At 39.3% G+C, this 144,179-nt stretch overlaps 5 protein-coding genes across 7 annotated transcripts; 3 read left to right on the forward strand and 2 right to left on the reverse strand.

Annotated features, from left to right (window-relative positions):
• Window positions 1-8,513: 8,513 nt before the first annotated feature.
• On the forward strand, window positions 8,514-61,781 carry LOC108097665 (netrin-A). Of its 2 annotated transcripts, none has more exons than XM_017200112.2 (7): window positions 8,514-10,186; window positions 40,566-40,754; window positions 55,148-55,297; window positions 55,713-55,865; window positions 60,161-60,226; window positions 60,569-60,932; window positions 61,110-61,781. In XM_017200112.2, exons 1-7 carry the CDS (start codon window positions 9,073-9,075, stop codon window positions 61,249-61,251), a joined length of 2,178 nt encoding a protein of 725 aa, XP_017055601.1. In that variant the 5' UTR covers window positions 8,514-9,072; the 3' UTR covers window positions 61,252-61,781. The 2 variants fall into 2 exon arrangements, with proteins under 2 accessions (XP_017055601.1, XP_017055603.1); XM_017200114.2 differs by having other exon boundaries at window positions 55,713-55,869; window positions 61,110-61,225.
• A 15,652-nt stretch (window positions 61,782-77,433) lies between these two features.
• On the forward strand, window positions 77,434-84,991 carry LOC108097678 (b(0,+)-type amino acid transporter 1). Its single transcript, XM_017200142.2, is given in 11 exon segments — window positions 77,434-77,679; window positions 77,944-78,115; window positions 78,765-78,811; window positions 80,381-80,482; window positions 81,040-81,083; window positions 81,085-81,147; window positions 81,208-81,283; window positions 81,662-82,160; window positions 82,434-82,530; window positions 82,898-83,216; window positions 83,356-84,991. Coding segments are annotated over 11 exon segments (1,566 nt in total). The 5' UTR covers window positions 77,434-77,603; the 3' UTR covers window positions 83,427-84,991.
• Window positions 84,992-85,071: 80 nt separating this feature from the next.
• On the reverse strand, window positions 85,072-85,981 carry LOC108097679 (nucleoside diphosphate kinase 6). The gene is made up of 2 exons (XM_017200144.2): window positions 85,719-85,981; window positions 85,072-85,526 (listed from the first exon to the last, which is right to left on the reverse strand). The coding sequence occupies exons 1-2, from the start codon at window positions 85,916-85,918 to the stop codon at window positions 85,274-85,276; spliced, it is 453 nt and encodes a 150-aa protein (XP_017055633.1). The 5' UTR covers window positions 85,919-85,981; the 3' UTR covers window positions 85,072-85,273.
• A 215-nt stretch (window positions 85,982-86,196) lies between these two features.
• On the forward strand, window positions 86,197-87,646 carry LOC108097784 (probable 28S ribosomal protein S25, mitochondrial). The gene is made up of 3 exons (XM_017200315.2): window positions 86,197-86,438; window positions 86,507-86,701; window positions 87,424-87,646. Exons 1-3 carry the CDS (start codon window positions 86,302-86,304, stop codon window positions 87,593-87,595), a joined length of 504 nt encoding a protein of 167 aa, XP_017055804.1. The 5' UTR covers window positions 86,197-86,301; the 3' UTR covers window positions 87,596-87,646.
• On the reverse strand, window positions 87,609-88,904 carry LOC108097783 (probable RNA-binding protein 18). 2 transcript variants are annotated; one of them, XM_017200313.1, is made up of 5 exons: window positions 88,812-88,904; window positions 88,655-88,746; window positions 88,465-88,585; window positions 88,172-88,264; window positions 87,609-88,031 (listed from the first exon to the last, which is right to left on the reverse strand). In XM_017200313.1, exons 1-5 carry the CDS (start codon window positions 88,821-88,823, stop codon window positions 87,744-87,746), a joined length of 606 nt encoding a protein of 201 aa, XP_017055802.1. In that variant the 5' UTR covers window positions 88,824-88,904; the 3' UTR covers window positions 87,609-87,743. The 2 variants fall into 2 exon arrangements, with proteins under 2 accessions (XP_017055802.1, XP_017055803.1); XM_017200314.1 differs by lacking the exon at window positions 88,812-88,904 and having other exon boundaries at window positions 88,465-88,539.
• Between the last annotated feature and the right edge of the window lie 55,275 nt (window positions 88,905-144,179).

Raw genomic sequence — 144,179 nt, forward strand, 5'->3', positions numbered from 1 at the left:
AGCGAAGGGGAAATCTTAAATCAATTAGCTGATGGTTGCCCCCAAGATGGAGCTTAATTTTCCAGGGGGCTGCCTAGCCCGATAATGCGATGAAAGCGAATATTCAGGTTGGCAATTAGAAAGGGTGAAAGTTAAAAGACCGAATTCAGCGGGGATTAAACACGGCAAAAGTTCTATTCAGGCAAAGAAAAGAAAAACTCATCAAGGGTTGATTATAAATAGCACAATGCATACATATTTGCTAGTATTCTATGAAAAGTATTTTTAAACTCTAAATGTAAATTATGAAAACACATTTCACACATTTTTAATCGTATCTTCACATTTGTTTTACTACAATTAATACTACTAGTTAAGTCATGTTATCGCCCTAATTGAATTCCCTTAAAACGAAAAACCCCGCTGAGCATTTTCCTTCGCTATTTCCATTGAACCATTCGATCCGATTTTATCTGCACCGGTTTAGCTTGTATAATCTGTTTATCCAAGCAACGACTCGAATTCACTGTGATTCCCCATTGATTCCCTTTGATTCCATTACCCAGCTGAAGTTTGTTCCCCCGTTGCATTCCTGTGGGTTTACACAGTTCCCCGGGAAAACGGGAAAAAGGGGGAAAAGGTTGAAACGGGGAGCGGAAAGTGGGAGTCAGAAAATCGGGAAAAGCGGAGCCTGGGAAAGAAAGTTTGAAATCAAGAGCTCATATTGAACGAACCGGGAGCGAAATGATTTGTGAATGAATGATTCGACTCGATTTGGGTCCGTGTTGGCTGAGCGGTTCGAGGGATTAGCCTGTTGACAAGTTATTTCGAGTCGGCCTTCAGCTTCGCAGTTGGCCAAGTTCTCTGATTTTAATTTGTGCTTAGCCCGGCTTACGTGGTCCATGCGGTTGGCGCTTGTTTCCGCCGCTTTTCGCCTTAGCATAAATAATTTATCATGCACAAATTAGCGTTGAGGATTTCGGCTTTATGTCCCTGCCACAAACACTCACCTCCTCTCCACGCGATTTAATATGAATGTGAGTGTGAGTATGAGTGTGAGTGTGGGTATGGGTATAGTATGAGTACAAGTGTGGGTGTGAGTGCGGGTGGGCGGGTGATGAGTGATGGCTGACACATTAGTTCGGTCCGTCCTTGCCCCAAAACCTTTTTGGCCCCACGACGTTGACAAAGTTTTCTGTTTACTCTTGTTGCCGTTTTTTTGTGCGAGCGCAACAAACACAAAAAAAAAAAAGAATAATTTTGGTCAACCACAACAATTTTTCGGCAGGAACGTGACAGCAAAAAAGGACCTCGACGGCCAAGGGCGACGGCAGCAAAAAGGGATAAATTATGAACCGGTAGCCGGAGGAGCCAGAAGGACAAAACACCACTTGGCTCAATACCTCTGCACTCGAAGAAAATTCGAAGGAATCTAATTTGAAAGTAGATCAAAATAACATTGTAAATAGGTTACAGAATAATCGAAGGATATACGAATAAATCGGAAATTCCTTTGAGCTTCTTAACTCAAGCTAAAGGAATAACTCGATGATGATGTCAAAGCTTTTATAATTATATTATATTATAATCAAAGTAAAATCTTTTTTAAGAAGGGGAGGCTAAATTGAAAACTTTGTTATTTTTAAGAATTTCATACTCAGATTGATTAAACTTATTCCAGGATAAGTATGATAAGCAACGAAGAATTTTTGTCACAAGTAATCAATCAAAATTCGATTAACGAACGAGGCAATAGGTAATTTCTCCCCTTTACTTTATATGCTTTGTAATGAACTAGGACTTTTAATTTTTAATAGCACTTTAAGGTTTTCCCGCAGTGGTGCCACAACTTTTCCGGGCATGGCAACACCAGCAGCGATGTCGTGGCGAAACGCTTGAAATGTCCTGGCCAGAGGACTACCCCCTCCACTCCACTCCACTCCACTCCCCATGCCCCCGTTTTTATCCTGGAACTTTTGGTCCTGCTCCTGTTCGTCGTGCACTTCTAATGTAATCAACATCTTGTAGTTTTAATTGCATTTAGCGTTGCGAGCGGCGCCTAATTCGATTGTAACGGTCAGCTAACAGCCCGTTTCCTCCCGGTTTTAGCCCTTTTGGCAGTTCAACCATCCAACCTTCTATCCAACCTTCCAACCTTCCATTCAGCCTTCTAGCCATCCAACGATCCAACGCTCCAACTGGCCAACAGAGCCACCCAACCTCCATCGCTTGTAGCACTTAATGAGTCTTGAAGGTAATTGGCTGGTTTTAATGGCCACGAGTTGACTTCGACATTCAATTCTTTGCCAGCTTCCGATGCTTCCTTCCTGCGCCACGCCCCCTTTTTAGCTCCTCCACTTCCTGCCGCCCACCTCTGGCAAAGCTAATTATAAAATCAATGTAAGTAGGTGCATACATAGGAAGGTAGGTAGTTCGCTAGGTAGATGGGTAGCTATTTAGGTGGCAACAGGAGATCGAAAACAGAAATTGCCGATGAAACTTCAGGGAAATGGAAACTATGTGGGGGAAATGGAGAAAAAGGGGTAAAAAGGTGATATTTAAGGCATGTTTTCCCTTTCCAATGAGTTTGCCATAACAATTTGCAAATGGATTGGATTTAGTTGTGGTCATGGGAAAAGTAAGAGACAATAAAACATTAAAGGAAAAACATTGCTTACTTATAAAAAATATATTCAGTTTTATTGTAAAAAAGATTAAAAAAATATCTTTTTTAAAAATAACAAATGTATTATATTTGCATGAGTAAAAATTACTAAATATAAAAAGCAACAAATGAATACCAAAAAAGCAACAATAGAGCTAATAAACCTTTTCTGACAATGTTTTACCTCATACATTCGCCAACCCTAACTTCTTAACGAAATTAAATCTTTATAAATTTATATTTGCAATAAAAGATGGAAATATCAAACTGAAGAACTTCAACAAATCAAATTAAGTTTATCAGTGTTCTCCATTGATTGCTAACATTGCGTATAGATTTTATGTCAAATTTAAAAGCCGATTTAGGCTGAATTACCCACAATTATCGGACGGTTGAGTTCTCGAACCGCATGTTTTTGGACAAAGTGGGAGTGGGTGGGTGGAAAAGAGGGGGGTGGGGAAATTGGGAGTGTTGCCAAGACACGACGCATATTGCACCAGACAAAAGACAAAGCGCGCAAACAAGCAGACAGCCAACAGACGAGCCAGACACACTGAGAAATAAAAGGAAGCGAAGTTTGGGAAATGGCGAGTGGGGAGTGGGGAGTGGGGAGGCGAAAAAGACACAGATATAGATACTCGAAAAAAAACTTTTTCAATATGAGCCAAGCGGAAAGACAGCAGCCGATGGAGTTGGAGAGTGCGGGCGATGTAAGCGCTCCTCTTTTCCAGAACAGTGGGATGATTTCAAAGCCGATCGAAGATCGATTATTGAAAGGTGCCAATTGATAGAAAACCAATTCCAGACCAATTCCAGGGGAAGTCATCTCAATTTTAAACAAATCGATCTAATTGTGGTTGAGAAATGTTCCGAAGCAATTCAATTAGCGATAATTTATTTGTAATAAGTCCTTATTACGATGTGGTATGTACCAATATTATAATTTTTTTTTAATATTTAAAAAGACCTTAGGATAAAGGATAAGATAGGATTATAATAAAGAGCCCATCTATACCAGATATATAATATTACATTGACATTAATATTACATTGTAATAATATTTTTACCCACAAATTTCCCACTTTCGACCCACTGTCAACCCGTCCTGCATCCTGATCCCCCAGTTCTTGTTGTCTGTGACAACAAGGAGACACATATTTATTTTCTTGTCCCATTTAAAAACTTTATTTATTGACGCTGATAGGAATCTAGTCAGCTATCTGTGCGTTTTAGCCCCACCGCCTGCTCCCTTTTACCACCATGACCACGCCCACCGCCCCCCAAATGGAGGCAGGCTTTATACCTGATTCTAAATTTGTACTTATATCTTTTTTTTGTTGTTGTTGTATTGTGGGTCGTTTCTTTTGCATGTTTGCGACTCATGCAATAAAATCAAAGACCAACTACACAGCCAAACACTTTGTAAAAGACAAACAAAAACCCGAAGATAAACACTGGCCGAAAAAGTGACCACAAAGCTCGAAAGGGGCGGGAATCGGGGGGAGCAAAGTGGGTTGGGCAGGCGTGTGAGTCTACAAATCCTCGATGAGTGAGGGGGATCGACAAAGGAGTTCACATTCATTGATGTCACCAATAAAGTGAAAGAGTGTCCTAACGCAAATAAATACGAGTACAGCAAACAATAGTCACTGCGAGAAAAGAAAGCAAAAACAAAACAGTAAAACATAAAATAAATATGGTTAATAATAGGAAAAATGGAAAAACAACTGTGTAAGTCCGAAAGAATATTGCTTTATTTATCATTATAATACTCGTAAAAATATTTCCTAAATTTCTGAAAATTAATTGAAATGTGTGTGCCCTTAAAAAACTTTTTTTTAGTATTATCGTTATATTTTTTTGTAAATATTTTCTAGTTTCTCAATTTTTTCATGGTGCACAACATAGGGAAGAGCGGATCTGGATATTGTCCAGCTGGTGGGGATTGTAGAGCCGTCATAATCTAAAAATCTTGCCGCCGGCCGGCCGGGCAAACAAACAAACAAACAAACGAACGGACCAACGAAAAGCTGTTTGGACTTTGCGCCCCATTCGAGAGCACAAATGACAAAAGGCCGGACGGTCGTGAGCCACAGCTCCAAAGACCCACCCATCGGAATATACATCCCCCTTTCCCCCTTCCCCATACCCCCTCTAAAACACCCACTCTCCGAAAACTCGGTGAAAACGACAATGCAATTTTCATTACGCACTTGCCAATATTAAGCCAAAGTTTAGCACTGTCTGGCCGCCCACCCATACAAGCAAACAGAACGGGCCGAAAACACAAAGCAACACTAAGAAAAACAGGGGGTTGTCAGGATATTTATATTGAATTTGGGAGAAGCGGAACAAATAGAATACAAATGGCAAAAATATTATAAATATTTACAGAAGGAGAATTTAAAAAAAATTATAAAAAAAATAATATTATATAAAAAAGAATATAAAATATTGTTACAAAAGCTTGTATTTGAAAAAATATTATAAAATTGTTGACTTTAACATTAATATCAAAGAATGTAGTCTGAAAGAGATTTTAATTCAGAACATATCAGCAATATCATTTAGTTTATAAACTTGTTTTCTAATCATCAGTGGCTGGTTCCCAATTTCTCCCAGTGTAGCCCCACACACATCGTCGTCATGTTGCGGTCGTGGGCTTTGTGGTTGTTGCTGCCACGCCTACTGCCAAGGTAATAAAGCAAAAGTTCTGATCCAGCTTGGGGTCCCTATCTTGCCGGCTCCTCTGAATCAAACCAAGGAGCCGATAAGCCGCCGACCAGCAGCAGAATCGGGTGTATATATAGAGGGGAATATGGAGGGGGAATTGGGGGGGGAGAATATAGGCGTGGATGTGGAAGTGGATCCGCATCAACAAAGGAAGCGGAAATGAACCGGCCAGCTGTCTCTATTTGCACGTGTGAGTGCGTAGGCGTTACTTTGTCTAGTCTTTCGGCTCAAAAGTAAGCTCACTTCTAATCACTGGCTCAACTTAATGTAGCCACTCAAAATAATGCACTACTTATAAAAAATAGGAAATAGTATGGTTTCATAAAAAGTTTTGACTCCAGGTAGAAGTCATTAATAATTATAATTTATTCAAACAGAGTTTTACAAATGGGTTTTTGTAGTTTCGTGATTTGTTATGCTTTCATCATAAATATTTCCAAACACTGCTCGAAAAATATGTAAAATCTTTACATATTCAGAACGAGCAGTTAAGTCTTGGAAAACAAGTCTTTAGTAATATAAAGTAGTTAAAGTAAAATAAACTTCTATGAGTGTAAAAGGATTAAAGGCATAACTTTACATTTAATCATTTTTTCGGTCCACCGATTAAATGTGAGCATCAAACTTGAGACCATATTCGAACGCACTCGTGAGAAACCGAATAATTAAGGCCTGTTCCGATACGGTTTCGACCGATGCCACGCCCCTACGAGCATACGCCCACCCGACCACACATGCCCCATCCAAGCTAATTATACGCGCCTCCAAATAAAAACAAACAAAAGCGCGTGGTCGACGATTATGAAGTGAAGTTGGGGGAACCGAAAGTGGAACGCTTATCAGAAAGGTGCAGGCAAAATGCAGAAAACATTGGAGTAGGCGCCCCAACCATCGGGGGAATATCGGAGGGAATATCGGAGGAATATCGGGGGATATACACATTGGAAGCTGGGGGGAATGGCATAATGAAGCCATCGTCATCGGCATGACCATCCGCACGGCGTAATTACGCGGCCCTCTTCGAAAATTGATGATTTTCATTAACGACAAGTTAATAACTTAGCCAACGCGAGAATGAGAGTTGGGGATTCGAGGCGTCTTTATTATCGATAGCAATCGGAAGGTAAACACAACGCCAAACACTCTGAAATTGGGGAACGGAAAGGGGAAAGGAGTATGTTCCCTCCCTTTTATTTAAAGGCCAGTATTAGGATAATTTAAACTTTAAAAATATTGATTCACATTTGCATGAATCGATGCCTACGCAAAGTCCATTAAAATACTATCTTACAAGCCAGAAGATAATTATCAGATCCTTGAAAAAGGAAATGAAACGGAATCCTTTGGTTTTAATGACATTAATAAAAGAAATCCATCCGGGACGTCATAAAAATGACAAAACATCGACCAAAAAATGGAAAATAAACTAATTATGCAGCTTGTTAGATATTTTTATAGCAAAATTAATGAGGTATTCCAAGTGTAAATCGAGTAAAAATTAGAAAACTTATGGGTTTAAAAGATTTGCGATGTGATCGCTTTTCTCAAAGTCCATTTTTGCAATTTGGAGAGGACGGGGGTCATAAAAAATGACACAAAAATTTAAAATAAACTAATGATTAATATTTGTGACTGCAAAAACTCGTTAGAAAATTGAGTACCACATATGTTTATTTTTCTTAATCGTTTTAGAAAGTGCAAATCAATAAGCCCAATTAACGAAGATTTTCTGAAGGAGTCGAAGTAAACTATCGATGACCAGAGATTCATTAACCAACTAACCTAAAACAAGTATTACTGCAATACGTTTTTTGTTTGTTGACAATGTCAACTTTTTTAAAGTTTATGAGTGGTCAAGACGGAAGGCAATAATGCGTGATCAGAAAAGCCGGTAATGCAATTGCAATTTTATAATTAACTTTTACTTAAAATAACATTTCAAATTATTTTCTTATTTTAATCGTTCTGAACTTATAAACCTAATTGGTTTATTTACTTTCTTGAATGTTGAATTTTCGCGTTGCAAAAATTCTAATATAAAAAAAAGAAACTTAAACAATAAGATTATTTTGTGTTATTTTTGAGATAAGGGCAATAAGAAGCGCTGTCAAAGATCTGTTTTGATTTGCTTTTGCTGTATGGGCCCGTTTGTGCGGCTAAAGTCAACAAAAACAACCGGCAGCAAACAGTGGCTATTTAGCAACAAACCGGCAACAAAATGTGTCGCCGAGCGGCAATAAAAATAAAATAATTGCAGCGCCAGCGGAGCAACAAATGTTGCGCTCTCACTGCGCAACTTGCGAAAGAGCGAAACAATGTGTCTGAGATAAAGATGCTCTCCCGCGTAATGGAGAGAGAAACCGTTGGCACGTTCTTTAACATTCTGCATTATCTTACACATTTATATAGAAGTAACGCTAACATTAAGAGAAGAAGTTAAAAACAAATAAAAAATAATAATAAATACCTAGATTTGGTAAGTTATTAATGTTCGATTATTCAACTATAACTGGATAACTATAACTGTGTTTATGTTTGTAAAGTGGCAAATTCAATATCAATTTATTTGTACATTCATACCTTTTAGCAATACTGAATTGCTATCCATATTGCTTGCCATTCCTTTACGCATTTTACAGTTACTTGAGATTCACCACATTAAAATTGTGAAAAAACCAATTATGTAAGTAGCAGAAGCCTTTGTTACAATTTTGTTTATAAATAACTCTCATTTAGAACACTAACTTAGTTGAAATCTTCCAAATCACTTGACTTCTTTCCTTCAAAAGTGCATTTGCATTGGAATTGGAATCACAGTGGAAAATGTTCCAGCAGCGCAGTTTGTGTTTCAGCAGCATCCAGCAACATTTGTGGTCCAGCAACACAGCAACATTTCTACAGCAACATATGATGCGCGGGCGGCGATCGAAACAGCATCACACTCACACACACGCACACGAGCAGAGACGACGGCGCACACGCACGTGCAGAGGCGAAAAACGAGCGAAAACGAAGGTGGTTGCGGTCTTTAGAGGGCTTAAATCTGTGCCTTTTGAACTGAAAGTAAGTATTGTAAACGGACTGATGGTCCGATGAAACAATATTTCCACTTATTCTACCAAGCGCACGTACAGAGGTAAAAAAAACGAGGCAGTCGTCTGTGGACAAGCCGAACGACTTGACGTACGAGCCGAACGGTAAAAGGCGAAGAAGAAACGCCGAACGACAAAGCGATTTTCGAGCGCGGTTTAAAACGCATGCGCAAACGGCTGCAAAAGCGGCGATTTCAGTTTTTTTGGAGTGATAAAAGTGATTTTGAAAACCATTCGAGACTTCAAAATTTGGATTTTTTGTTATGTGACTTGAATGTACTGCAAACAATTCAAACTAAAATTATTTGGGTGATTTTGAGTGCTTTCAAAACGATTGCACAGATTTAAAATCTCAAGACAATTTTAATTCTGAACCTAAGAGTTTTGAAATTAATCGAGAGGATTCCTAACAACTATTAAAGGATTTCGTTTTTTTTTTTTGAGTGGACTCAAGTGAATTTTTGTAAAACACCTTAAGACTTTAATATTTTTTCAAGTGAATTAAAACCCAAGATTTTGAAACACATAAGAACCGTTAATCGAGTGATTTGGATTTCGAAACCGCTCCTTTTGATCACAAAAAACGGTTGAACCCTTTAAAGATGTCTCCCCTGACATCGTATTGTGGGCTCCTGCTCCTGGGAATTTTGGGAATCCCCTTAGCACAGGGAATCCCCGATGACGTGTATCTCAAGATGTTCCCGCAACAGTCTCCGCCGGATGACCTCTGCTACACCAAGGCCCACGAGCCGCGTGTCTGCATTCCGGACTTTGTGAACGCCGCCTACGATGCCCCGGTTTTGGCCAGTTCCACCTGCGGAGCGAATGGTGTCCAGCGGTACTGCGAGTTCCAGGATCGCGAGCGGGAAATGTCCTGTCACACCTGCGATGCCAGCGATCCACTGCGCAGCTTTCCCGCTCGATCGCTGACCGATTTGAACAACTCCAATAATGTGACCTGCTGGCGAAGTGAACCGGTCACAGGAAGTGGGGACAATGTGACCTTGACCCTGTCGCTGGGCAAGAAGTTCGAGTTGACCTACGTGAGTTTGCAGCTGTGTCCGCATGCTCCGCGTCCCGATTCCATGGTGATCTACAAGAGCTCCGATCATGGACTCAGCTGGCAGCCCTTCCAGTTCTACAGCTCCCAGTGCCGCCGACTCTTCGGGCGTCCCGCTCGCCAATCGATTGGGCGCCACAACGAGCACGAAGCCCGCTGCAGTGACGTCACCAGACCGCTGTCCTCGAGGATTGCATTCAGCACACTGGAGGGAAGACCCTCGGCCCGGGATCTTGACTCATCGCCGGTTCTTCAAGATTGGGTCACGGCCACGGATATTCGGGTGGTGTTCCACCGATTGCAACGCCCCGATCCGCAGGTTCTACTTTCCTTGGAGGCGGGAGCAGCGGCGGACTTGGCCAGCGGCAAGTACAGCGTACCGGTGGCCAGTGGTCCGGCCAACAACAACATTGAGGGAAACTCTGGAGCGGAAACATCGATTGCCGGAGGATTGCATTACGCCATTTCCGACTTTTCGGTGGGCGGACGGTGCAAGTGCAATGGCCACGCCTCCAAGTGCTCCACGGACGGCAACGGGCAGCTGAACTGCGAGTGCAGCCACAATACCGCCGGACGGGACTGCGAGCGGTGCAAGCCCTTCCACTTCGATCGTCCTTGGGCGAGGGCCACCGCCAAGGAAACCAACGAATGCAAGGGTGAGTTCTCATTACTCAATTATCTATTTTAATTGTAAGGATTTGATAGGGATAACAAGGGAATACTAGATAATTTCAATCTTTTATATGAGTTCTGAAATTTGTATTTCATTTTCCCATTTATCTCATAAAGCAACATTTTAAATCTTACAAAATTATGCAGCAGGGAATTGAACGGGAATTGATTCGATTCAAATATGCTTCAAAATTTCTTATACATATTTAACTAATCTAAAATTGCATCCAGACCATTTTTAAATATTTATTCAAGCACTGTGTGTTTCAAGGGCGCATAAGATGGCTTCAAATAAATAATTTAACTCTTAGAAAAAAGCTATAAATAGAAACCAATTCCATTTAACCAATTTTCCTTTGTTTGTTTATAAAAAAAAGGAAGCAGAGACACTATATAAACAATTCTGTGGGGTAGCTGCAATATGTGTATATACCTTTTCTTTCTCAAAGAAAATGTCTTAAAAAAATGTGTTCTTAAGGTTATAATAACTACAATTATTTAAAATGTTTATATGTTTTTGGGTTGAGTATTTAAATTTTGAACATACCCCAGGGAAAACCTAAGATTACTCTTTGCTTTATTGGCCAATATTATTGAGAGGGCTTATGAAATCACTCCAGGGATCTTACCTGAGCCTCGTGCGCTGCTTTACCTAAACTTCTGCTGTGCGGAATACCCCGGTCTATAGATTTTCCCCTGGCCCGTTTTACCTAGGCCAAAGTCAACCAACTCCCCCCATGGAAAAGGCAAAAAACCCACCCAATAAAAGGGAAATTTCGATGCGAGATGCTACCTTCGTGGCGGAGTAACCCCCAAGGGCTCTTCCATGGCCATCCAGGGCAATCTATTGGGTAAACATATCGGAGCACAGAGTTAAAATAAGGAAATCGCTGGAGGTGGAGATGGATATGGAGATGGAGAGCAGGGTTGCAAGGCGCAGTGCGGATAAATGGGGAAGAAAAACGGGGGAGGCGACAACTCCATTAGAATTCAATTTTCATTTTCGAGCCAGTCGCGTGTGTTTAGTTTTCATCTTAACTTGCGACTCAAGATCGGGCGGGGGTTGCTCATTTTTCCTCACAGGGTACAGGATAAGCGAGATTCCTGAAAAGAGGAAGGGAAGGGGGAATTTTTGAAGGAAGGAACCTGAAGGCAAAACTGTTTGTGCTGCGGATTTGGCTTAGCCATAATTGAACAACTCGATGGACACGTGTAGAGTGTTAGGGGGAGTTTTTGTCCTTAGGTAAAGTGAGACCGAGACTGAGACCAAACCAAAACCAAGGCCGTTTGCCAATCAAGTAGCAACTCTTGGGCCAACCCTCGCCAACGAGGCGAAATCGAGACTTTACCTTTGGCCAGGCTAAACAAGCAATAAACAACAACAGCAACAACAACAACAGCAGCATGAGCTCAAACATTCAATCAACACACAATAGAGGACTTTTTGCCAGACGGAAAGGGCGATATATATATATGAAGAATCCTGGATAAACCCTCGCAATTAACCCTCTAAAAACTCGCTGAGCTCGAACAATAAGCGCGAATTTAAGCGAAATTAATTTGATAAGCAATTTCAACAAGAACGACCTCGCAATCCGACAATCAAACATTAAAACGAGAGCAGGGAAGGTTTTCGGTTTTCGGTTTTCAGTTTTCGATTCTAACGATTCTTACGATAGAACTGGGAATATTATGAGGGTTCTCTATGTGGCGAAAATATGTGAAATGAAAACCAAACAGAGTGGGAGATTGTTTTTTTTGTTGTTGTTGTTGGCTTTCTTCAAAGGTTTTGAACTTTTAATAACAATTTTATTAAATTCCTGGTGAGTGGAGATTTCCTTAAAAAGTTATAGCTACTACATTCACATTTTTGTTTAGAGTTTTTAGAAGTTAAATTTGGGGTCCATATATTTTCAAATAAAATTTTTTAGAGATTCCTAGCAATTTATGGTTTCTTTTATAAATTTATTTTTAATAAAAAATTGATATACATACAAATTATATGAACCTTAAAATTATTTAAGCCATGTATTATATTTCCATTTTGAATTGGTTCACATCCTTGAGTAAATCCTTAGTTAATAAACTCCAAGACCAAGTAAACTCTTATCATAGTCGACGAAAATCATCTAAATCACTGTCGTATCTAAACTGTAACCTATTTTTCATTAGGCCATCCTCATTATTAGCAGATCCCGCACCTCCTCCCGCCAAATACTTATTCCCCAGGGCGAGGACATCATTCCCTGCTTCAATGTGTGTTCCTGGCACTTGATGAAAGTGTCCTTCGTGGTCATCACGTGCCATAACATTGCAATTTTTTGTGATCCAGTTCGGTGGCAAGGGGGGCTTCAAGGGGAGGGAAATGGGGGAATCTGTTGGGTAGATGGATATGCAGGCAGGACCTTTAGTATTGTTTAGTGCATAAATCACAGTCACACCAGCGAAGCAGCAGCAGCAGCAGCAGGACGAACAAATTTCGGGGCGGGAAAATGGGAAGGCAGACGCTCTTATCAGAGGATGGCACGTGTGCCAGACTTCCACGCCCGACCACGCCCCCATTTGCTGGGTTTATTAGGGTTGCAAACTGCAAGCCCTCACCCCTCACCCCTCACCCCTTAGGAATGTCCAAACTCAAAAGGTACCGCGCGCATATGTTGCATGTTTATGGACAAACGAAATTAACGTTGCCATCGTCGCTTTTGACGTTCAATGTGACCTCAAACAACGGCTACAAAAACAACCAACAGGCAGCAATTACAGACCAAAAACAGCAATGGCAACAACAACAATAACAACAGAAACAGAAACAACAACCACAATGAAGGGGAAACGGAAAATGTCCAGGCCGGAAAATATTTCCGCCGTTCGATGTGTGAAAAGAAAAAACCACAGAGAATTCGGGAAAAACGGAACATATGCGAGCAGATTGCATTCGAAATTCGAATCGAATCAAACGAAATGGCCATGGAAATCGAATCGTATCGAATCGAAAGGAATTATATGGAAGGGCGGTAGATATTATCTCCTAACTAACTGCAAAACGATTTAACAGGCGTTTTAATGAGAAGCGGTCAATTTCCACGCAGGACTCAAATCAGGATATTCATAAATTTGTACAGCAGATGGAAGGATTTCGAAGGCAACATACATAATTATAAGCAGGAGTTTAATGTATGTGGAATCTTTATGGGAAAACTATGAGCTATCCTGGTACTTAATCTATCAACATTTCATTAAAAGTTCGCATAAACTCTTCTAAAATACGGCCTTCACTAAACACATTTTAAATTTTAATAGCAATAGCTTAATGCACACAACATAATTATAAACAATTCTCTACCGAAATATATCATTATATCCATATTGATTGGCATCCAAAAAGCTATAAACAATATAAGATACATATGTTTTCAGTCAAACATTATGATGAAGAGAATTTAAAGGCGGAAGTTTCTTTTCCCATATCCGATGACCGAAATAATGAGATTTGAATAGAACAACAAATAATAAAGCAATCTTGGGTTTACAAAACCGGGGCATTAAATCGCTGATATTTCGGGGTGCGAATTACGAAAGCATCTCCAAAAATCGTGATTAATGCACAGATGCAATCCCATTATTTCACCCTGCGCCGGAAGCCATTCATCCTCAACATTCTTTTACCATAAATTGCCAAACTCCCAACTCGGAGCATAAATTGCGTTAGATTTATAGGTGTCGAGAACAAAGGAGCGCTGTGCACACATATATTTTTAATGAGCGAGAAGATGGGGAGCCGCACTTTGACCCGCACTTAACCCCTCGATCATAAGCCAACTGCAGTTTATCACACCTAAGACGAGTCTAAGACCAAGATCCGGATACGGATCCACAACCAAACAGCTTTATGCTGCACAATATACTAGTAGTATATATATAGTATAAAGATATATATGCAAAATGCACGGGGCATTGGGGAGTCATAAAGAGCGGAAAATAGAGAGACCGAGGTGAATTTGAACAGAAAACAAACAAACTCGAGAGATGTGGCTAAAATTAACGTTGTCGGCGCGCAATAAATAAATTTAAATCCGTTAAAACGTTTGGCAAATCAAGACATTACTCATACGCCGTGTTGTTGCCGCAACAGAAATAGTTCCACTCGCTGTGCGTGCAACCCCCTCCATTTGGCATCCCATCTGATGGACAGACGGCTCTCAAATGCCTTTAGTTTGGTGATAAATGTGCCGGGGCTTAGGAAAATGCCGCGCAAATTAGCCAAACAATTTGTCCAACCGAAATCGAATGGAATCATGATGATTATATGTCAGCCAAGTCGGCGGAAGCCAAGTGTATCGCAAGGTCACCAGAACTAGCCAACTAAAAGCTTGTTTTTCTGATTAACAAGGTGTTTTCAAAGCACATATTCATACTCTTTAATGAGTTTGCCTTCATTAGAATGGATTTAGATTTAAAGAGGCAGAGGAAGTGATTTTCGAACTTATCACATAAGCCATAAATCATAAATCAAACTGATAGGGGAATCCAAATGGGTAATAAATCTGAATCTTAGCTTCTCATAATTTGCCTTATATTTGGTCCAAGTTGGGGTTGGGGTTTCGTGAATATATTTCATCTTTTTGGCCTCATCACCTTTGCCTTGTGAATGCATTTCCCCATCAGTCAGTTTTAGTTGGTTTTACCAGATTTTTTCCTTGTCATTTTCCGGGCTTGTCTTTTTTCCCCATCCCCTTAATTTTTTTTTTTGTTTTTGGTTTCTCCTGGACATTGATTCGAAATTGCATTGGCATGTCCTCAAGTTATTTGCAGAGTCCTTTGAGGGGAGGAAAGCGGGGAATCGGGGAATAGGGCTTTGTTTGGCTGTGATTCCGCTGCTTTGTGTGTGAATGTCCTGTGGCTATAATTTCGCACAGCATTCCCTGCTCGCCGCCTTATGTCAGTTTTCATCAGTAACATTTCATGAATTTTCTTCCTTTTTTTTTTCGTTCCCCCCCATGTTTTTTGCTCGTGGATTTTTCCTTCTGCTGGGAAAAGCGATGGGGGTTTTCCTGGGGTGCTGGCACAATGAGTAGAAAGCGAAACGTGCAAAAATCCTTTCGCCTTGCCATCTCCGCCGTTGTCATTTTAATTGTTGTTTACCGGGCTTGTCAAATGCGCACTTCAGTGTGCAAAAAAAAAAAATAAGAAAATAACCCTAGAGGTGGGGTTTTTTTTTACTAGGTGATACCCTGTACAAAGTGCATTAGAAATATATTTCGACTGGGAACAGATCTACCTAAAGTTAAGCAATTGCTATTTTAACTTTCTTGCTTTCCTTGCAAATGTTAAAAAATCATGCTGCAGTTTTCTATTAAATCCATTTAATTCAATGATTAACTGTGTATATATCTTCTTAGCATTGTTAGCTAATTGAAGTATAATATAATTGAAGATTATTTATATTTTTTTAAGCGAATATTTCTTTTACAAAATAAAATTTATAACCGCTCAATCCGCCATTTAGCAACTGTTCATGGCATAATTTCTGCCACAGAGTTTTCAAATCTGGAATACAAATTACCAGGTATTTAAATAAAAGGACGACTTCGACGCCGAATGAAAGCCCCCAGGTGGCGCGCCAGGACTTTCGGTCGGTGGGTCTGGGATCCAGGATTCAGGATTCAGGATTCAGGATTTGGGGAAGTGAAATAGGACCGGGGACACCTAGACCATTCGTTATGATGGCCGGCTGTCTATGACGAGGCTGTCATCGCCATACGCTCTGATTTACTGGCCAGCACACACACACACACACACACACATACACATATATATACACATATATTCGCACTGACACATCCTTTTCCATATATCCTTTTCCCCTTTCCTGTGGCCTTTTGGCCACCTGCTTTAATTTTTGCGCTTCAACATTTGTGAATTGAAAAGGCTGCCTTTCATCGCCTCGTTCTCGCCTTTTGGCAAATCCATTTAGCAATACTTTTTAATAAGCTGCCGGAAAACAAACAAACGCAAAGTGAAAATCACTTGGGCTCTGCTTGATTTTGATTTTGTTGCTAAATTTATGTTTTACTTTCTGGGTGCCGTGCTTAGTTTGCAAAATGCTGGCAGCCAAAAACCAAAAAAAAAAAAAAAAACGGAGAGAAAAAGGGAAAGGCCCTTGTCCTTCTGCGTATTTTGGCTTTGGCTTTCGGTTCGGTCCTGGCTTTCAAGTGATTATGATTATTTTTTATGCACATAACGCTACACATGGCAGCCCCGGCAGCGAAAACTCCGTCGCAGGCTCATCAGCCAGCGAACGTCAAAAGCAAAGGGCAAAGCAGCCAGGATACAACCAGGATACAGCCAGGATATAGCCAGGATACAGGACACAGGAATACAGGAATACAGGGAGCTCAAAAGCCAAACAGAACGAAACGAAACGTTAAGTCAGCAGCTTTGAGGCGGATCAGGAAATTCAGATGGGAAAACCAATAGACACCCTATGAAAAATGTAAAGGAAAATATCATAAAATCATGTGATAAAAAAGAAATAAACAAACTAATAGAAAAATAGGCAAACATTGTGAATAAATAATAATATAATTCCTGAAGAAAAAAAAGAATAAGAAACCAAAATGGAAACGAGATACGAAATCTTTATCAATTCGAATACCATTTAAATAACTACTTTACTAAACTAACTTTATTTATTTAAATTATAAAAAAGCCAAGGTGGGGAAATATCACTATTATTTCGAAAAAATTCTAATGAACGAATTCGTTCTGTTTAAAATATTTACAAGATTTATCGATTAGGTTTTAGATTAAACTCTTCTATATTTTAATATCCAACGGCATCGGTTTAAAGAACCAACCACTCGGCAAAGTGCAAGGACTCCTCCTTTGGCTTTTCCTATGCCGCAGCTTCAAAAGGTAGAAAAAGGATCTAAGCCAACACCCCATCCACAACCACATCCACATCCACATCGCTCCTCGTAAAATCCCCCGCACGTGTGTCTGTCTGCTGGAAAATGGCCAAGGGCCAGCAAGGATGTCAGGACGAATGCCGTGCGTTGATTTTAACTGTTATTACTTGTCGACCGAAGGGGTGGATCAGGTGAGGGAACGAGGCTATACATTTATACATATGTCTCCTGGCTGAAGGACTCAGACTTCGGACTCGACCCGTCTCTATTTGTCTGGCCATTTGAGTTTTGTGTAAGCAGTTAATTGGATCAGAGGCAGCCTCCTTCTACCCCGCAGATCTTGCCTTCATTTTCCCCGTACTTTCTGACTTTCCCCATCCCCATCCTTTTCGCCAAGGATTCCGGTCCATGTGGCAAAGAAAACGGCATAAGAGATTGTTGCATACTTCATGGAGCTGTCAGATACATTTTTAATAGGCTGTGAATGCCGGGGCCAGTTGGCAAATGTCAACACAAACGGCAAACAGAAACTCGAGGAATGCCAGAGGGCCAAAAACTCGAAGGAAAAATTGAGAGGGTGGGGAGGAGAAACCTTGTCTGTTCGTGGAATCTATTAAATCATTTTTGTTGCTAATACATTTGTACATAAATAGCAGCAACAAGCAAAGCATATGTGCCACTCCCCTTTGTTGTCGTTGCCGTTGTCGTTGTTTCAACGGGTGTTGCCTCCGTTGCTCTTGGGAATTCCTTTGAATTTGAATTTGAATTCGAATTGCCGAGATTCCCTTCGAGCCGAGATGCCAATATGCGAACTGCTCACTGCTAACTGCCAACTGCGGACTTGCAACTTACGACTTGCAACTTGCGACTTGGGGCAGCTGCCCATGCGCAACAACAACATCAATATCAACTGTCTGCAACAATAGACACGGAAGCCGGCAAAAGGAAGCAACGCGGGTTGCTGAAAAAGTTTGAGGAGAATAATTGTTTTTTTCTGGTTAGAATGCCAGTTTATTACTTTCAAAAAGATAAAAACAAAATGCAGAAAAATGATTTACTACCATTTAAATTAAAATAAAAAAAGAAAGCATTTAATACAACAAATATATTTTTAAAGGATTAATAAGAGTTCTTAAATTAAAAAAATAATCAATTTGAAATAGAAAATGTTGATATGATAAAAATTGTTTTATCAACGGGATACAATATCTAACAATATTTATTTAACCCCTAAATATCTCTTGCTCATCATTAATTTCATAAATAAAATCATTGAGTGAATCAAAACCCATCCACTCTAAAATCTTCAATCAGCCCACGATGTCTAGCCTAATGATATGTATGGCATATCGGAGATATATATATGAAAAAGAGAAGCCAGCGGCAAAAGGCAGCAGTTTTTCAGCAGCCGACATAAATCAAAATGTGTGCAGTGGCAACTTGGACTTCTCACCTTCAACGGAGAACGAGAGGAGTTTTCGCGGGGGTTTTCTCGTTCGGTTTTCGGGGGAAAAGGCCGCTGCCAAGTGCCACTAAACGTAATGTAAATAAGCATTTAACAGCAACATCCAGTGTGCAGTATACTGTATACTGTATAGAGAATATCCAGCATCCAGCATTCAGCATTGAGCATCCAGCAATAAATGGCATTACAAACAACGGGCAAATAAATCGCAGTGAAGCGCAAATGCTCAGATGAAAAACGTCGACGCCGCCAAAGTTGCTGCCGCGCTTAACATTTACAACATGCAACATGCAGAATTATGCAGGCAGCAACATTGCCGATTGCACATGGCACATGGTGTTGCCGCCGACATGTTGACTTATGCCGCAGCAACACTGTCGGCTCCTTCGGTTCCCCCAACTTCGCCAACTCAACCAGAGCTTCCCCAGCTTCCCCAACTCTTCGCCTGCCACAACTCCTTAGCCCCCCAAAGTTGCACGCTTCAAAACACTTGGACATGCGATTCGAGATTTGAGCAACAGCAAAAACTACAGAAAAAACACTGCCAACAACTAGCAACTTGCAACGGCGGCTTCATCGCGCCTTTTTATTGTTGCCGCTGCACCTTGCCGCCTTCTTGCCATCTTTTAATCCCATGGCCAACTGAAGAAGCCAGAAGTTGCGGTTGTGGGCGCCATAAAATGACCACAAATGAAATGTGGTTATGGAAAGATTTACGGATCACCAGCTACAAACCTCAAATGGCTGTATTTTTATTTAACGGAAGTAACATCTACTCACATTTGTTACTTATTTTTATTTAAACATTTAATAACGAACCTCAATCTACATTTCATTGAGAAGCATTTCTGCACTTCTTTAAAAAACAAAACCATTTAAATATTTAATGATTTAATCGTAGCATAATCTCTGTTAAGCCAAACAAAATATTTTCCTATATCTAACTAAAAGAATTCTTCTCCACATTCCACTTAGCGCGAAAATAATTGCATTTTTCATTCCTTGAATTGTTGTATTTGTTTTCGCATAAATCTTCCAAACTTTGGTCCATAAATCACTCTCAACGGAAAAGATGTATTTAATTTTCTCGTGAAAATTACGATTATTTTCATTTTTATTTGGGTTATATGTATTTTATGCGCCTGACTAACCCATTTTGATGCTGTATTTAGTCAGCCAATTTGATTGATATGTTCTTGGATTTGTTTTATAGATAAACAAACACGGGTCGGCATTTCGGGTTCTTTTTTTTTCCACTCCTCCTTTTTTTTACGCCATGAGCTTTTTTTTTGGGAATTAGCTCTCATCTCCTGCGAACATGCCATAAAATCTGCCCCAAATACACCTAATTATCGGGCAAAGTACAGAGCACTCGGCCCACTTCACAGTTTTCTGCCTGTCAGCGGGAAAATTTATCCAAAAAAAGAAAAACAGGTTAAATCCCGAAACGAGGCGAAGAAGTTGCGCAAAGTGGCCAAAAACGAGAACGATGTGGATGACGCCTCTCTGTCGGCATCTCAGGTGCATCAGGTGTGAAGTGCAATCAAAACTACACTCGGAAAATCATCAATTTGTATCCCTTTAACCAGATCAATTATTTTTCTTTGTGCAGGGTTAATGAAAAGTGCAGAGTGTTGCATGTTGCAGATGCCAAAGTTTTTCTAATTACCAAACTTTAAAATACAATTTGCTGTTTACAACTTATCTTTTTTCGAAATATACTGATGGAAAATGTTAGGAAGGCTTTCAAGAAGTTTAGTAGTTTTAGAGAGTTTAAAATGCGAAAAATGTTAAATAGGTTAAAGATTAATAAATAATAAAATAGTAAATCCCTGATCCATGTGATCCATGTTTATTTATAAACGTTTTTCATTAAGTTTCTGTGTTAAACTCACCACGTAAATCAGTTTAAAGTATTTTATTGCTCTATTTTGTAACTTGTTTTGGCTTATTTGTATATATATTATATAATTCCACAATTCAGACAGTTGAACCCTTCCCTTTACTCAAACAAAAACCGACGGTTTCAACTGCCCCCTCCAGCACTTTACGTATTCTCCGGCTGAGTTTTTTAGTCAAATAAAAAGCTCATTAGGCGAGTTGACCAAATTGCAACATGTTTCTTAATTTCGTTGTTGTTTTTCGACGTTTTTTTTTTTTTTTGGGAAGGCGGCTGCCACGCCTGCGGAAAAAAGCCAATTCAAATATTAACCCTCCAGCTTCCCCGCCTTCATGGCAAACAAAAGATAAACAAACAGGCAACGAGAAAAATAAAATGAGATAAAATAAATGAAAAGCAAATTTCAAGTTGGAAAAGCAAAGCTTCAAAATCAAGCGGGAGATGTTAAAAGTCATTAAAATTGAAACTGTCGAATGATGCCCATCACGTTGATGGTTAAGGGGGAGGGGTAAAGTGGAGAAGGGGGAGGGGTTTCGAAGGGATGGGCTGGGCTGGGGGCGTGGTCAGAGGGGCGGTGGAGAAGGGGGACAGCCGAGCAGGTGTGTACGATTCGCCCAGGGTCAGGCAAATAATTAACTCTGAGCCGATTCGAGCTGCGAAAGTTAAAGTGGACCCATCCATCGACCAGAGGCATCGTTTTTTGGAGCATGTGTTCGTGGGATCGTAATTAATTTTCACACGGACACGGTGAATTTTCGGGAGAGAGTTTTCTTCTGGCAACTTAATGATGCCACCAAAGATCGGGCTTGAGATTTTTCTTAATTTCCAGTGGGAACTAATTTCTGGGTGGCCCTTAAAGAAGGCTTACATTTTAAGAAAACTTCGGGAAAATATCTTAAATTGATAAATCGAAAAAAATTGGAAAAACTTAATATCCTTTTAAAGAGCAATACAACTGGTTTCATTTCTCAGTTTAACGTCCAAAAAGAGTCTCGATTCGCCTTGAATTCCTCACAGGTTGGCTCACAATTAAAATAACTTTGTTTTATAACTTTCCCTTAGAAAAAGCATCCAGCTCCCTTTTTAGTAAGTCGATTGGTAAGCCTCAAAAAACCCACCCCGCTTTTCCGTCCAGTGTAGTTCTGCGTTTAGTTTGCTATTGCTTTGCGCATTCAACCAGCCATCGAGGCATCCATCGATGTTATTTTGGGTATTTTTCCTTTAATTAAATTTTACACAAATATTTTGTGCGAAAGTATTTCCCAAATTGAAGTTCTATGCCGATGAAGCCCTGTGGCCCTGTAGACAGAACAGCTGAAAGGGGATGTTTGTTTCTGGGGGAGGAAAAGCGAAGGGGGGGGAGTTGGGGGGTGCATCTGACAAATGGTCACCTGTTCGAAAGGTAAGGCCAAAAAAGGGTTTCCGGTCCCTTTTTTCTCGGACGGGATGGGACTATCTCGTCGAGATTTCTCAACTCTCCTCGGAAGCTGACAGGCGCCAAAAGACGACGAGATTAAGTCATCGAAGCGGCAAACTCGGTAAAGGAAAAAGGGAAAATGCGAAAGGGAAAGGGAAAGGGAAAGAGAAAATGGGAAAGGGAAAGCCAAAGCCAACAACAATAATCTGGCTTTCATTGTCTTCGATGAGTGGGTGGTGGTGGTGGCTTCAGTGGGTGGCTTTGGTGGGTGGCACTCATCGTTTTCCCTTTCTCAAAAATATTTTCATTTGACAAATTTTAGATTTCCTTTTTATTTTGCGTTTGGTGGTTGCTTCTCCTCGCTGTCTTGTCTCCTGTTTTTTTTTTGGGATTGGAGTGAGGTTTTCACTTGCCGAAGGCGGAATTCCCTTCCCCAAAAAACCGTCTCACTTTAATTTGGTTTTTTTTTTTTGTCGTGTTTTGTGTTTGCCGCTCAAGCACGTAATTATCCTTTTTTGAACGCTTACTCCTCAACTCCGACCATCTTTTTCTGGCCTTTTGCATTTCGGTAACTTGTAACTTGTAACTTGTTTATTTACTTACTTTCGGCTTTCCTTCTGCCAACTGAATGCCATTCCATTCCATTCCCGTTTTATGACATCTTGTTATTTTTATTGTTATTGAGTTGGCCTTTTGTCGTGTTGGGTCGCAGCAACACAACTCGTAGATTCTCCCATTGTTTATTCCATATTATTAATTTTTGAGGTCTGCAAACGATCCTATTAGGCAGTCGTCGTCGTCGTCCCCAAAAGAACATTGACAACTCAGCTCCAACTCGAAGTGTGGGAGGGGAGAAAATACACAGCTTGTTAGGAGGAACAAGACATTTTGATTTTTGGGGAGAAAAGCGGATCAAGTATCAAGTGAGACCCGTGTCAAAAGAAACTTCTCCTAATCTCCGTTCTACAAGATCCAACGACTCTGATTAGAAATCAAAGCCTTTTGCCGGAACCACAATTTTCGCAGCCAACAACAAGCCGTAATCAAATGCAAATTATCAACACACACTCACTCACTCGCCACAGAAAATAGAAATAAAAACTGTTTTGGGGCGTGTTCCCGGAAAACAAAAACACCAACAACCACATCAGCATTTACAAAAGAAAAAGAAAAAGTATTTAGATTTTTTCCTCCCGAATTTTGTGTGTCTCCCTCTTGACCACAAAATTTATGTAGATTTACTGTGGGCAGTTGTAGCTCTTCGATTTCGGCTTTTCTGCCTTTATTTTTTTTGTTTTTGTTTTTGTCTCTGATTGAGACATTTCCAAGTGCGACTTCTTGGCCATGGTCAATTAAAATGTAGCGGAGGCTGAAATCGGAGGAGGGCGAGAGATTTGTGGTGAAGATGATAGTTAAGATGGGAAATACCCTGAAATTAGAATGGGGAATCACTTTTGGGGAATGTATAAATACAGTGTTAAACTTTGGTTACTTTAACTATTTAACTTGTTTTAATACAAATATTGATAATTGTAGCATTTCATTCATTTTTATTATGTGCAAGTTATTCCTTCAAATATTTTTAGGGTGAGATTTATTTGTTTAAGTTTTTATGAAGCTCCTCTGAGTTAGGGTATCTAGTGCCAAGCTGCTGGTCAAGATCCACCGGCAACGCCTATCAATTTCAATGGGTTTCTCAGCCTATGGCGATCCAGCGGGCCAACACGCTAAAGCGCAATCAAAAAGCGTTTTTAATAATGCGCTAAGTGATTGTTAAGCGCTGGTGGAGAGCCCAACTCGATGGCTTTCCCAATCCCACAGATTCCGAAGTCAAACCGAAGTCGTTAATGAGTCTGGCGGTTCGACAACTGCGACAGCGAACGCGACCTTCGGCGACACCCGCATCTTGCACTCAAAAAAAAAAGTGTATCTGAAATTAATCGCCTTTCCAAAAAGTAAATGTTCATGCTTTAAAAAAATGAAGGAAATGATTACAAAAATTAATCATTATTCGAAATAGAAACCCATAGAAGAGAAGTATAATAGAATCAAATATTTAATCAGTTCCACAAATATTTTATTAACCATTAAACTTCGGAAATCTAAACTTTGAAACTTAAGAATAAGGATTTATACTCCTCGTAATTCTATACTTTCTTGGGAAAACTTTAAGCAGGAAAGTCATTTACCAAAAATTGTAGAAAGAAACTTCAAAGCTTAAACTTTGGCACACTTTTCGCTGTTCATTTTCCCTCCCATTTTTTTCCACTTTTCCCCAAGTGTGGGTGTTGCTTTTAGAGGCGGAGGACAAGGGGCTTGGCCTCTCCGTCGGCTTATTAAAACTCAATTACATTTAATTAATCAAGCAGACTGGAGGCAACTCGCGGATAGGAACTCCGACACCTCGACGCGATGACGTTGCACAATCGAAAGGCGCCGTTGCAATAAAATTAAAGCGGGGAAAACTGAGTCCGAATCTCAAATACAATCTCAATCTCAATCTCAATCTCAATCTGAAGAACTGGCAAATCGACATTGGCTTCATTAGCGATTGGACAAACACCAAATTATCGGCTCAAACAAATTGAAGTTGCTCATCTGCATGCGTAAACAAATCGGTCAAGTTCCCCTCGATTGAAGGCGACAAATATTTCGAAACCGATTCCGGTTATTGGAATGCCGTATTTTCGGTGAGGAAGTGAAAGGTGGAAAGATGATAATGATGGGAAAACGATGAGACTCCTCCGCCGCAAAAAAAAAAAATTGATGAATGGATTGCAGGCCTGAATGAATGAATGTGAATGGATTGGATCGGTGGTCATTAAAGGGGTTTTTTTTTATCCAGATTTAAGGGGAGAGTTGGAGGAGATCAAGTGGAGAATGAAGAGCAGTGATTTCTTCTTTTTCGCAGGTTATTTGAATGTTGAAAAATAAAAAAATAAAAAATATAAAACTTTCGAACTTTATTTAAATGTATTTTATAATATTACTTCCGGGCAATGCAAATATTACATTTCTAGTCTATTATCTTAAGACGGAAATACTTCGAATGAGTCACATAAATCTGCTATTTTTCATCTAGCAAAAAATATATATTTTTTTAAACAAGCACTCCCATGCCAAGACACTTTTATAAAAGCCAAACCATATTTCTTTGTATTTCATCTGCATTTACAAGCTTAGCCACAAAGTGCAAGCAATTATCCAAGTTGATTCCCTCACGGGAACTTTGTCCCCAATTCAAAAGTTTTCTTATCACACTCAACTATTTAAGAAGCCGAGCAAACAAAACGCTCCCAAAAAATAAATACAACAGCGCGCTGGAAACAAAAACAGAAACAATACTTTGAGTAAACAAACGGGAAAGAATGTTTCTCGACAATGCAGTACCCAATTTGGCTGCAACTCAGTGCGTTCTCAAGAATATCTGCAAGATATCTGGTATTCCCTAGTTTCCACTGAATACCCAGTACAAAAAACTGGGGAAAAGCCGAGATTAAAAATGACAAACAATGCAGCGAAAGTCGCCAAATGCCGCCTGCCCTGAAATAATATTTGTAGGTACACTGCCCCTGTTTCCATTTTGGGTGGGGGAGAAGTCAAAATGGGGAGACAAGAGGAAAAATTACTTCATTAAAAGTTCGAGGCGGAGAAGAAGTGTCCGAAAAAAGGTTGAATGGGAAAGGTTGGTGGTGGGGGGGAACATCCAGGGGAGTCGAGGTGTCCAGCTGCTGTCCCGATAAGAAACTCATAATTGGTGTCATTAAAAAAGCCATTTCGGAAGTTGTTAATCTTCCGCCGCGTCGCATCGCATCGCATCGCATCGCGTGGGGCCAACAATTATGCCAACTGGCTAAAAGAGGAGAAGGTGGAGGGGGTTGGGGGAATGGGGGGGGTAAATCCGTGAAAGAAGTCAACTGGAGATACATAAATATGTAATTTATTAAACGAAGAACCAGCGGCGGTGGCAGCAGATGAACCCAAAAGAATCGCTTGCAACAATGGCCCGACTTTTGTTTATTGTTATCATTATTTAGCCAACTGATAACACCGCGTCCAAGGGACTTTAAAATAGCCAAGCCAAGAAACGAAACGGAACGGGGTAATCCCCGAGTGGATCCCCCATTCTTGGCTAAGAGTGAAAAAGCTGCTCGTTTTTCATACATTTCCAACGCTGCTCAGCTCGCTGCCTCCATCCAGTGCTCATCTTTTAATTATAAAGTGCGATAAATGTGACACAAAAAAGTTGCCAGAGATAGCGAGGAACACAAAAAATTGCAGGGGACAGTAAAAAACTTTGGGGATAAAAAACAAAGCAGCAGGTCGGTAAATAAAATACTCTTTAATATATATTTTAGGGTGTTAAGAAAGGAATTTGGTAGCGTACAGAAATATACAAATTAAATGCAAAAATATAAGAAGGAATTTTGTATATATATTTGAATAAAAATTTATAAATATTTATTTAGTTTTTCTGTTCAAAATTAAAATGCAAATTAATCTCAAAATACTCCTTACAATTTTTGTAATTAATTAGAAACTGACTTACTGAAAGTATCTTTTAGATTTAAAAAGTTTTTCAACTAACTATGCTGATCCTTTTTGAAACCTTTTTAGGGTATTGTATTTTTCCCTTGGTTCTCAGATGATTTCATTTTAGAAACCCCAAGGTAGTACATAAACAAAAGAACGGCAATCAAAAGTCGTTAAGGGCCAGGGCCAGATTTCTTTTTTGTGGCCGTTGTTGTTTGTTTGTTTGTTTTTTTTAGGCCGCCTGCTGCCCGCTTTTGTGAATAGCATTTAATAAACACACACAGCCAGGACACCAAGGATGTCCCTATCCTATCCTTTCCCATCCTATCCCATTCCAGACAATTCTCGAGGCTTGCTTTATGAAATAGCAAAGTGTCCCATAAAGCAGAATGGCATAAGATAGTGGGATGCAAGTTGGGCCAAAACGAAACGAAACGAAACGAAGCGGAGTGACCACAAAACGAGCTGTAAAGGGAAAAAGATACTCGAACATGGCCATCTTGTGTTGCGGCTTTGTCTCGCCCATAAATATTATCTGCACTTGTTGCACTTTGCACTGGCTTCTGTTTCGTTTTGGCCTTCCTTCCCCCATTTCCCTCCTTTCCCCCCATTTTTTTTATTACCAACCGGATATCGGGAGGGAAGTTGGTCTCGTCGCCACGGTCAAGTGTTAATTTCTTCCCTCAGCAATTAACTCTTGCCACTCAACTGCAAAAAGTAAATGAGAATCGTTATGAAGGAGAAGAGGAGCATAGATGGCCAGAAAAGGCAGAAGATACTTTTCGAGCTCCTTTCTAAGCATCTAGATACCATTGTCTCAATATGCAAATTGCATTGTCCCGAAGCGCAGTCGTTGTCCTTAGGTTCAATTGGAGCGCGGATCAGCTTCCGTTTATCTCTTTGACCTCGAGCGTTTCTGGAAAACCAAAAAGCGGATAAATATATGTACAGATATTAATAAAGATTCGGCGGGGCTGCTTGAATGGAATCATGATCACACGCGAAGAAAAGAAAGGATTTTTTTATTGTAAATGGAACATTTTAAAGGGAGCAATGGGAGATTGAATTAGTAAACGTATTGTTAGCTGAAAGAAGGGAAGGGGTATTAGGTTAGAAACGATATATATATAGTATAGTTATGATAGATATAGTTCACTATTTTGATAAAAATATTGAGAATTTTATATATTATTTTTAAAAGTAATTTATTCATATTTTATAAATCCGATGAGTCAGCTTTTCCCTGTTTTAGGTTTCCAGAAAAAGAAGAATTATATTTACGATACTTGATTGCCTTTGAATCCAATTTCTTTTCAGTGCAGATCTTTGCTGCCGCGGGAAAAGTCTTGCACATTTTACTTATTATCATTGTTTTGGCCCATTGTGATTTGCTTTTTTCGGCTGGCCCCGTTCATGTTACTTTCACGACTTGTGTCCCTGTATCTCCATCTCCATCTTCATCTCCGACCGAATCCCCGTCCCCATCTGTATATGCATCTGTATCTGTATCTGTATCTGTATCTGGTCCTGCATCTGTATCTCAGTCGCGGCCATTGACAATATAGTTTATGCGGCTCTCAGGTGAATGGCACTGCCAACTGCCAAATGGTAGCTATCGGGTAACCGTTTTGTCAAACCACGAGTACATCCAGCCCGACTTGACTCGAAATCCCGACTCTTGACTTAACTTGGCCCGCATGGAGGGGCATCTCTGGATAGCCATCTCTGGATGGCCGGATTTCAATGGGAAGCGGCCAAGGGAACCATCAACTATCGTGTGAGAAACTAATAATCCATAATCAACTGCTCAACTCGCATTTCTCATCTGATTCAGTCGGTTGAGTGCAGTATAAAAGGCTGATTTCGCTAAGGAGTTCGTTTTATCGCCGAACTAAACTCAAATATTCCTTGGTAAATAGTAAAACCAATCACTGGCTCAGTTTAATGGCCTATATATGTCTCTGATTCAGGCTGCCCGACAACGGAATGTTTATTACGGGACAAACTGGAGATGGGACTAAAGATATCCCTTCGAACAGCAAACAGGTTCATTAGAATCGGAAAGGTATTAGCAGGATAAATGTTTAGATGATGAGACAACTGGGGGAAATTAAGATGAAAACCAGACAACAGTTCGAAAAACTAAGGATGAACTGGGTGAAAATTTAAATGAGGTAAAGATAGTTTCAAGTTGCTAATAATTAGTTTTGGTTTAGTTCAATCTATAAAAGTTTAAGGGAAGAAATCTTAAAAATATACTTATTATTTGATTTACTTTGATTTTTATATTTAATATTATTATTCAATAATTTTTTATTATTATATAGAATATTAGTTATGTGTTGGGGAATCTTTTCATTTTATGTTCCGTTCTATATTTTTCCTTGATTAAGCAATGGTTTTTGCCTTGAAGGCTTATATAATTTCCCCTGAATAATCCTTAGTTTCAAGGATTGCAGCCATTCCCAGCTGCATTTCCACCACAACTTGCACTTCCTGTGCGGCAACGTTGATGTCGCCTTCCACTTTTATGGCTTAATAGCTCTCAATGGAAATCGATTTATGTTGTCACTAATTGATTAGCAGCAGCTTTATCCCTGCCCAGCCGTCGTCGGCAGTCATATGTTCATATGCCCATATATATCCCTCCCTTTTTCACCCCGAGTTCGAGTTCATAACAAAACATTTCCATTTCGGCCACCGTTTGCACACCTGTTAGTTAGGTTCCAGGTTCAGTTCGGTTCCCTTTTGGTCGCCGATTTCCGAAAACCCAGAAGAAAAGGCTTCGCTTCGAGTCCCCATCCATCCCTTCAACGAATGAATGAATGAATGTCAATGTGAATGTGAATGTGAATGTGAATGCGAATTTGAATGCATCGCAACCGTCTGCCGTTCAGTCTGTCTGTCTCTCTGTCTGCTTGTCTGTCCGAATGACTCACTGTCCGTGTGCACGGAACAAATGTAAATAAATGCGAAGGCGGCACGAGGGACGCGGCTCCTCTGACGGGCCTTTCATACATAGTTTTGCATGCATTTTCCTTCCACTACACTGGGAAAAAACTAGCCTTGAGAGCAGAAAATGTGTACAGAAGTTTTAGTTTTAATTTAAAACATTAAATAGTGTTATTTTCGAAATTTACTAAATTTTTAAAATAAACGAAAAGAAGACAGTTTCAATACAACGAAGAGAAATTAGTTTCAAGAAAACATTTAATAAGTACATACTGTAAAAACGTTGCTCTTTTTTTAAATTAAATAATACAAATATTTACTGAAACTGAGGTTGAAAAAATATTGGAAAATTACATAAAAAATGTACAACAATTATATGATAAATTCTGTAATTAAATTAAAACAACATTCTAATGAATATCTTTGTAGAGCCTATATATTTTTGAGGCCTACAAATACAGTCAACATTTTTAATTAGAAGGTTTTCCTTCGCAATATTACCTTCCTATATTTGAATACACATATTTCCTCCTGCTAAAATGCATTGCAAATTTTGTTTTCGAGTGCTGGAATAAGGGCCCGAAGAGCCGGAGCAAATGTGCAACATGGCAGGAGCAGCAGGAGCAGCTGCTGCTCGGAAAACTCATTGAACAATTGACCAAATCGAAGCCTCGGAACTGGGCACAAACGATAAATGCACAATGCACCTCTCGATCCCCTTGGATCCTGGTGCTAAAATGTAGCAAAAACCGACGGGGAAAACAGATTAAAACCCATGAAAACGAAACTGAGGCGACCGACACGCCCCTTTTCCTCTTTTCCTCTTTTCCTTTTTCTTTTTCATTTTTTTTTTTTTTTTTATTGTATCTTTGGTTGTTGTTGCTAGTTTTTATCTCATGATGGCCAGGCGTACATGTACCGCTTCCCATTTCTGGCTCATTGTCATACGAAAAGAAGTAAAAAAAAAAAAGGGCAGGAGAGTGCAACCAAAATGCAGTGGCATTGTGCGAACTTGGGCCTCTGGTGGCATCTCTTATTAATTTGCTTAAGTGCCACAAATGGCAAACAGAACGGAAAGCCGAAGGAGGCGGAGGCATCCCAGTCGGGGGACACAAAAGGATTTAAGTTTCTGAGACCTGACCGCCCAGCTGGAGATTTTACACGTACTCCGATCCACCAACAACTCCTGACCATGACGAATTGCCAAAAACTACAATAAAATACAATAAAAAAAAAAAAAAAAAAACAGAAAACAAGGTGAGAGGCTGGGACTACTTAAAAAGTGAATTGCCGTTTCGGTTTCTGGGGAAACCCGAATGCTCTTGCAACAATTGCGGAATAGCTTGCAACCGGAGAGCCCCAGGAAATTATGGGTGACCTTTTCACTTGAACAAAGGTATTATGTATGGGATCACAGAAGTGCAAAGTCATGGATTTATTCTGGGTGTCTGTGCATTTCAAAAACCTGAGAAAAACATTTAACAAAATATTTAACAGAGGTTTCACAAAATGCTGCTTAAGAATTCCACGCCGTTTTAAAGTTTATACTTCAGTAAATCATTTTAAAAAAATATTTTAAAATGTTATATCATTACTAATTCGATTATATTTTCAAGTAACCCCAATCGAGATATGTATAGCCCTTAATAGCTCCTAAAATTGCAACAAGTGGCAAGGGGAATACGAAAATAACTGAGAAATCTTTGCAAATGCGAGTGACATTGAAAATTCCACCAGAGTTCGAAACGAACTTCGGAGGAGACTCCGAAATGCCAGATTCTGGGGACGAGGAGCTGCTGATTTATGTTCCGTTTGTTGCATGCAGCATCTTTTGACCTTTTCGGACGCATCGCATTTCATGGTTGGTTTTCTGGGGAATTTGTTCAACCAGTCGACGGACAGACAGACAGATAGACCATCTTCTACGAGATACAATGTCAACCGAGAAACCGGCAGATACGATTTTTAATTGACATTCACACATTTGCGGGCATTCAAAAAGGGTTGATGGAGTGTCGGAGTTTTCTGCTTAATTAAATGCAATCTACAACTCTATTGAGAATCAGTGGAGAGGCATTTTTGCGCATTTAAAAATCATTTATACAAATTAGCCCCTGGCAAATGGTAATTAAGGCGTGGCCCATGGGCACAGAGTCCACGATTTCTCTTACATATATGTATATGTACTATATATATGAACTAACATACACGTGCAGCTCCAAAAGATAAACAAACAAAATGCAAATGAAACAAATGCAACAACTGCAAGGCCCCCGAAAAAGGCGAGAAAAATGTTAAACAAAACATATTGCCGCAATTGGAGGCCATGTGCGGCAAGTGCTGGCTGACATTTCAACACCACGAAACGAGCACCACCATCGGCTCCACCAAACTCTGGGGCCCAGCAACCAGCACCACTTTGATCCACAAAAGCAGATTGTGCACTTTGAGGAAAAAAAGGGTTAAGCATAGAAAATTTGCAGAATTCCATTAACAGAAACTATTTATTATGAAATCACATTTTTACTATTAACTATTAAAAGCATATATTTACATTTTTAAATTTGAAAATCTATCTTAAATTCTACGGTGATTAATTGGAAATTAATTGAACTAAAATGTGTATGAGATTGGGATATCAATCTTTTAAACTGATTGATTGATTGATCCTTAATTCTGTTAAATTCAATTGTCACTTTTTGCATTCCCCTTTTAAGACACAACTAAATTTGCAGTGTATTACTTATCTACTTGCTTGCATAAATATATCACGCATATTTTAAGCGACACTTGGTTAAGGTTATTTTGAATGTAAATAGGTAAAATTGAATTTTAATGCATTTTTCTCTATGTGTGCTTGTGTGTGAAAATCTCCGTTTTCCGATCCGCACACGAGTCTGAGCTCCGAACTCCTAAATCCAATCAAAACAGAGATCAAAACCCGGCAGAAGCAGCAGCAGCAGCAGCAACAACAACGACAACAAAGCGGCACTCGAGCGGTACGATCGCTGCGATTGGGATGAGCGGAGCGGTACGATGCGAGCGGTACAAACGGTACAAATGGAAAATCAGCGGGCGGCAGCAGAGACCTTTCACCTCACCTGCAAGTGCTGTTGATCTAGCTGCCGTTTTGTTTATCTCTCAGATACACACAAACACACACACACACACACTTGCTCACCCTGCAGATACTTCAACTTTTGTTTTCAACACCACAAACTCCAGAAACTCTAGAAACTCCAGCAAAAACAACAGCGAGCGGTAACACTCAATTGAGTTTGCTTTGTCTTCGATCTCAAGTTGTCCAAACTAATTAATGAGGGGAAAATTGTGTTCGGGGTTATAAGTTCTAAAGGATTTTGGATTCTATAGGGGATACCATTTTTTGGTTAATTAAAAATATTGCTGCATAATATTTATTTGTTAATTGGATTGTTGTGAGCATTATTTGCATAATAAGGAATAATATATAGCAAACTTGTTAAATATGAGAAGAATGTAGAAAAACTCCTGCTTCTACAAAATGCTTTATAATTGTTATTTTTTTTTTTTTTAATTTTATTATTATCAAAGTATTTTGAACACAACTCCAAAACTAGTATTTTGTAACTGAACAATGTTTGAAGATTAAATGAAATCAAGCTCATTTTATACAAAATGTTTTGTTTTGAATAAAATTCTTAAATAACTTTAACTAAACCCCATTTGAATTTTAGTTCATTTTTAAAACCAAAAATATATTTACATACACTTCTTTTTGAACCTTTTTCCCATAGAGTTCTTAGTGCTGTATTAAATTCGTTAATATATGGACACACAAACCGAATGCTGAATGTATCAAAGGAAAAAGGCAATGTCAATATTATACATCACATTCTATATACTCAATAGTGCTTTGGTCGCTTTAATTTACCCTCCCCGTTCACTTAACGTATTTTGTTTTTATTTCGGGCCCACTTTTCAGCCGAATGTGTGTGTGTTGTGTGTATGTTAGTGTATGAGTGTGAGTGTGTGTGTGTTTTGGCTGGGCGACTTAATTAGGAAACTGGTGCGTTTTATTTATGTGTCTTAACGAGTCGTTTATTTAACCCACCCTTGTCTCCCTCAAATCGAATCGAAGCTGGGCACACAAACATTTTGGAAATTTGTTTATTGTTTTTCCTCGCCGTCCTCCGCCGCGCTAATTTGGGAAAACCAAGAAAATGCACCAAGAAAACTCACGACTCAAGAAAACCGAAATCGGAATTGGAATTGGAATTCGAATTCGAATAGTTAAAAGGAAGAGGGCACAGAGAATTGAAATCATTTCGGGGCCTTGATTTAAATACAAAAAGAACGAAAAAAAAAAAAAAAACAAATAGAGAAACATTTTCCGAAGGCGCTCGATTCGACGAAAAGCCAAACATAAATTCCAATCGATCCCCTTCTTCGCCGCCTGTGTGGGCCAAAAGTGAGGCCATGAACATTGTTTTTTATTAGCGGCAGGATATTGACGATCCCTTACCTCCCCGCCCCCCAAATATATTTATATGTTAATTCGCCGGCGTTAATTAGAGAACAAAACGCCGAATGCAAGAATGCTGAAAGCAAGTTGGATTCTCCGGCGAACCAACACTCGAGCTCCCAACTAAAAATGTATTTATAAAGCGTGCATTTTCATCGCATGTTTTTTTTTTTTTTTTTTTTTGTACTTCAGACTGCGTTTTTTATTGTATTTATTTATTTGGCCGCAGGCAGCAAACAATTTGTAAATCGCCGCTGCCGTTGACAAGGAAAATGTTGCAGCTGCGTCACGCAAAAAACCGACACCGACAACAAAACAAAAGCTGCCGTCGCCTTAATTGCACTTTTGCAGTTGGCAAGGAAGCGCCAAAGGAAAAATGTTTTCGAGTTTTCCGAGGGGGCGGAAAATTCTCGTACTGCACTGGATTAGATGGAAATGGGCGTGGGCCGCAGAACATGGCCAACATGAATCCATTACTCTTGTTCTATTCTCTCGATCGGAATTAAAATGGACGTGGGTGGGTTAAACAGTTGCCGGGCACTTGTCTTCTAGGCTAATTTTGATTAGAATTCATAATTAATGGAGTTTTATGGGGAAATTTTATGACTCAATTAAAACCAAAAACATCTTTAGGGATCTCTGTAGAGAAAATGCCATGAAATGTTGTTTAAGTTTAAGGTTTTGTTTGGTTGAGCAAAGAATTTAACATATATTTATCTCAAAACATTTATTTATGAACATTAATGGATTTATAATCTTCCATTTATCTCTAAGAACTTTGACACTTGCTTTCAGTAATTTAAAAGCGATTACTCACTGCCTACAATTTTTCGCTGAAACCTACAAGTTATCCCAAAATTTGAAAAGATTCTTTTGAAGTCAAACCTTTTGGTGAAGTACTTTTGGCACATTAGCTCGAAGTGGCTTTTCTTTTCGGTCGTTAGCGAAATGAAGTTTTAGCATCCACCAGGCGACAGATGAATTGTGTTAATTACTGGGGATAGGGCTTATTATTATGCATTTAGGCGGAAAAGGAGAGGCAGGCCACTTGGCTTGGGGTCCATCATTGTTTAGAGGTTTTAGAGGCTATTTTTTGGGCCATGTGGACTACGAGGAGGAGGATGAACAGAATGGATGGCTTCTTGGTAATGCAAACGCTTCCAGCGAACTCGGTGCGAACAATTTATGTGAAAGTGGCTCGAACTGACTGACTGACTGACTGACTGGCTGGCTGTTTACGACTGTTTTGGGGCTTTTACGAGGGAAATGTTTATAAATACTCGGATTCGCCCTGCACCAGCACTAGCTGTAGTTCAAAGAGAGTGGGCCAAATTGGGTTAGCCAGAAGTGCCAAGGCGAAATGAGATGACATAATTGTGCGCTTCTTCTGAATCAGCAGACAATCATTTCGCTTTGTTCGCTGCAAAAATCTCAAATTATTAATTACCAAAGTATGCGGGCAAAAAAGAATGTGTGTTCTCTGTTTTTGTTTTTGTTATTTTGTTTTTTTTTTTTCTTTCTGTTTTTGTAAATCGACCACTTTTGATAAATCATCAGAGAGACACAGAGCACAACACGGCCACAAACACCAAAACAATTTTGCGATGAAATTGTCAAATTGCAGTGCAAAAACGCAAGAGCAACAACCGCAACCGCAATCGCACCAACAACATCCATTGAGAGCCCCTCTTTCCGGGGGAGTCCCCATCGTTTTTCAGCCCCCCCTTCCCTCCCCTTTTGCCACCGCCTCTGCCACGAATTCAATTCACAATTTTCGGTTACCGAAAATCACTGCGAGGCGAACGCAATCAATCATAAAACGATGAAATGTCGACAACGACCAGCAACGATGAGGGGTCGAGCGAGGAAAATTGAAAACTCTCAGCCAGGACATGGACAAGGAAAAGCCCCAAACACAACCCCCTTTCCCCAGCCAACCAGCCAACCCCTCCCCCTCCCCTTTCCCCTGAAAAAAAGGGGGGATAAAAACCCATCAACGGATGCTGCGTTCATGCGAGGTTCTTTCTGCAAAATCATTTCGTGATTGAAAGATAGATTTTTGTGGAGCAATTTAAGAGTTGTTTTAACTGTCTTCTGTAAATAAAAAAAATAAATTAAGGTTTAGGTTGTATGGTTTAATGAGTGAAAGAGGGGAGTATGCTATTTTTAAAGTGCTAAGACATTAATTTTTTACAACTGGATACTCGTCTTTTAATTAAATTCGCAAACAAAAAAGGAGAAAAACCATTGATTCAGGATTGTACTTTCAGTATTAATTTACAATCTTATTCCTAACCAAATTATTTTATACAATTTTTAGAATATTTTATCCGCTGTTAGCTTGAAGAGAAAAAGGTATATTAAATCTTTTTTTATTTTAAATAATTGATTAGAAACTGTAGCTGTTTTCGATTGCTTTTCTTATGAAAAAATGTAAATATCCAAATGTGAAAAGTATTCCTCCATAAACCTAGTACTCGAGGCCAACTCAAAAGCGTAACGTTGGACTGGCTTTTGGTTGGTTTGCATTTGGTTTGCTTTGGCCTGGCTTGGTTTGGTTTCGTTTGGTTTGGTTCGGACGAATCCAAAATGTTTTGGTTTGTTTGGGCAGTGGCCAAAGCGAAAGCTTTCCGACGATTTATCAACGGTCTTCGCTGCAGCGGCTCTGGCCAATTCTGAGCTGCTAAGCTTGGCCAAATCTGCTCCTGGCCAGATCCAAAAGCCAAAGCCAAAGCCAGAAAACAGAAAACAGAAAGAGGAACCCAAGTCCCCAGAGCGGTTGGACAAAAAAAAAAAAAACATTCGACTCGAACTCTGCGGCAGTTAATTAGAGATGCACAGCCGTTGTGGATTGGCCAGATATCAAAGGGCTCCATTCATAACTCCGCTGGCGTTGCACTGTGTCAACACGAATGGAGAACCGGAAACAGTAGCCATTCAATTTACGATTTCTCGAGCGGGGAAAAAATCAACTCAAGCTCAGTGGAAAAGAAGAGCTCAGGTCTTTGCGAGATATCAATTGCAGGGAAAAGTATTCCTACTCCAGAAATGTGGTTGTATATCCGGTTTTAAAATAGGTATTGACTACAAATTTATAAAGAATTGTATAAATAAATACTTTTCATTAGCTTTACAGAGCTTATTAGAAAATAAAAGCATTTTTACGGAAATTGATAAAACAAATCCTTATTTTATTAATATATAAAATCAGAGTATTAATATAAATTGTTTTATATTTATTGAGTGGTTTTTATATTTTATATATTTACACTGCTGGCGTTATCCTTTTCTTCTACCAACATTCCTTGGCCGCTTTCCCTGTCAAAAACCATGTTTTTTCTTTTCTTAGCCGGGTGACTAATTCGAGTTGAAAGTTAAGCGGCCTAAAAATGTTTTTATTGGAAACTCTCCCAGGCAGTTAATTTCGAGGCTGTCGCGATGCAGCCACTGCGACTGCAACTGCGACAAAGATACAGATATTCAGATACGGATACTGACGATTTCATTGTCTCCCCAACCAACGAACGAAAAAAAAAACCAACAAATCCAACCATCCATCCATCGATTTTTTTTGGGGAGTGTGAGAGTGTTTGAGGGCCACTTATCAAATTTGAACTTAATTACTGGACTCACCTTTCTCGGATAACACGGCAGCTTGGGGTCCGGCTAATGAGCGGTTTTATGCATCGCTTTAAGTCGCATTTGATTGAGCTGGATGGGCATTTTGTAATCGTCGAACTGAAATTTACATGGCCCCGAAAAAAAAAACCGAAGAAGGAAAACAAACGAACGAAAATCTTATGGCCAAAGGCCATAAATCAAGTGGCATTCGCCGGCAGTCGCGAGTCGCGAGTCGCAGGTCGTAAGTGTGTCATTAAAATTAATTATCTAGCATTTTTAACACCGAGCCGAACCCTTTTTTTCCCGGGCGGAAGTGGGGAGGCTCCTCTCCGGTAGCCTGGCAGCTTGTCAATTAGCCACACGCCGTGCTTTCAGCTCTGCGTTTTCCAAATATTTGCCTAGCTTTTGTTGACGATTCTTCTACAACGGTCTCCGACTGCTCCTCCGACTGCACTGCAACAAAATGCACAGTCCCATTGTGGGAAATAATCACAAGTAAAGGTGCTTTGGGTTTCTTACTTAGGAAATATTTTCTTCTTGAAAAAGGAGGCTTGTTTAGAATAAATAACTATTTAAAAATGTAAAAAGGATTAATCCGATTAATACGATTTTATTCTTCTATTTTGAACAGTTTTTTTAACATAGAAAATTATCATATTTAAAAGTATAACTTTTTTAAATATTCATAAGCATTTATGCCATGAAAATATACCATAAAAATTTTATATTATTATGGAAAATAATTGAAATCACCATAATTGTAATACATAATTTAATATGTTAAGCTGAATGTTTACATTTAGCGGCATAATTGGAATATTATATTTATAGGGAATTTCTAATCATATTTTCTTATGTCCTATATTTTATTTCGAGTGATTGAATGCGCCAGTCTCTGACTGCGTTCAAATATTTGCGCTGACATAAGTTTGTCTGCGGCTGGCATGAGGACAGATTGGAGATTGGGGCATGGAGTGTGGAGTATAAAGTGTGTGGGGCATGCGGCATTGAGACCCAGTGGCTCCAGTGAGAGTGGAGTGAAAGTGGAGTCGAGAGTCGCCTTGTCTGCCACTGCGAACGATAATTATAACATGTGTGCCCAGAACCAAGGCGAACTGCGAACTGCGAACTGCGAAATGAAGCTGCAGTGACGCGTCTGTCGATGGCACAAAAATGGCAGACAGTGGACCCTCGAACCACGGACAATAGCGGCGGAGGCGCTTCAAGTTTTTGTCTAGCCGCAAGCAAAATCTGCAGCAGCAGAAGGATTCGTGGCCTTTTGCCTTTGACAGGTCAGCTGTCCTTTCCCGTCCCGTTCTGTCCTGTCCGCTCGCTGCCGTCTGCAATTCCTTCGGCGTCTAAAACCGCAGGCGAAAGATGCCGACTCAGCAGTAGCTACTGTGCACTGAGAGAAATCCAAGGGGTACTTTCGGGGAAAGTTCCTAGTCCTTGTTAATATCTTCAATAGAACAAAATTGAAAAATCGAATAGTTAAATATATAATATATATTTTGTTTAATGATAGTTGAATTATTTAAAAAAAAGTATGTCTTCTTTATCTGAATTTAAAAAATTTTTTTAAAATATGAAATATGATTCAATAATAAACTAGGTTTGCAATTTTACACAGTTTCTTACACAATATATAACACTGTGCGACAAAAAAATGTTTGAGTTGATTTTTTCTTATTTTCCACTTCTACTAGTCAAAATAAGAATACAAGTTTTTGGATTTGTTAATATCAATAGCCAATCAGCTTCTACGCACACTCAAAGATCCCAAAAACGCGTGTTTTTGCATATTTCACAGCCTTATAATACCATATTGGGAAAATATTTTTTCACCGTTATAAGCGTTAATGCAAGTTCAATATCTATTAATTAAAATGTATTAAGCAAATATACCGTGAGGCTTTTATAACAATGCTTTAAAATTTTTTTCGCCCAGCTCTATACTCTGGGCGACTTCGTATGGAACTTGTTACGCGAGGATACCTCTGAAAAAGCCAAAAAAATCAGAAAAAAATTTCACTTTTAAAAAAAGTAATAGTTTATTGGAAGTAAAAAAAATAATAATATTTTGAGTTAAATATTTTCATAATAATAATTTCATAAAATGTATCATAAAAAAAGAAATCCTATCACTTAGAAGGTGGCATAAATATTTTTGTGCATAACTTATGCCCCTTAACCGAAAACAATCAAAAAAGTAACTCAAACAAACATTTCGTTAAATTTTGTCGCACAGTGTAATATATATTTTTATTTACATTAAATATTTTTAAAATTAATTTTATTATCTCTTTACTCCTTGTTTCTCAACCCATTATTTCTCTCTGTGTACCAATGGCAAGCAGCAATAACCGCAGCAGTCGCCATCGAATGTCAATAGCAAAACTGTTTGCCAAAAGCATAACAAGCAGCAGGCGACAACGAATAAGCAAAGAAGCCTCAGGTCTTTAGAGATCGAATTGAATATTTACCTATTCCTTGAACGACCAAACAGAACTTACCATAAATACTCTACTTCCTAATAATTTCTAGCCAATTTTTTGTTAGTGTTCCTAAACTAAAATATGAATAAATTTGTTTTATGGTAATATTAGAACAGTCAGCAAAATAAATCACTTTGATTGAATAATAAATAAATTAACAAATTGAGGGGCCACAGTTTCCCCTTTATTGGTTTAACTCCCCATTTTCGAGGGTGAAAGCCGCAGCATTTATTCCAGAGACCCTGGTTTTGAGTAAGTAATTCAAAACAAATCGACGCATAAATTATCCAGCCTAAGCCAATGTCCCGCTAGACAAATAGCGCGCCCATCCACAACCGCCAATCTCAGACCCATTTCCCCATTCCAGCCCACTCCAACTCTAAATCGAGCCATTGCCTGGACAAACCATTTTGCGTGCCATTTTTTTCCCATTTATCGCATTGGGCAATCGCCAAATCGAAGGCGTCGATTAAGTCGTTGAAAGCGGGTAGCTAGAACTTAAGGAATACGTATCTGCCAGATGTATCTTTTCTCATGCGAACTTTGTCTTGTCTTGTGTCTTTCGCAGAGTGCAACTGCAACAAGCACGCCCGCCAGTGCCGCTTCAACATGGAGATCTTCCGACTTTCGCAGGGCGTCTCCGGCGGCGTTTGCCAGAATTGCCGACACTCAACCACCGGCCGGAATTGCCACCAGTGCAAGGAGGGATTCTACAGAGACCCCACCAAGCCACTCACCCACCGGAAGGTCTGCAAAGGTAAGTCACACAAGTATAATTCAATATCTAACAGCAGATTATTGAAAATTTCTGATAAAAAATGGGTGAAAAAATTCAACAACGATAAACAGAAAAATTTAAATTTAAATTCAAGAAGAAATTAAGAACTAACTGAAAAATGTATGCCACTACAATAGGATTTTAATCCTATCAAAATTGGCAAAATTATGGTTTCTTAAAGTGCAAAATTGGGTCACCAAAAGGGAAACTATTGGAAACTTGGAAAAATTTGACATGAACAGAGGTCGAAATTTCGACCATCGGAAAATGGTAAATTTTGAATGCAGCTTTTTTAAGGACTTTATCACAAACGTTTATAATTCTTCATGTTATGCGTTTTTGAAATCCAGGATTGCATCACAATTCTAGAAAAATACCCTTTTTAGTAATGATTACTAATTAACTTACATTAAATGTTAAGAAAAAGCACAGGAAGGCAATCATTGGATTTAAACAGCGAGATTGTAGGCGGATTGAGAAATCGGAAATTCTTCCTCCCGAGATTAATGCACAATTTACAATAATTAGCTCCGAGCGAAATCCAACTGGGGCAGCACCCTACCCCCTCCCCCTCCCCGCTGATCCCCTTTTCAGCCCCCTGTGGCAACCCTTTGGCCCTGGTCCCCAGGCGACCTTCGAGTTTCGAGTGTGTTGTTTGTAATGTAATTTATGGCCGCCATAAATTCACGCTCTCCAATCGAAACAATAAAAATAAAGCGAAGCCAGCGGATAAGAAAAAGACTCCAGGAGAAAAAAGCACGGGGATAAATCTTGCGAGAATTAAATACCGTGGATTTTTAAGCAAAATATAAATTTCTAGCTTCAAAGAAATTCAATTAAATAGTTTGGGAGTTAAGTTTTTATATAATCTTTATTATTATTATTTATTTTAGACTGGAGTCCCTAGTAACTATTTATGATTTACTTTTTTTGAATTTAAGTTATCCCTTTCGTTAATGAATATTGCCTTTAATTAAGATGTAGCATCTCAGAGCAAACTATGTAAATTGGGGTATTCGAATTGAGAACCCGGCAGATAGAAGATCGCGGATGTGGGTTATATATATTATATGGTAGAGGAAGAAGGAGAGGAGGAAGCAACCGAATTTATAGTCTGCAATCATTTTCATTGGCAAACAATCAAATCAGGTGGACCACATGGCCAAAATCCGAAACGCTCGCCTATTTATAGAATCGCCGCCGCATATATATAGGTAGTATGTAGTATATATATTATACTCGTACAAGTTGTGCATCCCGCTGGGAATTCGCATTCGAAAAAATTTATACCTAATTGCGAATCGAGTATCGTAAACAAAAACAAAAGAGCCCGATGGGAGGTGTCAGGTGGGCGGTGGTCGATTTTAGGGGGTGCCGCCTGTCGTTTGTCATTGAAATGCCAGAAATTCTGTCGCAACCGCTTTTGGTTTTCCAGTTTTCAGCTTTCAGAATTCGGCTTTCGGGTTTCGGCTTTTTGGATTTTTGGATTTTCGGGCTGACTAAGCATCATAATTCTCGCAACCGCTCAGCCAGAGCCGTTAAATCCAAATCAAATTCTTATCGATTTTTAATTAATTATCCAAGCTAAGTCGAAACGGAGCCACATCGTAAATAAGCACCGCCGCCCGGATTCCCCGCACGACCGGCACCACCAGCACCACCCACCCAACCACCGCTCGCAACCACTTGCGATTTTGCGGCTTTCTTTTTAACGGAGACAAAAGGCGCCGCTGTGACAATTTTTGAAGTTATACGACGAGTATGGCCATAAAGAATTTATTCGTTTTAATTTTGACACGCGTGCAATTTGTTAAGAGCGATCTTTATGTTCGCTTTACATTCGCAACCTTTTCACACAGTGGCTGCCATTGTTTCACTTTGTTTCTTGGCTTGTTGGCAAAATGTTTTACGTCATGTTTGCCATTTGCCAAAATGTTGTTGCGGCCGACTCTCCGGCACTCTCCCCCCCAGTTTTTTTCCCCCAAACTGCTGTTGGCCCCGAACTTTCAATTAGTCAACCGGCGGGGGAGCTGCGTGGAAATTGTGGAAACTTTGGGGGAAATCTTTTGTGGAGCAAAGGAGTCCGAGGAACCGAGAAATGAATTCCAGCTGATGCAGACTGTCGGAGGACTTCCGGTGATTTATTCGTTTCATCTCGAGCCCGCTCGTTTTTCATATCCCCAAAAACGTTCGAAATAAATTCAAAATAATTTCGCATTACTAATGACATTTGCTCGGCAGACAGCAGCTACTCATGTGCATTTAAATTGTATTATTTATGCCAGCAAATGGAATTCGAATGCCTCGAGGCTGCAATTTATGGCCAGAAAATCATCTTAATTGTTGGACAATTTTTAAGAAATATTGTGGTTACTGTGTGTGGCATTGATTAAATTGAAAGTTAACTTTAAAATCGTATCAAATTCGACAAAGATTTTAACTGTGGAAATGCAATCTTAATTAGTCTGTGAAATGCCTTCATAATTATTTTATTTACCAAATCTTCTGGCTTTGATTTGCAAACATGAATTAGTGTAAGCGTAATAGCTTTTAATCAACAGCCGCAATTAGTCGATTAAAATGAATGAAAGGTTTATATGCTTTTATAGTTAATGCGGCTTACAAGTATTTAGTTGCCATGGATTCAATCAGTGATTTAAGGTTGTGAACTTGAGGCAACTCGTCGATTTAGCCCACAATCTTTGCGCCGCAATCTGCATTCCGGATCTTGGCTCAAAGCCCATAACTTTCAGCCATCAAAATGATATTTCACACACACGCCGCCGCCTTCCTTCCACTCGTTCCCATTCGAAATCCCGTGTCTCGCATTATAATTAACGCCTTAAAGTCATTTCGATTGAAAAAGATTGGGATGGAGGAGAAGTAAGAGCTTAGCTTCCGCAAAACTATATATTTATTCGAGAGCGAATGTGTGTGGAGCAGTTGAATTTGAAGTTGATTTAATTTAAATATTCAAATGATTTACTTGAGGATGGCAGCAGTCGGTCGAGTCTAATGGAGCAAACGCCATCCAGAGCCATAATTCATCGCCCAGACAGAGAGTTTAGTTTGCAATTGGAATTGAGATTGGAATAGGAGTGTTTGAAGCCTGAAATTGGAATTACACACCGATGCAGGAGGACTCAAATACAGATTGAGATGCAAGCACACAGATACAGATACAGATAAAGATACAGATACAGATACAGATACAGATACAGATACAGATACAGATACAGATACACGGACACGTGCTGTCAAAGTCATTTGGGCAAACGGCTCAGTCAATTTCCTTATTTGTGCAAATGTTTCAATGACCGGAAAATTACATATTATTATTTGTCCAACGAGAGCCATTCCATTCAGTCCTTCCTTTCCCGAAAACGAATCGTTATTCATACACTTGCCTGCATGTGTTGCTCCTGATCCTGCTGCTCCTTTTCATAATTAAAATCCGAAATCCGCCGCCGTTCCCCCAGAAAGTATACTCTCCTTTTTGGCTTATTGCCTTCGTCGACATCATTAAATTTGCATGCCACAACACATAGGGGTAATAAAATCGGTAGAAGGCAGTTCCGAATCGCATTTTGGGTGCCCTGTAAATAAGGGATGCTATACAAAAAAAAAAAGGAAGAAAATATGTTGCTTATAAAAAAATAACTCCGTTTTAATTGAAAGATTTTATAAACCTAATATATGAAATATCATTTTATGTCTTGTAGTTAAAAATAGTGTTCCATTTTAAAATTTTTCTCATTATTTAAGATTCATCTAAGAATCTCTAGATTATGTTTTTTACGACGAAGTATACCATAGTGGTGTATTAAATAATATTTAGTAGAGCTTATTCCCTCCAGAAACACACACAACAAGATACCCATGAAAGGAGAGTCCTTCGTGTAATGCCAAAAATATCCACACCGAATCCCTCCATTGTGTTGACAGGGTTATCCCGGCATTATAGCCTGTCATATCGGCCATCGGCGCTTATCATCGCCCAGTAATTAGGGTGTTGCGATGCCAATGCAATTGAATGCCTGCCAATTGTTTCCAACTGCCCAGAACTCGATGGGCGTATCAACTTTGACAAAAGACTCCCGGAATCGCATGTGTCAATGGGGGCCCGAAACGATTGTGGGGATGGAGGCGTGTCCTGGAATACAATTAACATTATCCGTAACTAAATACGTGAAATTAAAAGCCATAAAATCCGAAAGTCACGTGCGAAATGTTACAGCAATAACAGGGAGTGAACAGCAGGAGCGGCAATTAAAATAATGCCGCACACACGTAACACGCAAAAGTTTCTTTATTGCCACAAAGTTCATGAAATGCAAAGAGTGGTGGATGTCTGTGTGTGTGTGTGTGTGTGTGTGGGTGCCAAAGGACATCCATTATCCTTTGGGGTGGGCGAAATATCAGTCAAACATCATTAGAATTTCATAAAACGCGTCGTTGCAACCGTGGCAAATCGCTTAAAGGTCACAGCGAGGGTCGCTTCGAAACTTAATTGAAATTTTGGAATGCCAGCGCAATGTGCATTTATCATACGGCATGTCAAGGTGCTTTCTCTAAAAACTAAGCCGGAAAAATCTATTATACAAGGCCGGAAAAGCCACCCAGTGGGTGGTGGTGGGATGGATTTTTCCAACCAAAACTAAGCGCCGTGACAAATTTTCTGCTGGCAAAGCTATGAAAGTTCATGCCCCCCGAAACTCAGAGACAATTTCCAAACATTTTTTGACAAAGCCAAACAACACACAAGCCCGAAATAGGAAAGAAATTGATAGAAAAAGATGAGTTGGGCGAAAAGAGGAAAAGGGGAAAAGGCAACCCATAGCGAATCGGAAGTGCCTTAGGAATTTTCAGCGCTGTAAGTGAAGTACAGATTTGATTGATTAACTTTGCCCGAGAATAAAGTCGGACTTATTGGCTTAGTGGAAATTACTTGAGTGGGAAATTACCGAACCATAAAATGGGTAGAAGCGAATTTGTCCATTTTAATCTATTTGCTTTGAATATTTTAATATATATTTTGGATGTATATTAAATAAGGAAAATTGTGTTATATATTTATATTCATATATACTATATATATATATATTTATAATTGTAATACATTTTCAATCACTTTTATAAACAATAATCGTAAGAATTGGGAATTAATTAAATAAAAGGTATTTAAATTTTAAATTTTGTAAATGATTCCTGTTAATAACTTTGATCATTTTGGTAAACGTTTAGTTTATCCACTGATAAATTAAGTTCGTGTCTTCAAAACCACAAATTTATTTATTTAAAATTCCCCAAAATATATATATTAGTTTTGCATCTTACATCCACGAGTCCTAAGCCGGTCGCAACTTTAATGGAAGACAATTGAATGCTTTTCGTTTCTATAATACGTTGTGGGAAATGACTGAGAGAGCTTCTTACCAATACCGCCGCCCCACCCATTCCTTGATTATGTCGTGAAGGTTTATATGCTGGATAGAAGGAATATCCGAAAATTTTGACAACTTCACCTCGATTGAGCCTAATTTCACTTAAAAGTATAATATCAATGTTGTTGTTGTGCGCAAAGAATTCCACTTCTCTGGCTTTACCTGAAATGCCATTGACATTCCAGATAAGGATTTTGAGTGTATTCATTTTGAGGCTGAAACGTTGTTGTGAAGCACTGATTTGCCCCCAGTCCACTGCTTAATAGAATTAGCCATTTCGAAAACCATATTTTCAAGTCTTTCAAGTCGAAGGCTGTTCTGTTTGTTTTGCTTTTGTTGTTCCTGCTGCTGTTGTTGTAACCACAAAAAGAATTGCTGCTGCTGCTGTTGCTGAAGTTGTTGTTGCCATTTCATAAATTGCTGTTGCTGTTGCTCCAATATAGACTGAACGTCAAGCACATATTGTTGTTGTTGAGTATTCTTCGAATTTTGTACTTGCGGCTGCGCTTGGAGATCATGTAGACGGCGCTGGGCATGACCAATTCCATTTCTTACAATAGAGGCATAAGATAAGCCTATATTATTGCTGGCAGAAGAGTTAGGCATTTGCTGAGATTGCTGCTCTCGGATTGGCTGTTGTTGCTGACGTTTTTGTTGTGGATGTTGTCGCGTTGATTGTTTTTTTGAACTCATCGATCGCCTAAGGTATTCTTGATAAGATTGGCAACCCTTGTAGCTTGCTGTATGATTCCCTCTACAGTGCATACATGTAGGCGGTTGATCTTGGGGACGAACACATTGCTTTGTATGGTGATCTTCTCCACAGCGAGCACAATTAGGATGCCGGCGGCAGTACTTCGCTGTATGTCCAAATTCTTGGCAACGAATACATTGAGCTATTTCAGATCTTTTACGCATCCTTTCTATTCGCACTCGTTGGCGGCAAAGAGTTACTATATCATATATGGCATTAATTTTAGCACATGGCTTAATATTGATAAAAAATATGTTGAGTTTCTCATCTGGGTCAGACCTAGATCTTGGGTTATGCACCTGAAGAGCTTCAAAACCTAAGGTTTTAAAATTGGCAACAATTTCGCTAGTTAATGTGCTATGATGAAGCCCTTTAACTACTATTCTGTGTGGTTTATCTTCCTTCATTTGGTACGTATGGAATTCAATTTCCATTTCATCAAAATGATCAACAATGTCTCTATAAGTTTTAGAGTCCTTGGAAAATATTCTTGCTGTAGATCCCTGATTTACTTTAACGATAACGTTATCTAGACTAGTGATCCCCGAAATAACATCAAATAGATCGTTAAGGTTGACAAAACTTAGAACAATTTGTGGTGGTTTTAAATTATTGTTGGGATTATTCTTGCCATTAGAATTATTTTGTTCAAATTCATTATCTGAGACAATTGTTTCCATATCATCATTTAAATCTGTTTGGGCATCTGCCAAGGAAAGATTACTTCTTTCCTCAACAGGTCTGTCACTGTCTAGGTCCACCTCCATGTCTAGTAAGGCAAACCTATTACTAGAGCTTGCCTTGCTGGTTGATGCTGAGGGTGATCCAGATAACTTTTCTTTGTGCACCTTCTTAGGGTAAGGAGTATATGAAAGTTGCTTCTTCCTCTTGTACGACAGATGGCTTTGGCTTAGCTTCAACTTGGTAGCAGCATCAGAAAACGGAGTTGAAGAAATTTTTGAATTATCACCAAGAGTTGGAGAGACAATTGCAGCCCCACCTCTGGGTAATGGGGATGAATTACCAGATGAGCGTTGGGAGTAATAAACATTAGTTTTATCCATACTCGCGGAAGAGCAAACACTGCTGATTTCCGCATCTGATGCTGTAGCCAGCATTGAGGTTATAGTACTAGTGCTCGCAGATTTTGAGCACAGTGGGCGTTGTAAACTGATGATCTCTTCCCTTATCTCCGAAGGTGTTTTACCAGCTATTTGGAACATTTTTTTATAATCAAACTGCTTACCGCTAGGTTGAGAGTTAGAATGAAGATTTCCATCCATTACCCCTCTTGCGCGGCAGCGCGCGGAGTGAATGGTGACCGTCTACAGATGAGTATTTGTAGTTGTACGTCTGCACTAGACAAAGTCCAATTAGCACACGAAGAGTGCGCAAAAAGAAAAAATTTGAGATCCTCTTGCTTTGCTTTTGGTTTTTCTGTCCACGGCACCACCGAATCTCATCAAGAGCCTTCTTGCAGTTTTGTAAAATAAAATATTTTTAAATTCCAGTTAAGTAGCTATTTTGACGTGTTTTGTCGGCAGCGCTGCTTCCCAATTTTCAATCACTTTTAAAACAATAATCGTAAGAATTGGGAATTAATTAAATAAAAGGTATTTAAATTTTAAATTTTGTAAATGATTCCTGTTAATAACTTTGATCATTTTGGTAAACGTTTAGTTTATCCACTGATAAATTAAGTTCGTGCTTCAAAACCACAAATTTATTTATTTAAAATTCCCCAAAATATATATATTAGTTTTGCATCCAATTTCGCTCAGTGCATTTGCATGCTCACTCCACCGTTTAACCCACTGTGACCCCAACCCACCGAAATTTTGGAAGGACAGTGGTTTGCCGAAGGGCGAGGATTCAGCCGCCCAATTTGAATTATGACATTTTGCATGCGAGCTGACATTTAAAGCTGTGCAAATTGTTCAAGCGTCAAATTGGCGCTGCCACCTCGCCCGCTTTCCCCCTCAAGCTTTTCCCGGGTTTTCCCGCCCTCCGTCGCAGTTGGAAAATCATTTTCCGAAACGCTGCACTTCAGCCAAAAGTAGCTGGGAGTTTTTTTTTTTTGGCAACAATTCGACATTGCCTACTTTACTGCGCATCGTTTGATTTTCAATAGGCCCATTCAGATCCGCTTTTCCCCGAGCCAAGCGAGTTTTCCACCGCCTTCCCGATTTTCCGAGGCGCCTCAATCTTTAACGCACAATTTGAAAAGCGCGAGAAGTTTTTTTTTCTTGCCATCCGTCTGTTTGGCTCGAGACGATTTTCCCAGCCTCCACCTGGGCGGAAAAACTTTGTACATGCAACAGAAAATTGTAGCAAGAATTGAGGAGAGGATTTTCCTCCTCCCCCTTTCCCCTTTTCCCTCCCCCTTTTTTGCTCATTTGGCGCTGGGCGAAAGTTGAGCGAACTTTGCGTCAGTTGCAACCGCGATAAAGTTTTTTTTTCCCCGTTTTTTTTTCTGCCCGCTCGGCGGAAAATGGCGGGAAAGTCGTGGGTGGAACAACTTTGCGTGGAGTGTCGGTCGAAGCCTTTGATTTATTAATAAGGCCCAAAGGAAAGTTCAAACCGGCGGCTCAAGTGTGAAGTGGCAAGCAAAGGTGAATCGCCTTTTTGGACCGGTTCGAGGATTTCGGGCCAAATCAAATGGCTCATTGAAATTCATGAGCAATTGGTAGATCATTCTGCTCGTGAATCATTGCCGGCGAATCGAATGTGTGTGCATTTAATTGAATGTGTAATCCGCGACTTAAACGAACTTGATTTCCGATTAACAAATAAAAAAATTTCAGAACATGTATGACGGGGGATTACAAAATTATAACTCACAAAGCGACATTCGTTTTATTGCGGATGACAAGTCGATAAGGGAAGTTTATTTATTTATAATTTACTGTGCGCTTGATGGAACCATTATTTATTACCATCACAAAAAAAGATTAAGTCCTGAAGCAAATACAAAGATAATTATAAATAGATAAATTAGTTGGAAAAGCAATGTAATTAAAAGTATTATAGTAATAGTTATCATAGTTCAACATCTAACTCATCAATTCAATGTTCCAATTTGTATAATAATAACTAAATTTGAATTGATTTTTACAAATATTCAAATACAATATATAATTAAATCTAAAACAAATAGCAATTAAGACTTGCAGCTTTCCCTCTTTAAAATCTTCAGCTAGTTCCCTCTGACTTCTTGACATGTTTTTCATTTTCCCACTGCCTCGTTGCACAAATGGATTTCCCGCGAATGCAGACATACAGCCCATATACCCACATATATATATTCGATCCGGTCTGGTTAGTGTTCCAGACGGGATCTGCAGACAACGCCGGCTGAATTCTGGACCCGCCACTTGGTCAGGTGTAATCTCTCACTGCAAATCATCAGACTTTGTCTGCGAAATCTTCTTCATAATTCTTCCTTCGACTGTTTGGTTTTCTTGGTAAATTCGCGCGGCTCTTTGGGCTTTTGTTTTTGCTAATAATAACAAATAGCAGCATCAACAATAGCTTCTGACTACTGCCAGCTGTGCTCTTTATGGCTAACAATTTTCCTCTTTTTTCCTCCGATTTGTTTCCTCTTTTTCTGTTTCGTTTTTTTTGCCTTTCGTCGCTGGTGGACTAGAAAATTTCGGGTAATATTTTCTGGCAATTGATGGCCGAGGAAGAGACTTTTGCGGTGAATTTATGTAACGCACTTTCCTCCGTTGGTCAGTGGAAAATCAGGGGGGATTTTCGCTTGCGCAAAGTTGAAATAAACAATAACAAATTGCGCTTGATTTGCTTTATGATGTTTACACTTTGCCTTGTTGTTGGTACTTTGCTTTTGCTTTTGGGGAAACGCGAGTGGGTGGTGCTTAATTAATTTTTTGTGCTCCGGGCAAAGGAAGCGAGCGCCAAGAAAAATAAGAGCAGATTTTAAGGCTACCTGGAATTGCACAAGAAGAAAAATATGTATCTGGATTATGGATTTTTAATATGAAATTCAGGAAAGAAAAACAGGATGTGGGAATTCACTATTCGAATTTACTTCTCTTTAAACCTAAACTTTGTTGAAAGATTTGCAATTTAAGGTTACCTGGAATTGCAAATGATAAGAAAAGTATATTTGAAATATGAAATGTTATTATTTAATTCATGGAAAGAGAAATCTTTTGTGGGGAAATACGATTTTGTATTTCTTCTTTATTTTTCCTAATTTTCTATATTTTATTTGCTGCATAAAGAATTCTTACAATGAAAAACAGAATGTTGTAACCAATTTCACATCCTCTTTTCCTTCAACTTTATTTACCCAATCAATCATCATTGGATCGCTGTTTTTCCTACTGTGTGGCATTGAAAAATGGCAAGCAAAATTGAAATCGAAGTATTCAAAGCCAGAAAATTGTCCAAATTAAGCGCAAAAAGGGTCGATGGGTCAAGGGGTTGGAGGGAAAGTGAAGGTGGAAATAAAAACACACACAAACTCTGGTTATTTCATCTAGAAATGAATGCCAGGCCGCACTGCGAATGATTGATTTAAAAATATCCGTGCTTGGCAGATGCTATAAAACATACCTGAAAATGTGAATAAACATGGCCATATATACATATATATGGTATATGGATTTATATTCGGAACACACGCACATGGGAACGAGTACATTTATTTCTGTGTACTCAACTGTTTAATAGGTCGTCCAATGAGGTAACTTTCGATTCGTGTTAAATCAATGATCTAATGAGTGGATATTGGCCTTATATCACCCATTTTCATTGGTGAGTGAATAACGCGGGGAAATATGAATCAATAATTGTTCGATTGATAATCATAATTGATGGTTAACTTGCAGAGGAAGGAATAAAGTGTGCATTTAAACTATCTTGAACGTTTCCTTTTATAAATCTCAGCTAAATTTAGAGTTTCCCTGTCATAAATTCACATTCAGCTTATGTTAATAACCAGTAATTAATCAAGAGTAATTTGTGACATCCCAGTTTGATTCACTTTCACTGGAATCCAAGATATCAAATGGCCAGTCGTTTCGCTTCTTGTCTCGAATGATTCATCCGGAGGGGAAGACTACTCTCATTAGGAGCTCATTTATTTTGGGGAACCCTGACCCAAATCGATCCGGATAAGCCAAAAAGAAGTGACGGGCTACACGACTTCTTTGTTCACCCAAAGCCAAATGATTCAAGCCTGATTTGGGTTGAATTAAAAGGAAGTTCGGTGAAAGGGAATCCCTGAATCATCCTGAATCACAGTGCACTCAATAATTAAATAGAAATGCAAATGGCTCTGCGAAAATGAAGCCACTTCACTGAACATATATCCCACATTTTGCACTTTTTGCCATTTCTGTTCGCTGGCCATAATGAAAATTCATAATCTTTACCTCGCAAAGGGGATAAAAACCCCGCAAAAGGGGCAAAACAAAAAAAAGAACGCACTCACAAATGGGAAAATGAGAGGAAAATCCGGGCGGAGCATATGGAATGCATATTCCGGGTATCCAGATGGGTTCCGGATACTGGGATATATACTCGTATATATGCCAATGCCAATGCCGTCCACTGATACGATGATACGATGTGTAATGAACTCGTTCACTTCGCTCTCTCGCTTTTTTCTGGCTTGCGTATTTTAACAATATCCAAGAGCTGCGACTCCCAGCTCCAACTCCCACATCCCACATCCCATATCCCATATCCATATCCCATATCCCCTGGACTCCATTCCAACTGGACCTTCCACATCCACGCTCTGCTGTTCGCAGATAGCGCGACGCACACAACTCGCATATTGTTGTCATATTGTTGCCCCCAAACCCACCGAATGTGGCACAGTGGAACCAGGATTATATTTCAGATGATATAACACTACAAAAGCACTGAACCTATTATCAGTTATCAGTTGTCTTTTAAATACTCAGGATGTTGAACCCAAGCATTTTAAAATTGTTGTTAAAAAAAGCCATTTTTAAAAGATTTTAAATAATAAAATGTAAAATTGTAAGTGTACAATTTTATTTAAAAAGAACTAACTATTTGATTGCGATTCCAAAAAAAAAAACGTATAATTCCTGAAATTCCCTTACTAATTTCAGATTTTTTAAATCTCTATGAATTATAAATTTATTTTTAAATATGTTGTAAATATTATATATTATTTTTCCACTTTTCGTCCCACTGTGCCATTTGCTGAGTATGAAACGCCCCGCAGGCAACAATGGGCATTGGACACACGGAATTGTTGCTGTTGTTGCAAGTTATTATTGTCCGTTGTTGCTGTTGTCGTTATTGTTGTTGTTATCATCCGGATGTGTCACTGTGTGCATATAAATCGCATTTAATTTATTGTAAATCGGATTAAATTACCAAATGTTGCACGAACGCGCGAAACGAACACGGCAATATGAGAAATGGGGAGGGGGATGAGGGATTTCGGGGGGAATGGGGATGAACTGCAGGCCTAGTTAACCCATTAAGTTGCAGTCGTAAAAAATATACTCCCCAATTCAGTTTAAGTTCCATTTAAAAACGATTAAGGGACTTAAACTATTGCAATGGCTGAAATTTGTATTGTTGATTTAATTTTTACTGGAAAAAAAAGATTTCTTTTAATGAATATAAAATAAGTCTGAATAAAAATGAAGCCAAATTGCTTTATGTATAAAGCAAATTGTTACTCAAACAGTTTTATCCATATTGATATAAATAACTAGCTGGCATAAATATTGTTCACAAGGTTACTTGTATACTCTTTTAATGGGTTAAATGGTTTGGGTGTGCATTGAAAACCTGTGACAAGGACCTTAGCCTACTCAGAACTTAACCCCCAGCTGTCTGCCTTCGCACTTGGCAACCAATGGCAATGGCACACACAAGTTAAATCTTTAAATATGCAACAGCTTTTGGCCAAGAGCCGTCGCAAAGACCCATTAAATGTGGCCGAAAGCGGCTTATTAACTAAACAACCCACAGAGAAGCAACCCAGCTGAAGAAACAACAGCGGAGTCCTTCATAATAGTCTCAGACCGACACACATCACACAAATAATCCCCCGAAATAAGAACAAGAATCGTGAAATAAAGTATGTTCTGTGTGCTTTTCCTCTGTATTTTTCCCTTGCGCCAGAAGTGACCGGCAGAGGGCGCCAGTGGAGAAAGTAAACGAAGGCAACCCAAACAAAATTATATAAAATTAAAATAAGTTGTATGTAATTGGAGTTGAAACAGAAAGAGAAAGACTGTAATAACACGTTTCTAAATATTTGAAAATTGAGAAACGTTTTATTAACAAGCAGTTCGTCTTGTCTTAAAATAAGTTGGCTCCATCAGAAATCTAAAAAAATTACCAAACAAAGTATAGATAAATTTCATAGCATTTATTCAATTTTGAATGTTTTCCATTATTTATTTACTAAAATAAAAGCAGAGCTACAGAGCATCGAAAATTTGTTTTTTACATATTTTTACCAAAGTGTAGTTAAAAGCGGATTCCCAAGTGGATTCGATAATTGAATAATTTCAGTTCCACCTCTGATGATTTTAATTTTTTCCACCGAACCACTGGCATTGTTCGAGTGCAACTGATTCCGTAAAGCAAAAGGAAGGACGGGCTGAGCAGAATACTATATAATGCTGGGCGGGCCCATTTGCACTCTCATTTGCAATTAACCGTGTGCGGACGGACAAGATACGGACAACGAACGGACAAAGAACGGACAGCCGTTAACTGGCGACGTGCACTCAATTTGCCGGGAGATTCGCATGCGAATACGAATATGAATACGAATATGAATACGGATTCGAACGGAGTACTCGAAGCGTAATCGCATCTGTTAATGTACATTTCCACGGCTCATAAACGAATCCGCTGCGGCAAGGACGGTCAGTTTGGGAATCAGAACTTGAAAGGCTTTAAGTAAAACTCAAGTGGACCAGATTGGCGATTCCGGCGGCGATTGGCGATTGCCGATTGCCATTTTGGCTTTGAAGTGCCGCACTGCACCACGGCGTCCATTAAGTTCTCAGCACGCTCCGAAAAGTTCAGCAGCATCTGCATCTTGTTTCTCATTCACCCCCCAGCAGATATATTTCTTATTTGCGATATGTGTAGATAGCCAGGCTAATTGGTACATATCTCTTTTTTTTGCATTTTTGCAGCCTGCGAGTGCCACCCGATCGGCTCATCTGGCAAGATCTGCAACAGCACCAGCGGTCAATGTCCCTGCAAGGACGGGGTCACCGGACTGACCTGCAACCGATGCGCCAGAGGATACCAGCAGAGCCGCTCCCACATCGCCCCCTGCATCAGTGAGTATATATGTTATTTACTATATAATTATAGAGAATTGGAAAAGGGAATTTTCTAAATATTGTACTGTTTTCAGTCCTTTTTTAAAGCTTTTAAGTTTGAAATAGTTATAATTATTATATTTTATTATATAATAATAAAATTATATTTTATTAGTATTATTTTTTATATAAAGTTGGATAATCTTTTTATTTATTATCTTTTTTTCGAAAGATTGATAGCTGTATAGCTCTTAATTGACATAATGAAATAATTATGTTTTATTTAATTAGGTGTTTAGTTTATTTATTATTATATTATTTAGTCTCTTTTATAAATGGTTTGCTATCCAAATAAAACATTAAACTAGTGAATGCCTTACAGTATGGTTAAAATGGACTTCAGTTATTCAACAATCCTTTTCCCTTTCCGCAGAGCAACCGCCGCGGATGATCAACATGCTGGACACCCAGAACACCGCCCCCGAACCGGATGAGCCGCAATCCTCGCCAGGAAACGGCGGCGATCGCGGTGGCGCCTCCGGAATGGCCGCCCAGAACCAATACTATCGCACCGAGGGCGGCAGGGGTAAGTAAGTGCCACCTCTCATATCCATATCTATCTGTTGTGTTTTGTGTGCTAACCGACTATCCGGATACCCAATCCCCCAATCCCCAATCCCCGACCCGCAAAACCCTTTGCCATCCTCCCATTCGCGAGTGCTCTTGCTAACTGGTAGTATTGTTTATCGGTGGATACAGTAGAGTACTGGTAAAAGGAACGGACGAAATTTAAATGAGAGTTATTAATTTAAGGGATTTACAAGATCATAAAAATATGGACTTAGTTGAAAAGTTTGAAAGATTGTTTGAAAGTTGAGTTCATTTTCTGTGCTATGGAAAAGGGTTTAAAGATTGAGGAAATAATTTAACAATAATTTCGAAATACTTAGATACACTAAGTAAATTATATTAAATTAAATATTCAAGACGAACGTACTTTGTATAGCTTTTTTCAATATAACTTTTATTTTAAGAGACGATGCCTGTAAGCTGCCCGTCCATTTATAAATACGAACTAAAACCCCCACTGAACTGTTGCTGCAGAAGTAATTAATCCCCCGAGTTGCCCATTAGCGAGGGCCCACTGTCCTTGGCCCGAAGGCGAAGAAGGCTCGCCGTTTGCCGCGGCGCTTGGCTCGCCTTTGTAATCCTTTCAAATGGGTGAGAAAACACAAATCCGCTAAAGTGCAGTCGGTTGTCGGTCAGGAAAAGTGGAAGCGGAAAAACAAGGAGCGCCGCAAGGAGCCGCGTGGGTGGGAAAGGGACGGGTAGACAGCGGCACTTAGCAGACAACGCAAATGTTTGCACGCAACTTTTACTTACAGTGGCGCGGAAGGTACAGTGGGGCCTCGGGGGAGCGGAAAGAGAGGGGGAAGGGGAAGGGGAAGGGGGGCATTGCGAAATGCAACAAGCATACAAAATGCGCCACGCAGCATAAATCATACTAAGCCCAGTTCCATCCCACTTCCACTCGAAGCAAAACAAACTTTGCAATAAAATGCCAAGAAAATAATAGAGACTCGGAATCGAAAAGAGAGGGTACCAACTTAAAATATCCTTCAGCTATAATATTATAAAAAAAGTTGGGTTTCTAAATTGTATTATTTTAAATTAATCCACTTAAATAAAAGGTATAGTTTAGATGCTGGATAAAATATAAATAGGTTTTAAATTCTGTTTTCTTATTAAAGAGATTTTTTGGGAATTAGAAATGTACATTCTTTATAAATTTTTTAATACTTTCTGTTTCTGTTTAATATTTAATATAAATATTATAATAGAGAAACCTTCAAATAAAATACGATACCATATCTGGGTAAAATATTTCAGAACGAGAGATTTATTTATTGCGAATTAAAGATCCTACCACAAATCCTCTGTTCACCCAAAATATTCAAGGACTATAGGGTATTTAAACAGTAGCAACAACAAATACTCTAAAGACCCCAAAGGAACATCACAAAAAATATAAAGAATATAGAAAAGGGAAGAGGAAAGATGAAAGTGGAAAGTGGAAAGTGGTAAGTGTAGAAAAAGAGGGGAAGAGATAAAGCAGGCGAAACTTGGCAAAGCAAATGTATTAAAAAAGTTTTTTATTTAATTTCCCATGAATAAGCTGCTGCTGCAGCGGCGAGAAGAGCAGTCAGCCGCCTACTTTTCAGACCCACTGTGTCCAGTTTCGAGTGCCTCGCTAATTGCTGCCAACTATTTGCTGAAGGCATTAGACAAAGTCAGCGCAGGATAGCCGAGATGGGTGATGGGGTGCTTGGTTCGCAGGACGAAAAGGACGACAGGATGAGCCGTTTATGCAGCTGCGAATGGAAACAATGACAAATTGACTGGGCAACTTGAGCAGCCACAGGAATTATAAGCGTCGAGTTAATCATAATAGAGTCACACTGCCAACTTCAAATGGCCAAGTGAAGAAGCGAAGGATAGATGGCCAAGAATAAAATTAAGTTTTTACATTTACTAGGGAACACGTTTTTGTGAATTATCTGGAAAATTTGAGGAGGTTGAAAGGGGTGTAGGATTTTGTTTATTTATTTCTTTCACAAAATATCTTAATTGCTAGATATTAAATAGATTTCTTAATACATATTTCTATTATAAATAGCGGGCATAATCAGCTTTAAAATTTAAAATAAATTTAATACCCCTTATGGTAAGCATAGCTAAATATATTTTTTTAATTATTCGAACTATGAAAAGAACATTTTGTGAGCTGCTCCTGCTGCAAAATCCATAAAAACCATTAAAATTGCAATAGGATATGAATAGCTGCCAGACGACTAGGATCCATTCCTGGCTGCAATTGTTGCATATCAAGTTGCCCACTCCTTTCTACTTCTCCTGCCAAAATGCAAATCGACCTGCAGACTGCAAACTAAAAAACTGCAAAATGAAAACTGAAAACTGAGATGGCGACTGCGTTTAAAGAGGCGGGCAATCTTAAATTTATTTGTCAACGGCAAAGAAAAGCGCAAGTTGGTAAAAGTTGTCGGCGTTGTCGGCGGAAAGTTTGCCATTCGCTGTAACCAAGAAGCGAGTTGGGCAAATGGACACACGACACAGAGACAGAGAAACTCACAGGCTCTGCGAAAAAGTTCGTCCTTTGCCATTCATTGGCACAACATGAGGGGGCGTGGCATGCCCCTACTTTGCCCCCTTATCGCCGCGCCCACCGCCATTCAACACGGGCATGAATGTTAATTACGAATTCATAATTTGATAATCTTATTAAATTAATTTAAAATTCTACCCGAGTTTGAGTTAATTTAAAGTTAGTTGCCCCCACAATGTTTGCCCGTCGGGGTCGTGGGTCAATTTTGATGTTATGTTAATTTGATGACTGGCGAATTTTCGGAAGATTTATGTTTGCTTCAAATTTGCACAAGTCGATTTTAAAGTTGGCGAGACTGGCTGGCTTTCAGGAAGAGAAACTATAAATTTAATTCAATTTAAATTGATTGAAAGAATCTTAGAATTTTCTATTTTATTTGTAAATTAAATGCTTGAAACAAAGAAGAAACTACAGGAAATTTATCAGAGAATGCCAAGTAAATTCCTGGTCTTTAGGTACTTTAATTTACTTCAGAATTTTCCACATATTTTCCCAGAACTTCTGTGGCCCACATCAACACCTACATACTGAAAGTATTTTAGCCACAATTGCCAAATGAGGGATTCCCGAGTGATGACTCAGAATTTTCTAATCTCCCGTCTTTATTTTCGGATATTTTCGTTCGTATTCGGGGCGTGGCTAATGATCTTTAAATGACGGCGATAAATATCGTTTGTTTGCTAAGTGCATCGGAAAATTTACTTAAATCGGAGACGAGGGCAAAGCTCCATAAATAGAAAAGGGAAAGTGCCATTTTTACTTTCGGTTTGGGATTTGCTTTTAATTTTGAACTCGAAGTCTATCCATTGTTTAATCGATTTTTAAACCCCTCCATCCATTTAATATAAATGTTTGTGCCACAAAGAGATCGAGAAGTTGCCGCAATTGTGTCACGTTTGCTTTGACATTGCGATCGGCGGCAGAAAGAGCAACAATGCAACATGCGATTCCCAGCCGAAGGAAAAAGGCAAAATAAAAACCTATTGGCTAATTTTAGTCGCCACAAAAGGCGGCCCAAGGCACGAAGTCAAAATGCACAGAGAGAATAAAATAGATAATAAACCTAATAATGAAAATCACAAAATTAATGTAAGCATAGTAAATACTTTCAATAATTCCGGATGAATAGTTGGAAGCCAATATTTTCCACTTCAAATGAAACCTTTAATTTTTGATCCAAATTTTTAAATAATTTTTTTTATATGAGTACTCCTATTTGTTCTCTCTACACGAAATTAAGCAGGCAGGCGGGGCAGTGCAGTCTTAATGTAAAATTGATCGAGCACTACTGCCCGTTGTTGCTGCCACTGTTTCTGCTAATTGGCATTGGCCATAAAGACATAAATTTCGCAATTAAATTGTAAACACCAATGTGAATGCCCCAACCGAAGGACAAGGCGAAAAGAGATGAGTTGCCGGGGGAGGGGGTGGTGGAGGGGGAGGGGAAAAGGCCCTAGAAAAAGGGCAGTACAGCACAGCCTCCCCATTGAAATCCTTCCCCCAATTAACCTCTAACACAATATCACTCCGATCCAATTCCCCCGATTCGCTCAGCTTCATGTCATCTGTGAAACTTCGATGTGATTTTGTTCGCTCTGTGTGGCGCATTCCTTGTTTTTCCGAGGACCTCACAGAGCGAACAGGGAATTATTTGACTCAGCTTACTAATTTCAAGTAAATATTATTTATAATTTCAGAATGCGGCAAATGCAAAGTCAGCACCAAAAGGTTAAACCTAAACAAGTTCTGCAAAAGAGATTACGGTGCGTTCAAATTATTTATTAAGTAGAAATGCCTTTAATCAATACGAAATTACGTATACGTACTTTGTATTAAAAATACTTATTTTTTTGTTTAATGCTTAAGAAATTTATTTTGCTGTAAAAGGCACCTTATGCTTTGGTTATTCAGTTTAGTTGTTTTATTGATTAAAAGGATTTTGTTGTTGAAACAGACAGCTGTTCTTTTTTTTACTTCTTCATCATGGTTTTTAATTTTGTGCAGTTCTTTTATAAACAGTTTAAATATAAATCACATAACCTGTAGTGGAATTTATCTTATTTCCCACTCGAAACTTGTAATAATCCAACTTAATTCTCTTGCAGCAATAATGGCAAAAGTAATTGGTCGCGATACGAGCAGCGAGGCGGCAAGCCGGGAGTCTCCTCGGCGCGGAATGGATCCCGACGCGGCGGACTACGAAATGGACCAGGATCGGCCGGGGTATCGGCCGAATACCCCGGAGTACGAGTTGCAGGCGGAGGAGGCGGAGGCGGAGGCGGAGTATCCAGGAGTGGTTCGCTTCGATCTGCAGATCCAGGCCGTCTTCAAGCGCAGCAGAACAGGCGAAAGCAGCGGCGCGGGGAGCGTGTATGGAATGCCGAGTACAACCCTAAAACGCGGTCCTATGACCTGGATCATACCGACTAAGAACCTGGAGTGCCGCTGCCCCAAGATCAGAGTGAACAGGTCAGCAAATCTATTAGGAACGGGTTGGCTCAATGATCTTTAAAAATGTATTATTAGAAAGAGAGAGAGCAGCATAGCATATATACGGCATATCTTGTATCATTTCATTTTTAATATAGTTTAATATAGTAAATATTATTTAAATGGAATATGTTTTAATCCCTGCTTTTCTTCCAGATCCTATTTGATCTTGGGTCGGGACTCGGAGGCGCCTCCTGGCTATCTGGGCATCGGGCCGCACTCCATCGTAATCGAGTGGAAGGAGGACTGGTATCGTCGCATGAAGCGCTTCCAGCGGAGGGCGAGATCCTGCGCGTAATCCTGCAGCTGAATGTCGTCTATAATCCCCGATTCTCCCTGTTTGTAGTCTCAACATTCTAGACCTAAGAACTATTTAAAATCACTGAGTTGGACGGGAGAAAGCAAACGAATCGTGTCGCAATAGCGTTGTCTCTTAAAGATTTTTTTTTTTTTTTTTTTTTTTGAAACGTCAAATGAAGAAATCAAGCGATTTTGTAGCAGCTTAAAATCAAACTAGAGGTATTTAATTTATTTAACTAACTTCAATTGTTAAGCATCAATCAATCCAATCGGCCATTGATCAATATCAATTAAACACACGGAAGTATCAATATGTGTAATCTATGTAATCTATATATACGACTTGTATTATTCGCTAAATTAAGATTCCTGTCAGCCCAGTTTAAGCATTTGTGAACGATTTACGTACTAGGGCCGTCTCGAGAACCGAAAAGAGCGCCATAAGCAATAATTTATCTGTAAGAAGTACTTTGATGCATGCATGACCCGCAAAAATCGTAATTAATAAATATTGTACAGAGCAAAACACCGGAAGTTGTATAATTCTTTTGAATTTGAAATTTTTGGCGGGCTATTAGAAGCGTTGCCAGACTAGGTAATAATGGTTACCGTTGACAGATGGCAATTCATTTTGAATTGTATTTGTTTGTCTTTTTTTAACTGATTTTTTATTGTTTATGAATGGATTTCCTTTAATTTAGATATATTTAAAGATATTTATAATTTATCACACCAGGGTTCTTGAATTTATAATTTATTTTTAAATATGTGAAGTTTGGCGGGCTGTTAACAAAGTGGCAGCTCTTGGAGTTCATGGCGCTGCCATCCGCTCAACTATCGATTATGCTTATCGATTGTTGAACAGATGTTCTCGGCCTTGTTTATTTACATTTGTTTGTTTCGCGAATACGAAATTTTTTGGAAAGTACGTGATATAGAAAGCTAAAGGACCCCGGACAAGAATGGCCCTTGTTGCAGGAATTTAAAGACTACAAGGATTAGCCAGACTATAACGTTATGTTCGGGTAAAACTGGTAATAAGCATATATCCTGTTTGGCTAGGTAATGTCGGCGTTTTGCGTTTTTGGGATTATCCTTGGAACGCCCCTTCGATTCAAGTAAGGGTGCTGAAGGATAACTATGGAATGTAAGGAGCTTATGGACTAGCCTTTGGACACCGGAAAGGTAGGAGGATATCAATTTACACGATCATTTGTTTTAAGTGTTAGGTCCTTGTCCTTACAGCAATATCTACATACATATGTAGATTACATTTTCATATGTCAAGTAGATATTTGGAAGTTTGAAAAATAATTGTTTTTATTTAAACAACTTACAAAAATTCTGCCAAAGCATTTTTGCCTTTATTTTGGAGAAACAACATTTATCTATAAATATATCTATTCTCGTATTTCCCTTTGGCAAATATATTGTTCCCAAGGTATGTATTGTTCCTTAACATTTTTGCGTTTTCAATTTTAAAACCATTCTTTTTACAGAACTTTTGAATGAATTTTGTTTAAAAAAAACACATCGTCGAAATTTCAGTGCAAGAAAATCTAAGGAAACGCCATAATGGGAAAACTGAAAAGTAAGCACATTAAATATGTTTTAAATTAAAATTTACTTTTTAGGAAAGACAAAACCACTTCTACTTTTTTTAAGTAGTAATATCGTACAATTATCAGTTAGATTTTTAGATAACAATAGTTCGATTATAAACAATCTTGAGATCAGTTGACAAATATTTAAAGCAAATAAGAACTATTTGAGTTGTTATAATTTTGTTTGCCTTAAAATTAATTTCACTGATACCGTATTCAAATACAAATACAATCTGATTAAAAACAAAAGACGAGACCAAACGCAATTTGTGGAATGCGATGCACTTTGCAGTTTTTGCTTACGCTTCGTTCACTTGTGGAATTTTATCTTCGACCAATGCTTTTTTCACTGTGTGGGTGGTATCGTAAACATAATTAGAATCGAATGACTTGCAGCAAATGCACTCAAAGAAAAATGTGTGTAAATGTCAAAGAATCTTTAATTTTCCTATTACGACTCTGAGCTTAATTAAACTTTAAAGTCTTTTTGGTTAAACCGTCCACAGGCGTACACAAAATATATTAACTGCTTGATTTTGTTTAGTTAATATTCAAAATAATGTAAACTTGTTGTCGTTAACTTATTTATGACCATGTATCGCGGATTTATTTAACGAGCAACGAGAAACAGACATTTGTTATAACGATTTTTTTTCAGAGCAAATGAGTTTTTCTGTTGCAGAAACCGCAAAGTACATTTCACAAATATTATTATTACTTTGCTATTATTTATTAATGTTAAAATGAGAACGGCCGCTGGGAAAATGTATATATTGTTTTTGTTCGGCGACATCAATATAAAGTGTCTATTAATGCAAACCCAGCCACAAAGAAAATACTTCTAGTTTAGTCACATAAAATATAAATTCTATAGCTTTACTTAGTATTCAACAAGTGTGTCTGACCCTTTAACTAGGCTAAATACATCGTAAAAAGTAGTGAGTTTAGGGTGTTTAAAACTTATTTTTTAGAGGTTTTTTTTTGTCTCTAAGAAATCTTGTAAGAACTTATTAGATAGCTTTCCGATTTTAGCTTAAATATACCTTTTTCTTCTGTCATAATCTATTTAATATAAAGATTTCAATATAAAGAAAACCATTTAGCCCTATAACTTTAGGCATATCATTTGGAATTTGGTTTTATGACACCTTTATGAGTTGGCTTTTCAAAATGTTTGAAACCATTGCAGAATATATATAATTAAAAATAAAATCATGAAGAAAGCATCATTAACTTTTTGTACGATGCTCTCTTTTCTTTGCGTTGCGAAATGCAGACTACAAGGGAATAAATTATATTTAGTTTTAATTTGTTTTCTTTTAACGTTTTGAACTGGATGCTAGTGTCTTGCCCACCACTGTTGGCACCATTAATACGAACAGGTGATTTTTGGCTGCAGAGCACTGCATTTAGTGGACCGCTTAACAAGTGCGTCTCATGCCTTGCAAAAAAAATACGGTTCCGCCCATCGCTCGTCGCCCAACTACGTCATCAATTCGCCCATCTCCCTCTAGCTTTTATTATCTGTCTCTTTTTCTGGGCTCCTGCAAGCCGAACACCCACGCAAGCTCTTCCTACACACAAAAAAATTAAGAACATTTATGGTTATTATATATTATTAATATATATATTATATAAAATGTGTTATTTTATGAAATTTTAGATTGATTTGCTTTATTATAATCTTATTCTAAATAAGATTAAGTTCAGTTAAGCTGTTCTGAATAATTTAACTACTCAACGATTTACGACCATTTATTTTTAAGTTATAATGAATAAATTTAATATTAATGGCATAGTGGTTTACCTACCGCAAAGTAGGAACCCAAAGGCGAATGGTTGGGGCTCCCCCTTTTGTATACTATACAAAAACAACCCAAGATAAATAAAACATTTAAAGTGTCTATACATTTTATTTCAGTGCACCCGGCGAAGTTCGTCGAAAGCTCTGCTTTCCGCTCCAAAAAGAAAAAGGAGCAGCGCCAAAAGAGAAATACTGGGAAACGCCAACTGCGGCAGAGCTTCGACCGCGACGTCAGCGGAAGAGGGGCAAGGAGAAGGAGAAAGAGGAGAGCGGCGAGAAAGGTTCCGATACCGATTGCGATGCCGATTCGCAGTCCGATTCCGATTCCCGGCGCCTTATAAATACGCAGAGCCGCAGGGCGACGCTTTCATTCTCTCGCAGTGTTTAAAGTGACATGAAAGTGACGACATTGGCGCACTGTAGCAAGTCATGTATCAGCATGTCCAACCAAACAACACAAATCATATTCACGCCAATGGTGAGTTATCGTTATCGTTCGCCTAATTTAATTTCTTTCTATGGTTTTTTTTTTCCATTTTTTTTATTAACTCATATGTCCCCCGTTTTCGCAAATTAGTGGTGATTACTCGCATGGGTTTTTAGTGCTAACTGAGTGGGCAAACAAATTTGCTCGAGTTGCAGCATGTGATGCCCAGGTGTGCGTGCTTTTTTCGCGTTTTTCCTACGCTCTATTATCAGCTTTTTTTTTCGTGTGAAATTTTTGTGAGTGACGCGCATGTGCGCGTGTGCAAAAAAAGCCAGCAGAAAGAACGGTAAATTACGGGCCGGCTAACGGTATTCCATAAGTGAGTGTGCGTGTGTGTGTGAGGAGGAGTGTGTGTGTGTGTGTGTGTGCATAGAAGTGCAGCAGAACAGCTGTTCTAATCAGCCAAAACTAAAAGCCAAGTTCATAAAAGTTGCAACATAAACAATGGAAATGTGACACGCCCACCAAAAGTCTCGCCTTCATTTCACTTCGTTGATTTCTTCTGGGTTAAAAAATAATTAAATTCCCTATGATTCTGTCCTTAAAAACTTCTAAAGACTTTAAGCCCCAAAAACGGACAGTTCTCTTGATAAAAAATAATTAGCAGTCTAAAGCAGCGGCTTTTGATTTGATTGACTTAAGTTACTTTTGACAGTGATGGTTTTAGTTTAAAAAAAATAAAGCTTTCTTCTTAACATGGACTTTAGGCATTCAAGGTATTAAAGAACATTTATAAATGATTTATAAAATAACCCCCACAAATTAAAAATTCGCGAACAAAAACAAAGTTATAACTATTGAATGATTTATGTGGGAAATAAACAGACAATTGAAAGTGAATTCATTGATTTATTGGGTGAACCAAAAACCATAACTGGTTTTTGATTAGATAGTCAAAAAGTGAAGAGAATTGGTTTTTTTGGGATTTTAATATCTCAGAAGAGTTTGGCTAATGAATTTTTTAAAACAAATTAACAAGAAGTTATACAAAGAACTTAAACAAAATGTTTTAGAAGTATGATTTTTCCTTATCTTTACCCTTTTCAAACACTATACATATTATATTTTAAAGAATATTTCCAATTATACCATTTATAAAATAAAAAAAAAAATAGGAGGTATGGATAATTCCTTTAATTCCTTATTTTTGTCAATATCCTGGCTCAAATTTTCGTGACAAAACTAGATATATGTATATTGGCAATTACTCACGTTCCATTTCCCTTTCACTTGCGGTTGTTTACGTTATTGTCCCTAGAAGCAAATTTTAACGATGGCCAACTCGGAACCCGCCTCCATTTCCATTTCCCCGGCCATTTTGCTGTCTTGTCAGTTACGCAATCGTTAAAAGCTGCCGGGCGCCGCTTATCAGTGGGTGTCGACTGTACCCCAACCCGTTTGCGGATATATATCTGTCTACTTATGTTCACCAAATACATAGGTTCCCATTTCTATGCTCGCATTTCGTATTTAGCACTCGCATTTGGCATTTGGCATTCCGCATTTCGCAGTCGGAGGTCTTCCCGATTAGTAAATGAGTGAAAGTGGGAAAAGCGTTGCCTATTTTTAGGCGCTGCCCTCGCATTACTGGCCCGAAAAGGTTTAATTATAGTCGCTGGGGTTTCGGGAAGCCTTAAGCCGGCTTTTCAGATTCCCAGAGCCGAGATTCTTTGCCAGCCGGAAGCCATTAAGGCCCAGCGCCCAACGCCCAACGCCCAAAGCCCAGAGTTGCAGTCAAGCGAGTCAAGGACAAAGTCAAGGCAACGTCAAGTGCTGGAATTCTGCGTGGGTGGGTGGGCTTGACTGCCGGGTGGCTTAAGTGGGCGGTGGGCGGTGGGTGGTGGATGGTCGGTTGGCGTGACTGCAATTTGCACTTGACATAATTTGGCCACGAAATGTTCTACACTGAACGAACAATCGGGAGATTTGTAGAGGATGGAAAAATATAATTATGAACTCTCTGAATTGTTAGAGACAGCAATTTGCACATAACAATTTATTTACTGGAACTAGTTAATTTAATACTAAACAAACCTTGATTTTCAAAATGTATATGCGATTTTTATCTCTCAAACATGATCTTATAGAATCATGATATTCATATTACATTTCCAAATTAATTATTTGTGTTGCCTTTCTTTCTCTATCTGCAAGCTTATATAAAAAATACTAAAATAAATGCCTAAAATCCAAATTAAACGCCCAACTTGTTTAATTAAAAATAACACTTTTATGCTTGTTGCCCTTAGGATCTTGAACAATCTACGATTCCGCAAAACAGAGCAATTGCAATTCTTGCCAGTTTATTGTGCACGAGCAAAAATAGTTTGTGGCTGATGATCTGATGCATTTAGCTAATAATTTAGAACTGTTGTCATTAATCACACTTAGAGAGAGATGTCTCCCGGTGGTTCCCCGCGGATCTCGGATCTCGGATCTTGGATCTTGGATCTCGGAGCTCTAGAATTTGCATTCCGCTTTGTTTGCCTTTTTTGTTTTGTTTTTGTTTCGCTTGTGCAATCCGCTGAGTGTGGGGGCAGTTTCAGCCCCGCCCACTTCCCCTCGACCTCCCCAATTAAGCAGAGAAATTTAGGCCTTTGTGTACCCACGTGTTTAATGGGAAACTCATAAGAACAAGTCGCATCTAAGATGTTATATGACGTACAAATTAATTAAATTTCACCACTGTGACAATAACAATTTTGGCTAGAAGAAAAGATGTTGTATTTTATAACCATGAGTCATCTGTTGTTTTAATTACCTATTTCTCATATTCATTTTCATGAACAACACATTTGGTAACAAGAGAACTTTATTCAATTTAAAGAACGAAAAGACTAGGGAACTTTAATGTGAAAGTATATTTTACCAAATATTTGATTTAAATATGAGAAAATCTCCCTTATAGAAAGTACTCGTGTTTATTAAAAATATTGAATTTTCTTTAATGATGGCCCCTTTTTTCTCAGTGCTTCATTGTAGTCTGTGGAATAAGCAACGTCGCAGTTAGCTGATTTCATTTTGAGTCTCGAAAAAGGCGGAGGGCATCATCGCATCATTCCCCCGTTCGGAATTTAAGGGCCAGGGCTAAGAAGTTCGCCATTGTGCTCACGCATTGTCCTTGGCTTTGTCATTCCAAGCGGCGAGTCCTTGGGGCGGGACCCTTTTCCCAACCCCCACCCCCTTCCTTTTACCACCCTCTGCTTCAAAAAAGCAGCTACGTGCTTTCCCAGCGGCGGAATTCCCCAGCTGCTGGGAAACTTTTACGTCGCTGAAGCGGCGCTCAGGAATCGCAGTCGGCAAATCGGCGGCAAACGAAAAAAAAAATAAAATAGAAAGGAAAGCAGTGAAAGTTCGTGGCGATAACGCAGCCTGCGAGCTGTTATCAGTGGCAGAGAGATGTCCTGGCAAGGACATGATCCACTGCGCAGTCGCCGTATCCCCGAGCTTTTCCTCCGAATACCGGTTTCTGTTCCCTACTTTTGGCTATTTTTGGCCCAGAGTCAAGCCGCATAAATACCCGAAAAAGAAAGTATATGTACTACAAAGGAGTCCACGGATGGCAACGTCACCAGCAGCCGGTTTCCATTGCGTAAGTGCGACGAGGGGGTGTTCCATAAAAACAGGTGGCCAGCCGCTAGGGGCGTGCCCCACAGATACACACACACACATAAACAAACGATACAAAAAAAAAAGAAAAAACAAGAAGAAAACACGACACGTGGACCGCTTTGATGTCAGCGACAGCCGTCGCCTATAAAAATTTCATACATTTGATGAGAAAACCGGCAGAAGTTTGCACAAACTGACTGAATCGTAAATTCGCTTCAATGGGAAGGTTAGGTACTTTCCAATTAAATTTGTATCCTTTTCTAAGGATTGTGCTGGGAAGCCTTATAAGAAAAAAACATACAAATTGATCAAAAATAAATGTAAGGATATAATTTGATAATATTTTTTTTAGGGATAAACATCGGTCCGATTATATTTTGAGCACCAACCACAAATTTATATAATTTAAAAAATAATTACACAATTGTTTTGTAATTAAAATTGTGACTTCTCAGAGTTTTTAAAACTATTTCTGAATATTATTTGTCAGATTTTTATGTATTTTCTGGTATAAATTGGTTTTAAAATTTAATTAAATGAAGATATATTCAAATAATTGTAGGACACAAAGAGGGAACCCCAGTCGATTGACCTTCCCCACTTTTAGGGAATCCCGTGGCAGCGGGGGGAAAAGCGTAGGGAGCGAGGAAAACGACGAGCCTCTAAAATTCATAGCCCGCCCACAAACAAATGTTACGCGATGTACATTTGTGTTTGTTCGTCCTCGCACTTATGTTTGTATGTTTGTGTGTGTGTATGTGTGAGTGTGCGTGTCCTTGCTCAGCTTACAAATAATTGAATGGCGCCCGAGCGGTAGAAAAAAAATGGGTTCAATGCCTCGAAGTGCTCCTCTTTCGTTCCTCCCACAATTTCGCCCACTTTCTCTCCCATTTCCCTGCCCCCCTCTTTTTTCCATCTGTCTGGTGTCGTGTTTTCCCCCCTCCCCCGTTTTTCCGGCACCAAAAGCCTGGCAACAGCTTGGGAAGCCAATTTCTGTACTTCTGTATTTCACCAGAGGCATTAAGCTTGCATGAAGGAGAAAACGAACTTTTTCGAATTTTCCTCAGCTGCCGCAGCTATTTCTAATTTCTAATTTCCAATTTTCAATTCCCATGGACATGTGGTGAGGTTTCCACCATGCATAAGAGATAACCAGATCGAAATTAAAAAGCAACGGAAGTGCAGCTGTTTGTTGATATTTTTAGCAGCATTTTCCAATCAATTTGCATATTTTACATCGCCTACACTCAAACTTAAGTGGAATATTTCATTAGGTTTCAAATGATTTCTTCATTGGGGACTGCTTTTATTACTTCTTAGCTTTCTTTCTGATTTTGAATATATCTAATAATATATTATTAAATCGAAGGAAAGCAGTTTGCAGTGCCTTTTCCAAGTGTAAATTTATTTTGCAATCAGCCTTCTCGAACGAATTTTGTCTAATATTCTCGGCGTGTCGTCCAAATGAATTTATAGCTTTGTAATTATTACGGCCGATCATTAGCGTCATCGTTAGAGCAGTCAGCATTTCGCTCGGCGCGTCACGAGTCAATTAAAAACCAATTGAGTTAAATTGATATGCCAGCAGAAAAGGCAACGACAGCTATAAAGCCTATGAAAATATGGAATGAAAGATAAGAGAATAAGTCTAGGAAAACCTATTCACAGAAGATCAGCCGACTTAGCTTAAAAAAGATGATACAGTAATTACTCATTATCAGATCTGGTATCCAATAAGACAAAATAAGAATGGATTTCATAAAACATGACAAAATATGGACAAAATATTGGAAAATAAACTAATGATGCAGTTAATAATAAATAATAAATAAATAACCCTAAGATCTAATTATGCAAAAACTTTCTCGGTTTGTGTCTATACTATGAAGGCCAAAGCTTCTGCCGAAATTCTCAAAATTAAAGAAGAAGTTTTGCTTTGCAGTAAAGCTTCAAAGATCTGAATAACTTGTTAACATATGGATAATTTTTAAAATTTTTTTAAACCCTAAAAGAAGTACCCTTATTAAGTTTTACTTCAACGCCTATACCCCAACTCAATTTTCTTTTCTTTTTAATACTTGCCCTATTTTTTTTTTTTTTTTTGGTAATGGTCAATCATTTTTCAGTGACCTTCGCTTTGTCTGGTGACAATGTCAAGGTGTTGTTGGCCTCACAAATTAACACCCGAATGAATTCAACTGTGTGTGTCGCAATTGTTGTGACCAACAGAAAAAAAAGAACGTTAAGTTGGCGTTAAAAAGGGTGTAAACTAGTATTTGTGTAAGCCCCAATTTGAAAGCTAGAAGTTTCTGACCCAAAGACTAAATCTTTGCCCCTTTTCCACCCGCCCACAAACCAATTTTCATATCGATCGATAAGCATTACGACATTTTCTAGTTGACTTGTTTAATATTCGCCACAGTTTGTCGCCACAAAGTATGCAATAAAATCTTGGGGCCTTGGTTGCAATCAAAACAAGTTTTCTTATACGTTTATCGTGGTGTTATTTGAATGTTCCAGACTGTTTGGTTATTCCGAGTGCATATTCGTTTTCCACATTCTGTAAAACACATGGCGACACGCCCTTCTGCCAACCGTTTTGCCTCAAGTGCACGAATCGCCTTGACATTGACTTTGCCGTCGTTCTTCCGTCCAGACGAACGACCCCTTTCGGGATCTCAATTAACGAAAAAAAAAAAAAACCTAATGACCAACGTTAAACGACAAACGATACATTTCAATTAAGAGCGGGGAGAACGGCGTTTCGACAGCATCCAATAAAATCCAAATGGAGGAGGTGGCAGAGGTGGGAATGCCTGACGCAAATGGAGCACAGCACACATTGAAATAATAGCAATTCATAAGCGATTCGGGATGTTTATGCGCCAACTAATATCGCGAACAAGGAGATGTTTCATTAAAATTTGTGGGAACATATTAAATAAATTATAACTTATGAATCAAAATGATCATGCTTATAAAGCTACATAAGCTAAAGGTATATCACACTAAGGCACTAGAAAACTATTGAATGAACACCCATACCAACACATTACTATTTAGCAGTAATTAAAACCTTTTCCCAACAAAAAAAATACACTCTTTAGTCGGTTTATAACCGGTTTCGCTGGAAAGGCAATAAAATTGAAGATTAAGTTTCAATTAGATCGCAACTGGTTCACACCTGATTTATCAGCAACACTTTCACGGTCTGCGGCTAGAAAACCGAGGTGTCAACAATTAAATGAAAGTGGAAGTAGACTGATAAGGTGTCCGATTACCTATAATCGTTCATGATTTTAGGCCACGCATAAACTGCTGTCCTGTACAGTGAAAAGTGTCCGACTGAAACGAGAATTTCGGACATGGACTTGGGACTTGGGAATGGGAATGGAAATGGGAATGGGAGAGGGCCATTGACACTTTCGCCGGGACTTGGGACTCGAAACAGAACAAATCAATTAAGCGAATGGAGAGTGGTTTATTTCGGTCGCATTTGTGGCTCGCGTGTCAGTCGAGGGTTAAGCAAACACTTGTTACCAAGCTCTTTGATTGACTCGCTGCTTTATCGAAACTAGTGTCAAAGGTGAAGAGCGGTAAAATCGATCCACCAGTCGATCAATCAATCACTCCATAAAACATTTGCGACACAAGCAAATTAAACTTTTCAGCCTCTTTTAATTAACATAACATAAATGGGTAAATAAATAAGTCAAATAATATTCTATCAGATCATAATATAAACTCAATTAAAAACCTTATTTTGTATAGTAGTGTTTATTGTATAATTCTAGACAATTCTTTAGGTTCGTTTGCAAATGTATGAAAACAAAACACAATTTATCGCACTTAAAAGTTTAGGACTTTTGAATTGCAATCTTATTTCTAATTTTGAGAACCAAAAGAATCTTAGAAATTTCTGTAATTTCAGAAATGTTTTTATTGTATTGTAAGTGGGTTCATAAAAGTCTACCAAAATACTTTTTCCGTCGTTGTCCGCCAAAGAAGTATGAAAACTGCTAGACAACATAAATTATAAATTATAGCTATCATTTAGTCTCAACTTTTGCTTTCTATAACAATTCGTACATAAATAATAAAAGAATAAAAGTAGAGATTAGAGATTATATTTGGTGTTATTTATGATTTATTCTGAAACTATTTAAGTTTGCAAAGGAGAGGCTGTTGAACGGTCAACTGGCCTTGTTTCCCCTGATCACCGATGATTTCGAATCAAGATTCAAGAATTTCTGACGCGACGCCCGCAACAAAATTAACTGAAAATATTTACCAAAACAGCGGCGGCAGCGGAGGAAAATCGTTTTTATTTGGCCGTCGGCCAATTAAGATGCACGAACTTCCCGCTGCCCCCGAAAGCCCCGCCCCCTTTGGTCCAACCGCCCCCATCGAGCTTTGCATATTTAAAATTTTCATTTGCACGTAGTAGCTTTTTTTCGACCCAGAAATTTGGCTGAGAAGCGCGTGATTATTACTCATTTGGTGCCAATGACGCTGGCCATGCGACTTCCTTTCCTCTCTGGAGTTTGTTGGGTACACTGAACACAAAACTGACTCACTCATATCAATTTATAAATAAAAGAGAGAAGGTAGTATATCGAACTTGAAGGCCAGTCTATCGAGTAATCATTACGCTACCGATCTAGATATTCGAGAGGGTAAACACCTCGATACTTAAACAATCGACAGACAGAACATGAAAATGTTTACGTTAATTACTCTATAGATAGAATAAATTCCGAGGCGAGAAAACTTTTTTTTCGTTTATCTTTCATTCAAATTTTCCTAATTCGGTGGCCATATAATTATGGGGATTTTTTCGAGGAGTCTGAACAACTTTTAAGACCATTTCTTTAATGAGCTTAAGTAGATTAATAGCATACTTATGTGTTTAATAGATTTTAAGACTTCCAGTGTACCCATTTATATAAAGAGCCGTAAGTGAACTTTGTTTTACGTTTTGACAAGAAGTGATTAGTTATAGTAAGTGACGTTGGGGAAATTTAATTGATTTGTTTCCAATCTGCGATAGTGATATTGCAGAATGTTTCATTCTTTTCATGTTTATTTTCGTGCACCCTCAAAGGCCGATATTTTCTGAAAGCCCCTAGCACGTCAGCCACTGCTGTTATCTACTCGAATATCTTTGCAGTTTGGTTTGTTATTTTTTTGCGTTAGAGTGCCTAAATAATTAGCAGGCGAAAATCAGCCGACAAAACCAAACAATGTTCGACCTGAAAATACAAAGATATATCGCACACTCGCACACAATTATCCGCAGAGTCTACGTGCATCGCTAGGCGTAGGTTCTATTCGCCAGAATTGGGGTACAGTGGTCACTCTTTAAGTGGAAGAGGTCATTTGAATTATAGAAAAATGCTTAACCATTTTTGGAAACTTAGCTTAATTTATATAAGGTGTTTTGCTTTAAGCTAATAGGTTTGTTTAATGATTTTCTGGTTTTCAAAAAGAGACATTTCATTTCCTGATTCCGATCCTATAAAAATATATTTTAAATGCACAAATGGTTAAACAGAGTGCTACCAATAGAATTGGAGCTACTTTAAGATACATTTCAATGTAAATATTTATCTTTCATCATTAAATTTGGTTCTAGTTTCCGTACGTTTACTGTAAGAATCCAATTGCAGTCGTAAAATTGATGTGGCGCTTCATGTCTGGGGCGTCGAGTGGCTGACAAGTCAAATCGAAATCACATTTAATAAAACAGCGACAGAAACCGCTTCTTCCTTTTTTTTTATCACCCATCTATTTGTGGACATAAAAAGGGGGGGAAAGGGTTTCGGAGGATTTCGAGTCTGGCTCGTGTTCCGTTTCAATTAACCATTTGTTTGTGACGTGACAAGCTGGTTGCCAAGTGCTTTTGCCCACAGAAGAGGTTGAAGTAAATGAGAACGTACCGCAAATATCATTCAATGGATCAAAATGTCTTCGAATGAATGCAATTCTTTTTAAAGATTCGAGCAACTTATATTTCTATTTATTTTCTGTTATTTAAGCATACAATTTCTGGGACAACGCTACGTATGAGTAATAAATATTTATGCTATTTCGCAGACAGAAAACATTGAGAACTTAATATGTTTGTAGCGGATAATTATTGCCAGTACGACGTGCTCAAATGCATGAATAAACCTAAGTTATCGTTTTACTGATTGATTGAATTATTTGTTTACTTTTACTTCCCCACCCATTGAAAATGTGCAATAGGCATTCGATCGCTTGTTGACTTGCAAAGATCTCAAAGTAATATATCCGACCCGCCCATTCTCCGCCAGCCACGCCCCCTTCGGCGAACGATCAAGAAAAACAGAACAAATACGGAATGATCGCGGGCCGCGTGACTTTTATGACAGAAAATACATTGAGAAAAAAAAAGCTGGGCAAGAAGAAGCCGAGAACCGAACGAAGCTGAAAGGCGACAGAGAGCTTAACGTAGGAATCGTTTATTTATGTTGTTTATGTGCCTACATATATATGAAGAGTCTGTGTGTAGACGTATATTATTTATTTTTAAACGGACACTTGCACTCGGGAAAATAAGGGTGAAATTTCAATAATTCGTAAACACGATGTTGGAAATAAAACTATATTTATTTGAACTAAGAGAATGGTAAACCTCGAATAGAGTCGAATCAACTTTATTTCTAGGTACCAGTATTGCCAAGAAATCGGACCGTATACTTAATTTACGTTACGTATACGTAATCGTAGCGTATACTTAATCTATATTAAGTCAAAGCGCATATTAAGTATACGCAATGTTGTACTGAATTATTTTCAAATCTATGGATATTTGTGAAACGATTTTGATAAACAAAAGATAAATTTAAATAAACTTTTTTATCTATGTGAAAGGTTTTATAAAAATAATCTAAAACTCATTAATACCCATTTAACCATTAATAATCGTTTCTAATTATTTTCCCCGCCTGTTCGACTGCATACGTAGGCACACCGGCGTGTGTATCCAAATCTTGGGATGCGTATATTATTTATGCTCGTGCTACTGTTATACTTGTTCAGACATTTGTTCAACACTATCTCGATACATATACGATTTTTGGGGGCAAGTCCAGTGGCAGAATCAGAATGAGGAACTATGGGTGTACATTATGTACACGGGGCTGATGAAATTTGGCCGCCTCGTGGGCGAGAACATGAAATCTAGTGACGTAGTCAGATGCGAAATATACATATATATACATATAGTGTAACAAAGGGAGTCACAGTCACAGTCGCAGTCACAATAAAAGTCACAGTCGCATTCGCATTTGCTGCGGCACATGACCATTAATAAGCGACCAATTGAGTCAAATGAAATGCGCAACCAACAATTAATTGAGAGAAGCCAATGAATGGAGGCGAATGGACGCGATGAGATGCGATGGTATGGGATCAAATGGGATGGGATGCCACCATCGATGGATGCAGATTCTCGACAGAGAGAGTGAGAGAGAGAGAGAGAGAAAGAGAAAACCTTCTGACGTCGCCGGGGAATTAGCTGAATAATTTAATTTCCAATTTTTATGCAAAGCTATAAATAGTCGGGCAGATCAAGAGAGAAAACGAGCGGATGGATGCCTTCACCTTGACAATTCTATAATCAAAATATAGAACCGTACGACAGTTAAACAGACGCGAATTGCATAAATCAGTCGTCAGGAGGAGGACTTCTATACTTTTCAACTTCTATACGCAGTGTGTCACGTAGTCAGTGGAGAAAAGCTGGCGAATTTCGAGCAGAGCCGACGGCATAGAGTCTCTCTCTCTTGCCTTATTTTGTATCGAGATAAATGACTAAATGGTTTCAGTACTTATTTTTACCGGACAGGTTCTAACAACTCAAATGCTTTCATTTCAAGTGGTATTTCCTGGGAGTTGGAGTGATTAGGAGCTCTTATCGAAACCGGGGATCTTATTTTAGTATAGAGAACTTTATCATTTATGCCGCCTAATACAGTTTCATTAACTTCCAATTAAAAGAACAATAAATAAACAAAGTACTATCGCAAATTTTTAAACAAGGAACAAATGTTATGTTTGAAATATCTGTTCATTTGGAGTATTTTATTTAATATTATATTTAATATTAAATTTAAGCTCTAATTTGTGTAGATTTAAAGTTAAATGATTAAAAAATATTTTAATAATAATAATAACAAAAATAATAATAATTTGTTTTTATAATTTAAATCTGGAACTTATACATATAAAATATCTTTTATAAATTCTTATACAAAATCCTTGAAGCTAGATTCCGAGTAATGGCTGCACTAAAAAGAATTCTAGAAAATGTTATTTTTGGGTATAATTTTAAGATAAAATCTTTAAAGCCAGTTAGTGAAACAGGCATCTTTCATAATTTTCATCTTTATCATTAACCCACAGCAGCCGAAATTTTTTGCCGCATTCATCGTTTGGAGAAAGTGGTTATTCTCCCATCGCCGGTCGGCATTCGGCTTTCGGCTTTTGGCTTTCGTGTGTGTGTGTCGGCTTTCGGCTTTTCGGTTTTCATGTCCGCTCGTCGGCGGATTTTCCGGCGCTCGGCCGCCGCTCGGCAAGCGGAAAGCTCTCGCCGGGCGGACTATTTGACGCCGCCGCCAAGCGGGATGCGAACAGTTGCCTGCGAACCGCCGCCCACTGCGCTACACATTTTCTGGCCCGCTCTCGATAGAATCACTTTTTTTGTTAAACCCCACACATCTACTATATATTTATATATATATATTGAAATTCGTATATTCGCTGAGAGCTGAAATTCGCGGCGAAATAATTTTAGCAACTTGTTATCCGTCCATGCCATGCGCGATAAAATATCACAACTATTTTGCTTGCAAAAGAACGCATGCAAAAATAATTCAACAGATAATAACAGAGGTGTGTGCTTGTGTGTGTGCGAGTGTGTTTGTTTGAGTGTGTGAGCGAGTCCATTCATAAACTTTGTCTACACAGAAAAGAATTGTGTGAAATTCGAAATAGTCACGAATGCTTTAATCAAATATAAATTAAGATCAATGAATATTATTTTCTGTGCCCACGTTGGATTTATATATTTTTTTCTGGTTGCAATGCTAATCCATGTGTGTTCTGTTCTCTCTTATTTCCCGATCCGATCCGATCCGATCATGTGATCCTCCGCAGGACATAATGTGCCAACAAAAGCAACGAGCAACGGGACCATGTGCGCCAATGGGGCTCTTGGGACAGAAGGGCCCGAAGCGCCAGAGACCGACTCATCAGGGACCGGGCGGATGCGGAAGCCGCTGGAGAGGAATGGCTCAACGCAGAACCACGTTGTTCACCTCGAGAGAAGGTAATGATCCCCGACAGATCGGGCCAGTTTAAAGATCACATATAGTATGCTTGGGCTTAAAGATATCTTTCTTCATCATGAGTTTGAAATCTTTTGACAGAACTTCAGAAAGATTTTTGAAACTAACAGAAAGTTATCTTGAAAAGTTTAAGCTGCTCAGCACAGTTAATTTTCCTCTCCTCAATTGAAATATATTTTCTTATTGGTAAGGATAAACTAAAAACCATGAGCAATTTGAGTGGAAACGTTTTCAGTTTTCAGTGTAGATGTAAACATTTTCTATTTACCTTGCTAGAAACGCGCCGTCCGCTTGATTAAGTTTTAACACATAGCTGTTAGTTAAATGATTTACCCAATCCACTCGAAATTAACAAGTTCACAGGTCTATTTCTGACATCCATCTACCAATATTTAACTTTTGGCTTAACTACAAAGGCTTAAGTGATGAAATCATGACTTATTATTGTCCTTTTAAAGCTAGGCGTATAAGTAAATGGAAAACTTGTGTATTTGTTTGTTTTAATATTAACCTTTTATTCTCTTTTTTTATGATATAAGTTTAAAGAAAAGGTTATTGATTTTGAACCCTAAATTTAAGCAATGTACAACCACTTCTTATTTATTTATAAACTCTTGTTTTCCTTTTCAGGCTGGGCCTCTTCAGTGGGGTGGCTTTAATTGTTGGAACTATGATAGGTGAGTCTTAAAGGCCAATTGGAGATACTTCTGGCCGAGCAAATTGTCAAAACAAATGCATAAAACATGAGCGAGGAATGTGAAAGGCGACAAGAAAAGCAAATGGAAAGTGGTTCACAAAACACGAACACGCAATTTCCTTGGATTGTGTCAAATGATTTCACTGTTTTTGTTGTTGAGTTTTCCGTTCGCCTCTGGCTTTTCAATACGTCTTTCTCTTTTGGGAGTCGGTGAAAAATATTGAGGCACATTTTTTCATTGGGTTTATTTTTTCGTGTTTTTTTCTGTTTTTTTTTTTTTTTTTTTTTTGAGTAGAATTGGAGGCGCGCATGGCCAAAAATACGTACGCATAAATTTAGCTATATGTACGTCAGTACATATACACATCTCCGGCTACATATATATATATTTATATATGTATAAATGATGTCTGTCTGTGGGTGTCGGAGTGTATGGATATAGAGACACGCATTCGACGTGAGAATGAAAGTGGCAACAGGCGGAAGGAGGGAAAGCGGGGGGTTAAAGGCAGTTATTCAGGAGTATTTTTGAGGGAAGGAAAAGGGAAGTCCTGTAAACAAGGATGAAGCTTCGGTTGCTACCCATCCTGTTGTGGTTAATCAGCGCAGTCTCCCCGACTGAATCTATTTGAATACTGATTTGCCAACACGTGGAGGACATAAATAGTTTCACTTAACTAAATTGAATGCCGGGAAAAGGTACATATTAGGAAATGCCATAAAAACCTTGTTTAGAAATAACGTAATTATTGGTAAACTTTGTTTAAAAGCATATATTTTATTTTGTGTGCTCCTTAAATAATCATTAATAATTCCATTTATAAATACTTTGGGTAAACAACTATTCAAACAAACCATATAGAAACATTATACAAAAAACAAGAGAATATTTCATTTTTTCCGAACTTTTTATTCACCCAATGAGTATCGTTTAACTCCATTTACCATAATTCATATTTACCAAACACTATCGATGTGACCGCGACTGTAAATCGCCAGAAGCGAGGAGTTTGAGGACACGAAATACATATTTATGACACGAATAGCGCGTATTTTATCGCGTTGCACTTTGACCTTAGGCAATGGCGCCAGTTGTGGCACCAAAGTGTGCTTCGCCACCAAATTGTTGCACGCCTCCGGCTCGGATGTCCGCCCACCGCCCACCGTCCACCGACCACTTTTCGTTACTTCTTTTTCCAACACTCCTCCGCCTGCCCGGAAAATTCTCCGCTGCCAAGGAAAAACCACTATTTACCGGTATATTGCGTATTCGCCGCGTGGTCGGAGCTTTTGCCGAAGCTCTCGCCCACCGATGACGTCCGCACGCCCCCAATCGCATATATATTCCGATTCAGGTTCCACTCCCCCTCTCCACCTTCATTAGCATAAGCGAATCAATGGGAAAAGTAGGGAAAAGGAAAACAATGTGGGCTCCTCTAATCAGCTGTTTGCTCCAAACCGCAGCTGTAACCTATATCTATATATATTGTTACATGTACGTACATCTATATCCACTCATGCTCTTTATTTTTTGTATTTATTTGAATAGGGTCTGGAATTTTTGTGTCACCCTCCGGTTTACTGGTTCGCACTGGTTCCGTTGGAGTTAGCTTTATAATCTGGCTTGCCTGTGGTGTGCTCTCTTTGCTGGGTAAGTACAAGCACCCTCCGCTGAAAAGGAGGATTCATCCCCTCCTAAAACGCCAGATTCACCCCCCTAAAAAAGAAAAGAAAAGAAAACAACATGCATCACGTGCAATTGACCCAGTTAGCGAAACAGCCAAGTGGCCAAGTCCCAAAATCCGACCCTGCACTCATCGGAACACAACTTGTTGCTCGGCTGGCAGAAAGCCAAACTTTCGCGGAATCTCACACCTCGTAATCTTGTGCACTCTGCATAAACGGAGGAACCAGTTCCCCACACAATAAAAAAAAATAATGCCAATGCAGGCATTAATTTAAAATAATTCTCATCATTTTTTTGCGCCACTTGTTGGAATTTCCACCTACAAAATATATATGTTAAAAATCAGAATAAATAAAGAAATATGTTCTCTAAATAATAACTGAAATATTATAAAATATTCCTGCTTAAGTTCCTGCTAAGAATTATATTAAAAATCCCCCTGGACGATTGCAATTTGATGCCATTAGGTCTTGTAATTACTATCGATTTTCCTAATTAGTTTTCCCAATCGCATTTTGCAGGCGCTCTGGCATATGCTGAACTTGGCACGATGAACACGTCGTCGGGGGGCGGAGTGGGCGTACTTCATGGACGCCTATGGACCGGCGCCGGCGTTTCTGTTCTCATGGGTATCGACTTTGGTGTTGAAGCCATCTCAAATGGCTATAATATGCTTATCATTTGCACAGTACGCCGTTGAGGCCTTTGTGACGGAATGCGATCCGCCCAGGGGCGTGGTCAAGATGGTCGCCCTGGTGGCAATTGGTGAGGATTGACATCGTTTTGGGGATTGATACCGAAGATATAACCCAAAAGAATGGTTCTTAAACCTGCATAGTTTTATTTGATTGCAAATGGTTGCATTATTCTTATTCATTTGTTACCAAAAAAAAAAAGGTTAATTTAACTTCAATATTTTGTACTCACTTTCAAATTGATAATCAGAATTTAAATGATATTATTCAGCACAGATCTGATTCAAAAAATATTTTTATTAAACCAAGTAAAGAAGGAAATTATAAGAACTCAAAGTGGTTGCTTTTCTACAATTTAATCCAGGTTTAATTCGGTATTGATCCCCTTGCTACTCTTGTTCCAATTTAAAACATGAATTTCAACTTCAAACTATCTTTCCCCGTACAGTGATGATCCTGTTCGTGAACTGCTACAGCGTGAACCTGGGAATGGCGGTGCAGAACATCTTCACCGCCGCCAAACTGGTGGCCGTGGTGGTGGTGATCTGCGGCGGAGCCTACAAGCTGATGCAGGGCAACACGCAGCACCTGTCGAATGCATTTAATGGCCCGATGCCGAACGTGGGCGCCATCGCCACGGCGTTCTACACGGGCTTGTGGGCCTACGACGGCTGGAACAACCTGAACTACGTGACCGAGGAGATCAAGAACCCGAGCAAGAACCTCCCGCGCTCGATCATCATCGGCATTCCGCTGGTGACGCTCTGCTATGCTCTCATCAACATCTCCTATCTGGCGGCCATGTCCCCCGAGGAGATGATCGAGTCGGAGGCGGTGGCGGTCACCTTCGGCAATCGGGTGTTGGGAGCCCTCGCCTGGCTGATGCCCCTCAGCGTCACCATCAGCACCTTTGGCAGCGCCAACGGCACCCTCTTCGCAGCTGGGCGGTAAGAAAGCAATGGGTTTTGGTGTCTAGAGAAAGATAGAATCCCAAATCATGGATTTAAGAATAAAGGAAATGATTCCCTTGTATTTAGATTAGAATTCAAAAGTATAGAACGGGAACTGAGAAAGAATCTATGTAAACAATAAAATTAAAATCCCAAATCATAATTCTCATAATGAAAGGGAATTATTTCATTGTATAATTCAAAAGTAAAGAACTAGAACTGAGAAGGAATGTTTGTAAATACCTTATGATTTTTGTCTTTCCCCTGTAGTCTTTGCTTTGCGGCCAGTCGAGAGGGTCACCTGCTGGATATCCTCTCCTATGTCCATGTGCGTCGTCTTACACCTGCTCCGGGGCTGATATTCCACGTAAGTATATAGTAAATATATAGTACTACCCCTAGGAACAAAGCTCCAAGTAGATTTAACCCCATTGCTTCACAAGTTGTATATAAAATCATGGATAATTTGAATATCGTTTGTAAATAGCTTAACTCTCTTTTTGTCTCCAATTTAGTTATTCAATTTTTGTTCCCATTCCCACTTAATCCGCTTGTTAATTCCTTACTAAGTATATCTTAATGTGTAATCTGTTACCCAGTGGTTAGGAATATCCCATCATGATTTTGTTTTGAAATTAACTAGCGTGAATGCTTGTGTATCGATCCGATCCTCGTTCTAAACTCCCCTTTCTCTCTCTGTATCTTTCTCTGTGCGTTCTTATCCCCGCCTCCAGTCGCTGATTGCCTCGGCAATGGTGCTGCATGGCACGATTGAATCACTGATTGATTTCTTCAGCTTCACCGCCTGGATCTTCTACGGCGGCGCGATGCTGGCCCTGATCGTGATGCGCTACACCAAGCCCAACTATCCACGGCCCTACAAGGTGCCGATCATCATTCCCGTTGTGGTCTTGGTCATCTCCGTATATCTCGTCGCAGCCCCGATCTTCGAGACGCCCCGCATCGAGTACCTCTACGCCCTGCTCTTCATCTTCGCGGGCCTCATCTTCTACGTGCCATTTGTTAAGCTCGGAATGACACCGAGGTTTATGAGTGAGTCACTTGGAATACAGAGGGGAAAACCCCGTTGTTTTTCACCAGTCAAAGAAGTATTTGATCTTGGGCAAAACAAATGCGGTTTTCCCCTTTTAAAAAGTAACTAATATCTAATACAACTCCTTCTATTTTACAGACAAGGTGACGCTGTTCTTCCAGCTTCTGCTGGAGGTGGTGCCCACCTCATCGATGGCCATGTTCGAGTGAAGCTGCCCCGGGAAGTGGTGCTCAATATTGGTGGATCGGGGTCACCAGATGGCAGAGCGAGAGAGACGCAAATACATTCACTTAATTAACTATACACACGAGGATATATTGGGAGTGAAGAAGCATAGACAGGATACAATGGACGAGTGTTAAGAGCAACCTATATTGATATACTGACGTTGTCGTTGACAAAGTAGTGCTAGAGAAACAGAAAACTATTTGAAATAGTCTTTTTATGCTATGAGCTGGTTATATTCAAAAGGTTATATATGAATATACAGATATTTAGTGCGGATACATCCAGGTGTATCTTTATGTAGCGCGCATAGGCCAAGTTGCATAGTTGATATGTACGTACGTTTATACAAAACCAAACAAAAGCAAATCTATATATACATATATTTTTGTGTTCTATTACTTAAAGATCAAAAAACAAATGACAGAAGCGACAAAAACACACACCAAAACCAAAGTCTAGAAAACAACTTTGCCAAGCGGTTAGGAGTGGAAGCCCATCGATAAAATGGGTAATGGTTTGAGTACAGTGCCGCCAGGAATCGATGAACACCACCAATCAGTACAGTACCCACCTAAAAACTACACTCGCCGCAGAGCTTTCGGGTTTGTCCTTGTTTGTATTCGTTTGATTTTCCGTTGACGTTTTTCTTTTTACCCACACACTATGTTCGAGTTAAACGATCTAGAGATCGGCTGGAATAGCAATATTTATATAGATATATATATATATATACGGCGGGGACAGGGATGATAATAAAACCAACAAGGAAACACAAAATACAAAAATAAGAAAAACCCCAACTGAATGTTTCTAACTTTGTGCGACAATGACGCGTGTGAAATTCGTAGGACTGCAAATAGGCATTAAAGATTTGTAATTGATACCAAAGTAAGGTAAAGAAAACAAACACTGAGAAAACTCAAACAAAAAAATAGAAAAAGCCAATGAAAAAAAGAGAAAAGCAAACATAAATACCACTATGGATACTTGTTAAATACATTTTTTTGCGACTTCTGTCTGCTTTGACAAATCGTTGCAACCAAAGCTAGATTTAGATTAAGAATGGCGGTTATACTTCTATTATTATATTTAATGTACCATTTTTTTTTTTTTTTTGAATTTTTGTTTTCGGTTTTTTGGTTTTCGTGGAGGACTCGTCGTACGCGAGTTAGAAAAAGACAGCAGATGCAGGTGCCGTCTCACTCGGCTGCAAAAATACAGAATTTACCACTTTTCTTTAAAGTTTGATATACTTTTTTTTTGACTTCTTGCTATGCTTCTCAATTGTCTGAACCGATATACAAAACATTTATATCTTTACCTATTTATAGGGATACTACAGAACTTACACACACATAAATATATATTTATATAATTTGTTAAGTTTATAAATTTTATAATTTTATTACCAACTATTTACAATGAGCTAAACGGTAACCAGAACAAATCGAAAATCTCTATCTATACATGTACCTACCACCTAATAACAAAAGAATTGTATTATGTAAACCAAAAATTGACGAAATAAAGTTTTTGAAACACATTATTTTGTAAAATCTTTTTTGCCCTAATAAGGGAACTCTCTGCTTAAAACAATAAAATTAAAGTACTTTATGCTTCAAAACATATAATTTCATTAATTTTTATTGTAATGGTAAAATCTTACATTACTCAAATTCTAAAATAAATCAACAGTTTTCTATTCCGCTTAAAAAATATAACATTCAGGCATTTTAAGAAGCTCATTGAAATCTTATAAATTTAAATGTGTATAGACAAGAATTGCTTATACTTAAAAATGCTATGAAACAAGTTCTGACTATCTTGGCTACGTCTCCTTTTTCTCCTGGCGATTGAGAAGATCAGCGTTGAACTCCGGAAACAGGATGCCAATTTCTCGAAGGGCAGATGCTTCGCTATCGGATCCGTGGCAGGCATTCCGGGTGTCGGATAATCCGTACAAGGCTCTTATGCAATTTGGATCACTATACACGGCACGAAAAACTTTGGTGGGTCCTAAAAGACTTCGCCACTTCTGGATGCAGGCTTCCGATTGAAGAATTAAGGCGTAACACGGACCACTGGGGAAAATATGTAAAAATTGTTATAGTAAATTGCTAAAGACTAAGTAAGATAAAGTAATTTAGATTTTTAAAGCATACGTTTAGAAGTGAATTTAATCCTATAAAGAGTTTTTGGCCCCTTTATACATATCTTTCTTAATATAGAATCTATTCTCAAATAATATTGGATATATTTAGTGGTATGCCAACCTGTTCATAAAGCTAGTTAGTCGGTGGTAAAAGAATTTGCCCTTGTGCTCCGCGTAGAATCTTTCCGAGAGTTCTTTCGTAATGCAAACCTCCTTTTGGTCGAGAATCGTAAAGTCTTTGGAGATTAACGCCCGGATTTGCTGCATCGCGTAGGTATTCCGCAGCACGTGCGGCTTTATCAGGGCCAGCGTTATTTCCATATTTAAGGTTTCCAAATTCCACGGAATAAAAGGTAAACAAATTAGCTAACAATAAGTCGCCGGTGGCAGTTATAATCGGTTTATCGATAGTTTAACGCTAATTCAATCTGGAAAAAAATATGTTTATGTGCCTAACATAACCATAACCAACCAAGTTGTTTTATTTTATGCTTTACTTGTATGTCAGTGCTTGTTTATATTTACAGTGTAATTAAAATGTTGGTGCTTAATACTTAGTGGAAACTCACTAACTTCTTATCGATAGCTCGTTCCCCAGCGACTGGTCACACTGCCCCCGATCAGCTGTGCACATTACACAAGCAGCGGCTTTTATCCGAGTTTAATTTTGCTTTCGGCAGCCTTATTTGAATTAAAACAGCACCATGCCTTTCATGAAGGGACGTGAGCCGATTCGTCGCACCTTGAAGTATCTGAATGCGGGGAAATTGGTGCTCAAGGACAAAGTGCGCATTTTCAGCGTCAACTACAACACATACGGCGATCATCACGCGGGCGCGAGGTGAGCTTCCAAATTACGGGACTTAGCGTATTACCGTATTAACCGTATTAAACTTTGATTCCCAATAGAGACTTTGTGTTCTGGAACATTCCGCAGATCCAATTTAAGAATCCCGAAGTGCAGGTGCTCACTTTGAAGAACATGACGCCATCGCCTTTCGTTCGCTGCTACTTTGATGACGGCAGGGACATGCTCATCGATGTGGACAGCAGGAATCGCGACGAGATCATCGAACACCTCGTTCAGGTGGTGGGAAAGACCAGGTAAGTCTCTATCAAAAGATCATACACATTCTATCATGAGAAAGTTCTCAGAAACTGCTATCATATTACGGATTATTTAAACTTAGGTTCTCATTATCAGATTTTAATTGGTCTTATCTGTATTGTACCTTTTCTTGGCTTAAAAGTTGTAGAGATGTTGATGTTTAGTGGTTTTCTACTTTCAAATTAGGGTTTCTTGATTTTATATTATAATTTACAGGATAGTATAGAGATTTTGTACTACTCTAGGGAAAGCGTTGTCTAGCGCTGTCAGATCAGGTTCATAAACTCATCATTTTATTCTAGGAAAACTCTTAATAGACAAATTGTTGGGCTTAGTAATTCCTTTGTTTTTTTATTCGCTCTTTCTGGTGTTTAATTTCTTAGGACGTTCTGTAAGCTTATGAAAAAACTATGATTTTAGCTAGGAATTGTGATGTTCTTATTGTGGTGGCAGGTTTATATTGGTTTATCTTCTCATCATTTGAGGGAAAGTAATTAGCTGGGAAGTTGCGGCAGGATTTTCTTTTAGTTTGAACTGGGATCCCAACTGCATTATTCGATGAGGTTTCATTTATCGCAACACACAACGATACGTTTCATTTCATCAATCAAGTCTGAACCGCAACACTCATTTGGAAAAGAGTCTTCATCCAAGACTCCATTTGCAATCTGTGATAAAATAACTACATATTAAACAATTTCCCATTTAAAACTACCAGAGAGCAACTGGATGCGGAGGCACGTCTGAAGGAGAGCAAGGACAACCCGGCCAACTTCGGCTACGGATGCGACAGGCACTGCATCTGCGAGATTCCCGGCCAGGTGCCGTGTCCCGGAACCGTTCCGCTGCCCGATCACATGCGCGGCAAGGTCAAGTTCGCACCCAAGTAGAAGTCCGTTCGCCTTAATGTTCCTTTCTTTAATAAATTAATTGTAAATTTACACCTGCAAGGCTCGTCTGCTGAGGTAGCGCCCTAAGTACTAATGATTTTTACAGACTACGAGTGTGAGACGATGGCAATGTCGGGTTTGGAAGGCCTCAGCGCCTCTTCGGTCGCTGCTGTCGATGATATGGAGCCGAGGACTTCCCATAGCGCTGCTGCGTTCCGTCGCGATCCTTGTTGAACTGGTAGCGCTGTATGAAAGGCACGTTGGCCTCGCCTCGGCCCGATGTGTTCAGTTCGAGATTGTCGTCAGTCTGCCGCTCCAGCACCTTCAGTTTGGCCTCGATGGCGCGAATGGCCTCCGTCTTGCTGATCTTCTCCTCCCGTTTGCCGGTTCCCAAGGCGGGAATCTCCAGGCGTGGCTTGGGTTTCTGCAGGTCGTCCTGTAGGGAGGAAAGTATTATATAAGGTGTGTCACAGATGGTATCAATGAGGAAGGCAGGTTTCTTGACGTTTCGTAAAAAAGCTAAGCCAATTTCTCTTGAAGGGTATCACAGGTTGGAAAATTTTCTGCGTTACTTACATATTTGATGTTTTTTGCTAATCGCACGGCTATGGAGCGATTTCCCACGCTGGTTCCATCCAGCTTTAGCAGTGCATTTGTAGCTCCCTCGTTCTGAAAGGGATCAAGATTGTTTGGAAAGGTAAAAACGAATGTGTAGGAATCTGGCTTTTTAAGTCGGATTAAAACTATTCGCCAAAGTAACATGTACCAAAAAATCTGTTTACGTATTGTACCTAGCTGAAGGTACATATTTGCTCAGCACTGATCCCGAAATGCAGCCGCTGAACGGCCCAAAATTGCATTGTACCCACCTGCGCAAAGGTGACGAAGGCGTAGCCCCTCGATTGGCCAACCATGGGGCCTCCCTTGTGGAACAGCATGTCGAACTTCTCGATGGCACCGCATTTTTGCATCAGTTTGAGGAGTTGAAACCGATAAGGGGATAATGCAAAGTGAACTATTAGCACGATCGATTTTCGCTGCAATTCAGCTGCAACTTACTCGGTGATGCGCGAATCCAGGTTGCCCACCCAAATGCGTCGCGTCTCCTCGGAATTTCCGCTGGCGCCACCGCCTGATCCACTCGATCCGGCCTGAAAGTACAATTTAAAATTGGAAATCGATCTATAATTAGACTTTAATACACGGATTTACGTACAGCGCTTGCCATTTTCTTAGCCAAAATAAACAGAAAAATGGAGTGTGTTGAGTTTCGGTGACCCGTGGTGAACTGCGGTCAGCTGCTCGTGCAATTCACCACGACAGTGCTGCCACTACAAAGCGATAATGTGGTAGGACTATCGTCGAAAAGGTATGTTTATTTCAAAATCTGTTTTAAAAACAAAAAATTTACCTTCAAAAAAGCCCGATTAATACTTTCTGTATGCCAAAATGAAATTTGTGGTCTTCAGTGACCACATTTGCAGTAATTGTAAGACAACTAAACGTTTTTTGTAAGCGGCAGTCAATTAAAAAATGTGTAGGGGTAAAATGTTGCACAAGATCGAGGTAACTAAATTATTTAACTATCCGTATTCACAACTAAAGCTTATATTTTTACGGTGGACGAAATTTCCCAAGCGGCGGCGATGGCAAACGTATTCCAGTTTTAAAAGGACATGACAACCAGGTTGAAATCTGCAAAGCCCCTTGAAATATGCAACAGCAGTCCTGGGGACAGGATGGAAATAACTTGATGGGGACTCATGTATGCGATAAGTTCCAGAACCCCATCTCCATGTCCTTTCAACTGCAACAAGGACAACTAAATTCCTACGCCTTCATTTCTGGACACTGACCCGATGTGAATGCAGAAATTCAAGATATTTTTATGGTAAGTGGAATATGAAATGTGCTGGAATTTACTTACCTTCATTTATGGCTTAGGGGAGGCAGTCATAAATTTATTTTAAATAATTTTTTGTATACAACGTAAATTAACTGGCTGGTTAAAAAACTGGAAACATTAATTATCGTTAGAACCCTTTTTTTTATTTAGCTAATTGTTTGTGTATTAAGATTGTGTGATCATCTTGCGGTTTTGTTTATCCATAATAATTATAGTTATAATTTATCAAAGGAAACAGAGGGGATCCTATGAAAATCGCCAGTTTAATATTTAAATTTTAGCATGTAACCTATCCAAATAATTTTGTCATGAAGCTTTTTTCAAAGCTTTTTTCTTCAAAGGAATAAGGTTTTTTTTTTTTGTGTGTTACTAGTCGCTCCACGTGTTATTCTTTTCCTGGTTTCAACTCCTAATTCTCGTCGCCCAGCCATTTGTCGCACGACCTTCTCAAATTACCATTGTTGAGCTGAAGCACGGGTGACAGGCAGCCGGAGATGGAAGTTGAGGAGCTGGGTTCCTCGAGACGAGGTCCTGGCAATGTGCTCCTGGAAATGTGAGTCCGTTTCGTGAGATGGCGAGCGGTGATGAAAAACCGACGCTTGATCTCTGTCGCAGCTTCGTTTCTTCTGCTCCGCCATTTGTTTAAATAATTCACCGAGACGTCGGGTTCCTCCATGCATATCGAGTTTGTCCAGCCCGAACGCACTCGCATGCATATTTAAGCAGTTTTCGCTGACAGAGGTCACTGGAGTTATAGCCAGGCACTCAACAAAAAATCTATATTAAAACACAAACAAAAACTGGAACCTCCTGGATCTGTTAACAAAATTTGTTCAGATATTAATTTAATTAGAAATTGATTTCAAAGATGTTATTCATTTTACAAACTATGGAGAGACACTTATCAAATTATTATCAAAATGCGTATTGAACTGTTAATAATCCCTAGTTCTTTCCCAGATTTCCTCTCAGTGCATCTGAGAAATGCGTTTTAGTATGCATGCTGCAATTTCTATATGGCATCCTGCTTCTGCTTCTGCCTCGAATTTTCCTATCCTCCTACACTTCCTATTCGTTTGCCAATTTTTTTATGGCAAAGAGCTGCGAGCAACATGTTGGTCATTTTGTGCATACGTAATTCGCCTTACAAATCACTTGATGGCGCCAAAATGGCAATTTAGTGGGTGCAGCTCGTACGAATTACCCCACTGAAGTAAAGAGTCCCCGGGTTTCGCAACCTTATACTCGAAAGAGCTCTCTATAAAAAGTCTTTAAGTTTAATAAACTGAATAACGAATTTCCAGCAAAAGAAAGTTTGGAGAAAGTGTTTGTATTCTCCGATAAAGAATGCATGGTTCGTTTGGAATATATGTTCTTAATTAGTTTTCTTTGTTCAGTCCAACTTTTAGTTATGCCTTCATCATGTTTGTGGAGTCCCAATAAAATGTAATTCAAATTAGCTGACTGTTTAGTAGGTGATAAGTTGGTTTTTATGATAGAACATAAACCGCCAGTTTTGTTTAGTTTATCAGCCTTTTGCTACCGTAGAGTAAAAGGGTTTATAATTCGAAGCAAGTTGCTCCAATTATATGTTTTATAATTTCCTTCCCAGGAAATTCTTTACGAAGCGAATTTCCGTTGAGGGCAGAAATTTGCTGGTCTTCGTTGGCTTTATTTTGTTTTCGGTGCTACTCTATACATATGTCCTCACTTATCCACTGCCACGCCCAACCTCTTTTCAGCCCACTTTTTAAGCCATTTTACCCCGCTCCTTTCTATATTTTAACCATTTTGCCTTGTGTGCACCGCGCCGGCGGCAAATTGCAAAATGGACACCATTTTTTGGTTCTGCTTTCTTTTTTCTTCAGTTGAACATCGTTTTCTCTTTCTAGTTCATAAATATAACTGCTTTTATAAATGCACTCACACTCGCACAAGAGTACACTGAAGAAAGTTACGGGAAAATCATCTTTTAAGATGCCTTTATCTTATATCTTATAGAAATTAAAATAATCTTAGGCGAAAATATCATATATTTAGCAAGAAATATAATATATAATTCATAAAAAAGGCCTGTAGAAAACCTAAATTACACCGAAATCAATTACATTTCTTTCCGTGTTTATAGCTTAGATATGCTGATACTTAGGGGTCGCCGAGGAGAAGGGGGCGTGGCAAGGGGGCGTTGGGTGGGAGTGACACGCATGCAAAACTTTGTATAGGAAGCAAACCAGTTCAAGTGCTTGGAAAAGTAAAGTCGTCTGGTGACTTAAGTTGTTATAAAAATGCAAATTTTTTACAGCTTTTGCCATTTCCTAGAGCAACATCACGATGAAAGGGGCGTTCCAGGGGGGAGGAGAGGGCGTGGCCGGTGGAAGGATATGTGTATGCATGCATGTATATGGAACGATAACTACACGAAATGGTTGTAATGATTTTGTCATGAGTTCTGTGCTCTGTTGTGGGGGTATAAACTAGGCTGAACAGCCACAGCAGGAAGGAGCCAAGAAGGACGAACTCAAGGAGGTTGTTAAAGCTGGAAAAGCTGGACATTCCTGGTCGCAAAAGGACACCACTGCCACTGTATCTAGAGTCCTGCGAAAGGTTGTACTTTTAAACAGAGAACCTGAATAGAAGCAAACTTTAGGAACTGGGAAATCAAAACATTTTCCAAGTTAAAGAAAAGGAAAACTTAAACATTGCAAACTGAAATCCCTGCCTACCAACTACTTGATCACCTGAAAATGACAAGGATTCCTTTGGAAAACCTCATTGTTTTGGTCACAAGTATATATTTGTATTCACAGGACTCCCTGTGGACTCTCTGTGAATATGAAGTTTGGCTAATTATTCCAATTACTACAAAATGTGGCTGAAATGTATTACTGAAAATGACAAGTGTCAACTGCATTTTTCAAATGTAGCTAGACCACAAACCTTAACAAATGTCTTTTATCGCCTTAAAAACAAACATCCTTTGGATTAAATTCCAACAAAAAGTTACATATTAAAGGGTTTTTAAGAAACATTACAACTTCACTTTCTTTAGTCAGCAATTAGTACGTAACTTATTTTATTTAAAGCATTACTGGAACCCAAGTTCGTTAGGTTGTAAAGGACATGGAAATAGTGAGGCTCTGCTCTATAAATAAAATAGGGTTGGCAGGGTCCTGCGATTGTTCTGTGCAGGCTGATGTACGAGAGCATTATGCGATAAATGTGCAGTTTTGTGAGTTATTCAAATTATGTATGCGCATCGGTGTGTATCCATCTTGGCCTGCTGCTCCTCCTTCCCTTTCTTCTTCCTTCTTCCTTCTTCGCCCCTTTCCTTGGTCCTTCGTCCTGGCGAACGGTTCATTTGTGCGAGGCTTGTGCAATTTATGACAGCGTCTAGGATCAGGACATGGAAATATGAAGGCAATAAAATGCCTGAGCCGAAAACACTGGGACGTGAGTGCAAAGAAGGAGCAAAGTACAGGAGCCTGCAGCCTGAAGAGTCTTATCCTCATCGCTGGCATCCTGGGAAGGTGTTGCAATGCCCATTGAGAGTGCCAGGGTGCAAGTTATTCCAGAATGCCATTCAGCTACGCAGCTTATAAGAGGCTTGGATTTTAATTTGAATTTGAAATCAACAGTGATATTTTTATAGTTATTAAAAAATATTCATTTAAAGTGTTGACTTATGGAATAGTTGCATATTGACTTGAATTTAAACTTATTAAAGCAAACCAACGTCAGCTAGAGTTTAAGGAAATAAATAACTATTTAAACAGAGATATTTAAATATTTATAAAAACTATCCATTCACTAAAAATAGTTACCTAACTCTTTCGAGCAATTTGCTTTAATTTTCTTACCCTTAGAATCTCCAGCGAAGAAAAGCAAACTGATTGAATTCCAAATCACATCAAAGTCCTGTTTGAATGTTAATCTACCGAATTAATTCGTGCAAACTTGAAGAAGTGCCATAGCATTCATGTAATTAGATGCTTGTGAATCCAGTTGATAGAAGGACAATGAATTGGTCCTGCATTATCATCGTCGGAGAGGTGTTATAATAATGCCGAATGGAAATGCCAAGGTGCCAACTGTCTCGAGATTTCATGGAAATTAGTTGGGCGGAAATGCCGACAGATTTTGATTTTAATTAAAACTTATTCGGGGGAATGCCATCAGCAAGTGCATCAGGGATCTTTAACAATAATAAGGCATGACGAGTGCTGCATAAATTTATCCTGCACATAATGCACGCCTTTCCCCCTCTCTCTATGTGTGTGTGTGTATCTTTGTACTTGTATTTGTATCTGTGTGTGTGTTTCTCTGTGTCTCTGTAAACATGCGGGCGTAGGATATATCCCCTTCTATATACATGAAAACTAACGGTTACAAAACCATATAACAAATTACATTCTGCCAGCGTCGCCCTCAAAATGGGTGCGAGTGGGTGCGAGCGAGAGGGGGCTGGGGGATGGTGCGAGCGAGAGCGCTGCTTTGATTATGTGAACCTTGGCGGAATGACTTCTGCTCGCTCATCTTCAGTCGTCTTTTCTTTGACGTCGACGTCTTCAGTTTATGCGGCGGCAATAAAAAGCACAGCATAAATGTAAAAGCCACCATTTCGACTCGTTTTTATTTGGGGTTTATCAACACAGAGATACCCTTTATAAGGATTTATAAAATACACTATATGTTTTTATTAAGGTCTATGGTTTTGTGGCACTGTTACCCCAAAACAGATACATTTGACCAAAAAGACGTTTTTTTTTTTTTATTACAAAGTGTGCTCGCATATATTATTCACATAACCATACTAAGATATAGTTTTCAGATCCGCTGTTTAAAACTTTATTATATTATATAAACAAAAATGATGGTATAAATATTTTAAAAGGTTTCCTTTCGCTTTTGTTGAACGATAAAAACAATTTAATAATATATAAAAATTGTTCAACATATTCAGATATGGCTATCGCCTATTTCCAAATCGAATTGTTAGGTGAACAATTAAATCAGAAACCCTATTCCCGGCTTACTGATTTAAAACCAATATACAAATCAGGTTTATCATTGTACTTTCGGTGCCTAATTACCCTCCTCAAATAAACTAAAAGTAGACATCCCAAAAGTGCAAGAATTATTATGAAAAACAACAGCAAGCAACAGAAACAGGCAACAGCAACAACATCCATATAATAATGAGTAAATTGTGGCAAGTTGTAGCTCCGCCAGCTCCTTTTCGTCCTTTTGCGTTTATCCTGAAGATGGGAAAAGAGTGAAACGCTGGATATTGAAGATGAGAATATGCGAAGATTTTTCCATTCTGCGCGCGGCGAAAAACTTTTTAATTATCTGTGTGTGACCGTGGGTGTGTGCTTCCCTGTGTGCTTGTGAGTGTATGTGTGTGTGTGTGTGCGCGTTCGTTTGTTGGCAATTAAAGCTATATAAAAGGCAATGCCACCCATATCAACCCCACCGTTCTGCTCTGTCATCCCCAAATCAACTTCATCCTCAACTCAAGCTAAAATTAAAATTACTTTGGTTTGTGTTTCCGCTTTTTGAGCGTCGAGTGGGCGGAATTTAATGGGTCACAGGGTCAACTTTAAGTGACACACACATACACATACACATACAAACACATACATATACATTCACAGCCGCAAACTCACACGAACACAGAGTGCGGCGATCAATTCAATTTTCGTTCAATTCAATTAGATGGGGAGGTTTTAATTGAAATGCCGCCGCTGGCGGCAGCAAAAAAGGAAAACTTCTGCGAACAAAATGCTGTCCAAACATTTTCCTCGTCCTTTGGCCGTTGTTAATGCTATTGGTTTCCACAGCGACCGAAATTGATGTCAATTGATATTGATAATCCATGCATTATGCGCGATAAACAAAGTTAATTGAATCAAAGTCCCTGCCACCGACTCCCCCTTCCCCTTTCCCCTCTCCCCTCTTCCCCTTTTGTATTTTTGTTAATGGTGCGTATGAGCAATGTCCGTTGAGCACGAAATGGGATTTTCAAATGAGATTAGTGGCCGGTTGACCAGTAGTATCAATGTCGCCGACATCAGTCGATAGTTAACTTCGATTACTGATGATCCGAATGGCAAACTTGCAGAGTCGCATTCATCAGTTGTATCGATGTTCTGTCGATTTTTAATAAATTATTTTGATTCTTCTATAGGTAATTTTACATATTATTTATGATTTGAAATATTTACTAACTAATTTTGGTCTCGAATTTTTTTAGTAAAGTTTATAAGTAAAAATATAATTTTAATAAAACAATACAATGTTCGCCATATGTAATTGAAATATTTTCTTGAAACGAAATTCGGACAATTTCATTTAATAAAATACATTATAATCCCTGCACGCTAGATGGTTAGGTAAAAACCTGAGGTATCTTTAGCTAAATTTCCCATTCAAAACGCTGACCACGCCCACTTTTTTTGGGGGGGAAAAGGTGGCGGGGGAGGGGGACCAAAACACCACCTGCCAAGGCGTCAAAATTAAAAAGTTTCGACAGCGCTTCAACAACAATTTGGCAAGTTTCTTGATGCTTGAAATGAACAATAGTTTTAAAATGCCACCAACCCAGGATAACTGCCTCCTGGCCCAAGGATGATGGCTCAGGAAAAGGGAGAAGGGAAGTGGGCTGGGAGGGGAATGGCGGGCGGGGGCACAGTTTTATGAGCTTGGCAAAAAGTTAGCCAACAATTATTTTTTGTCAGAGCAAACGCAAAAATACGAAAAATCTACATGACACTGAATGAGTTTTCAAAGTTTTCCAGCCAGTTGAATGGCATTTTGTGGAGAAGGGGGAGGGGAGGGGTGAGGGGATTTCGAAGGGAAATTCGGGGGACAAACGCATTATCGTTGGGCATTGGTAAGTGTCTCCGTGTGTTTGGGAATGGATCCTGGCCTGGCAAATGTGTGTCTAATGCATTTTGAGGAGCGCATTCGTACTCCTATTCTCCGTCCGAAGCCATCTAAAATCTAAATGTTCTGTCAAAGCACACATGCACTTCTGCAGACCCCCGTTTTCTCATTTTCCCCATTTCCCCCCCCATTTTCATCTGCAGGTCCAAGCACTGGGAAAATAAAATAAAATACATTGGCTCTGTGTGAAAAGAATTGTTTGTTGCTGAGTTCACCGAAAGTGAGTTAATTAAGAAATTTTTAAAAGGCCAGAATATGACAGCACTTACGCTGATAAAATATCAGTTTAAATCGCCTTTTCATATTCAATGATGTATTTAAAGTGGCATAGAAATATTTAAAAAAGAGGTTTCTTTAATTTCTGTAAGTAGAAGTAATCCCATTTGCCTTGAAAACATTTTTGGGAGTGTTTAAGAAGGCCTTTCATCACCACTATGCACCATTCCCACATGTGGTTTATCTTCAATTCGCACTGACATCGTCCGCCCATCCGATCTGCCACGCCCACTGGGCTCGCCGCCCAGGAAACGGAAAGAAATCAGGGACTTTTCCCCTCGCCCTCTTTCATTTTTTTGGCCAGCCCAAGGATAATTCATCCTTTAGTGAACTCCCCACATTTTCCAGCACTTTTGACCAGCCTCAGTTGTCTGCTCGTTTTAAAACTTTGCGCAATTGTAATTATTTTTCGATTTGCATGCTGCAGTTTTTCAGTTGTCCAGCAACTTTACACTAGCAACAACAACAATAACAACAATACCAACTAACATAACAACAACAGCAATAGGAAGAAAAAGGGGGGAAAAGTGCAGCAGTTAGAGCAACAGTAACAACAATAAAACTGGCACTTTCAGCTGCCACTTGCAGCAGATTCCACACTCGAGAGCCGCCCACAAAAGTCCGCCCACCTTCCATCAGAGCAAAGCCCCCCCCTTCTCCTCTTCTTCCCCCGAATAATACCACTACCCCCCTCTCTATCCCCCCTCTTTTCCCACCACTCCAATGACCCATCGTGTAGACAATGGGGAAAATGCCTGAGCAAATGTTTGGCTTTGTTCGCTTAATTACAAAAATTGCAAAAGCTTCAAATAATTTTGATCAGCTCTCTCTGCCAGAAATTTCGTGGGAGTTTCCGAGCAGAGGCGGTTCTTCAAGGGGATTTTTAAAGACCGAAATAGGGAATTCGATTACTTTGCTCTTCCTTCAATCAAGGGTTTTAATAAAAATATGTATTTGAAAAACTAACAGAAACCACACCTACATTATTTGGCATAAAAACAATTACTTTAAAAATGAATAAAGCTTTTGTTTATTAATCTAAAATAATGGTTTTGGGTTTAAAACTTGTACTAAACCATTTCTTGTATTAATAAGAAACTAAACTAATACAATTCGGAAAGATATAAAGTTTAGGAAAGGCAAAACTGATGAAGGATTTAATAATATGCAAACCCAATGAAGTGTGATAAATTAATTACTATTTCTGCTATTCTGTGGAATATCAGTAAAGTAAAAACAATTTTCCCTGCCAAAAAATCTGTGGTTCCACCTCTGCGTGGACTAAATCTCAGTTGGAGACGCGTTCCTTGGACAGGCCACCATATGAGACCGATTTCCAGCGAAGGGAAGGAAAAGTTGCCCAATGTGGAAAAACTTTGCACGCACTTGGCACATTGTTCGAATCGGGTGGCAGTGAGTTTAGGGTGTCCTCCCTCTAGGGTGGCTCACTCTAGGGTGGCTCACTCTAGGGTGGCTTATTCCAGGGTGGCTCTGTCGGTGTGCGGTGCTTGTGGTCAACATCAGTCGGGGCAGTCACAACCGAGAATAGAATGGCGGTGGAAGTCGGGCCAACATCATCATCAAGTGCATTGAGTGCATGCGTACACACACACACACACACACACACTCGAATGTGGAAATGGGGAAAGGGAAAAACCGGGAAAAAGTTTGGGGTTTCGGCAGGGAAAGCTGGTAGTACGTCTTCTTCTTTGACATCTCCTCTTCCATTTCCATTTCCCTCTCAACTGTTGCAAATGTAACACGAATTTTCGGAAAGGCAACCGAACGAAATGGAAAAACTGCTGCGAAAGTTACGAATGGGAAAACGGGCAACGGGATAATGGAGGATTTGGCAGGAGAAACGGAGACAAGGAGAGACAGAGATAAATGGAAAAGGAGTAATATTCCAAGAATAACAGACCGTTAATTGCGAAAATGAAAGAACGGGCTAGAATAGAGCTTGTCGTTTAATCTACGTTTTGTTTTAGTTTTTTTTGCCAAAAATATTTTTTTTATAGATATTTTATAGACGCTGTACCAATGCCGCACTGACCCATTTAAAATTTGGAAAACATGGATTTACAAAATGTATCAAAAAGTGGTCAAAATGGATGACATCATTTTTTCGAGAACAAAAAGGTTTCTATGAAAATTGACAAACTTTTGTTAGCTTGGAAATAGTTTTATATTTCTACAATTTAAAAATTGTCTTCTATTTCTGATTTGAAAGGTTCTTAAACAAACTTACGAAGTATTTCGGATTTTAGTTTAAAAGTAATGAAAACTACTTAACTTTAAAGCCCATTGCAGCAGACATCTTCTGGTTGAGTGAACCTTCAAGATGAATCGACAGCCGTTGTGATTAAACTTTAACGCTTCGCGATTACGCTTTCAATCAGTTTGGATTGAGTGTTAACGGAGGCCAGTAATTAATTCCGGGGAAGCGTCTCGTTTTACGCTCCCGTTTTGGGAAATGTCTCAAGTAGCGCTATCCGTTTGTCCTTTTGCCAGCTGCACTTCTATGTGTGTGTGTGTGTGTGTGTGTGCGCGATCCTAACGGGAATTCGTAACCGCAACACGGCGCCCTTTCATCTCGAATCTCAAATCTTCTCCCGCTTCCCACTCCCTCGGCGAATCCTAGATCCTTTCCCATTTTGTTCCGCTGTTGTGGCCTGGCGTCTGAAATTTAATACTTTTGCACATTTTCTAAACTGTCGTTGGCCTTACCTCCCTCCCCCCTTTTGCCCCTCCCCCTCAGGACATGTGTGTGTTTGTGTGTGTGTGGGCCTCTGTGCACTTTCCTATTCCCGCTTTCATCTGTGCAACATTGCCACAGAACGAATAGGAAGAAGCAGCAGCAGCAGCAGCAGCCTGCAAAGCAGAAGAAGAAGCAGCAGCGAAAGCATAAAAAAAATTTTCTGCGTTTTTCTAAAATTAAAAAAAGGAAAAAAAACGCTGGAAAAATATGCACACTCCGTCGCTGCTTCATTGCTGCGGTTGACGGCAACGGCAGCGGTGGCAACACCAATGGCCACATCACACTGAAAACAATCCTTTTGTCTGGGTTATGAATTAATTGCAGCACTTTTCATGAACATCTTTTTGTCGGCTTTTAAATTTTGTACTGGTTTTTTTTTCCAATAGTAACAATAGAGGTGAACAAAGGCAATCCACAAAAACTTCAACTTGGCTTAAAACTTTAAATTTGATGGGTTTCAATTTAAATCTAAGTTAGTTTTCAATGCCATTTGGTAAATTGTCATGCTCACAACTAAAAATACTACAATTACAATTTAATATAATTTTTTTTGTTAATTTGTTGAATAGCTACATTTTGTAGAATTTGTATTGTGTACACTTTTTAAAAAGAATCCTTAAGTGATCGTTGTTTACAAAATATTTAAAACAACAACGGATGGATTGTCTTTGGTGTTTCAAAACAATTAAAGTGATTAGATTTACCTCTTGTTTTTGTTCGTTTAGTTACTTTAATAGCTATATGATTCTCTTAAACTAAAGTAGAGTGCAAATACGTTTTACGCTTTTATCTTTATAATTTCGTAATTTTTTCCTGTGCTGCAACAGTGGCAGCTGCAACATTGACGCCGCTGCTGCAGCCGCTGCCGAGTTGCAATTTTTATGACATTTCATTTGCATGCCGCGCGCAAAGGCAGCGGCGGTAGCAGCTTTTGCTTTTGCTTCTTCTTCTTCTCCTCCTCCTTCTTCTTCTTCTTCTTCAGCGGCAGTGGCAGTTGCAGTGGCAGAGCGGCAAAAAGAAATTAAACACAACGACGTCGGGGGAGAACTAGTTGGGCTTTTGCGGCATTCGCCGGGGGTGGGGGGGGGAAGGGGGAAAGGGGGATTCTGCCATTTTAGTATGCACACAGAATTGTTAACAATATGGCGCCTCCGTTCGCCATACTTTGTAGCTCCCCCTGAAGTCCTTCTGCTCCTGAAAGTCCTCCGCTTCTCCGCTCCTCGCTCTTGGCCATCTCCACTCGCCATTTGGCTTGATCTCGGCAAGGAGAAAAAGGTATTTGCGGCTAAGACTCCCGTTGGCTGCCCACGATTTATGGCACTCCTACGACCGATCTTTATTTTTGCACCTTTGCAGGGGAAAAATTAGTATTTACTAAGCTTAAAGGAGAAATTATTCCAAAGCACTTTTGAAAGGAAATAGTTTGTTTTATAATCACACCTACCACAAATTGTAAACTACAAGTTTTTATCTTAAAGTTAAGATAATTCTTATATTGAATAATTTATTATGTGGTTTTATTTACCTAAGCATAATCGCTTACATCTCTAAACAACAATTAATACAAAGGTGAAATTCCTTACAAATATATAATATTTCTATCCATACGTTTTTTTTAAAGGGTACATCCCCTTCGATCAATCCCCGTTGACACTTTTCCATTTGACGCTGTGTTGTGTTTCCCTAAGCTTAACTCGCGCTGGCAGTATTTGTATTTTTTTAATTAATTCAGTTTTGAGCAATTATTTTTGATGCGTTGCATTTAAAATTAATTGCAGCAGCGTTAATTGGCTGCAATCTGCCACGCCCCCTCGCTTCCTCGCCTTCCCCCTCATTTGCGGATGTACATGGCTTAGGCGAAGGAGCTGGGAATAAATCAACTAAAAAGTGCACAACCCACAAAAATGTTTCCTCTGCGGCTCATTAAAGGTTAATTTGTTGAGTGCCGCCGAGGGGGTGTATGCAATATATACATATATATATTTTTTTTTTCATTTTCGGTTAAGGGATGAGCGAGGCTTTGCTGAAATACAAAATTAATTATATATGGTTGTGTAATTGGCATCCCCTGCTCGATGAGTCTCCAACTCATGGCCCACAGAATCTAATGTGACACACATGTTCGCATTGCTAATCAATTTAATGTGACGTGTCACGCCGTCCTGCCAGTTTTCGCTCCTAATTACCCTTTGTTGCGGTTGCCCATTGAAGATTTTCAGTTTTCAGTTTCGAAACCCGAGCCTCAGAACCTTCGATTCCCCAAAAGAAGGGACAGGTATTACTTATATACAGTTGAAAAATATTAAAACTGTCTTAAGTTGTTTGGTTAATTATCAGAAATTTCCATATTTATTCCCATATTTTATATAAATTTAAACAGGTGTTATCGATTAATTTTTATAAAATAAATATATATTTTCTGAACCTGAGTCTGATTTTCTTTCAGTGCATGTCCGTGTCCTTTTGTCTACTCTTATGTGCTCATTAAAGCGACTTGGTTTTTGCCAGGCGAACCATTGACAAGGTAACTGAGTCCCACGAAAACAGTGTCACCGTTGCGTATGCGTAATATCAAATAAAGATGCTCTGCACGTTCACTTGCATAAGTGTCTGTGTGTGTGTGAGTGAGTGTGTGTGTGTATGGGTGAATGTCATGTATTTGCTAATTAGAGTACGCTTGCGGTTTTCCATTACAAAATGTCATAAATACACGAACGAACTGAAAACTGAAAAACTTCATTCTGTGTTCTTTTCGGCCGTCCAGCCATGGGAAATGCGGTTGTGTCAACCGAGGGCTCACTGTGACCAACCCCGCTGGCATTCTAACCAGAAACCCCTCTTGGAAAGCCCTCTCCCTTTCCCCTTTTCCCCTTTTACCTCCCCTCAACCCGCTTTGCCACCATTGGTGTGGCTCCTGCGGTGGCGATGGCAAAAACTATTGCCTATTTATATGGGCCACGTCATGGGATTCTGGTCAAGTTGTACATAGTTGTTGTTGTAACTTAGACCCTTGCACAAGGTGAACAATGAATGCATTTGCTGGCTGACTGTCTTTCATTATCTCCATTGTGGGTTTCGATGCCCGAAAATTTGCACTGACCAAAAAGAAGATTTTGCACTGGAAAATTAAAATCCAATTGGCAAGAAGTTGAACCCTTTGTGGTCTCAAATAAAACTCTGTAGAATATGAGACATATTAGGAATGAATGTGAAAACTCTTCTTTAAATGTAAGGAATTCCAATTAAATTTAATTTATATATTTAAATTACCCTTTAAATATTTATTATAAATTTCAACTAATAAAATACATTTAGAAGACATTAATCAAGGACACAATTTTGACGCATTTAAGCCCATTCAACATAAAATGTAATTTAGACACATTTAAGCCCATTTAACAAGAAACGAAATTGCATTTAATGTACAAATTTAATTTATTTTGCCCACTTGTTTTCAGTTTTATCATCGCTGATTAATTTGCTTAAAAATTAAGCCAATTCACATTCGTATTATCATGATTATAATTCATGATTGGCTGAACAAGTTTATAATTCTCTTGCCGGGTTGTATTCAGTTAAAATAATTTTTATTAGGTTACTGATTTGGTTAAAGTGAGAACAGTTTTCATTTCTAACTTTTACTGATTTGCCCCTTCGCTTTGCTTTGATTTTGCCTTTGAGTGGTTTTTCTTTTTTTTTTTTTTTTGTCTGCTGGATTTTTCTTTACTGTTTGCATTTGGCATTTGGCGGCCTCACTTGCAGCTGCGCCGCCTTTCGATGATGAACGCCCCCTAGATTCCTAAAGTCCTATATTCGTATATATACACTCCACATATTCGACATATTTCCATCGATCGCCAGAGGGTTTTGGAGGGGCAGGGGTTAAGAGGTCACGGATGGTTTGTTTGCACCCGGCAACTTGTGTTTTGTTCTATATTTTTGTTTGACAACATCAAACTTCTTTGGCATAATCAACCCGGCGATAAATGTGTTGTGTGTGGGTTCTTGTGCGTGTTTGTATATTTACTGTGTCCCAACTCACACACACACAACACACACTTGAACTCACACACAAACACAGAAAAAAGATTTAATCAAAGCCCAATAATTACGGTTAAGTCATGCTAAGTGGTCACACTTTAAGAAAAGATTTATTGGAATAATATATAGATATATTAGGATTTCTATTAACAGTTTTAAAATAATATAAAAATCATGCTCATATATTAATGATAATCATATAGAAAATTCGAAAATAGTATGTTGGTAATAATATTAGCATGCTAATTTTAAGTTATTGTTTCGTTTTTTCTGTGTACTTGTTGTGTAGTCCTGGCACGATTGCATTTAGCTCTCCAGCATTTATTATCGGCCCAGATCGGTGCTACGAATGTGTCTGTGTGTGTGTGTGTGTTAATGTGTGCTTGCATGAGTGGGCATCAAACAATGGCCTGCTAACTGGCGGAATGACAAACTGGCCAACTGACTGAGTGACTAACTGACTAACTGGCGAGTGTTATTTAATTACGCTCAAACAAAATTCAATTGAATTTCCTCTGCATCTGATTTTGTGTGTGTGAAGAGTGCGGGGGATTTTAGTTCTAGCACTAGCATGCACCAACACCCACCTCTCACATACACGTACACATTCTTGTCGCACACACATACTGAGAGAGGGAGTGCAAACACATTTTGTTATACAAAATAAACAAATCAAATTAGAATTAATGTTGAATAATTAGTCGCAACATAACGCATTGGGGGCATTTTGCGATTGCGATAGGACTTGCAACTCGTTGACTGCGGGGGTGCATTAATGTCCTCGTCCTTGTGTGTGTGTGTTCTATGTGTGTGTGTGAGTGGGGGTGTGGTTGGTGTATGTGTGCTCAATGGCATGCAAGTGGTTTGTTTGTTAAACATGTAATTTGATTTTGAACTCGCCGCCGCAAGAAATGGTCACCAGTTTCAAGGGACAAAGGCGGCGAAGGGAATTTCTAGGTGGTTGTGCCAATATTGGCATTGCGCAACTATACGGGCCACAATTAATACCCAAATCACATAGAAATTAGGACTTTTAGTCATGCACGGAATGGCATTTAAAGAGCTTTGATCCCATTTTTGAGCGCCATTAAATTGTACATTGAAAACCATATAAATTACTTTGGCAATTTGTTTATTAAATGGGAATGAGGTAGTTACGTCCAAACTTAACGACATTTAGCTGCTTTGTTATGAATGGTTTCGATTTATTTTTTTGTTAATTATCCCATAAGAAAACCGAAAACCATTTCCAAAATGTTGCACTCCGCTGATTATTATTTCAGGAGAAAAGGATTCCGTTCATTAAAATAATAATGAAGCAAATCCGATTTCATCTGTAAATTTTGGAAATGCAATACAGAGTTATTTCCTCTAGGACTGAAATTTCTCTAGCTTTTATGAGGGAAATTCATTTGCTGGCAATAATTAGAGGTAATCGCTGTTGCGGGCTTATGAATTATTTTCCCTTTGCAAAATATTATTTCACCAACGTGTGTGAGTTTTCTATTTAATTACAAATGTTAATTCGGTGCTCTTATTTCAAAAAATAAGTCTTAAAATATTTTCTAGGATCAATTTGTATCACATTCTTGTAGCCCTTCAAGTAAAACACAACAGTGCATTTGTTACATCCCAAAAAGTGCAAAGATTGTTACAAAATATCACTCATCCGACATGTTGGCCGTGTTGGAGTCATAACTCATGTGCTCGGGGATTCGGGACTCCTGGCTTTGTGGGGCCATCATTACCGCTCACCTAATGCTAATTGATGGGGAACGCTTGTTCCCACCCACTTAAAATTCTATTCTCCATTTCCCATTAGCCATTTCCTTATCGCGTATACGACGCGTGTTCGTCGTGTGTGGAAGTTTGTTTGAGTTGAAACATCCAAACCAAAAAAAAAAAAAGGAGAAGAAAAATCAACGCAAATTGCTAAATGCTGCAGCCTCGTGGTTTTTTTTTTTATTTTTTTGTTGTATTTCACCCGCAAAAGGAAATCAGGACAAGCTTAAGGTGGCGGAAAAAGAAACAAGATGGAATGGATTTTAAGCCGTAGTCGGTAACTTGCCGGCTTTAATGGCAACGGCTTAGAGTCCTCGCTCTCCGTCTCCTTTATTTTGTGCATAATTGAAATTTATGCTTAAATACATTCAACGAGCTGCTGAGCGGCTTATGATCCTTCCATCGCATCCTTCGCCTTTCGCGGAATGTGCCGTGCTCATTTCAGTTGCGAGGAAGCAGGGGAGTGGAGCAGGGGAAGTGGGGAAGTGGGCGGTGGGGGCGTGGTGCGTGTGTGTATTTTGCATATTTAACTTTGCATTTGAGCGCTAAGCTTTCTTAGTTTATTATTTAAACAGAAACAGGCGGGCGACGCTGACAGCGATGACGACAACGCGACGAGCTAACGAGGACTGCCGAAAAGGGGGCGGTGGAGGGGGAGGGGGAGCGGTGAGAGGGAGGGGAAGGGGGGAGGGGGAGGAGCGGGAAGGCCAGGATATTGTCCCGGTTATTATTATGCCAAGTAGCTGCTGTATATCTTTGTGTGTGCGAAAGTGTCTATACACTCAACGAAATGTGGTACTTGGTAATTAGTTAAAAATAATAACAGCTTTCTGTTATTTTAAGTTATAAATAAAAATACATTGAATTTTAATTTTTAAACATGTGAGCTGTAAGCACGCCTGCATATTAATAATGGAATTTATAAAACAGTTAAGCTGCTTTTCTTTAATAGTTTTTTAAATTAAAAAAGTAATTACTAACATTTTTATTGAGACATTTTTATGTTCGTATATATTTAATTACAATAAACGTTTTTATTTAAAAATGAATAAGAATCTAATCTATTATAAATAATATTAATATATCCGAACTTTAAAATAACACCTATATGTATTTATAATTTGAATATCTGAATATTGTTAGTAAATATAAAACCATGTTAGTGAAGCTTAAGTTTTCAGACATCAACGAGTGTTCCATAAATTGAAAATATGTACCAATCTAATTTTTCTCAATGTCCTCCCCCATAATTTCGAGTGTATGTGTGTGCGGCGAGTATTTAGCGTGCGTGAAATTGAGATAAATGTCGTCAGAGTTATGACAAGCAGGCAGCCCCAAAACCCCAAACCCGCAAACCCCGAACCCCGAACACCGAACCCCAACCCGATGCCTAAAACCCAAACCAGACCTAAAAGCAGGAGACAAGTGAGACTGAAACTGAAACTGAGATGGAGATGGAGATGGAGATGGGAGACCTAAGCCCAAAACCCGATTCCGGCCCACAAGCCAACCTCGAAGTCGCGATTCCACGAGTGACGCAGTCAGCGGAATATGCAAATTATTTTAGAATTGTTTGGCGTGCCGCCCCCGCTTAAAACCCCGCCCCCTTTACCTCCCTCCGCCATCCCCATTTTCGCCCACCTGCCGAGTCTGCCGGCTCATTGTCATTAAGATTGTGAATTAGCATTTGCAAGGCATAAGGCATTTTTGCATAGGCTCAGCTGCGAAGGCCAACGCGGCTTAAAGAGCAGCTCAGCCGGTGTCAGTTGGCCGGATGATTGAGTGCAGGCAGCTAAATGGGAACGCCTCGCAGGACGAAGGCTGCCGAGCTCCACATAATCCCAGACGGCAGAGGTAGAACTGCCGGAAAGTACTCCTCGAAATGAGAAGTCAACGCGACTAACCTAGAAACAAATGAAATTAAGAAGTCTGCCCCTTTTTTTTTATTAACTAAAGATGTATTTAGATCAAGGGGATATTTATTTATAGTCATTAGTTTATTTATTTAGATAAAAACTGATGAATTTTCATAAAATTCAAAATTTGCCAAACTAAAGATGTATTTAGATCAAGGGGATATTTATTTATAGTCATTAGTTTATTTATTTAGATAAAAACTGATGAATTTTCATAAAATTAAAAGCTTGCCAAAGATTTTTTGCAAAGAATTTTTAATAACATTTTCCTAACAAAACCTAAGTGGCATAATTAAGTATAAATACACAAAATGCTTATTTGCCATTTGATTTGATAATCAATCAGGCATCTATAAGTCTAGATTACTTTATTTTTTTGTGAAGCAAATGCTAAGCTGTTAAGCCATTCATTAGAATGTTAATCAAGTATTCAGAATTACGTTTTCGGTGTGACAAAAATACAAAGCACTTATTATTCCATTTAATATTTGATTTAAATTGTCAAATCAATATTCATTTATTAAATGCAATTTTTTTTTGAGGATTAGATTTTTTTTTGCATTTAAAGTCATAAGCTGCTTTAATTGGCGCGTAAATTCGTTATTTAAATTTATTAACCTTGCATAGGTTAACAAAGTATTTATAATTTCCATTGAATATCAAACAAAATGCGAAGTAGTTCAGCACCCTAAACAGTTTATTATCCTTGTCGCTTCGAGTGATAAAGAAGGGACAATCTGGAGCAGGAACTTTTAAATCTGTGTTTGCCGTCATGTGGCCACCAATGTTGACTGTCCGCCCCGGCACTTTGGATTCCCCCTCTCACTCCTCCTTTTCGTTCCCCTTTAGGTTCTCCTTTAGGTCCTCCTTTGAATCCGCCTCTCATTCCATCCATATCCATCCCGGGAATTCGTTGCCGAGCTGCCATTCGATTCCCCTCGGCCAAGTTGTGTGTTTTTATTGTTTTACGAGGCCTTGCAGCAGCTGCGTGGGCAACTTTAAACATGGCTGGCTGCCTTGGTCCTCCTGGGTCCTTGGGGCATCTTGGTGTTGCAGTTGCAACAATTTCATAAACTGCTGATGATGCACAGCGCACAAAGTTTCGCCGCTCCGATAAGAAAACGGAAACGGGAACGAGAACGAGGGCACTTGCCACTCCGCCTCCGAGATTCGAGATTCCCCTTCTGCCTCCTACTTTTGGGTCAGCTTTTTAGGTTCATCAGCTGTTCGGAGAAGCATTCCCTCGGCCAACATTTGAATAAACGGGCCAAAGATGCAGATTATGATGCTGGGATGAGCAGGTTAATATCCAGCATTTGTCCGCTCGACTTCTCATCAATAAAATAACGATTTAGGGGTTTAACATTATGGATATTATTGGTTTGGGATAAATAGATTTATAGATTTGAACGGATTTATAGCAAACCAAATAAATTTTTATAGAATGTTGCTCTAAAGGAGCCTAAATTGATTTCAATTTATTTATACTAGTAACAAATTTAATATAAAAATAATAGAATAAAAATCTATATATATTTTTTGTTATTCTAATGGTTAATATCTTAATTATTTATACCATGAAAATGCTATCTTAGTCAAATTTCCCTCCGAATAATGTTCTATTAAAGATTCTTATTGAGTTAACATTTTAACGAGCCCTGCTTTATTTCAACTAAACATAGTCAAAGTGCAAAAATCACCTTTAATCCATTAGCTAATTAATGACAGTGTTTTATTTAGCCACTGGAGGAACCAATGAACTGGATTTTTCTCGCCGGACACTCGACTCTTTTATGGCAAGCGTAAATTGTTCGAGGTCGCATTATTCACAGCAATTAAGCGGAGGGAATTAATTAACTATCACTAAATAATAGCGAGCTTCAATGGTTTCTATTTCGAATTCCGATCGATTTTGAGTTGGCATTCTTGGACCTTTGTGCACAAATTATTGCTTATTGGAATGAAGAGAAAACTTTTGATTGCAATTGTAGTGCTTGCATCTCTCTGTCGCGTTATTTTTTCATTCGCATTTTTTGCATAATTTGATTTTGCTGTTTTTGCATGATTTCAAAATAAACATGGAAAATTCGACGGCTTCGCATCTTGCTGCCTGCTGGCAAAACGAAAGGGAAAAAAAATTTCGAAATGCGAAAAAAATTTCCTTGCTTTCGTGCTGAAAACTTTTGCACTAGTTGAACTTCTTCGAAGGAAAAGTTTTCGTCGTATTTTGTTGTGTTTGCTGTCGTCTACTTTTTAACCCCCCCCCAACCCCCCAACTCCTCTTCCATATTTCCCCCATTTTCCGCGCTCCCATCACGAACAAGAAAATATCGCTGGGGACTTTGAGTTGTGGGGCGTGGCACAAAGTGGGCGCTCTTGCGTTGTAGTAAAATAAATATTTGCATGTGTTGTGCATATTGTTTTTCGCATCCTCTTCTCCACCATCGAACTTGGGTTCGCTTTTATATATTTTTGCTGCCGCATAGTTTATCGAACCAAGGGGGGTGTAGGGCTAACAAAAAAAGGGGGAGGGCATGCTGGATTTGAGGGGTCAAGTATCCTCCGGAGGTGGATCTCGTGTAAAGTGCAATTGATTGCTGTTTAAGTGCGTTTTCATGTTTCATGCATTGAATTCGCCCTGTCATATTTGCTGTTCAACCATTTCCTTTCCCTTCTTTTTCCGCTTTTCCCCTTGCAGTTTTCCATCCCTTCGGAAAATCCCCCTTGCGTTTCCCTGTTCCAGATGGTTAATCAGTCAAGTGACGTAAGCGAAAATTATGTTTAATGCACGCCATCGACGCATAACATCTTCTTTTGGGTGTTTTTTTGAAGGCTCACATTACCGGCATTGTTGCAACACGTCGCTGCAACAAATTACCCGGCAAGCGAAAATGAACAGCAATCAATTGTTAATCGACTGAAAAAAGGAGTGCTTAAATAAATTGGGGTTTGCCCGTTTTAATTTTTTGGACTCTACAGCTGCAGCTTAATAAATGAAAATTATGCTCTGCAATAAAAAGTAATTCATTGCTCTGCTGTCTCTTTTTAATTATCTCTTTTATTTAACTGTGAAATAGGGTACTTTATTGTTCTAAAAGCGGTTAAACATAAAATAATATTTATTATATCCTTCCCCTCATTTATTTTTTCAACTGCAAAATCAGTTTTCCAGTTGCAGAGTCTATTATGTATTTTTAAAGTAAATATGCCATTAAGCAAATATTGTGCAACAATTACTTGGTTTTATAAAATGAATACCAAAAAATTAGGCAAAAGTGCCGAGTGAATATTAGGAGTATTCCTTGCTCGTATTTGAAGTTCAGTTTGAATTTGAATTCGAATTTGAGTTTGAGTTTGGGCTTCAGTTGGCTCGTTGATTTCCATCAAACTGTGTTCAACTATCGTCTATCGTCGCATGAAATTGTCTCGTTATCTTTGGCTTTTGTGGCAAGGCGCTTTTGCGAGCGTATTTTCCGAAGAATTTGCGTTTGCATTTTTGTGCGGCATTTGCAATTTGTGTGCTCCTCCTGAGCCATTCCACTCTATACTATATATCCACCGCCTTCGAGCTCCTTCGAGTTGCAATCTTCTGCTTTTCCTTTCCTTTAGCTTTTAGCTTCAGCTTCAGCTTCAGCTGCTTTTGCTGCTTGCTGGTTTTGCTGCATCAGCAGAAATTCACAATAAGGCTGCATAATGCACAAAACTCTCGGCCTCTCGTCCCGCCGTCGATTTTGCTCAAGTGGGCGTGGCAAACTTTAGTGGCGACGGCCTACAAAAACTTTGCCGAGTCAAGCTGTTTTCCCCTCGGATTTCCCTTGGCGGAGGAAAAACCCAAAAAAAAATAGCAGAGCAGCTGAAGAACCTTTTGGCAATGGCATAAAGTACACAAATCCATTTTCAGCTTAATCGCTTCTACTTCAATTTGCATTCGTTTGATTGTCTTTCGGTTTGATGGAGGGGGTTTCGTTCTGCTTTCTTTTTTTCCCCTCTTTTTTTTTAGAGGGGTTTTCCTCTTGGCTCGGGGAAAAAAAACCCAATCTGCATCGACCATCAGCCGGAGGAGGAGCATTGATGAATTCGCAGTTGTCAAAACAAAATGTTAAAGTGCAATGTGCAGACAGATTTTCCCGCTTTTTACCCCCGCATTTCATCGATGGAAAGTCACGGGTGTTGTTTTTGTTGCAACGTCGTCACGTAGTTGCAATTTCTACACACCGATATACCGGCGCACAAAGGACATGCCCCCCTTTTCCCCTCTTTTTCCCATCTTCCCATCACCAATCTTTTCGAGGAGGAAACCCATCTCCACACGAGCTTCGCTTTGAATGCCACTCGATGACAGCTACTGCGACATTCCTCCCACCACATCCCATTTTCCCCCCACTTTCTCCCCCTCCCCCTCCCCCTTTCAGCCGTCAACCCACTTTCACCAGCTCTCTCCTTGCGACGAGTGATAGCTTCATTAGCAGTTCAAATGTCAATCACGATGCCGTCTCGCAAAATTTGCATTTTGTTTTTCCCCAACTGTGCTTGTGGTCTCCAATGCAGCAATGTTGGCGGCTTGGATCCATGGTACCTAGATATATGGATATATAATAGGTCTACTTTGGTTAGATGTTCTATATCTTTGTACCTTTGATTGCCATAATTGCCAGTTACCATATTTATTTTGTATTCACTTGAAAAATCTATTTTTATTTATTTGATTTAAGATTTCACTAAATCTCAACTTACCTAATCAACTTACTTTTTGAAAGTTGCAATGTATTTTTTATTTGTAAATTTTATTATTACTTTTTGCAGTATATTCTGAAAAAATAATTTTACTCTGTTTGATTAAAATGGACAGTTTGAAAATATGCAGAACTTATAAAATCTCTGACTTGGTTTTAATTTAACCTGGAAATTTCTTTCTATTGTTTCCCTTTCCCATCCAATTGAATCGTTTTGCAAGTAAATTTCCTGCGGAAAGGTGTGACAAATTAAACGCCATTAGTTCCGTTCAATCAGTTTTTATGAATTGCGATAGTAACCCACTTCTGTTCACTAATATTTACAACTGAGTACCCGGAAATGTGTGAAGAAGAGCCACCTGGATTCTTCCCATCACTGATTGCATTCAAGTTTCCAGTGGGTGGTGATGGGTGGCAGTGGGTGGTGGGTGCTCTTCGGGGGCTATGGGTTGTGTGGGTGGTGGGCGGTCGAAGTGATGTGTGCACATTACGTAACCGTTACGTAAGCAGCCGCCGGGAACGGTAGCTTTGCTCCCAATGTCGTTACCTGAGCGTCAAACCAGAAGGGAAGCGCCTCGGGCGCGAATTCCATATCAAGTGGCAATGTAAATGAGAATCGAGAATCATTAAATCGTTATACGGCAATTCCTGCACGTACGTACACACACTACACACACACACACACACACACAGAAGTGTTTGCCCGGCTTAATGCCGATGAAACTGCATTGGCGAAGTGCGAGTGTTACTTACTTTCCTACTTTTCCACTTTGCCAGCGGAAAGTGTTTCCCCGACTTAATTTCACTCCCAACTTCTGCGATTACGCCACTGAATCTATAGAGTATCGGGCAAATAATCGTTATGGTTGATAGTTGCATTTAAAAAACACTTTAAATGCATTTTTGTGCCTTCTAAAATTACACTTGAAGTGTTTTCTTAAGATATGGTATTTAAAGACGTAATGTTAATGAAAAGAATTTAGATCTTCGCTTATCGTATTTGAAAATTATAAATGGGAAATTGTGGGAAAATATATTTACAACTCGCTGCTTCTTTAACCAGGTAATAATAATTATCTCACATTTGTATTATTATTAAACTTAATTAAAAGTGTAATTCTTTAAGCATACTTGCTCCTTTATTTTCCTTTATTTTTATATCGAAACTTTCTTTGCCGTTTATCAATCACTTATATTCATAAAAGTACAAGTAAATTCATCATTACAATCTGATAAATAATGACTCTCGCTCATTTATTTTAATTTTCTGTAATCAGCGTAATGCTCGTACATTTTTGAGCCTATTGAAGACAATTTCAACGGCGCCATAAATAATTTCTTGCAACGAGTCCGCGAGTTATATTGTTGCTGGAATAAAGCAGCAAATTATCGATTTATGAATTCCCAATTGAAAGCTCCTTTCGAAAGGACTTCGAATAAGGAGAATGCCCTTTTTTTTTGAATGGTCAGGGGAAAAATCTCGCCGTCAAACATTTATCGATTTAATTTTCAGGGGGATTTTAAATGTTTACGAGTACAAACTGCTGTTGTTGTTTCTGTTTTTGGTTTTGGTTTTGTTTCTGTTCCCGTTCGCTTATTTGTGGACCCGGGGGCCATTCCGTATTGCCAGGAACCCCTAGGAACCCCCAGGAACCCCCAAAAAAGCCGGCGATTTCAGGACCCTCGAGCCGATTCAATGGCCACTTGACGCGCACCGCATGTTTAAAATTTTCAACGCTCCAAACACACAAATTGTTGGTAAATTAAACGCAAATATTGCGGCGCCTGGCATTTGATTGAAGTGGCCAACGGGGGGAGGAGAAAAGGGGGTGGGAAAAAAGGGGGAGGGAAAAGGGAGGAGGGAAAAGGGGGAAGGATATTTTTGGACAAAAGGCGCCGCTTTTTTGGGTGGCAGCTTGTCGCTTCATTTTCTGTTTCCTCAAAACGTCGCCCACTCCCTCGGAAAAGCGGAAAAGCGCTTTTCTTCATCGCGTTTTCCTTGTTCGTTGGCTGGGCCAAAAAACTGATTGCTGTTTTTCGTACTGCCAAGCCATAAATTTCTCAACAATATCGCCCGTTCGTCTTTAATGCCCTCTCAATACTAATTACAACATTTTTGTGCCTTATGCTAATGAAGTCGTCAATTAAAATTTAATTAAAGACATTAAACATTAAAGGAGTCGGGCGATTGCACAGCGAACGTAGAGAACATAATTGTATAACTGAGATGGCTTTATGTAATAATTGAATATTCAATTATTGCGGTATTTACTGTTTGCTGTTTGATTTGCTATTTTTGGATTTATCTTGGTTTTAATGATGGGCTTTTTGTTTATTCTGCTAACACATTTAGCCAAGAATAAGTACTTAAATCCTAAATATATATTTTATTCCTATTTGATACTTAGTTATTATTGTGAGTAAATTTAAGCAACCAGAAATTGATTTAATAATTGTTTGCATAAATTGCGTTGTAATTTCTGTTTCGCATTTTCGGTTATTTATTGCAAATTTGATATTTAATGTCTCTGTTAGTTTTGTGAGCTCTTTATGGCTTTCCGATTTTCCACTGATTTTCCACTGATTTTCCACTGATTTTCCACTGATTTTCCACTGATTTTCCACTGCGTTTCCCGCTTCTGTTGGCTTAATCGCGTTGGCCAAGCTTTGGTGGCAATAATAATAATAATAATAATAATAGCAATAATAATAACAGGGACCTTGGTCACTGAAGGGGGGCGGTGTTCTGCGGTGGGCGTGGCATTCGGTTGGGTGGTGTTTTGTGGACGGGTGGGTGGTTCAGTTCGTGGGCGGTTGCAACTTGCACATTTACGCCATTTGCGCTAATTGCGCGCCACATGCACTTAACAACGCCTTCGCCATTGCGAAATCAGATGGCCAAAACGGAGCGAACCGCAGCCTGCCAAGGCAATTCAGGATGCAGAGTGCAGGATGAAGGATGCTGGATGCTGGATGCTGGATGCAGGACGAGCAGCGAAAGGACGAAGCCAGCTGAATGGTGAATAGCGAATGGCGAGAGGGAACTGAACGCAGAACGCAAATCGAGCTTATTTGCCATAATAAATTTCTCATTAACATTTCATGTTACATGAAATGGGTGGCGCAACCGCAGGGTGGCAAGTAGTTGCCCGTAATGGAAACTATGGCTGCCTGCCACATGCAACTTACACACACACACACACACACACATACACATACACTACCACACACTAGCAAAAGCAAAACTTTCAGTTTGATGACTTGCAACTGTTTTCGGTCTTCCGAAGAGTGCAAGACTTTTGGCTTCCCAGTGTCAAGTGGCAAATGTGAGTACGGGTGTGAGTTCAACTATGAGTGCAAGTATGAGTATTGGGTGTGGGTGTGAGTGTGCAAGTGCGAGTGTTTGTGCACGTGAGTGTGCTGACATCCAAGTGCATCATCAATGTCGAGCGAAGTGGCTGAGGAGCTGTTCCCAGTGCTCCATCAAGTGGATTTATGTGTAATTACCAAGTCCTGGATGAGTTTTCCAAGAGAGACCGAATTGCTGGCCGCAATTTCAAAATAATTCAGATTTTAAAACACTCTTAATGGGATATCTAATGGTTGTAGTTTCGTTTCGAGGAGTTTGTTGTTGACTAATATTCTATTAAATGGCATTCCTTTCTATTATAGCCAAAACGGCAAAAAAGTTCCTATCTAAAATATATAAATTAATCATATTCAAGAAGCAACTTATTATATTTTATTCATAAGTAATAAAGTTGTATTAAAAAGTACCTCCCATTTCCTAGATACTTACTTTTAATAGTTAATTTACTTACTTAATCTCGAACTCAATGAAAATGTACTTTTTCCCCAAGAACTCCGTTTTAATTAGGCCTCAAAAACCCAATTAGAAATCGTTTCCGCCCTCGAAACTTGACCACCATCCACCAGGCAGAGTAAACTGTTTGGGTTCTGGATTAACCAGCGTTGGTTAACAAGCTGCAAATTCGTCGTCCTTACGAGTCCTTGTCAATCGCGACAAACGGCAAGCAATCAGTGCCAGATTTGTGCCCCCATGTGTAAGTGTTTGTGCATGTATTTGTGTGTGTGTGTGTGTGTGGGGGTGTGTATATGTGGGGATGCGGTGTGTGCTTTATGAAGATTGAGACACAATCGACTCGGCCTGAAGTGTGACAAATTTGCCAATTTCCGAGTGGTCAGCGGACCACGCCCCATCTCCGCCTCCACCTGCCAATTGCATCAGCGTAAAGCGACGACTCATCATAGCCATCATCATCATCATCATCGTCATCATGGAAGTCATCATGATCATCATGCAAATCATCATCATCATCATCGTATTCATCCTGGTGCGAATCATCATGGTCCTTGGACACAGAACTCGCTGCTGTTGTCCTCGTCATGTTAATTTCTTGTTCGGCTTTCAGCTCACGTTCCCGCCGACAAGAGGCAGTCAAATTGAGCCGAAAATGGAGGAGGGGACTCCACCCAGGGAGCAGTGATGGGAAAGGTACTAACTTTCATCCTGGGAGAAGGTAAAGTTACAAAGTCATTGCAGTACCTACTCTTCAAAAAGCTGAAAGGTGCACTAGAAATGGTTTAAAAAAGAAGTGCCTTCCAAGAAATATCTCCAAAACTATATATTTATATATAAAAATATCAAAAAAAAAAAAAAACATTTCATTACTGTTGATCAGAAAGTAATAAGTATGAAATAAAGGTCTTTATTTCATCTTTCTTTTGTTTTAAATTTTAAAAATTTCAGAAACTCTATAAACTTTTATAGCCATTGTGTTAATGAAACCTTCAATATTTTAATATTTTATATAGATTATAGATTATAAAACTCTATTTAATGCATATTCGACTGTACCCAATCTTCAAGTTTCCCATCTCTGTCAAAAAACTAAGTGGCAGTGCGTTCGCCTCGTTTATTCTGGCCATCAAATTGTGCGCTGCCTACTTTGCAGCGTTAACTTGGCCAGCGAACTGAAGTGGCCGAGTAAACAAAAACTTGGTTCTGCTAATGGGCAGTGGGAAATGCGGATTCCACTGAATCTCCAACTCTCAAGTGGTCGACCATCAATCAAGATTGGAGTCCACTGATCAGCCGAAGAGATCGATCGCTTCTCACGGCTTCTCTATCGCGGAAACTTTTTCCGAAACTTGACTGAAAATCCCACACTAACATCTCCAAAAAAAAAAAAACAAAAACAAAAAAGATTGTGCCGAAAAAGCCAAGTTTACCGGGAAAATTTAGTGAAAACGTTTTGCATGTAGCAATCTCCTCTTTTGTTTTTTTTTTTTCTTGGTTCTTGGCTCGACTACTTTCTTCCTTTTTCGGTCTGGGGGCAATAACTTTCTAACTTTCGCCAGGTTCCGCCCGCTTTTAGCCTTGTCTTTGTTTGGGCCCTTACTTATTTGTAGAAACTGCCGCTGCGAAGGCGCAAGTTTATTAGCCACATCAGCGTTGCTAATGCCAGGTGAGCTACACGCAATTAACCCGCTTGCACACGAACACACACAGCTACACACACACATGTACAAAGGGAAACAGGTGAAAAGGGGGGCGGGACAGACAATGAGGCGTGGCAGGAGGGGTGGCATTGTGCGGGAGAAGACATTCGGTATACAGTATAAATTGCTTGAAAGCGAACAAGAGATGTTTGAATTGCTGTATTTAAATTCCATTTATATTTATAAAAAAGTAATTAATTACATTTAAATGTGATTGTGAATATCTATAGTTGGTTTCAAAAATTATTATAATATTATTATATTATTAGGTTTTGTTTTAAAATATGTTTAAATTTTTTAAGGTTTTATTAACATTTAAATATGTTCAATCGTTTAGGGGAAAATATTTAAATGGTATCCATGGTATAAACCCTTAAAAATACTTGATTTCTTTTAGTATCGTTTTCCATAAACTATATTGTAAATGATGTTTCTATATTCATCACTAATATTAAACTAAACAATATAGTTGCTGATATTATAGAAACCAAAAATATTGATTTCCCCATTGCTTATTGTTCACCCCATGCGGGGCTTCACTGTGCATCCTTACGCCTTTCCAGGGCCACTTGTTTGGTGTCCGTTGGTGGGGTTACTTCTCCACATCCCCGAGTTTTCGGAGGATATTGTTGTGGTGCGCTGCTGCAGCTCAGCTCCCCAGCTCCTCTGCTCCTCGCAGGACTCTTTGTTGCTCCTGCGCTCGCAACTAATTAGAAAAACAGTCACGCTGCGCTTCGCACACACTAACAACTTCAGTTGCCACATCATATTGTTATTAATTCGCAGCGAAAGTTTCTGGATTCCCGCTCTCTTTTCCCGGAAAAGCCGGCCAAAAGTGTTGCAAACCAAAAGCATATTTTCTGCATTTTCTATCATTCAGTTTACAAGGGTCTTCTCAAGATATCCACTTCAGCTAGATTATGCTGGGATTTCCGGCTTTAAGCTGGCAATTAATGTGCATTTGTTTGGCAGCGAGAAGTGCAAGATAAAATAAATCATTGCCCTTTGTTGTAGTTTCTGTATTTTTTACACTGTGTTAATATTTGGTTTGGAGTTGCAGCTTGAATTTTTAATACTTGGGAAATATAATATTTATGTATTCACGTATAATTGTTCTTTTTTTTTTGAAGCTTGCTTTTCATTATTTGAAATTAATCTAGGGAGTTGAGTGGAGAAGTGTATATTTTATTATTTACGGAGTTGTTTGCTTAAATACATCATAGGCTCAATATAAATAAACTGTTTTTTGTATTCAATTGTATAATTTATGCATAAAACTGTTGCTCTTTAGATCTTTCTTTTTTTTTTTTTTTTTTTTGATTCTTTTCTTTTTGCAAGAGTTAAGTTGAGTTGGCGATTGCCGACCGCAAGTCAAGTGAAAGCTTATGCAGAGTTTTTGCCAATAAAACAAACTGTTGGATGCGAGGGGCGCATTTGTGGGCGGGGCAATAAAGTGGGCGTTGGGCGATTGTCGGGTGGGCGTGGCACGCCGCATGCGGTTAGCTTCCCGCGTCGTCGACATCGTCGTCCTTTTCTCCCAGCAAACTAATTAAGTTTAGCAGCCAAGGACATTGCTGTAGTAGCATCAGCCGGATAAGGAAGCCGATGAGTTTGAGCTTTGCGTGGCGGCAAAGGGGAAGGGGGAGGAGGGAAAAGGGAAAAGGGAGTTGGAAAAGCGGGGAATGGAGAGAGGGGGTGGCTCATTTCGCTCATTTTGGCAGCGTGCATCATCAAGAGCGGCAGCAGCATGGCTGCTCGAATTTACTTGCCAACATTCACAACTAAATTAGATGCATAAACTTTTGTTTATTGTTTGGTTTATGTCTAGCTGACGTGAGCCAACTCACTCACACAGACACATTTATATGCACAACCAAAGTCCTTTAATGCTTGTGTATGTGTGTGTGTGTGTGCGTAAGAGAAGCTTTAAGATGCACAGTCGGAATTGGATCATAAAAACAGTGCTATTAACGATACAGATTCGATCTCGAATTTCAGTGCTCTTTATCGCATATATAAACCTGTATTTTTGCCATAAATATTGGAATTTCTATCTCAGCTTTTATTTAGAATTAGTTTGTTAACTATTTTATCTAATCTCAGTGATTTTCGAATCAAAAGGTTATTAAATATTAAACTAAATTTTGTATTCAAAGAAATTACTTAAGGCATTTACAATTTGCTTTGAAATTCGTTGGTAATGCTAATTTTTCTTTTTTTTTTCTACAATTTTTATTTAACAAAAAACGTTTATTGTGCAGTTGGTATTTATTTAAACATTTTAAACTATAAATTACTCATACGCCATGTTGATTTTAAGGTTTGTTGAATTGGGTAATGAAGGTTAAACAAACTGTAAAGAACTTTGCAAATAGCATATGAATAATTAAAAACAAACAATATTTTCTCAACAAATTCCCCTTATTTTTTTTTGGCAGCCTCTCAATTAGTTGGCATTGCATATTGTTTTCTCATTAAAAACTGTCAACGGATGGCGTTGCGAAACAGTTTCCCCCAAATTAAATGGGGCTCAAAAAAGGGGGAGTTTGAAAGGGCGTGGAAATGGGGGAGTACAGTGCGTGCCTGCGGTTCACAGTGCGTGCCATGCACATAATTCAAAGCCAAAATCTGCCGCTGACACGACAGCAACACACTTGGCGTAAAAATGCGCTGCGCGCAATAGTTTAAACAACAAACTTGGCAGGACGCACATGGGAGTGTGTTGCAAGTCATTTCGATTGCAACAGTGTTAACCGCAAAGTTCCGATTGCATTTTCGCGCAACTGAAAAGCTGGAAAAACCGAGGGGGCCAACTTGGCCGACAGCCACAATGTTGCCAACGGATCGGTGGAGTCAATCTCTGTCGGATTTCGAGTTGATTTCTGACGACTGATGTACGAGCATCCCCATGGTGATTTTTGTTCCCTTTATTTTCTTGGCGATTTATCTAGCGACGGTTTTTCCAGGGTATTTCCAATTTGCCACACTAGACGTCGCTGTGAAGTTTCGCTGCACTTTTCTGCAACAAAATGCGGCTGCTGTTGCCGTCGCTTGTTCGCCAAGTGGTCGGCCATTTGAGGAATGGCCCCCAAATGTACCAAGGGGGGCGTGGCCAAAAGGGGGGGGGGGGAAAGGGAGAAAGACTGACGTGAGCTGACAGGCGCCAAAAAAGAAACGGCAGGCGTCTATTGAAAGCGACTGCTGACTGCGCCGCAAGTGTGAAATATTTCCCAAAGCGAGAAAAGCGAACGTGCTGGAAAGGATTGCCTCCCCCTCCCTTACCACCACCCCCTTAACCCACTTTACCTCCCTTCCAAACCCACTCTCATAACACCGCCACCACCACTAATCCACATTCAACCGCAGCGGGGGAATGCTGGTGGCATAAACTGAGCAAAAAATCCACAAATGCAAGTGGAAAATATAAAGAAAGGCTTAAAATCTATCTTACAACTTTCAAACAACTTCAGTTTTAATAGTTGGATATAAAAGAGACTTACTTTCCTTACCAAACCATATCTTTTTCAATCTTAGCTTTTCAAAACTTGACATTCAAATAAAACTTCTTTTAAATATTTTTAAATATAAAAAAAAGAAATGTATTTTTAATTCCAATAATTGTGACTAAAATATTTTCATCAAAACACAGATGGTTCACCAATATGATTCGTGTATTTCTCTTTTCTGTTAAAAATACTTCTTTTGAATAATAAAATAACACATTTGTTGGGCACTAAGAAAAATGGGTTGGGGGTGTACAAAAGAATTTCTTATGGCTTTAACTTCGATATTACGTACTATCTGCTTTGTATAATCTTACTGTGAGTGTGTTTTACGGCTATGTAATATTTTTCCTACATTTTTGTTCTATAATGGATTTATTTTATGGCCTAAGCATTATTGATTTTGCACAGTGTAGCTATGCAGCTGCGAGTGAAGGCAAAGTCGAAGCCAAAACTGAAACTGAAGCGGCGGCTGTGACAAGCGGCCCAGTGGCTGCCGAATCACGGAAATTGTTTTGCCCATGCTCCTCCGCCAACTGAACTCGTGTGGCACGTTTTTCCACCGCCCGCTGTGCTGGTGGCATGTTTAAAGTCCTTTTCCCCCTCCCCCATCTCCTTCCCCCTTCCACCTTCCACCTCCTCTTGCAGCACTTCAACTTTCAGCTTTGCAGGACCTGCTGGCCAGCGTCAATTGCAGACCGAATCGCAAACAGTTGCAGAGACACCGACACAGACACAAACCCTTTTTGACAGGACTCACGCAGCGACATGTGTTGCACATTCACAGTATGTGAGTGTGTGTGTGTGAATGTGTGTGTGTGTGTGTGCGTTTGGCATTGTTTGTGTCGCGCTGCCAAGGACAGCAAAATACAGGGGAGACCGGAGACCGGGAGACCGCTTTCATTGACTTGATTTTGAAGTGGGCCTTCCTGGTTTTCGGCCATGCTCTCTAACATTGTTGAGATAATTACAAGATTCCGCCACCGAAGCTTCAACACTTCCCCCTCTCTCTCTCTCTCTCTCTCTCTCTCTCTTTATCTCTTTTTCCCTGTCTTCTAACCTCGTTGTGGCGCCACTCGGAATCAGTGCACTCCTTTGGCCAACACGCCAAGTTAATTAAAAAATAATTATGCCCCATCGGCGGTGAGTTGCAAAACGCTTCCTGCAACGATTACTTGCGATGAAAGCGGTTTTTTTTTATTGCGTCCGTGAGCGGGAAGTTAATGGGTTAATGGTTAATGAATGCTGATTCCAAGAAACTAATAATAATCTGCAATAATTTGTAAAAAGTAAAATTAAATAATCTAACCAAAGAGGTACGCCACTTTCGAATCGAAATTTAAAGTTTATGAGCTCGGGATGAAAAAATCCAACATGAGGGAAGTTAAACAAAATTAACCATCGCTGAAAAGGAAAAATTGAGGGCACATTTTAAGAGAATTTCAGCTTTAGAGTTCAAAAGATGGCTTTTAACGTATTACATTCTCAATGACATTTGAAAACGGATCTCAACTCTTTTTGCAATGAGTTCCATTTCTGGTTTAATTCCATTAGGGAGCCATTTGTGTCCAATCAGCTTGGGCAAAGCGTGGTTAACTTGCAACCGCTTGTTGCACAAACTGATTGATTGGTCTTGGCCCTATTCACTCGGCCCTTTCCCATTCCCTTTTCCCCTTTTCCATCGCCTTTCAGCGCTAAATTGCCGGCCATCAATGAGAACGGCATTTGGCACCTTATTGGCCCGGCTTAACCCCTTGCCATTATTTGCTCCCTTTTTCGATATGTGTGTGTGTGTGTTGCAATCCCTTCACTCTGAAAACCAAAGGGGGAAGGCGGAGAGTTTCCCCTTCCGGAGGAAATACCCTTTGACCTGCTCTAAGCATTCCAATTACTTTCAATTTGTTTAGCGCGCTTTGCGCTGAACTTGAACTTGCTCAACTCCAGCAAAATGACTGAACAGAGCAGCTCAGTTGAGTTAAGTTAAGTTTCCGTTCGCCAAGGAGCTGCCACTTGCCGTGCACGCAGAGAAATTAGGGGGAGTGTGCGAAAATATATTTCCAATAATCAATAAAAGGTTTTATACTTGTTTAATTTTCTGTTGTGCCTTCTCAACCACACGATTACTTTTACTTTTTGTAGCAGAAAAGAGTTCTTTGTGCATTAACCTATAACTTCGAGTTTTTCAGAATGTTTTTTTTTTATATATTGTTAAAATATATTTGTTGTTTTATTATTAGTTTGCACTTATATTTTATTTTTGTTTTATTACTTGGTGTGTTATATTTTTCTTTAATTACAAGTTTGGTTTCTGTTCCTTTGCTTAGATAAAATCTATTAAATTTGCTAGTTTTTTAGGTGAGCATTTTTATGCAATATTCTTTCTCACAATTTCTCTATCTGCGGATGCTGCCACTCGTTGCGGCTGCTGATAATGCGGCGTCTAACAAAGTTATGGGCCAACAAGCCGAGCAGATGCGGACGAGGCCAGAACGAGAACGGAGAGCCAAGTCAGAAACTTGGCCACAGTTGAGTGGAGGGAGCTAACTAAACTCATTTGGCTGGCAGTCTGCTGCCGGGGGCCAAAATAATAGAGGGACTCGTATGTGAGTACGAGTATAAACTCCGTTGCGGGGAATTTATTTTCGTGGCCAAAGGTGCAACTGAGCGGTCCTTTTGGTCCTTTTGGTCGTTTTGGCCTGCATCGATGTCGTTGCCACATCATTATTTCACTCGTTGAGCAATTGTTGTTCGCCCAAGGACACCGGGCTACAGGATACCGGATACAGGATACAGGATACAGAATACCGAATACAGGATACAGAATACAGAATACACAATTCACGACTCCTGCTGGTCCTGACCATCGAAAATCAACAGCAGAAGGAGCGAATTTATTTGCCCTGATCTCGTTTTTATTGCCACCAACTAAGCAATGACTGCAAATCGCTCATTTCTAATGGACTCGCATTTATTCCGACCACATGGCGAGCTGTCTGCTCATCACGAGTGATTTATTTCCTGGAACCAAGGTCAATTAATTGAAATTTAAATTGTGAAGGGATTGGGAAACAGCAAAGATTAGTTGTTGATAAAGTTTGCGGTTTATTGCACACTTTAGTATGAAGTGTACATTTAAATATGCCATTTTAAGGGGCAAATATATGTGAATAATAGTTAAACAAGCTGAATTCGATTTGGGGAAAATATTTACTTGGAAAATGCTTAACAAACTGTAGAAGAAATACATTGATATGAAAAGGAATTCAAATTATTGTCTTAGATACAGTTTCCTCTTTCTTATAATTTTATGCATAATGCATTTACCATAAACTTACTCAAATTAAAATGCCAGCACAATTTAGTGCTGTATTGTAATTATGTACACCATCCTTTTAATCAACAAAAAAAATCATTGATTGATGGCGGTCTCTGGAAAGTGGCAGTTTGTTTCTGAGTTCTATGGAGGATTCAATCTATCCGCGAGTGGAAAGTGCAGAGTCCAAAGTCCGCCGGAGTTTCTGCGGGAGTGTTGGAGTGTCAGACCGGCGGGCATTTCGATTCCGGGCGGCTGCTTTGTGTTGTTGCCTTAATTGAAAGCAATTAATAATATCGATAGTGGGACAGGTGGATACACGTGGATAAACCTGCACACCTGAATCTGAACATCTGCGAGCGCCATTCCACCAGCGCAAAGCGAACAGAGATACTTTCTTTCTTCTTTCGCCCGCGAGTGTGTGTTTTTGTGGGCGGTCGCCATTGACAAATGGCGTTTTTAATTAAAGGTAATAAATATGTTTGAGTCGTGGCGAAAGAAAGAAACGAATAAATGAATGAATAAAAAAAAAAAGGAGGCAAAAATGTGGCATAAAGAAATCAAAAGCGATGTGCGTGGCCTCGCCGGCATAAATCATAGCTGCCAGTGACATATATAAATACGTACTATATATCTGCCCGCCCATCTGGGCATACTGTATATAGAAAAAATTATATAGCGGGGTGCGCCATCAGTTGACGGCAATCGTGTGCAAAACTTCAAACAATTTCCATTAAAAATTGAATTTCCTTTGCTTAATTAAATAAACTTGCCCCACACGCAACAACTGGTGGCAGCTCTGTTTGCTTTAAAGGATTAATTTGTTTTGCCACCGCCAGATCGAATTAAACTCCGGGGAGATGGTTAAAATAAGTGTGAAATACATAATGGGGCTATTTAACTCTTGCAAATACATTCTCATAAGATAAAATTCTTTAACAGAAATTAAATGGCTTTCATACAAGTTCATGATACAACTTGGAATCTATTGAATTTAGACCAATTCTATTTATTGAAAGTTAATTCAGATATCTTTCTTATCCATTTACTATTAGTGTTTTTAGTAAATTTGTATCTATTTCTTTTTATGCTTATGGTAATGCTTGCAAGTTTAGGGATATATTCTACAATCTTTCAGTCTTAACCCTTTACATGGTGGTGATGCATATCTGCATCATACCGTTCAAATTCAATTATTTTTCAACGGGCATTGCAAAACTGTCTGAAATCTTTTTAATGCAGTTCAGAAACTTTCGTTTTTTATATAACAAGTGTTAGTCAGTCAGAATTCTGTCCAATACTCAACAGCTGATTACTTTTCTCGCCAATTTGGTAAATGTGGAAATCTGAATTGGTTGTGCAGTTTCTCATCCAAATATAAATAACCAAAAAAAAATGTGTAGTTGATTTAATTTATATTTTTAAACAAGTAAATATTATATTTAGCTATATCTTGTCGAGTTTTTGTGTTTCTTGCATTATAATACGAATAAATCAACAATTTCGCTTTGTTGCAGATATGCATCAAAGTAGCTTAACACATAAAAAAATACTGCAAATTGTACGAACTTCACTGGATTCTCCCAAACGGAGTGCGAAAAATGTGTAGTTTTTTTATGTTTAAAAAAAAAAAATAATTGCTTTAAAAAAGTTAATTTAAATTGACATATTTAAAATATAAATTACTATATTTTAATATTGAATGAATGTTATTATCTTTCTAAAACACATATTAAAAAAATTTTCCTTTTAAGACCTTTTGATGCAGAAATGCATCACACCCCTTTTTGTAAAAAAAATAAGGTAAAACCAAAAAAAATTAAAAAACTAAAAAGAAGTGTATTTTTTGTTTTCACTTATCTACCAAACAAAAAAAAATCAAGAAAATCGGAGTTATTGCCATGTAAAGGGTTAAATAACATTACCCCAAATTATGTTACTCAAAGACTCACTCAGTGGCAATCATTTGGCTACTGCGATCAAGTTTTTAGTGCCGACTTCCGGATTTGGCGCGCCAAATTGCAGGTCTTTTATCCCCCAGCGACGTTCCTTTGAAGGGCCCTCGGCCACGCCCCGTTTCCCCTCGTTCCGCCCCTTTTTCGCTGGGAATATTCTGATGCACAGCGAAGTGGAAGCCACTCGGAGTGACGACAAGTGGGGACGTCAACAATGTCGAGATGCCAAGTGGCGGGGGTTTTTGTTTCCGAGGGGAAGGGAAAGGGTTGTGGGTTAGGAACCAAGGATGAAGGACGCAGGACGAAAGAGGGAAAGAGTGAAGGGGGAAAGGGGGATTCCCCGACAGACCGATGAAGTCATTGCACTTCGTTTCCGTTGCACAAAATGTTTCAATTTGCTGGGGCAGCGCGCAAATTAGAAACGAAATAAAAACTGCCGCAGCGGCGGGAATCCTTTCGCAGGACTCGCCCATGTCCTCATGAAATGCTCTGCTCTCTCTCCTCTGATTGTAAATGTGAATGTGTGTGTGTGTGTGTGTGTGTATGTGTGTGTGTGTGAATGTGGGAGTGGCAGTGGAAATGTCTCGCAAATGGATTCGGATTGCCCCTGGAAGTAGTTTTGGTCGGAGGACCGCTTTTTCGGTCGGAAAACTTTGCCAGGCTCACGGGAACAGATAGTTATGTATATCCGGATATCTCCGCCCAGAAGTCCAGCCATCCTTGTCAGGACTCATTCGATGCCAGTGGCAGTGGCTCTGTCGAGTGCAACTTCCAAATGCGTTTAATATTTAAATGGCGTAACGTGAACGACAATGACCGAATTTTCAGTGTCCCCCGTTCGCGGGATGTTGGCCTTCTTCCTTTGCGTCCTCGTGGGTTTTCTGGAGATGCCCGCCAGCCGGGACATCGGAACATTGGAACGTTGGTGCATCAGGGGTCCGGAAACAGGACCATCCGCCCATCTGGAGGTCCAGGGAAACCGCACACATGCAAATTTGCTTTGTAATATCGCCGAGGGAAGGCACACTGAGAAATACGGGAAGTTAGTGGTGGGAGGAGAAAAAACATTTTAGAAAATACGTCTCACCAAATCCTTTCCCATTGAGCTTCTTTTGAAGTTTTGTCATATCAATCATTTCTTTAAGCAAAAGACAACGATGCGTATGGGTGATACAAGGTATTGAGGTAATTCCAAATTTACTCAAGAAATAATGTCAGATCCCTTCAAACTTTCAAGATTATATGTTTTTCTTTTTTAAATTGACTATTGAAAATTAAAAGAAATAACATTTATTTTCGAGATTAACTAAAGACTTTTTTTTTAAATAGATTACTCATACGCAACGTTGTCTCGATTAACTTGTTCATATACAATTTTCAGGTTTAATCTTTACAGAAGGTATTAAGTTTCTGTTTAAAGTTCTTAACAAAAAGAAAGGGTTTTAGGGCATACAAAATCATAATTAATTTTAATGTACATATATGTACATACTACCCCTGTATTTTCTGCCAGTGCAGTTTCAGGCCACAAAGTTCGTACTTTGGCGCAAGGTTGAGTGCTCCACGTCGATGGCCACAACCTGCTGCCTGCTGCCTGCTGCCTGCTAAGTTGCCCCGAGTGCCGAGTGCTTGCCCCTTTTTCCCCTTTTCCCCCTTTTTTGAGCCCCTGGAAAACCCCTTTCCCCTTTCGCCATCCCTCCACGCATTCCCCTTCCATTTTCGTCGCATATCTAGTGTGGCATTCGGTTGGCGTGCTTAAGCTGCTTAGCGGCAACTGCTCGTCGTCATTTCCGGTACAGTGAAGCAAACTTGCCACCGGCGGTTGCAGAGCGACTGCCGCTTACCCTTTTTCCCCCACCAGCCAAAGGCCGCCGCAACTTCGCCGAAATGCAACTGATGACCACATTTACTCAATTAAGTTGCGAATTCATACGCACACAGCGCAAAACCGAAAAACCCAAAAACCGAAAAACCAAATTTCCGCACAGTTCTCGCCGAAGGAGAAGAACCCTTGGAAAAAAATAAACGTCCTCTTTCGAGGTCCTTGGTTTCGGAAAACCCCCCATCCCCAGAAAAACCTTCTGGCTGGGATGACAGTGCAGGGATTACGCTTAATATGGTGTGAACATTTATTTAAATGCTTTAAGGGCTCCCTGCCACAGTGGCAAACTAATTGAAGGTGAAGCTGCCGCCTGAGCTGCTGGCCAAAAGAGCCCAGAAATCGGATATGGATAAATGGGCGAAACTTTAAAGGGCACTAATCCCGTGCAGGGAAGTTGGCCCGCCCCAAAGAGCCATGAGCCATGGCTCAAATATATCATCGAAACGATGTACTGGATTACTAAACTTGCGAAAGCGAGCTCCGAGTGTTCGGATTTGGAATGGCACTTGACTAAATACCATATTTATTACCATTTAAGGGCAAGCAATAAAGGCAGTAAATTAGGCAATTGCTTTAAGCAATTGCTAAAACAAAAATCTATTTGTGTTCATATTTCTTGTCATTTAGGAAAGCCTTTTATATTTACCCAAAAGAAATTGCAAATTGCTACCTTTTTTGTTTTCAAACATTTGGCAAGCAAGTATGCAGATTCCTGTTGACTTGTTCAACACGAGGAAACTTTCAAAGTGATCGATCGACTGCCAGTTAGGAGTTTCGAGTGCTGGAACTCTATTTGACATGGTTCTGGTTGCCCAGAGTCGTCAAAAGTTTCGATTGCATTGTTTTTCGGGCCTTGGTTGTATTGGTTGTGTTGGTTGTATTGGTGTACTATATTTGTATATAAGCCATGGCCAAGAGTACAAGTTCCGAGTTCCATCTTGTGTATTTCGCTTACCTTGTCCGAGTGAAAGTCGGCGAAAGTCTTGGCCAAAAGGAGTGCGCCACTCAATGCCAAGATGAGAAAGCGAAGAAGAAAGATTGGGAGAGGGTGAGGGAGAGGGAGAGAAAGAGGGAGAGAGAGAGAGAGTAAAAGTTTCGCATGTTGCATTGTTTGGCGTGGCACAAAGTGAGCAGCCCTGAAAGTTTCTGCGTCCATTCATAGAACATTTCCCTGCAATAATTATTTTGTGGCCGCAAGTTGGCAGGCGCATGCATAGGGCAGCTGAATGGACTTGTGCTTCGGTCCAGTGCACTGAGAGAATATTTTAGATTTTTTAAATTATATTACAAAGCCACTGAAAACAGCCAAAAAAGGGTTTCTCACAGAACCGTAAATTTATTTTTAATATTTACTCTATTTATTAAAAGTCTTGTACTCAAGTTGATGTTTTTTTTGAATATTATTTTCAATTTTATTTGAATAATTGTTATTATAGGAGTAACAATAAATAGGAGTAACAATTTTCTGTGTAATTTTTCAAGTTACAGAACGCAGAATAAAATCTAATCTAAGAAGTCTATCTTTTATAGTGTTTTTTGTACGTACCTCGCCTTCAAAAGTACTAAGATATACTCACATAATTATAAAATTTTCAATGAAAAATCTCTTTTCAACAAAAGCGGGCCCATTTAAATTGAAATTAAATTTCTCACTGTGTAGAGAAACGAGTTCGGACCGTGGCCAACTCGTTTATGTGCTTTTAATTAAAATAACCAACACAACACGCAGCAGCGGCGAAGGAGGCACAAAGGATCAACAGGGGGGCGGGATGGCCAAGATGGGGGCGTAAAGGCAGTAAAAGTAGGAGTGAGGAGAGAGGAGAAAGGAGAAGGGAGCGGGAGCGGGAGAAAGGAACGGGAGTGGTAACAGAAAACCATCTTTGTCTTACTCTAATGAACTTTTTGGCAAATTTAGAGGCCCACAATGGACGTTGGGCGTTGTGGCAAGGACACGTTGAAGGAGCCTTTCGAGTCGGACTTGCGGCGGAGCGGCAACGTCTTCATTGCCACATTGCCACATTTCGAGAATTTCATTAATTTTTCGTATTCTTTGCGGCAATTGTTCATTTGTGGTGTTGGTCAGTCCTTCCGAAAATGGAGCGAGTGCCTCGTTCCTTTCTAGTCCTTTTCGGATCCTTGGGCCCGGGAAAAGTATTGCAAGTTAATGTGCTGCATTCGTTTTGGCATTTTATATGCGGTCGGCGTCTCCATTTCAAACACAATGGAATCATTTATTCCACTCTGAGGGATTCGAAGTGAAGGTTCTCGCTTCCCCCTTCCCAAAATTCAGGGCGAATCCTCACGCTTTCTCGAGTGGGTCGAAATTAATTTGCATAAATACATTTCATAAATAAATTGCACAGCATTGTCGCAATATCATTTTGGGCATGTTTCAAGTAATCTGTAATTTTTGGGCATTGGCAAACAAATTAAGACCTTAATTTCGAACGGCAAAATGTGCAACTGATTTATGCAATAATTTGAAATTTATTCGGGGCTCGATTGGGATCTAAAATGAAAATGAAAATAATATTTCAATAAATGGATTCTGTGGCTTGCTTATTGAAGAAACCAAATTTACATTCACAGCCACACTTTGCCTGCGAATCGTAATTAATATCATTGTGAGCGAGCAAATCATTACGCCCAAATGGACTCGGCTTCAAAGAAATTGCATTGTGGCATACATCAATCATTTGGCGAACAGTTGTTTTGTTTTTATGAAACCAGATGCTCCTATGTTTAACACATTTAAAAATCAAAAACAGTCACTATTTTCTGTTAATTAGTGGTAAATGAAAAACCACATCAAAACTAATGAGTGTGTTTTGTCACAAAAATTATGATAAATTATGCACTGTTTTTAGTTCAGTACAAATCGGCACGTAGAGTTCAGTTATCAAAGGGGTAATGAAATATCTGAAGGGTTAGCAGTGCATATTCAAATAAAGCTTTTCTTTCATTTCACATACAAGTCAGAAAGCAAAAAGTTGCTTTACAAAAAACAAACCACTGCCAGCGAATTTGTTGGACATGTGTTAAAGTGAATCCTTTACATTGCGTTGAAAATATCAGTTTTTTTTTGCTCAGGGGAAAGTAAACTGCCTTAAATATGATTACCAAAGGAAACTTAATATTATATTATCAGAATATTGTTTTGTCCAATTTGCCAAGGCAAAAATTGTGTGATGAGAAAACAAAAAACTTTCTGAAGTGAATGCATATATAACGAAGTGTTTATAATAATGGGTATTCAGTTTCTGGAATGATTTGTGATTCGCCATGAATTTTGCATAAAAAATGGAGAAATATAATAATCTCACGATGTGTTGGAATATCTGGATATATATCTGGATATATATGTTCAAAAAGCCATTCGTTATTGCTGGCTATTTGCGGCAGTTGAATCGCCTAAATCACATCGTGTCATAAACAACGTTTTACCGCATCGCATCAAATTTGTGCCGCACAAATGATACACCGCCCACGTTCTCGGTGACCCCTGACCCTTAACCCGTGACCTGTGCAGCAGGAGGGCATCCTTAACCCCCGGCTGGGCCATAAAACATGCGACATGTTTGGCTGCTGTAAACAGTTACAATTACTGCTGCGAGGGAAACAGTCGGTTAGTCGAGTGGACGATTAATTGCCAGGACTGCTGGTTTCTAAGCGCAGACGAACAACCAACCCATGGATAACCCAATGGAAAACCACCCAAACCCCTCCCCCTCCCCCTCCCCCACCACCTTTCCCATCTAAAAACTACGCTACACATACGAGGCGCACTAAAAATGCTGTTAAGTTTTCAATTTGCATAAATGGGAGTGAAAAAGCAGCTGGCATTTTGTTTGCCACTGGCACACGGCACAATTTATTACCCCCCCACACAAAAACAAACCCAAACCAACAAAATATCCAGAGAGAGAGAAAGACAGTGCGGAAATAGTTTGGCTGGCGACACAAAATAGTGGGGAAAATTCCCTAACCCACCCAACGAACTAAGCCTGTTTTATGAGGCACACATGGCACTCCCTTAATTTCAGTCATAATTACCTGGCCTAATGATGGATTAGGCGGAACAAACAGATCTCTTTCGAAGCCCCTCACGTATTTGCATTGTTATCGTTTTTATTATTGCCACTTTTACGTGTCCACCGAGTCGCAAAGTCCTTCTCCATCCATCCTTCCATCCATCCATCCATCCATCCATCCATCCATCCATCCATCCTTGCATCCATCCAACCTCCACTCACCTCGTCACCTAACCCCAATTGTCTGTTGTTGCGATGGAATCCGCTTGCCACCGCTGTTGTTGTCGTTGTTTTGTTGATGCCGCCATTTCACATGCCCCATAATCCAAAGTTCCAAAGTCAATTTTTTGCATAATTCTCGTTCGGTCGGGTTTTCTGGCAGGAGAGCAACATGTGAACCTAAATCCCTCCGACAAACCCATACAGTCTGGGCAAAATAAAAAAAAAAAAAAAAGAGGAGAAAAAGTACTTTTTGGCTAGCTGGCTCACTTTTTGGGCTTGTCACTTAATTGTCAGCGAATTTGACAGGTTGCCTCAAAAAAATTGTGTACCAAGGGATAAGCAAGGAAACAAAATAGACACAAGTCGAATAAAACTGAGCCTTAGGAATTTTAAGGATAGGAGTTCAAGGTTTTACTATATTAAATAATTTGTTTGGAAATATTATAGTGAATTCTGTTAAAAAGTTAACAACAAAGCTTGCTGAAGAAGTTAATCTAGGTACTACAAAATCAAAAGTTCACAACCAAACTGGACTTTTCTTCGAACTGTTTTTCTTGAAGGGCCGCAAGCCAATAGCTCAAATGCAAATACCCCGAGCAAAGGGTGGAAAATAAATTTGATCCAAAGGTTAAACGCATGAAAAGCGGAAAAGCCGAGTGGTGCGGGTAAATCGATGGAGCGAACTTGCGGCGTTTTGGGATTACCAATCGATGAAACTCAGACGACGCCGGAGGGCGGGAAAATGCGGTGTAATTTTTAAGCCAGACATTTAAGCGGCAAGTTTAAGGGAATTGCTGGATTTGACGGGTTTCGCCAAAAATGTGGAAGCTCTTTACCTGCAAAAGTGTCCAGAAGCTGTCGAGATAATTGCCTTAAGTTTCCAATCGGATTTGTGTTTGCCATTAGAAAAATAGTTTATACAAAAAATGAAATTTATAAAATCCATTGGCAATGCTTTGGAGTATGCCCTATATTTTAATTGAATCATAGAAAATGCCCCAACAACTATATATATATAGAAAATTGCATTTGGAAATCTGTTCACACAATCTCTTTGTTTAAATTAACTTAGCTAAGTTGAAATGCGCGTTAATTACAATAGTTAATCTGATCTATTATGAAATATGAATGCCAAATGCAATATGCATAATATTAATCATGTGTAAAATAGGCATAGAACCGCTGTATCTAGATTTATTTTCTATGATTCGTGCTAACACATTTAATTAGGTTTTTGAGAAACTAGATGTCATTTCGCGAAAATTCGAATGCCGTTTGCACGGCTTTTCCTCCGTTTTCTTTGGCCTTTCTAGAACTTAAGCCCTTCGATTTGCCATCCCCCTTTAACTTTCCCTCTCGATCCCCAACCCCCTTCGATATTTTCCCACAGTCGAGTGCCACCGACATGCCGACAACTTGGCTGAGAAAACGAACTTAAGAAGTTACTTTGGCTTAGGGCGGCTTAAAAGCGTTCCATGTGTGGGAATGGGCGGCGATTCCTTCTCCTGCTCGGCTGCCTCACTTTAATATTTTAATAAGTTATTTATTAGAAAGTTTTCCCCGCCTGACTGCCGACTGCCGACTGCCGACTGTCGACTGCCAACTGAGTGTAGGCTTGTTTTTCCAGCGCATCCCGGGCCAAAAGTTTTCATCTGGCAGTTGTCAACACTTGGAGCTTATCGCCAGCTGGCCCAACGGCCCCTACCCCCCTTTTCCGCCCAGCCACGCCCCCCTTTTTCCTCATTACAGCCCTTTGTTCAACTGCTACTACTTTCCGAGCAGAGGAGGATGAATTTTTACCATATTTTCGAGCTGATTCTCCTTGTTGACTTTGCCTGTGTGAACTTATTGACTGGCGGCTAAGCTGATTTCGAAATGATTTGCCTCCGCGCGAAGGGATAAATGCAAAAGTAAAAAACGTAAAATGTGAATGCAAGTTGAAAAGCTCGGCTAATAAATTCAAATTAATCCGCAAGCACAAAAACTACAAAGTTCGGGGTGTTGTCTGCTCAAGTGCTGCTTAATTTCAATTAAAGCCGAGCAATTTTCACAGTTTGTTAATCTTAACTAGAAGTCCGCGCTTATAATTAATTTTCCTTTTGCCAAGTAAAATGTGGACAGTTGCGAGGGGGGTGGAAGACCCATTCCCCATTTTCCATTTCCCATTTCCCATTCCCCATTTCTCCATTTCGCATTTGCCATCTTTCATTTGGCTTAAGGTAGCGGGGCTACTTGAAAACTCTTAGCACTTTATAACGAATGTTGCCCCTGGATTTTCATCAAGTGCTGTGTAAACTGGGGGCTCCTGTTTTCTTGTTTTTCTTGTTTTTGTTGCCGGCGGCTTGAGTTATTAGAGTGCATAAAACGCACTTTTCGACGCTGAAAATTTATTTGTGCGCATTAGAAAATTCACCACGACATGCGAAGGATTCCTCAGCTTTACCAGCTTTCTCCTGCCCCTGACTTTTTGGGGATCCTCCGGGGCAAAACACTTAAGACAATGGGCCACATATCATGGGGATGGGGGGATGAGTGGTCATTTGGGCGGCATAATTAAATGGAAGTGCTTCTGGGGGCAGTCCGCTTTGTAAAATTTGGATAAATTGCTGGAACTTAGAGCGAAGCCACATCTACATATAAGGTTACGTTATAAAGGCTTTAAAGACTCTATAAAATAAAAATACCATAGGGTTTATTTTAGATCATAAAATAACTAATACTTTCTTAAAAGTTGTAAATGCCTAAAAAGTTATTTGAGATCATGGTACTATAAAGTTTTTATAACTATGATTTTATTAACTTCGTTATTCCCCATTCGAGAAACATTTTCTGTACGAAAACATTTAATAAAATTTATTAGTAGATGAAATTTGTTTTTCCACATATGAAACAGAAAGGCAAACACAAACTTTCCAGAGATGACAACCGAAATTATTCGTTTTTAATTGAAGCTGATGGGAAAAATAGAAAGGGCAGATAATCTGGACGACAAAAAAAGCGAACTTTCTTTTTGTTTTGCTTGGGAGGAGAGGTTTTTGTTTTTTAATTTTCAGTTTGGGCAAAGTGTTGACCTTTCCCCACCTGCCACCTGCCACCTGGTGGCACCTCGATTGACCAAGCTTGACACCGAGTGTCTGCGTGCCACAGTTTGTGTGCGACGTCTGCCCCAAATCCTCTTAAATGTCAAGGCATTTGCCGCTCTCCACTCGCCGCTCTCCACCCGAGTTGTCCTGGCTTAGTCCTGGCTCTTTAGCAGTCAATAATAAACTAGGATACGCCGGTGCGAATGTGACTTAGTCAGGCTCTCACTTTGTACGGTGTGTGTGTTGGTAAGTGTGTGTGTGTGTGTGTGGCTGTCGGTGTGTTTTAATGCATCATTTAAGCTGTAATCTGTCTTGAAGCTAAGCTCTGCTATCAACGCAGCAGGGAAATGGATACGGCAAGTGAAAAGTGGACACCTGCTCACCTGCCATGAAAACATATTCAACGTTCTAAATATTGTTCTATTTTTTTACTCGTTAAAAATCTTCGGTATTCAAAATATTTCAAATATTACACAAAAAGTTGCAATCAGAAAGTAACTTTGTTTTCAAGGCATCAATACTTCCCCAATCAATGTTTTTAAAACATTTAAAAAGGTATCTACTTTTTTTTTTTTTTAATGTATACTATTTTATACTTAATTACCCTTCTAATGTAAATATTTTTATAATGAATTCATGAGCGTGAAACAATTGAGGCGTTATGTTATATTTATTGGTATAAACGTTTAACGACATTTTAATTTAAACTCTTTTTTAAACGTATTTGCACCACAAATTCTGAAAAATGAAGTATTTAAGGTTGAAAAAGTTCATATTTTTTTTTGTAATATAAATTTCATCAGTTGTTATTTCTTCCCCTCGTGTTCACATTATTTTAAGCCCAATATGGTAATTACTGCTCTTTCTTTGTGGTCACTGAACAAAGCGAACTTAAAGCTTAGCCTTCCCCTAAAATTAGCCCACAAATTGAACTAATTGGATGCATAAAATAATCAATAAACTGTGATGATGAAAGAAGTGCAACAGAAGAGGCAACAATTATGCCCGATTGCCATTAGTGTGTAATTAAAGTGTGGCAAAACTTATCCAATTACGATGGCCGAACTTCCCTCACCCCTCACCAATAAAACAAACCGGAAAAAAAAGTATTCTAATTTAAACAGCAATCAGAGCTCATGGCACTTGTGGGCGATTAAAGCTGGCCAATTATTATTTAACCAATTATGGCCAGGAGTTGGCTGCCTGTCCGATTTTCGATTCAATTCGATTCATCTTGGCTTTAAGAGGAGCCGTGCTAATTGCCGCTTTTGCCGCAAATGCGATCTCTGCAAATAAATGCCCGAAAGTGTGCTGCACATATTGCCAATCCCCATCGCGTTTCTCTGCCACACACACCATTCACCACCCACCCTCCCCCTCATTTTCCACCTCCCACCCCCCCCTCCCACCGAAACCATCCAAATAAAAGCCAAAACAAACTGGCTAGCTGGCTGGCTGGCTGGCTATAGAAAATTATTTGTTTGCGGCAAATCACGTTTCAGTTGGCTAAAAGTTAGCAAACCGACAACAGCCGCCTCTCATCTCATCCAACTGAAAGCGACATTATTTGCGTACGTGAGCGGCCCTTAAACGGACCAAAAAAACACAAAACAAAAAAAAAAAACAAAAAAACGTGGGCGGCGGAGCGGTTTTGTGGCTGGGAAGGAGGCGTGGCAGCGGCCATTAACGGGCAGCGCGTGCGCCATTCTCTGTCTTCCTTCACCGTCATCAGCATCAGAAACACCATCCTAATCCTCATCCGCATCCGCATCCCCATTCGCATCCTCATCCTCATCCGCATCCGCATCCTTACTTTTAGCCAGCGAATTAGCCTCGTCCTGACAGTGGATTAATTCCAGTCGTTTTGATGGCGAAAATCAATTGCACTGGCCCACTTTAAACTGGCTAAAATAATTTGGTCTTTACGCGAAAACCCCGCTAATCCTACAAAAATTAATACACAACATAAAGCCAACCGATTTTTTGCGCTGCAAAGTACAGTGGGTTTTAAAGGGATACAAGTGAAATTTAAATTAAAGCAATCAGAGTTAGTTTGAAGATAAAATTTTTATTAAATTTGTAAAATAATTATAGAATTATTAAAAAAAAAAGAGATTTAAGGCAAACGTTTACATTTCTTATTATAAAGTATCTGTATTACTATGTGATTTATAGTGACTTTAAAAGTTGCCCAACTTCAATTAGTTGCTCCACTGTGCGGGATAAAAAACGTTTAGGTTTCGGTGTAAATTGGTAGGTACCAAGCCGTCGCAAATTACCCGATTGGAATCAATCGCTTTCTGGTTGAATATTAAGTCAATTTTTCAATTAATTTTGTTTCCTGGTTGTCGGCCATAATCGTTACCGCTTCCCCCCCCAAAAAAAAAAAAGCAAGATAATTCCGATAACCGCTCATTCTTGTTTATATTTAAATAATCCTCGTTACTTACCTTTTGTAAAACGTTTAAACACTTAAGAATTTTCCCACCGCTTTCATTTAATTTTTAACTTCCTCAATTATTAAGTATAAAAGTTTGAGGTAATAATCCCAAGTGGATTTGTTTTGCGACTCATTACGGCTTTATTTCCACTTTCTAAGGGCAGTAAAAGCCGAGAAAGTTCTCAACCGACTTGGCTGAAAAGGGGAGTACTTATTATTTTTATGATTTCTTGTGGATTCTTTAAAGTAAGGCCCACTGTATGCTGTATAAGTCAAATGCCTTCAGCTTTTTGTGGTGCGTGCAGACAACTAATGCATGCCTCAATTTTGTTTGATTAGCGGCTAAATGAATGAACGAATGAGCACGACTGGCGAACTGTGGGAATCCCCCGTTCCCCCGTCCGATTTTCCACCCACTCGCATCCCATTTGCAATCTCACTGACCAAATGACTCACCAACCAACTGACTGACTGAATGAATGAGTGAATGACTGACTGAATGGACGCCTGACTCTGACTGCTCGAATCGCACGACGAAGGCAGTAAATTCAAATTTGAAAAACGAGCCAACTTTTCGCCATGCGGGAGAAATGGAGTATCGGTTGGATTGCCAAGCGGCGGACTGAGAACGCAGTAGTTGCCAGTATTCAGTGGCCAGTGTTCGGTAGTCAGTATTCAGTAGCTAGGAGTAAGGCTTTAGCCTGGCCAGAACCATTCCAGCTAGCCGCACACACGACCGGCATACTAAAGAGCCTCTGTGGCTACGGCTCGCCATCTGGAGGTCGGTCAATCAGTCAGTCAGTTAGTCCGCAAACAGCTGAAGTTTCATTCTTCGGCACTTCGGAAAAATTGGAGGAGCTGGGCGGGGTGTGCAGTGTGCTTCTGACTATTGATAAGAATGGGAAACGTGCAAATTGAAATGGGCCAAAGGGGGGCGTGGTCGGGTTGTATGTACAAATGCGAAGACAGTGGGGATCGATTCAGTGGCACATTACCGACTGATTCGGATTTGCAAGCAGTTTTTCCCTGTGCTCGAAATTGCTTAAAAAAGGGGAAATAAATTGGTTTATAATCGAACCATGAATAGAAAATATATACCATATACAAAACCTCAATAAACACGTTTTATTTTATTTTACCTAATTTATAATATTAGAAAAATATGTAAAATATAATTATTAAGAGAAAAAAATGGAAAATGTCTATGTTTTTTATGAGTTTGAAAGTTATTACGTATACGTAATATTTAGGAAGTTAATGTGTTTCAACTTAAATTTAGAAAAAGCTGTACAAGTTAAACTACAAGTGAGGATAGCAATATAATTTTAATTTAATTTTTTTTTAAATTAGTTAATCGAATAAAATGAACTAAAAATCACACACGAATCACATGTTCCACTATTTTGTTTGCCACATTTGTATATACTATATACCCAGCCAGAAGTTAGTGGGCGTGGCGGTGCGAAGAACACTATAAAAATCCGGTTGCTCAAGGGGCGGACAAAGGGAACGGGCTTGCACATCTAACTATTTGGAATTTACTTAGGGAAATTACTTTGACTTTGTTGCCATGGCCGACGGTCATTGTTGATATTGTTGTTGTTATTGTTGTTGTTTCTGCTGGCATTCTGTGTACACCGATATGCAATATAAATGCGCCCGAATGCAAATAGGCATTGTTTGACGAGAGTCCAGAGCTACTGGCCTGCCAGCACAGCACTTAAGTGAAAATCAATTTCGAATCTCGAATTTACTACGGTGTCGTTCGGAGTGGACTTGCAACTTCCTCGAGGCACTCGTAACTCCATTACAAATAATCAGCGATGGCGACCAGTTTAAACATTTCACTTACACCCAACAATGCTGAGCCAACTTATGTAGAATTATGTTGCCAATGGCAAAAGGATATCAAAATTATTGGTAGCTGGAACTTAAATTTGAAATAAGCATTAAGATTACTTTAAGACCTTAATAATCGGCTTAACATATATGTACCTATGTTAAAAAATATGAAAACATGCAGAATTAAATAACAAAACAAACAGGCACTTTATCGAATATAAATACGTACAAAAATAACCATAAAAACAAAAACGAAAAACATAAAATCCATCCGCATTAATTAGAACATTTTCATGAGGGCTTAACGCAGTTAAATCAATTTTCTTCATTTTTAATTGCCCTTCTGCCACGGCTCTTTGATGTGGCGAAAATAACAGCCAAATTGAAGGGTGGAAAGTGGGTGCTTTTCCAATTAATAAAACCGTCACTTGTTGCGTGGAAACGCGAGAGAATCGAAAACAATATCCACCGATGATCGCGAAGTGGCCGAGAGAGAACTCTAAAGATTTTATGAGCCCGAAAGTATTGCCATAAAATATATACAACGCAGCGAAAATCCCTTCTCTTCCCTTCAGAAGAGGGGCGGGCAAAATGCTGTTAATTTTTATTCGAGCCTTTTGTTTAGTCTATTAAAACGACATTCTGCGGCTGTTGTTGCCTGTCAGCCAGCTGTCAGCGGCACACAAATGAAGTCATTAAACGGCGGAGACAGCGCGGCCAACATGGCGTATGTGTGATTTTTGATGTTTGCTTAAACTCTTTATTTTCAATTAAAAACTCTCACGCGGCATAAACATCCAAGCCCATCAAGGCGTTGGGTGGTCTTTTCCGTCACTCCGCCCCAAAATGAGGGCGTGGCCCCTATGCGTGTGTGTGTGTGTGTGTGTGAAACTGTGTTTGCTTTTTAATGAAATCGCGTCTAGACGTCGGCGATGAAAACGACGGCATTGACATCGCCTAATGGACAAATAACAAACAGCGAAAAAGCAAGATTTATGCATTCACAAATTCAACTTTTGCCAGGTTGAATTTATCCAGGCTCGATTACAATTTACTGCCCACGCTGGCTATATAATATTGCGTTTTATTTGTGGAACTTGGCAAATAAAAGGTAATTTCACGTCCAAAGGAAGAGCGTGTGGAAAATGATATTGTGATTTGAAGGATATATATATATATATACTTGGATATTTCTAAAAGTTATTAAATCCAAAAATGTAATTTAAATCAAAATCTTAGACTACCATAAATTTATTCAGGATAATTATCCTCTTTGGTTCTAAAACATTGAATACATTTTTGTATATTAATATTTCTTTAAGGTGTAAGTTTAATGAGTCAGTTTCTTAAGCTTGCCTAGAGACCCTCAAACTTTATTCGCAATCAAAATCAAAGGCTAAATGTTCTGTCTTTCTGAAGAGTGATTTTCCTTGTAGAAAGGATTGCAAACTGACATTTAGCGGATCCAAGCCGAACGGAAGTCCTTGCTGCCTGGCAATTAGCTTTAATGCTGTTGACTGTCTAAGACGAGGAGGAAAATGCCGCGTAGTTTTCGCAGTTTTCCCCCATCCGAAGCCCTTTTCCCATTTCCCATTTCCCCTGGCCTCGAATAGTTTCATGTTGCCCAATGAATATGAAACTATGAAAGTTTTGCGCCAACAAAACGCGAGCGTTGTGGAAGCGAAAAGTTTTCAGGCAATTTACAAATATTTTATGCAACTATTTATTTTACTCATTATTTGCGCATTTAACGTGGGCGCTCAAGGGGGCGTGGCAGGCCATTAAGCGCCGCTTAAGTGAGTTGTGCAGTGTCCAAAAAAAAAAAAAAAAAACAAAAACAAAAAAATAAAAGTAAAATAAGGGGAAACAGGAGGGAAAGCAAGGCAAGATGAGCAGGCATCAAATTCAAAGCATTTAAGAATGCAAAATGAGGGGATTTGGCCAAAAACATAAGCAGGAAAAGCGGGAAAGGGGGAAAATGCAAATGTGAAAAGTCACCAAGGTGGCGGAAAAGGGATAATGCCGGTGGAAGGACTCCGGATGAGCCGGCAAAAGTTTTGGCTAAGTGTGTACAAACCTGATCTGCGATGCAAACGATTTGTAGATAAAGTTTGTCCCTCGTAATCCTGCGAATAGTGAAAGTCCAACAGGATGAAAATCGGAACAAAGGAGCCGAGTGAGTGAAAAGCACAAGGAGCTTAACTCAAATGAAATTCTATAATTACTTCGTTGCATTCGAATACATATTCAAAAGTATTTCATAAGCTCTTTCCAATATATTCTTTTTTTTTTTATTTGCAACATTCGTAGCTTACAAGCAGATCAACTGTCGATAAATCTCCTGCGTTTTTTCCACCAAACAAAAAGGAGGGAAACAGCGATACAAAGTCGCACTCGATTGGAGGATTAAGCCAGCCACGAGCACAAATTGGAAAGCTTAGCTGGGAAGAGCCAACCTCTGGCATTCTGGCTGATTTTGCCCCATATCCAGGGACCCCAAACCCAAAAAACACATGCTTGTGGTCTACAAACTCGACTCTCAACACGTACGCACTGCGATATTTACAACTTTTAGCTCGATTTTTATGGCCCTTTGCTTTCAGCCAGCACTCAATGTTTTTGGGGATGTAAAAAAAAAAAAAAAACAAAAAATGCCTGAAATTTAAGCAGAGCAAACGGATTTCGCACTCTTAATTAAATTATTTTGCATTAACCTAAGCACTCACTTAACTTTCCGTTAAGTTTCGGAATTAAAGATGGGGAACGGACACTTGAGTAAAGCACATTAATATTTCATGGAATGGAACCCTTCCCTTTTCGGAATCCTCAAATGCCTAAGCTGCTAAAGAAACCCCTGTCCAAAACTATTTCCATCCCGAGTCCCAAATGTTTTGCTTATTTTAATGCCACCCTCGTCTCACTTCTAGCAGAAAATGGGGCCGAATGCCTTTGTTTTCTTTTATGGTGCGGATTTTCTTGACTATTGAATTGAAAAGTTTATTTACTTTACTTTGTCTACCAACCCACAGCTCGAGTTTCGGCCACCTTTCTACCTTTTTCTTACCTTGACCATGACAGTCAATGTCCGATTGTCGGAAAACACACAAACAAACACACTCGGGATTTTCCATTTTCCCAGGGACTTTCCCTTTTGGCCCGCCCACTTTTGTTTTTACTTTTTTTTTTACATTTTTTTTTTTTTTTTTTTTTGGGGAAGCTCACGACATTGTAAAATTTTTTGGCATAAAGTTAATAGCATTTTTGATTACTATCTAAATAGGTTTTTGTCCCATTGACCACAAAAATGTTTTGCCATGCTCTGTTTAGTAGTTGTTGTTGTTGTCGTAGTTACGGATCCATGCATGTCCTGCGTCCTGCGTGCCATGTCCTCTATCCTGTATCCTATATTCTCTATCCCGTATCCTGTAAACTGTATTCTGTATCCTGTGCACAGGCACAACCAGTGAGCCGAGCCAAATTGCGATTCTTCTTGTTTGCAAAAAATGTCGAGAAACAAACACACGACGGGGGAAAAAATGAAAAATCTGCAATAGGATTTAAAGGGGATGAACTGTAGATACACTTACTTCGGATTCTTTTACTTTTGGGGTTTTAGTTTCTTTTTTTTTTTGTTTATAGAAACACACTCTTTCATTAATATTTGTATTCTCCTTTTAATCCAATTGCTACTTTATTCGTATTAATGTGTTTCCTTACATTTTCCTCTGTGTTTTAGTCAAAAATATATTTTGAAGCACAAATATTGTTTCATCCTGATTATTTAAAAAGTTTTTCCCAATTCAAACTTGTCTAAGTGTGAGCCAAAAATTAAAAGCCGTGTACATTTTAAAATAATTTATTTTGCCATACAGAGATATGTTTGAACGTTTAAGTAACCGATGTTAGGGAACTCACAAAATCCAGGGGACCGAAAATATATTTGCAGGACGAGAGGACAGCGAAGGATAAAATCTGTGCGTAAGCCTAATTTTGAGTCTGTTTCGGGACAAAGGTTGTGAGACTGTTTGTTGGAAGGAAGGCCACTGCTGCTCGAACAATGCCAGGATTGCTGCTCCTTGTATCCTGGAGATTTTCCAAAATATTTGCCCACATTTCGTTACTTTTCCCTTTACAGTTTGTTTCATATGTATTCTTTTATAGATATGTTTGCCTAGGGTATTTTTGAGTGAATGGCTGCAGCTGCAACTGTTGGCCAGCGGGGAAAAGTGGGGGAAAATGCCAGCTTATTTATGGCATTGTTGAAATTTTTATGCCTTTTAAATTGCCGTCAATTGGCGCCGACGAAGTTTCTGAAATTGGCTTAAATCTTTGACAAACGATCGACGGGCAATGCGGAAAAAATGGCAACTATCTGGCGGAGGTACGCTAAACTTTTTGCTGAAATCTTTTGCGGGTTGGCTTTAATGGTTGTT

Source organism: Drosophila ficusphila, unplaced genomic scaffold (genome assembly GCF_018152265.1).
Source record: "Drosophila ficusphila isolate 14025-0441.05 unplaced genomic scaffold, ASM1815226v1 contig_197, whole genome shotgun sequence".
Classification (NCBI taxonomy): domain Eukaryota; kingdom Metazoa; phylum Arthropoda; class Insecta; order Diptera; family Drosophilidae; genus Drosophila; species Drosophila ficusphila.

Excerpts from the sequence above, each read along its gene's own strand:
- LOC108097665 (XM_017200112.2), top strand. The coding sequence starts at position 9,073 with ATGTCTCCCCTGACATCGTATTGTGGGCTCCTGCTCCTGGGAATTTTG. Across the intron at positions 55,298-55,712 it reads CCACATCGCCCCCTGCATCA|AGCAACCGCCGCGGATGATC; the intron begins GTGAGTATATAT and ends CCCTTTCCGCAG. Across the intron at positions 55,866-60,160 it reads TCGCACCGAGGGCGGCAGGG|AATGCGGCAAATGCAAAGTC; the intron begins GTAAGTAAGTGC and ends TTATAATTTCAG.
- LOC108097784 (XM_017200315.2), top strand. The coding sequence starts at position 86,302 with ATGCCTTTCATGAAGGGACGTGAGCCGATTCGTCGCACCTTGAAGTAT. Across the intron at positions 86,439-86,506 it reads GATCATCACGCGGGCGCGAG|AGACTTTGTGTTCTGGAACA; the intron begins GTGAGCTTCCAA and ends GATTCCCAATAG. Across the intron at positions 86,702-87,423 it reads CAGGTGGTGGGAAAGACCAG|AGAGCAACTGGATGCGGAGG; the intron begins GTAAGTCTCTAT and ends TAAAACTACCAG.
- LOC108097783 (XM_017200313.1), bottom strand. Across the intron at positions 88,586-88,654 it reads CTGGATTCGCGCATCACCGA|GTTTCAACTCCTCAAACTGA; the intron begins GTAAGTTGCAGC and ends ATCCCCTTATCG. Across the intron at positions 88,265-88,464 it reads CCTTCGTCACCTTTGCGCAG|AACGAGGGAGCTACAAATGC; the intron begins GTGGGTACAATG and ends GATCCCTTTCAG.
- LOC108097679 (XM_017200144.2), bottom strand. The coding sequence starts at position 85,918 with ATGGAAATAACGCTGGCCCTGATAAAGCCGCACGTGCTGCGGAATACC. Across the intron at positions 85,527-85,718 it reads CTAACTAGCTTTATGAACAG|TGGTCCGTGTTACGCCTTAA; the intron begins GTTGGCATACCA and ends TATTTTCCCCAG.